The sequence below is a fragment of the Tachyglossus aculeatus genome, chromosome 18, assembly GCF_015852505.1.
Source record: "Tachyglossus aculeatus isolate mTacAcu1 chromosome 18, mTacAcu1.pri, whole genome shotgun sequence".
Lineage (NCBI taxonomy): Eukaryota > Metazoa > Chordata > Mammalia > Monotremata > Tachyglossidae > Tachyglossus > Tachyglossus aculeatus.
Genome location: NC_052083.1, coordinates 39,073,703 through 39,213,663, shown reverse-complemented (window position 1 = coordinate 39,213,663; position 139,961 = coordinate 39,073,703). Strand labels below are relative to the sequence as shown.

Here is a 139,961-nt window from a genome sequence, read left to right as displayed (position 1 = left end):
GGTGAGTTGGGGTCGGGGTGTGGACTTTATCCCCCCACCCTGCCCCCCTAGAACCTTTGCGCCACTCCCCCGGGAGACAAGGTACCCAGATCCTCATGCTGACCTCTCAGCTTCCCCCTCCCCCATTTAACTTTTGGGTCAACATCAAAATACCTCCGCTGGCCCAGCGTCCTCCAGGTGTTTCCTGTGAGGACATGACTCCTAGGGCGGGGAAGCATAACGCAGCTGCCCTCAATGCCAGTGTGCATGTATGTCGAAGGCGTGTCAATGTGCACCCCGGGTTACACGCATGCACACGTACACACTTGCATCGACGTGTGCCCACACGAGGATATGGGCTGTTTAGGAGGGGGTGGAGGCCAGACCCTGCCCCCTCCCCGCTCCCATCCCCTTTTCCCACAGATCTTATCAGCTCCCGAATCACAGGCGGGAAGAGCTTGGGTCTGAAGTGAAAGTTTCGGAAACTTGGAAGTTGTGCTGGGATGGTCGGTTCAATGTTGGAATGTGGCTCCGGCCTTCCCATCAGCGCTCTTCCCGAAGGATGGAATGAAGCCACCTGCGGGGCTTTGAGGAAGGCCAGGGAGCTGGATATAATAATTATGGTATTTGTTAAGCGCTTACTAAGTTCCAGGCACTGTACAAAGTGCTGGGGTGGACACGAACAAATTGGATTGGACACAGTCCCTGTCCCACATGGGGCTCACATCTCGATCCCCATTTTACAGATGATGTAATTGAGGTGCAGGGAAGTTAAGTGACTTGCCCAAGATCAAACAACAGATAAGTTGGCAGACCTGACTTCAGGCCCGTGCTCTTTCCACTACGGGATCCTGCTTCTCATGGAGAGGATATGGAGGGGAGCGGGGTGGTTACAGACCGGAAAGCAGGGAGATGTCAATCCAGTGGGAAGGACAACACAGCCACACCCCCCAAGCAACCGTCTCATAAGAAGAGGTACCCAAACCAGTAACACAGCTGGCCCTGACCCTGGTCGAATTCCCCGAATGACAAAGACCCGATGTTTCCTGAAGCCCACCATGGAAGATCAAGCACCCCTTCCTTCCCCCACCTGAAGGACACAGAAGAGAATCAAAGCCCAAGAGGTGATATTTTGTCTCCACTGTTATTGACTGTAGACACAGAGGTACTGGGCTGGTGGAAATGGTGGAATGGGGACCTTCTACCTGCTGGTTTTCTTGGGCAGAGTTGTAAAGACCGAGAGTCTTCATTCTGCCGACCCATCCATCCATGGGTGACATTTATCCACTACCACCCTCTCCTAGGGCCCCTGCCTCCTCCTCCATCCTCCCAGAGATCCCATTCATTCCTCCAGGAAAGGGGTAGGACCTAGGGTTGCGGCGGTCCTAACTAAATTAGGTCATTTGACCCAATTCCTCTTGGGAGGAGTCTGGATTGGGTTGGGTGACGGGTCTCTAGTGTAGATGCCTAAATGAAGCCAGTGCAAGGCCTGGAGGTTTGGACTTCCTAGTGGACTCTCAGTCCCCCAGTCTTTTGGGAAGGTGTTTCCCTCCCTAGAATAACCTGATTGGAAATGGGATTATGTTTGGGAATGGAATTGTCCATGCTAGAGCTGGCCACCTGGAAACGGCGATATAAAATGGGGGAGTAAAGTGAGGCATTCTCTCTGGCTAAGAAATCGTCTTCCCCTAAAGGAGTTCGTGGGGGCGGGGGTAAGACTGAACACAGCCCCCGTGTGAGGAAAATAATCGTGGACTGTTTGGTAGATCCAGGCTGTGAAGACCACCAAAATGGGAGGTGGATTATTTTTGTCCCAAATCACCCCCTTTGGCTGTCCTCATAGCTGGAATTCCAAGACCCCAGCCGGCTTCCTCTTGTGCCATTTGGTCCCCGCTGCTGTTGTTGGGATTCTGGGATGGATCCATCATGGCCGTATCCTTTGTTGAGGATCATGGGGGAGGCTGGTGAGTGAGGGGAGGGGGAGAAGGAGGCTTTCGAGGAAGGAAGGAGAGTAGGGAAGAAACACCCAATCAACTTATCGTGACACTCGGGAGAGGTATATGTGGTGTTTCTAGAGACCAGACCTGAAAAACCACTGGCCTGTTCTCCTGAAGAAAGGCAGCAAACATTCCAGAAACAAAAATGAATGTCAGGAGGGGAGGAAATTTCCTCTTTTTTTTAATGAGTATTTTTTTGTAGCTGAAAATGACAAGATGGTACAACCTTTACCCTGTGCGCAAACACGATTTCTAGCCTCTTAGCCAAATAAGATTTAGATCTTCGGGGTATGTCTAGTTGTGATTGCAATGGTACACCTCCTCCTGTGACATCCTTCTCCCCTGCTTGCTCTTTGTCTTTGTGTATATATATCATCACATTTCTGTTTGGTCAGCACTTTCAGTCAACATTGTACTGTATGTGATGAGTCTTTTGGTTTCTGCATTTTTCCGCAGAAGAGAAATAACCCTAGAACTGGTACCTTTACCTTTGGAAAGACATTTTGGCAGACCCACTGTGGATGTGCTCTTTAGAAAACACGATTGTTGTAACGTGTATATATATATAATGAATATATCGAGGATATTTCTAAATAAAGTTTTACAAAGCGGCCTGGCTGCCTGTGGGTTAGGGACTCCCACGCATCCCTCTTCCACCAACATTCCCACTTTAGGATGGAAGGAAAGGATTTGGGGATGGGTTCATGAGTAGGAGTAGAAATGATAAAAGTACGAGTAGTAGAGGAAATAGTGTATATTGAGCTTCCCCATGGTCCAATGTACTGTACTAAACCCTCAGAAAAGCACAAAAGAGAGGAGACTTGTTCCTTGCCCACAAAGACCTTACACTCTAATAAGGAAAACAACATAAAATATTTACAAATAAGGGAGATCACAGTAAATAATTCAATATTCAATGGACATATTCGGTGTCCAGTTGAATAGAAAATAGATGTAAACACAAGTGCTGAGGATGCGGAGTAACAGATTCAGAAATGCTACATGAGGCTCAAAGGAGAACTTTTAATCAGGGACAACCCACCCCGTCGTGACCCCTAGTCTTTAACAGAGCCTTGCAGAGAGCTACTAGCCCACTCCCTCGAGGGCAGGGTTCAGAGGAGTAGCACAGGAAGCAATTTCACTGGTCTTTCTGACGGTTTGCCCTGGGACTGATTCAGAACCTAAGGGTGGGTCCATCAGCATTGGCAGTATTTACTGAACATCTCCTGTGGGCAGAGCGTTGTAGCCTCCTCCACAGATAATGGGAACAGAAAGACTTCTAGGAGAATCTGAACTTGAGATAGCTGGAGGAGAGCAGAGGGATATGCAAGACAGATTGCTCGCTCCCTTTGCAATCAAAGGGTGAACCGTGTTATGAAGGGCCCCCTTTAAATACTTAATCCATGCTATTATTATTACCATTATTACTGTGGTACTTCAAAGCACTTACTATGTGCCAGACAGTGTGCTGAGCAATGGGGGTAGACACAAAATAATCAGATCGAACAGAGTCACAGTCTAAGAGGGAAGAAGAGCAGGGATAATGATAATAATAATCGTAGTATTAGTTAAGCGCTTACTGTGTGCCAGGCACTCTACTAAGCGCTGGGGTGAACACAAGCAAATCGGGTTGGACAAAGTCCCTGTCCCACATGGGGATCACAGTCTTAATCCCCATTTTACAGATGAGGTAACTGAGGCCCAGAGGGATCGTCTCCCCATTTTACAGATGAAGAAACTACAGCACAGAGAGTTTAAGGGATTTGCCCAAGGTCAGGTGGCAGTCAAGAGGAAGAGTTGGGGATAAAATTGTCCTAATTCCTGGGGAGAGTTCACAAGAAGCATGGCAAGACATATTTCCTTCCCCGGGGGGAAGGAGATGCAGCTAGGTGGGGTGCAGAGGTCTAGCAGAGGCAAGCAGAGACCCTCCCTGCTTATCGGGAGGGAGAGGCCGACCCCCTCAGCCTCCCTCCCCGCCAGGCAGGAGTAAGGTCAGCCCACCAAGCTTTTATCTTCTCCCTTCCATGACCTACCAGTGCTGAAGTTTGCAAAAGCTCAACTGTCAGCATGGTTCAAGCCAGAACTAGCCATGGAAGCAGCATGGCATAGTAATAATAATGATAATAATAATAATAATAATAATAATAATAATGGCATTTATTAGGCACTTACTATGTGCAAAGCACTGTTCTAAGTGCTGGGGAGGTTACAAGGTGATCAGGTTGTCCCACGGGGGGCTCACAGTCTTAATCCCCATTTTACAGATGAGGTAACTGAGGCTCAGAGAAGTTAAGTGACTTGCTGACAAGTGGGGGAGTCTGGATTTGAACCCATGATCTCTGATTTCAAAGCCCGGGCTCTTTCCACTGAGCCACGCTGTACATAGAGCACAGGCCTGGGATTCAGAAGGTCATGGATTCTAATCCCAGCTCTGCCACTTGTCTGCTGTGTGGCCTTGGGCCAGTCTCTTCCCTTCTCTGGGCCTCAGTTACCTCATCTGTAAAATGGGGATTAAGACCGTGAGCCCCATATGGGACAGGAACTGTGTTCAACTTGATTCACTTGTATCCACCCCAGCATTTAGTACAGTGCCTGGCACATAGTCAGCACTTAACAAATGCCATAATTATTACTATTCTTATTAATTCAAGTCTCGGTCAAGTCTCGGTCCAGAGTTGGGGGGTGGTGCCCTTCCCTTCTGGGGTTCCAGATGAGGTGGGGTCCGGGGGAGGGCTAATAATAATTATGGTATTCCCTGAGCGCTTCCTATGTGCCAGACACTGTTCTAATGACTCCAGCTTTGGGGCAATGGAGATCCCAGCTGTGGGATCCGAGGTTCGCTTTCTCCCGGGCTCCTGCTCTCCCAAATGCTTAGTACAATGCTCTGCACACAGTAAGTGCTCAGCAGCGTGGCCTAGAAGGTAGAGCCCGAGCCTGGGAATCAGAAGGACCTGGGTTCTAATCCTGTCTCCACCACTTGTCTGCTGTGTGACCTTGGGCAATTCACTTCTCTTCTCTTGGCCTCAGTTCCTTCATCTGTAAAATGGGGATTGAGAATGTGAGTCCCACCTGGGACAGGGACTGTGTCCAATCCAGTTCGTTTGTATCAGCGCTTAGAACAGTGCTTTGCACATAGTAAGCGCTTAATAAATGCCATCATTATTATTATTATTTGTATCCACCCCAGCACTTAGCACATAGTAAGTGCTTAACGAGTACCATAATAATAATAATAATAATAATTATAAGTATTGTGGGGCTGGGAGGGGGAAATAAATAAAGGGAGCAATTCAGGGTGACGCAGAAGGGAGTAGGAAAAGAGGCAAGAAGGACTTTTAATCAGGGAAGGCTCCTTGGAGGATTATCAGATCCATGCATCTGGGTTTGAAATTTCTAGGTGCAAATGACATTCAACCGGGTTCCCAGTGCGGAAAATTCAGCTCCTCCGCAGTCCTTTCGGGTGTCCAGAGGGTTCCCTCATTTGCAAATGAGAATCCTGGCCGGGAATCCCGAATCTAGGCGTTCCCAGCCCTGTATGCTCTGGGAAAGCGTCCTTCATTATTCGGGCTGTCCATTTCGGCTGAAAAGTAATCGACACGCCCCCCTCCCCCTATTTCCCTCCTCCCCCGGGTGCCAGCCGGCCAGGGCCGGGTTTAGAGGAGAAGGGAGATTGAAGAGGGACGTGGGAACTGCAGGGCCTATGGGAATCAGGGGGGCCTTCCAGAGTCTGGCTGTCCGTCCAGACCCCCGCTAGCCCAGTGATTTCCTGGGGGAGTTTCAGCGAGAGAAGGATGGGGGCTTGAATTCCTAAGACAATTACCTGCTCCCTCTGATTGTGGGAACCTGGCTGAAAACCAGATCCGTTCAGCGACTTCTCCCATCTTCCCTCTGTGCGGATAAGCACTGCAATATCTCCCCTCCCCTGCCTCCACGAAGCCTTCCCATGTTCATTTCCAATGCCCCAATCGCTCTGACCCAACAGCGGTCCTCAAAATCTAGAGACTCTATTCCCATCCTCAGCCTTCGGGTATATACACACCCTGATTTGATATTCAATGTCTGATTCTAGACACTGAATTCTAGACATTCTAGACTGTGAGCCCACTGTTGGGTAGGGACCGTCTAAATATGTTGCCAACTTGTACTTCCCAAGCGCTTAGTACAGTGCTCTGCACACAGTAAGCACTCAATAAATACGATTGAATGAAAAATGAATGAATTTGGTAATTGCTCCCCTGTTCTTTTAATAATAAGTAAGCGATTACTATGTGCCAGGCACTGCTCTGAGTGCTGGGGTGGATACAAGCAAATAGGGTTGGACACAGTCCCTGTCCCCCATCGGGCTCACAATCTTAATCCCCATTTAACAGAGGAGGGAACTAAAGCACAGAGAAGTGAAGTGACTTGCCCATGGTCACACAGCAGACTAGTGGTGGAGCCGAAATTAGAACCCATGACCCTCTGACTCCCAAGCCTGTGCTCTAGCCACTAGGCCATGCCGTTCTTTTTCTTTTCTTGCTTTCTCTGCTTCTACCTTTCGGGAATCATCTCCGTCTGTCTGCAAACTCCTGGAAGGCCGGGAACATACATTCCCATCTTGGGATGCTCTCTCAAGGGGCTAGTACAGTACTTTGCACTCAGGATGTGCTCAATAAATAGCCATTTTGATAACCATTCTCTCAGGTCATCTGGAGCAGGACCCTGCCTCCAGACTCTGCATTATTATTATTTTATATATACATATATATAATATTTGTTCTAAGCACTGGTCTAAGCACTTGGGAAGATACAGGATAATCGGTTCAGACATAGTCCCTGTCCCACACAGGGCTCACAGTCTAAGTAGGAGGGAGAAGAGAAGCAGTGTGGCTCAGTGGAACAAGCCCGGGCTTGAGAGTCAGAGGTCATGGGTTCAAATCCTGGCTCCGCCACTTGTCAGCTGTGTGACTTTGGGCAAGTCACTTAACTTCTCTGGGTCTCAGTTACCTCATCTGTAAAATGGGGATGAAGACTGTGAGCCCCTAGTGGGACAACCTGATCACCTTGTAACCTCCCCAGCACTTAGAACAGTGCTTTGCACATAGTAAGCACTTAATAAATGTCATTATTATTATTATTATGGAGGTATTGAATCCCCATTTTATAGAAGAGGGAACTGAAACACAGAGAAGTTAAGTAACTTGCCCAAGGTCACACAGCAAGCAGGGAGCAGAGCAGGGAATTAGAACCCAGATCTTCTGATTTCCAGGCCCCGGGGTTTTTCCACTGTCTGCACTGTCCCTTCAAGATCCCTGCAAGAGGAGGAGACACCACTCCCATTTCAAATCTGTCCCTGATACCCTTTCTCTCCTAGTTTCTGGCTGTGTCTACACTGGTAGCACTGAGGGTATTATTTATTTGGGGGAAAGAAGAGCTTCCTACACAGGCTCAGCATATCTAATTGGCAACCAGCTGGGCCCAGTGAAAAATTAATAATGATGGTACTTGTTAGGCGCTTACTATTTGCCAAGCACTGTTTTAAGTGCTAGGCTAAGTACAAGTCCAGCGCTTAGAACAGTGCTTGGCACATAGTAAGCACTTAACAAATGCTATCATTTTTTTTTTTTTACAAGTTAATTGAGTCGGACACAGTCCCTGTCCCCCACGGAACTCACAGTCTCAGTTGAAGGGAGAACAGATATTGAATCCCCATTTTGCAGACGAGAGAACTGAGGCCCAGGGAAGTAAAGTGACGTGCCCAAGCCCACCCAGCAGACAGGGGACGGAGCTGGGATCAGAGGCCAGGTCCTTCTGACTGCCAGACCTGTGGTCTATCCACTAGGCTGCACTTATTCCCTAGGGGAATAAGTGAAGACCCTTCTTTGGAAACAAGAGTAACATCCTCATCTGATTGCCAGCGAACCCCTGCTTGTGGCCCAGAGCCCATCCAATCCAGCAGCAGGGCAGAGGATGGGGGGATTGCCCTCCCCCTGGGCATTGGTTGCCCATGAGGATGCCCTCATGGGCCAATTCTGCTAAGGCCATCTTGCTTTGTCTCCTTAAAGCCCAACCCAAGGGTCTCCCAGCCCACAGGTTGGAGGAATGGTGAGGCTGGGATGGGCTGGGACCACCCAGCAGTTGGCAGACAGCAGGCCAGGGCCCCTTGGCGAGGACGGGGGATGGTCCCTTGCTCTCTCCCTACCTGCTGGAGACATGATAGGGGTGGGGAGGAGGGGGTTGGTGGGGACGCTTGCTGTCTCATTGCAGGCGAGCGCAATAACAGGATATGCGGCTTAGGTCACTCAGGAAAGGGACAGGAGGTGACCATCCTGATAGCACATCTCCCGGGGCCGCCTCGGTGAGAACTCGGCAGTTATCTGGTCCTGGAGGGCTGGACTGGGGTGGGGACGGGCCAGAGAGAGAGAATTTCATTCATTCATTCATTTGACCGCATTTATTGAGTGCTTACTATGAGCAGAGCACTGGACTAAGCACTTGGGAGAGTTCAATTTAATAATAAACAGACATATTCCCTGCCCACAATGAGCTTACAGCCTAGAGGGTTTCGAAGAGATCTCTAGCCTACTGTTTTCCATCTTCCAGTTGGGCGAATGCATTGACATTGTAGCAGAAGAGGTTTAGGTCAGATCTAAAGGAGAACTTCCCAGTAGTACAAATGAAGGACAAACAGGGCCATGCTAATAGAGGAGGATTGGACTTGTTGCAACTTTGGGAAAATGAGAGGCAGTCATTTCCTTAGGATGTTTTGGGGTGGGCCTATGTGGAGGCTCGAGGCTGGAGTAGATGATCTCCTTTTTAATTTTTATTTTTTAGTATTTGTTAAGCTCTTACTATGGGTCAGACACTGAGAATTTGGCCTGAAACCATCATTCTCGTTGGACTGATGTTTCTCCAGCTTCTGGCTTAGCATCCTCAGAGTGGGAGGCTGTTAAGCCTTCTGCCCCAGGTATACGTCAGCGGGTCAGGAGCAACTGAGGCTCAGGGCCCCTCACTAAATGAGCTGCAATAATAATGATAGTATTTATTAAAAGCTTACTGGGTGCCAAGCCCTGAGACATATATGAGGTAAGCAGTCCAAGAAGGAGAGAGAACAAAGATCAGTCAATCAGTCAATCAATAATAATAATAATGATGGCATTTATTAAGTGCTTACTATGCTTACTTAGGAGAAGCAGCGTGGCTCAGTGGAAAGAGCTCGGGCTTTGGAGTCAGAGGTCATGGGTTCGAATCCCAGCTCCGACACGTCTGCTGTGTGACCTTGGGCAAATCATTTAACTTCTCTGGGCCTCAGTTAACTCATCTGTAAAATGGGGATGAAGACTGTGAGCCCCCCGTGGGACAACCTGATCACCTTGTAATCTTCCTCAGCGCTTAGAACAGTGCTTTGCACATAGTAAGCGCTTAATAAATGCCATTATTATTATTATTATTATATTATATGTGCAAAGCACTGTTACTGAACACTTAATGTGTGCAGAGTACTGTACTAAGCGCTTGAGGGAGTACAATATAACAATTGATAGGAGACCCATTCTCTGCCCACAAAGAGCTTACGATCTAGAGGGGATCTTCTCCCCATTTAACAAAAGAGAAAACTGAGGACGAGAGAGGTGAAGTGGCTTTCCAGATGTCACACCGCAGGGCAGTGGCAGGGCAATAATAATAATAGCATTTATTACTGTACTGAGCGCAGCAGCGTGGCTCAGAGGGAAGAGCACGGGCTTTGGAGTCAGAGATCATGGGTTCAAATCCCGGCTCCGCCAACTGTCAGTTGTGTGACTTTGGGCACGTCACTTCACTTTGGAGAAGCAGCGTGGCTCAGTGGAAAGAGCATGGGCTTTGGGGTCAGAGGTCATGGGTTCAAATCCCGGCTCCACCATATGTCTGCTGTGTGACTTTGGTCAAGTCACTTAACTTCTCTGAGCCTCAGTTACCTCATCTGCAAAATGGGGATTAAGACTGTGAGCCCCACGTGGGACAATCTGATCACCTTGTAACCCTCAGCACTTAGAACAGTGCTTTGCAAATAGTAAGCGCTTAACAAATGCCATTATTATTATTATTATTATTATTATTATTATTATTATTATGCACTTACTATGTGCAAAGCACATTCTAAGCTCTGGGGAGGTTACAAGGTGATCAGGTTGTCCCACGTGGGGCTCAGAATCTTCACTCCCATTTTACAGATGAGGGAACTGAGGCCCAGAGAAGTTAAGTGACTTGCCTCAGTTCCCTCATCTGTAAAATGGGGATTGAGAGTGTGAGCCCCTCGTGGGACAACCTGATTGCCTTGTTTCTACCCCAGCGCTTAGAACAGTGCTTGGCATATAGTAATCACTTAACAAGTACCATTGTTATTGTTATTATTCTAATCCAGGCTCTGCCACTTGTCTGCTGTATGGTCTTGGGCAAGCCACTTCACTTCTCTGGGCCTCAGTGACCTCCTCTGTAAAACGGGGATTGAGGCTATGAGCCCCACGGGGGACAGGGATTGTGTCCAACTTGGTTTGCTTGTATCCACCCCAGTGCTTAGTACATAGTAAGCATTTCCCAAATATTATTATTATTATTATTATTTCCCTCCAGGCTCCCGGTCCTGTCCTCCCAGACTGCAGCCTCTCCCAGGGGCCTCCTGGCTACCTTCCCTTCAGCCCGTTCCCAGCCCCTGGTCCAGGACTGGCTCGGCCCGAGACCCCGGCCCCCTCTGCCCCTCCGCCCCTTGTTTTATTCCCTGCTGCCCCTGGGACCCTGCTCCAGCACTATCAGCCTTCCTCATCGCTCCCACAGCCCCCTCCCAACTCCTCCTCCTTCTCTTTTTCCCTCCAGGCCCTCCCCTCTTCTTTCCTCATCTCTATCCCCCTTCCTCTCCTCCTCCCCCTTCTTTTCCCCTTCCTCATCCTCTGCCCCCTCCCCTGCTCCCGCTCACTCCTCCTCCTTCCCCCCACTCCCTTCCCTCTTCTCCCCGCACCCAAAGCCCTTTCACTTGTTATTTTCTTTGCCCAGTCAGTCGCGACCCCCAGGACCGTGAGATGCCCAAGTGGGCCCTGGGCTGCAGAGGTCGATGGGGGCAACACCGGCTCCGGCCGCAAACGCTCCTTTCCAGACTGAATAACAGTAACAAGAATAATAATAATAATAATAATAATAATGGTATTTGTTAAATGCTTAATAAATGCCATTATTATTATTATTATTATTATTATTATTATTATTATTATTATTATTATTTGCTTCCTATGGGCCAAGCACTGTACTAAACTCTGGAGTGAATACAAGCAAATCAAGTAGTTCCTGTCCCACTTGGGGCTCACAGCCTCAACCCCTATTTTACAGATGAGGTAACTGAGGCCCAGAGAATAATAATAATAATGATGGGATTTATTAAGGGCTTACTATGTTCAAAGCACTGTTCTAAGCGCTGGGGAAGTTACAATGTGATCAGGTTGTCCCACAGGGTGCTCACAGCCTTAATCTCCATTTTACAGAGGAGGGAACTGAGGCACAGGGAAGTTAAGTGACTTGCCCGAAGTCACACAGCTAATTGGTGGAGTGGGATTTGAACCCACTACCTCTGACTCCCAAGCCTACACTCTTTCCACTGAGCCACGCTGAAGTGAAGTGACTTGCCCAAGATCATACAGCAGACAAGTGGCAGATTAGAATGATAATAATAATGATGGCATTTGTTAAGCACTTACTGTGTGCCAAGAACTGTTCAAGCGCTGAGGTTGAAACAAGGTAATCAGGTTGTCCCACGTGGGGCTCACAGTCTTAATCCCCATTTTGTAGATGAAGTAACTGACGCACAGAGAAGTTAAGCGGCTTGCCCAAGGTCACACAGCAGGCAGGTGGCGGGGCAGGAATTAGAACCCACGTCCTCTGACTCCCAAGCCCGGGCTCTTTCCACTAATCCACTCTGCTTCATCCATTTATTCATTCAATCGTATCTTCTGAGCACTTTCTGTGTGCAGAGCACTGCACTGAGCGCTTGGGAAAGTAAAGAAGCAGCGTGGCATAGTGGAAAGAGCCCGGGCTTTGGAGTCGGAGGTCATGGGTTCAAATCCTGGCTCTGCCAATTGTCTGCTGTGTGACTTTGGGCAAGTCACTTAACTTCTCTGCGCCTCAGTTACCTCCTCTGTAAAAAGGGGATTAAAGCTGTGAGCCTCCCCCGTGGGATGACTTGATCACCTTGTAACCTCCCCAGTGCTTAGAACAGTGCTTTGCACATAGTAAGCGCTTAATAAATGCCATTACTATTATTATTATTATTATTACAGTACAGCAATAAAGAGAGACCATCCCTGCCCACAACGAGCTCTTCAGACTGAAGCCCGAAGGGCTCGCTGGTGGGGGTCGTGGTGGCCCCCCACCAGTCCTCCTCCGCCCCCTCTCCACTCCCACATCCTCTTGTCCGCATCCCCAGCTCCCAGCTCCACCAATTGTCAGCTGTGTGACTTTGGGCAAGTCACTTCACTTCTCTTCTCTGTGCCTCAGTTACCTCATCTGGAAAATGGGGATGAAGACTGTGAGCCCCCCGTGGGACAATCTGATCACCTTGTAACCTCCCCACCGCTTAGTGCTTTGCACATAGTAAGCGCTTAATAAATGCCATCATTATTATTATCCCCCGCCGCCCCGTCTCTTTCCCAGATTTATGGAAATAGCTCCGAAGCAGGTGCAGGCTCGGTAGCTGGTGGGATTGGGGGCTGAGGGAGGGGGCCGGGGGCCAGGGCCATGGTCCAAGGACTCGGCTCCGCTGGAGGATCTTTGTCGAGTGACAAGACCACCCCATCACCACCACCAGGACCACCCCAATTAGTTTCCCACGGCCCTGGACCGGGGCTCCTCCTGCGGCCTTCTGCGTGGGCGTGGGTCTGGGGGCGCACCTGGGTGGGCTCCTTGGCAACGGGGTCTAGGATTTGGGATGATGAGGACGGGTGTGGCAGGAGGGAAGGGAGAAGGAGGAGGACCCCGAGTTGTCCCCAAGTCGAGGGGCGGATGGGACCCTCGAAGGGCCCAGCCTCCGGCCAGGAGGGAGGTCCATTTTTACAGAATAAAAAAGAGGGGAGAAAGGGGAGGAGGAAGAAGAGGAGGGAAGATCAATCATTCCATCAATGGCATTTGTTATTAATAATAATAATAATAATAATGGTATCTGTTAAGCGCTTACTATATGCCAAGCACCGTTCCAAGCGCTGGGGTAGATACAAGGTAATCAGGTTGTCCCACGAGGGGCTCACAGTCTTAATCCCCATTGTACAGATAAGGTAACTGAGGCACAGAGAAGTTAACTGGCTTACCCAAAGTCACACAGCTGACAAGTGGCGGAGCTGGGATTAGAACCCATGACCTCTGACTCCCAAACCCTTGCTCTTTCCACTTTGCCACACTGCTTTTCCTACTATTAAGCACTTGGGAGACACTTGGGAGAGTACAATACAACAAAATTAGTAGACAGTTCCCTGCCCATAACAAGGGGAAGAGGAAGAGAAGCAGAGTGGTCTAGTGGATAGAACACGGGCCTGGGAACCAGAAGGACCTGGTTTCTAATTCCGGTTCTGCCACTTGTCTGCTGCATGACGCAGGGCAAGCCACTTAGCTTCTCTGTGCCTCAGTTACCTCACCTGTAAAATGGGGATTGATTGTGAGCCCCATATGGGACATGGACTGTGTCCAACCTATTTTGTTTGTACCTACCCCAGCGCTTAGTACGGTTCCTGGCACATAGTAACCGCTTAAGAAATACCATTAAAAAAAAGAGAAGGGGGGATGTGGAAGAGGAAACATTGATGCCTGTTTACTTGTTTTGATGTGTACATATCTATAATTTTATTTATGTTGACGCCTATTTACTTGTTTTGATGTCTGTCTTCCCCCTTCTAGACTGTAAACCCGGTGTAGGCAGGGATTATCTCTCTTTATTGCTGAATTGTACTTTCAAATCGCTTAGTGCAGTGCCCTGCACACTGAAAGCACTCAATACATATGATTGAATTGATCTGAATTGAAAAGAGGAGAGGGGGAAAAGGGGAAAGAGGAGGGAGGAAAAGGGAGAAAGAGGAGGGAGGGAAAAGGGGGAAGGAGGAGGGGAAGGAGGGGGTCATCTCATCTTTCATCAATTACCACAAATTGGCTCTGGGAAGGGGTTGCTGAGAGACGGTCTCTGAGCCAGGAGAAATAGTCTCGCCGTTAATGAAAAGGATAATAATGGTGGCATCTCCATGGCAGTTTTCACCCTCCAGTCTGCCCATCGTTGGCACTGCCCGGAGCTGGGGGATGGGGAGTGGGAATGCAAGACAGGTGGGAGGACTTGGTGTGTGGAAATGCACGGGAAAGATAGGGCTCCCTCCACCAATTCCTCCCCATTTTAGGGGGCGTCCCTGCCCCCCCGGATCTGCTTCTTCCCCACCCTCCAGATTCTCTGGTCCAGTTCCAAATTTAGTGCCTGTCGGGGCAGCTCTCTTCGCCACCCTACCTGACTGATGCACTTGGAATCAACCAACCCCTCGACTTACTCTGTGTGTAGAACCGAATAGTAAGATTTCTAACGTTTAAGATTTTGGTAAATATTTGTACAAGAAGCCCAATTGAACTGCCGGAAAAGATCAGAGGCCTTCCCAGACTGAGCCCCCCCATTCTTCTCCCCCTCCCCATCCCCCCCACCCTACCTCCTTCCCCTCCCCACAGCACCTGTATATATGTTTGTACAGATTTATTACTCTATTTTACTTGCACATATTTACTATTCTATTTATTTTATTTTGTTAATATGTCTTGTTTTGTTGTCTGTCTCCCTCTTCTAGACTCACGCCCACTGTTGGGTAGGGACCGTCTGTATATGTTGCCAACTTGTACTTCCCAAGCGCTTAGTACAGTGCTCTGCACACAGGAAGCGCTCAATAAATACGATTGAATGAGTGAATAAATGAGTCAGGAGACTCGGGTCCTAATCCCAGCTCCATCACTTGCCTGCTGTGAGACCTTGGGGAAGTCACTTCACTTCTCTGAGCCTCGGGTTCTCCATCTGTCAAACCGGGAGTCAATATCTGTTCTCCCTCCCTCTTAGACTGTGAGCCCTGTGATTGGACAGGGACTGTGTCCAACCTGATTATTTTGTACCTACCCCAGTGCTTAGTACAGTGCTTGGCACCAAACAAGTACTTAATAATAATTATTATTATTATGATGTTTGTTAAGTGCTTACTATGTGCCAAGCACTATTCTAGACACTGGGGTAGATACAAGGTGATCAGGTTGTTCCACGTGGGGCTCACAGTCTTAATCCCCATTTTGTGGATGAGGGAACTGAGGCCCAGAGAGGTTAAGTGACTTGCCCAAGGTCACACAGTGGACAGGTGGCGGAGCCGGAATTAGAACCCATGTCCTCTGACTCCCAAGCCCTAGGCATTAAGCCACGCTGCTTCTCAAATGCTGCTTAACAAATGCCATCATCATCATCTTCCCTAGTGCTTAGTATAGTGCTTGGGCCATGGTACATGCTTAAGAAATGTCATTATTATTATTAGGGGAAAGTATTGTAATTTGCTATTCCTTTTAGAAGAGGCAGACGCTAATATGCATCTCTTGGGAAACCCGGAGAAAAATATTGGTTTATTGCTTCCTCTCTCTCCCATCTGGAAGGCGGATAGGACGGGAAACAATGACACCTCTCCCCTCCCTCATTCTCCACTCCCGGGCTGGCCGCCCAACCCAGCACTTTCCCAAATCAGGACCGTGTCAGATGCTGCCAGCCTTCTGGGATTCAGTTTAGTGTCTGACTTCCCCACTGGACTGTAGACTCCTTGAAAGCAGGGATAATCATAATTGCTTTTGTTAAGCCATTATTATTATTATTATTATTATTTTTAATGGTATTTGTTAAGCACATTAATAATAATAATAATAGTGGCATTTGTTAAGCACTTACTATGTGCCAAGCACTGTTCTAAGAGCTGGGTAGATACATGGTAAGCAGGTTGTCCCACGTGGGGCTCACAGTCTTATTCCCCATTTCACAGATGAGGTTGCTAAGGCACAGAGAAGTAAAGTGACTTGCCCAAAGTCACACAGCTGATATGTGGCAGAGCCTGGATTAGAACCCATGACCCCTGACTCCCAAGCCCGGGCTTTTTCCACTAAACCAAGCTGCTTCTCTGTACTGTACTTCTCTGTACTTCTACTGTACTAAGTGCTGGGGATGATAATTATATAATTATATACTGTCCATGGAGCTCTCAGTCTTAATCCCCATTTTACAGATGGGGTAACTGAGGCACACAGAAATTAAGTGATTTGCCCAAGGTAATACAAAAATTGGTGGAGTCACATTAGAACCCAGATTCTTCTGAGTCCAAGGCCCATGCTCCGTACACCAGATCGCGCTGCTTCTCATTATGTGCCAGGTACTCTGCTAAACGCTGAGGTAATAATACTACTACTACTAATAATAGCACTTATTAAGTGCTTACTATGTGCAAAGCACTGTTCTAAGCGCTGGGGAGGTTACAAGGTCATTAGGATGTCCCACGGGGGGCCCACAGTCTTAATCCCCATTTTACAGTTGAGGGAACTGAGGCTCAGAGAAGTGAAGTGACTTGCCCAAGGTCACACAGCTGACAATTGGCAGAGCCGGAATTTGAACCCATGACCTCGGACTCCAAAGCCCGCACTCTTTCCACTAAGCCACGCTGCTTCTCATACATAAATTACATAAAATATAATAAAATCTGACACAATCTCTGTCCTAAACAGGGCATCCAGTCGAAGGGGAATAGAGAACAGGTGTTTAATTTTGGTGTTTAGAAAAGTAGTGTGGTCTAGTGGAAAGAGCATGGATCTGAGAATTAAGAAACCTAGGCTCTAATCCCGGCTCCGCCACTTGACTACTGTGTGATCTTGGATGAGTCACTCCCTTCTCAGTACCTCAGTTTCCTTTTCCTCATCTCTAAAATGGGGATTTAATACCTATTCTCCTTCCTAATTAGACTGTGAGCCCCATGTGTCTATTTTATTTTTATTCCAGTGTTTAATACAATGTTTGGTATATAATAAGTGTTTATTATTATTACTACTATGAATAATAACAGTATTTGTCAAGCCCTACTATGTGTCAAGTGTTATACTTAGCGCTGGGGTAGATACAACATAATCAGGTCCCACAGTCTAAGAAGGAGGGAGCATGGGTACTGAATCCCCATTTTGCCAATGAGGGAACAGTGGCACAGAGCAGTTAAATATTAACAAATACCATTATCATTTAATCCGCACTTTACAAATGAGGAAACTGAGGCACATGGAAGTCAAATGACTTGCCCCAGGTTTTACAGCAGATAAATGGAAGAGCTGGGAACCCAGTCTTCGACTCCTGGGTCTCTATCCCCTAGGCCGACCTGCTTCTCACGTCTACTAACTTGATTGCACTCTCCTAAGCACTTGGTATAATGCTCTGAACAAAGTAGGAGTTCAGTACAGTGCTCTGCTCGTACATGCGATTCCTTCCACGAGTGAGTCTCGAGGAGGGCTTGATTGGGGCAGGTTAACAACTTTCTGCTGCCTCTACTCTCCCTGCTCTCTTCCTCCCCATTCCCCTCCTCGTTCATCAATCAATCGCATTTATTGAGCGCTTACTGTGTGCAGAGCACTGTACTAAGCGCTTGGGAAGTACAAGTTGGAAACATATAGAGACGGTCCCTACCCAAGAGTGGGCTCACAGTCTAGAAATTCATTCAATAGTATTTATTGAACATTTTCTGTGTGCAGAGCACTGCACTAAGCACTTGGGAGAATACAGTATAACAATAAGCAGGCACATTCCCTGCCCACAATGAGAGGGGGAGACAGACATTACTGTTGGGTAGGGACCATCTCTATATGTTGCAGATTTGTACTTCCCAAGCGCTTAGTACAGTGCTCTGCACACAGCAGGTGCTCAATAAATACAATTGAATGAATAGAAATTTAAAAATGACAGAAATGGACCCAAGTGCCATGGGGCTGAGGGGGAGGATGAATATAAGGAGCAAGTCAGGGTCACTCTGCCACTCCGCCGTCTCCCCTCCTTTCCTCCTCCTTCACCTGCTCCCTAAATCCCTCCTCTCCCTCTATTCTCCTCCTCTCATTCTGCCCTCTCCCATGGTTTTCCCCTTCCCTCCTGCTCTCCCGCTGTTTCCGCCAACCGGTCCCTCTCCTCCTACTCCCAAATCGACACCAGGAACCCGACCTGGCTCTTTCCACAACCCGGCTTCCAGAAGCTTGGCTGCTGTGCCAGGCCTCGGGAGCAGGCAGGCACTAATTCACTCTCCTCCATCCGGGTGGATCGAGGTGATAAATCTTAGAGTCCGGCTGGATCTCCTAGGACCCCGGGGGGGGTGGGGGGGGGCATGACTGGTGTATGACAACCACACGGCCCATTTTGTTTCTTTTCTTCACTAGTGGGGACTCTAGGACCACCCCATACCTGTCCCTGCACAGTGAACTAGGCATCCCATTTAGTTATGGGGGGGTCTTTTGGGGACAACTTCCCTGCTGGAGGGACGGGGGCTGGAATTAACCCTGCCTGCTGGACAGCAGATTATCCAAAATGTAATAACTGTAGTATGAAGCTCTCATTCTGTGCCAAGCATGGTGATGAGCAGTGTGGGAAGACACAATACAATCAGACGGGAACCAATCCCTTGTCAACATGGGGCTCACACAGTCTAAAGGTTTTGTGTGAATTTGCCTCGTGCATTCACTGGTGGACCCCTCCAGGGGAGGGAGGACTAGCGTGGCCTAGTGGACAGAGTCCGGGCCTCAGTCAGAAGGGCCTGAGTTCTAATCCAGCCACCGCCACTCGTCTGCTGTGTGACTTTGGGCAAGTCGCTTCACTTCTCTGGGCCTCGGTGACCTCATCTGGAAAATGGGGATGAAGACTTTGAGCCCCATGTGGAACATGTACCCGCTTAGCTTGTACCTGTCTACATGTTTTGTCACCTGGGAAGCAGCATGGCTTAGTGGAAAGAGCGCGGGTTTGGGAGTCAGAGATCATGGGTTCAAATCCCGGCTTCTCCACTTGAGCCCCTCGTGGGACAACCTGATCACTTTGTATCCTCCCCAGCGCTTAGAACAGTGCTTTGCACATAGTAAGCACTTAACAAATGCCATTATTATTATTATTATTATTATTACATGCTTTGTCACCTGTCTACATGCTTTGTTTTATTGTCTGTCTCCCCCTTCTAGACTGTGAGCCCATTGTTGGGTAGGGTCCGTCTCTATATGTTGCTGACTTGTACTTCCCAAGTGCTTAGTACACAGTAAGCACTCAATAAATATGATTGAATGAATGAATACCTACCCCAGACCTTAGAACAGTGCCTGGCACATAGTAAGCGCTTAAATAAAAATGAAGAGCTCACGGCTACGAGATGTTCCGACAGAAAATCTGTCAACTGGGTGTGAGGCTGGCGCCCACCCCTCAGGTCCGGGTCGCCCAGGCGCACGTGCCCCGAGGGTCTCGGCGGAGCCCAGGAGATGCACGGCCCCACAAGGGGGAGCATACCTTCCCCCCAGCCGGGCCCGGCCCTTGGTTCTCCACCACCCAGGCCACTGACCAAACGCCCCCTGACCCCACCACGAGCCGAGGGCTTCAACAGCTGAGCACATCATGGCTCTGGGGTTAGACCACCGATCGCTTGACTCTCAGGTCCAAACTCTTTCCGCTAGGCCACTATGCCTCTTCTCTCTCTCTCTCTCTCTCTCTCTCTCTCTCTCTCTCTCTCTCTCTCTCTCTCTCTCCCTCTCTCTCTCTCTCTCTCTTTCTCCTTTCCTTTCTCACCTCTCCTCTCTTCTTTCCTCTGCCTTTTCTCCTCTCATTTCCTCAATTCTTTCCTCCCTCTATCCTTTCTTCTTTCTCTTCTCTACTCTTTTCTCCTCTCTCTTCTCTCCTCTCTCTTCATTTTCTCCTCTCTCTTCTCTCCTCTCTCTTCTCTTTCTCCTCACTCCTCTCTCCTCTCATCTCTCTCCTCTCCTCTCCTATCCTCTCCTCTTCTCTCCTATCTTCTCTCTCCTCACATCTCTCTCCTCTCTCTTCTCCTCTCCTCTCTTTCCTCTCCTCTCCTCTCCTCTCTTCTTCTCTCCTCTCTCTTCTCTTCTCTCCTCTCATCCCACTTTTCTTTCTCTCTCCTCTCTTCCCTCTCCTCTCCTATCTCTTCTCTACTATCTCTTCTCTCCTCTCTTCTCTCCCTCCCTTTCTCTTCTCTACTATCTCTTCTCTCCTCTCTTCTCTCTCTCCCTCCCTTTCTCTCCTCTTCCCCTCCTCCCTCCCTTCGAGGTGGAGGGAGAGGAGGAGGAGGGGGAGGAGGAGACAGATGGAGTGGAGAAGGAGGAAGGAGAGGAGGAGGAGACGGTTCACCCCGCTTTCTGTGCGACTAGCCCTGGGCCGCTGCCGTGCTAACATCTCACTTCAGCCCTGTAAACTCGGGCAATTAGCGGAAGGGAAACTCCTGGAAACTCGAAGTCGAAACCCGGTTCTCCCCTGCCCTCCCCCGTCTCCTGCCTCAGTGTCTACAGTTGGGGCGTGTGGCTCAGCCGATCCCAGCAGGCCCCCATCAGAGCCTCGCCCTGGGAAGGAAAAGCAATGATTTTGCAAGGCCTCACATCTGCCCCCTGGCTTGACAACAGAATGAGTCTTTCCAGGGCGATGGGTTTCTGACACCTGGTCACCTTGGCAACGGTGGAAATCTATAGCTCCGGCAAACCCAGCCTAGAGCTGGGTATGGGCTCCATCGTCCACAAGCGTCAGCGGAGGGTTGTGGGGGACAGAGGATGGGGAGGAGGTTTTCAGGAGAGGGTGAGGAACTAGCTGGGTGGAGCCCCTACTGAAAGCTCACCTTCCTCCAGGAGGCCTTCCCAGCCTAAGACCTCCTTTTCCTCTGCTCCCCCTCCCTTTCCCATCGCCCTGTCTCCCTCCTTCTACTTTACCCCCCTCCCAGCCCCACGGCACTTGTGTATATATGTACATATTATAATTATAATTCTATTTATTTTTATTAACGATATATATATAATTCTACTTATTTATAATGATGCTACTGCTGCCTGTTTACTTGTTTTAATGTCTGTCTCCCCTCTTTTAGACTGTGAGCCCATTGTGGGCAGAGATTGTCTCTGTTGCCGAATTGTACTTCCCAAGCACTTAGTACAGTGTTCTGCACATGAGTAAGCACTTGAGAAATATCACTGATTGATTACAGTGGAAAATCATATCCCAACTGGGATTTTGTATCAGCTAATGGTAATTGTGGAATTTTTTTAACGCGTACTATGTGCCAAGCATAGCTAAGCAATGGGGTAGCTACAAGATAATCAGTTTGGATACGGTCTCTGAACCTCAGGGGGCTCACAGTCGGAGGAGGGAGAACAGGTATCAAATCCCCATTTAACAGATGAGGAAACTGAGGCCCGAATAAGTTAGAGAAGCAGCATGGTGTAGTGCTTGTATCCACTCCAGAGCTTAGTATAGTGCGCAGCACATAGTAAGCACTTAACAAATAACACAATTATTATCATTATTATTTGTGGATAGGGTACGGGCCTGGGATTCAGAAGGTCATGGATTCTAATCCTAGCTCCTCCACTTGTCTTCTGTGTGACCTTGATCAAGTTACTGCACTTCTCTGTGCCTCAGTTACCTCATCTATAAAATGGGGATTGAGACTGTGAGCCCCACGTGGGCCAGGGACTGTGTCCAACCCGATTTGCATGTTTCTGCTTCAGCGCTTAGGGTACAGCGCCTGGCACACACTAAGCACTTAGCAAATACAACACTTTTTAAGTGGTCAAGGTTTAAGTGTGGCCAGGTGACTGGCTCCCCGCTCTTCTTCCTCTTCAACATTCCTTTTCTTAAAGCTGCAAGCTTAATTTTGCATGTCTTGGAGAGGATGTTATGTGTCTCCCTTCCCCTCCTTCCTCCGCCCCCTCCCTCCAGCCCCCAAAACCCGTCGAACCGGTGGCTAGGAGACACTCCACCCTAGGTTTGTCAGGCGTCCAGAATCTGGGCCCGGGAAACAGGCCGCCTGTATCAGCAACCAAACTTGGCTCCAGGAAGAATGCGGAGATGGGACGCAAACAGAAAGTCTCTGGACAGCAGAGACCATGTCCCAGCAACCCCAGCCCTCTTCTGGGCCCCTTGGACAGCTTCCATGAGGAAGAGGGGTGGCAAAGAAGGGGGATACCCACTCCCGGGCCTTCCCCGACTAATCCCTCCTTCTCCCACTCCCTTCTGCGTCACCCTGACTTGCTCCCTTTATTCTTCCCCCCTCCCAGCCCCACAGAACATAATGTCCATATCAGTCATTTATTGATTTATACAAATGTTTGTCTCCCCTGTAGACTATAAGCTAGTGGTGGGCAAGGGATGTGTCTATTATTATTATTATTGACAATAATAGTAATAATAATAATGGTGGTATTTGTTAAGTGCTTACTACTACTGTTCTAAAAGCCGGGGTGGATACAAGCAAACAGGGTTGGACAGATTTTACATGACCCCATTTTATATATGAGGTAACTGAGGCAAGAAGAGTTAAATGGTTTGCCCAGGGACACACAGCAGACATGTTGAAGAGCCAGAAATAATAATAATAATGGCATTTATTAAGTGCTTACTGTGTGCAAAGCACTGTTCTAAGCGCTGGGGAGGTTACAAGGTGATCAGGTTGTCCCACGGGGGGCTCACAGTCTTCATCCCCATTTTACAGATGAGGGAACTGAGGCCCAGAGAAGTGAAGTGACTTGCCCAAAGTCACCCAGCTGACAATTGGTGGAGCCGGGATTTGAACCCATGACCTCTGACTCCAAAGCCCGGGCTCTTTCCACTGAGCCACGCTGCTTCCTCCAGATCAATCAATCAATCAATCAATCATATTTATTGAGCGCTTACTGTGTGCAGAGCACTGTACTAAGCGCTTGGGAAGTACAAGTTGGCAACATATAAAGACAGTCCCTACCCAACAGTGGGCTCAGAGTCTAAAAGCTGTGAGATCCTTATGACTCCCAGCCCCTCTATCTATCATTATCATCATCATCAATCGTATTTATTGAGCGCTTACTATGTGCAGAGCACTGTACTAAGCGCTTGGGAAGTACAAATTGGCAACATATAGAGACAGTCCCTACCCAACAGTGGGCTCACAGTCTAAAAGGGGGAGACAGAGAACAAAACCAAACGTACTAACAAAATAAAATAAATAGAATAGATATGTACAAATAAATAAATAGAGTGAAAAAAATATGTACAAACATATATACATATATACAGGTGCTGTGGGGAAGGGAGGGAGGTAAGATGGGGGGATGGAGAGGGGGTCTATCGGCTAGACCATGCTGCTTTTTGGTATAGTATACTCTCCCAAGTGCTCAGTACAGTGTTTTTGTACACACTAAATGCTCAGTAAATACCACTGACTGATTGACTCTCTGACTGCTCTGGCTTTCGGTGCCTCGCGTGGTCCATCTCTAGGCTAGTTTCCCACCCAGCCTGCAAACCTGGATGACTTGGGGATAGCTGAGGATTGGACACCTGGGCTGAGGGGGGGTCTCGGGCACGGGACCGGGGGGGAGGGAGGGGTTTGGGGGTGGGGACGGAGACAGACAGGGCAGGGGGTGGAGACGGCCAGGAGGGACCGGCCCTCTCCCACGTCACGGCAGGTGGGGGCGGGTACACCTGTCCGGCCTTTCTCCTGGGGCATCTACCGGACTGGCTGGGAGTCAGAGCCAGCCCCTGCAGGTCGGCGTCGGCAAGGGGTTGGGGGAGAAAGAGAGAGAGAAAAGGAGAGGAGAAGAGAAAAGAGAAGAAAAGAAAAGAGGAGAAGAGGGGAGAGGAGAGGAGAAGAGAAGAGGGGAGAGGAGAAGAGAAGAAGGGAGAAGAGAAGAGAAGAAGGGAGAGGAGAAAAGAGAAGAAAAGAAAATAAGAAAAGGGGAGAGAAGAGAAGAAAAGAAGAGGAGAAGAGGGGAGAGAAGAAGAGAAGAAGGGAAAGGAGAAGAGAAGAAGGGAGAGGAGAAGAGAAGAGAAGAAGGGAGAGGAGAAGAGAAAAGAAGAAGGGAGAGGAGAAGAGAAAAGAAGAAAAGAAAATAAGAGAAGAGGGGAGAGGAGAAGAGAAGAAAAGAAGAGGAGAAGAGGGGAGAGGATACGAGAAGAAGGGAGAGGAGAAGAGAAGGGAGAGAAGAAGAGAATAGAGGAGAAGGCAGGCCTCTGCAGCCATGTCCGCCCTCCGGATGACTTTGCTTTGCGTCCTCACCGTCCTGGACCCGGTGAGCGGCCAGAAAGGTAGAGTCCGGGGGAGGGGCGGAGGTGGGCTCCGGGCCCCCCGGGCCGAGTTGGAGGGAGGGCAGGGTAGGGGTCTCGGCAGAGGTGTAGTCTGACCCTCTGGGGGTGTCCTCGTCTTGCCCCAGTCCACCCAGGCGAGAAGCTGGGAGAAAGATTAGAGGTTTGGCGGAGGAGGGCGGAGAAAAACCCCCAGGCTGAATTGGGGAGGGGGCGGGGTGGAGCTACGGGGTGATAAAGTGGATGAGAGAGAGAGTGAGAAGGAGAAACAGAAAGGCCTAGGTAGAGACAAACAAAGACAACAGGCAGAGAAAGCAGCGTGACCCAGTGGAAAAAACACGAGCCTGGGTGTCAGAGGACCTGGGTTCTAATCCCTACTCCACTTGTCTGCTGAGCCACCTCAATCAAATCACTTCACTTCTCTGGGCCTCAGTTCCCTCATTTGCCAAATGGGGATTAAGAGTGTCATCCCCATGTGGGATGTGGACTGTGTTCAACTGATTAGCTTGTGACTTCCTCATTGCTTAGTACAGTGCCTGGCCCATAGTAAGCACTTAACAGATATCATTTTTTAAAAAGCAGAGATAGAGGAGAGAACGGATAGATGGAGACAGCACTTAATGAACACCATTAAATAAAATTAAGGTGCTTATTAAGCCTTTACTAGGTGCCCACCTTTTCCACAATCTGTGCCCCTAATCCCTGCAGTACCCCCTTCCCACCCCACTATCCTTAGTCCCCGAGCTGGGTAGGATGCTCGGCTCCCAAGGCCGGACTCTGGACTCCCCTGGCCTCTACTGGTTTCTGATTGATTCATTCAATCATGTTTATAGAGTGCTTACTGTGTGCAGAGCACTTTACTGAGCGCTTGGGAGAGTACCCTATAAAAATAAACAGGAATAAATGTTCCTCTCGCTCCCTCCCTGTCACTGTCCCTCTCTCACCCTTTTCCCTCTTTCCCTCCCTTCATGTCTGCCGGCTCCCTATCCTCTCTCGCTCCCCCAGGTCTGGGTTCGCTGCAGCCTTGGATGCAGGGTCTGATCGCGGTGGCTGTGTTCCTGGCACTCGTGGGCATCGCCTTTGCCGTCAACAAGTTCTGGTGCCAGGAAGAACCGTGAGTTTCCAGCCTCCTCCCTCACTCCTGCCCCTCCTCCAGCTGGCCCGGGCACCACCGGATGGGACTAAGTCCTTGGAAACATCTAATAATAACCATAATGATAATAATGCCAGGGGTTCATAAAGCACTTACTATCTGCCAAGCACTGGGGTAAATCCAAGATAATAGGGTCTAGACTGAAAGCTCTAGGCTGTAAGTTTGTCTCTATACTATAAACTAATTGTGGGCAGGGGATAGATCCATTTGTTGTTATATTGTACTCTCCTAAGTGCTTAGTACAGTGCTCTGAACACAGTAAGCACTCAGTGAATACAATTGAATTAATTGAATGAAAGGTTATACACAGTCCCCTCCCCACAGAAGGTTCCTAGTCTCCTGAGAATGAGCAGTGGTCTTTTCTCCTATTTACTGAGGAGGGAACAGGGGCCCAGAGTTGTTAAGGGACATCCCCCAAGGTCGCAAAGGGGCTCCGTGACAGAGCTGGGATTAGAACCCAGGTCCCCTGACTCCCAGCTCCAGTCTCTGCTCTTGAGGCCACACTGCCTCCCTGTGCTTGAATGATTCTGCCGTGTTTCCCGAGATTCCCCGAGTGTCCAATCAATCAGTGGTGTTTATTGAGCCTTAACCGTGTGCAGAGCACTGAACTAAGCACTTGGAAGAGGACAATACAATTCTTAGACACGACCCCTGACCTCAGAAGAGCTTTTAGTCTAAGGGCCCAAGACTCACACATCCTGGATGATGTCCCCATTCGATTAATAGCATTTATCGAGCGCTTATTGTGTGCAGAGTACCGTATTAAGCGCTTGGGAGAGTACAATATAACAATGTTAACAGACAGTCACTCATTCAGTCATATTTTTTGAGCTCTTACTGTATGCAAAGCACTGTACTAAGCATTTGGGAGAGTACCAGTATAACAATAAACAGACCCATTTCCTACCCTCAACAAGCTCACATTCCCCACCCTCAGTGACCTTACAGTCCAAGAGGAGGACCCTCGACTTTGCGTGGCAGGGGGCTGGAGCAGTTGACCCCCCGAAGGGAGCCCCTTTCCAGATCTGGGAATGTGGGATTTGAGGGTGTAGTCTCCCCACTATGCCTGCATATCCCTTTGTCCTGCCTTTTCTTTTGGCTCCTCCTGATGTTTCACCCCCGCAGGGCCCCTGAGGAGCTGACTATGGCCATGGGGGATCGGAAGGAAGGCAGTTTGGCTGGCACGGTGGGACGCTATGTGTCCACTGCGGCTGACTTCAGGTGAGGGGTCCCATCACCTGGGTGACCCTATGGGGACCGGGCCTGGGGAAGTTGGGAAATAATTGACCGTGATCTGAAGATCCTGGAGATGTGGGAGTGATCTGGGTGGAGGAGATGTGCCTTCTACAGTGTATTCATTCAATCATTCACAAGGTATTTATTGAATGCATGACGTGTGTTGAGCACTGTACTGGACGCCTAATAATAATAATGACGGTATTTGTTAAGCGCTTACTATGTGCAAAGCACTGTTCGAAGCGCTGGGAGGATACAAGGAGATCAGGTTGTCCCGCGTGGGGCTCACAGTCTTAATCCCCATTTTACAGATGAGGTCACTGAGGCACAGAGAAGTTAAGTGACTTGCCCAAAATCACAGAGCTGACAATTGGTGGAGCCCAAATTTGAACCCATGACCTCTGACTCCAAAGCCCGGGCTCTTTCCACTGAGCCACGCTGCTTCTCTGTGCTTACTGTACTGAGAGTCCAGTGTAACAGTATGACAGCCCCGGTTCATGTAGATTGTGAAATTCCCTGTAGACTGTGAACTCCTTGTGGGCAGGTGTCACACCTACTCACTCTATTGTACTGTACTTTCCCAAGTGCTTAGTAAGGTGCTCTGCACGTAGTAAGCACTCAATATATACCATTGATTAATGGATTGATTTATTATTGACTCTTGCGACCCTTCCCAATTCAGATCCTGGGAGCATGCCAACGCCTACGAAAACACCCCCGTGCCCGACGAAAAGATTCGCAGCACGCCCATGTAGTCCCCCCCTCCCTGCCCCGCACTGACTGGGATCGGAGACCCCCCCATCGGCTGGGATTGGGTCCTCCTTCCCGCCCCCCGCCCCATGATGCCTCCTCTGACTCCAGGTGTGGTCATCCGGGACAGGATGAGGGTTCGTGCCCTGCTGTTACCCCCTAACCCGTACACTCCCCATTCTTCCGGACTAGTAAGATCACTAAGAGAAATACTTTCTGCAGTACTTCCTTTCAGAAAAATCCCTCACTTCCCTCTCACAGCTTTTATTTCTGTGAAATAAATACTTTTTTACCTCACAAAGTCATGCAGTTCAGTGTTCTGTCTGCTCGGCCTTCCTGTGGATGACTCCTTAAGGTTCCCCCCATGTCCAGAATGAGAGTCAAATGGCAAATAACCCCTACAATAGCCCATGGGCTAGGAGTGGGAGGGGGTGCTTTCCCTGGAAACCCTCAACCAGCCAGATATCCCTTCCAGTGTTCGAGGGCTCCATGCCAGTCCTTGCAGGTGCCGTTGTCTTGGCCCAGATTTCTGCTGAGCTGGGATTTCTCCAAGCTTCCTATAAGGAGTCTGCAGTGGAAAATCATTACTGCATTAATTCAGCACTTATGGTTCACCCTAGGTCAAGAGTTCTAATCCTGCCTCTGCTACTTAACATTAATAATAATAATGGTATTTGTTAAGAGCTTACTATGTGCCGGGCACTGTACTAAGCACTGGGTTGGATACAAGCAAATCAGGTTGGATACAGTCCTTTGTCCTACATGGGGCTAACAGTCTCAATGCCCATTTTACGGATGAGGTAACTGAGGCACAGAAAAGTGAAGTGACTTTTCATTCATTCATTCAATCATATTTATTGAGCACTTACTGTGTGCAGAGCACTGTACTAATTGCTTGGGAAGTACAAGTTGGCAATATGTAGAGACGGTCCCTACCCAATAACGGGCTCATAGTCTAGAAGGGGGAGAAAGAGTGAAGTGACTTGCCCAAAGTCACTCAGCAAGAGGCTGGGAATTTTCCCTTTTTTAAGTGCTTACTGTGTGTCTGGCGCTGTACTAAGCTCTGGAGTAGATACAAGCCAATCGGTTGGACACGGTCTGTGTCCCACGTGGGGCTCACAGACTAGATCGTCATTTTACAGATGAGGGAACAGGCCCAGAGAACCGAAGTGACTTGCCCAAGGTCACGCAGCACACAGTGGATCTGGGAATAGACCCCAGATTCTTCAGACTCACAGGCCAATGTTCTATCCACTAGGGCATGCTGCTTCTCACTAGGTCACACTGCCTTTTTATTTCACCAGATCTTGGTACAGAAGCTTCTGACAGGACATGGCAGGGTTAGAGGTCACCCAGAGGCTCTCTGCCCTTAGGGGTTGTCCCCAGGCTTTGGGGGTTATAAAGGAGATCCTTTAAGGATCTAATCTAGGCTGTCCCAGATCTCCTATCTCTCCCTGATAAACCCCTTTCCGGCTGGGCCTTTGTGTAGGGGAGGCCCTATCTTTCCCAAATCTGGGCAGGGAAAAAGGAGTAGTTGGGAGCCTGCTCCAAGCGAACTCAGGTCTACAACTTTAAGAAAGCCACAGACCCCTAATCTTAGGGGTGTTATCTGGCCCTTGGCTCCTGGGTGTCTGCCCAGCCCCCCTACCCACGCTGCATTTCAAAAAAGACACCCCCCCAAATTTATCCAGAGAAGGAAAGGCTTCAAGGGAGGTGGGTTTATGTTGTTTTCTGGTGTAACTTGTGGGGAAAATTAAATTTTTCTTCTGTTTTGTTTCTTGGGGCTGGGTCTAGTGAGAGAGATCCTTTGGGGTAAGATAAACCCATGGGTGGGCAGGTACTCCAGCTAAGCTCTTCTCCATCTCCATGTGGGACAGGAACTGTGTCCCATTTAATTATCCTACCACAGAGCTAAGCACATTGTTGGCACATAGTCAGTGCTTAAAAGATACCACAATTATTATTTATCATTAGATAGTGCAGATTTGGGGTGGGGGTAGTGGTGGGCCAGGAAGGGATGGTCCTCAGTCCGTTAGAATGGATTGAAATCACTCATGACCTTCCCTCCTTTTGTTGTCTTCCTCACTCAAAGTCCCTCTCCCTAATAATAATAATAACTTGTGGTATTTCTTAAGCACTTACTATGTGCCAAGCACTGCCCTAAGCACTGGGGTAGGTACAGGATAATCAGGTTGGACACAGTCCTTGCCCTACATGGGGCTCACAGTCTTAATCCCCATTTTAAAGATGAGGTAACTAAGGCACAGAAAAGTGAAGTGACTTGCCCAAGGCCACACAGCAGGCAGGTGGCAAAGCCTGGATTAGAACCCAATCCCATGCTCTTTCTGCTAAACCATGCTGCTTCTATCGACTATGTTAGTGCTTACTGTGTCCCAGGCTCTGTACCAAGTACTGGGGTAGATACAAGCTAATCAGGTTGGACACAGTCCATGTCCCTCCTATAGTGATGAGGGATAAACTAGCTAATCCCACCCTGAATTGGTTGGGTGGGGCGTGTTTGAGACCCCTTCATTTCCCGAAGCATTTTCACATCAGTGATCTTGCAGCATCTCAATGAGACAGGGAGGGTGTAGAGTGGAAAGTCATCATTCTTCCCATTTTACAGATAAGGACATAGAGGCCCAGAAAAATTGGGGGCCTGGCCTAAAGCCAAACAGCAGGTCCCACTCAGTCCCATAATCTTTCCACGACACCTATCAATCAATCTATGGTACTTATTGAGCACTTACTGTGAGCAGAGCATCGTACTAAGCACTTGGGAGAGTAGAATCGAACAGAGTCTTTAAGCACGTTCCCTGCCCACAAGATTTCTGGCTGATTGGCAGGTTGGGGTCCAGTACATCTGGACCTGCTTTCCTGCTCCTGGGGAACTCCCTCACACGGGCAAGGGACCACTGTGTGCCTGCATGCATTAGTCCCATTTGAGAGATGGGCCTACTGAGGCCTCTACTTTTCAGTCGTCTAATTGTTCCCCCTGGTGCCAGCCACCCCATAGGGCTGGAGAAGCCAGATGGCAAAGACATCTCAACTGGCCCAGGCCATTTGGTCACTAGCCTCTCCCACCTGTCCCCTTTTCGAGCATAATCAAGCCAGTTCTCTCCGGCTGGTGGTTGCCGGGTAACTTATAAATTGGCCAGTGCAAAGGAGGGGCTGGTTGGACCTGCCCCTTGGACTGGCCTCTGGACACTGTTTTGCTGAGGAGTTTAGCTGGGGGAAACTAAGTGAATGATTAGCCGTGAGAGCATGGGGGTGGGCTGGTGGAGCACTGGTCCACAGGCACAAAGAGGGCCCCCCCCGAAAGCCATGCTTTTCATTCATTCATTCGATCGTATTTATTGAGCACTTACTGTGTGCAAAGCACTGTACTAAGCACTTGGGAGAGGACAATATAGGAATAAACAGACACATTCCCTGTCCACAGCAAGCTTACAGACTAGAAGGGGAGACAGACATTAATGTAAGTAAAAAATTAATAATTAAATAAATTGCAGATATGTCCATAGGCTTTGGTGTGACCTGGGGGGGGCCTTTTTGGCTCTGGGGAATTGTTCCTTGAATCTGGGATGGAAACAAGCCAGGACCATTTTCCACCTCTTCCACTGATAAAAGAGTAAAAGCATCACTAGGTAGGTACTGTGACCTTGGCCAAGCCCCCCAACTTTTCTGGGCCTCCATTTCCCCACTTGTAAATCATGGACGAGCAGTCAGGCCAGTGTGTGCTACTGCTAACCCTCTCTCCACTCAGGGATAGAGGAGTGGGCAGTCGGGGTTGGGGGCGGGGGGGTTACCCTCAGAACCCCCTCCCCATTCCAGGGCTTTCTGCCAGCCCCACTCCAGTGCTCCAGAATGGAGACCCTAAAGGCATTTGTGAGTTGATTGTTGGAAAATCTTAATTAGATTTCAAACCCTGAAGGGAAAGGAGGGAAATGTGAAACATTATCGGACTTAGCTAATGAATGTGGGAAGTTCATTGTGTGGTTTTTGTTTACCTCTCTGCACTACTGATAGGGAATGGATTCTCTTCTGTTCCGGGATAATTAGGGTATCTCCACCCCCGGCCCACTTGCTTTGCATTCAGATGCTCTGTCTCGCCACCCGGACTGATCCCAGGACTCAAGGCACCCGATCTGCTATATAATTATCACCATACTATGCACAGCCAGAAATCTAACACTGACCCTGACCCTAAACATAAACCTGACCCAACCCTAACCTCATCTGAAGTGGGGTAGAATGGAAGGGTGGAGGCTGGCTTTGAGAGGAGGGGGTCTCAGTTCACCCAGCAGCCTGGGAGGGGCCTAGAGAGGTTATTGCCTCCATCACCCAGCCTCCGGTCTACCGGATTGCCCATCTGGACGATTGAAGGCCCCCACCAGAACAGATATCCCACTTGGCCACTCCATCCAGTGTCCAACGATCTCCACTCTTGGCAAAACTAAAAAGCATCCTTCAAGGCTAGAGAGACACTGTGCTAAGCGCTTGGGAAGTACAGGTTGGCAACATATAGAGACGGTCCCTACCCAACAGTGGGCTCACAGTCTAGAAGGGGGAGACAGAGAACAAAACAAAACATATTAACAAAATAAAATAAATGGAATAAATATGTACAAGTGAAATAAATAAATGGAGTAATAAATACATACAAACATATATACATATATACAGGTAAAATGGGGATTGAGACTGCAGGACATGGACTCTGTTCAACCTAATTAGCTTGTATCTACGCCAGGGCTTAGTACAGTGCCTGGAATATAGTAATTGCTTAACAAATGCCATTAAAAAAAAAAAGATCCCGTGATCCTCTACCAGTGTTCTATCTAAAACCCAGAGTGGGAGAACTGAATGTATTTGGGTTTGAAAAGACAGGGCGGTTTCAGATTATGTCAAGTTAAACATTTTGCACGGGTGTGAATTTCTAATAGCATACAAATGTAGACAACTTGGCAAGTCTAGACTGTGAGCCCATCGTTGGGTAGGGACCGTCTCTATATGTTGCCGGTTTGTACTTCCCAAACGCTTAGTACAGTGCTCTGCACACAGTAAGTGCTCTATAAATACGATTGAATGAGTGAATGAGAGAACTGCTAAGTTTCCAGAAAACCGAAACGCATGGACGGTTTAGGGACAAAGTCTCACTAATGCAGGTCCTCCTGACCTGGGATGGTGCCACTGGATGGACGGGGATGGAAACTCATTGGTCAGAAGAGGAATTCTGTAATCAGCATTCTTGGTGGTGTGGGGACTAACCACAGCCTTGCCCAAGGACCCAGTTAGCTCTCAGGGGATCGGTTTCGATGAAACAGGTAACTGATAACCCCTTGAATCTATGACTTTGATGCTGTTCCACCTGTTACCCAGGGTACAATCAATTGGATTCACTTTCCCTTGTTATCCTTCCATTTCTAGTGTCTTGGTCATCATCGATACTTACTAGGGGCGAAACCTCATGAGTTATCCATCACCTTCAGCTTGGAAAGTACTCTTCTGGGTGCCCATTATGTGCACAGCACTCTACTGAGTGCCTATTATGTGAAGAGCATTGTACCTGTGCTCAGGAGCATAAAGTACATGACATTGACCTCACCTCCCAGACACTTTGAGGAGTTTCCAGTCTAATGGGGAGACTGGTGGACCCAGAACTTGTCTGCTGCGTGACCTTGGGCAAGTCACTAAACTTCTCTGTGCCTCAGTTACCTCATCTGTAAAATAGGGATTTAGACTGTGAGCCTTCTGTGGAACAGGAACTGTGTCCAACCTGATTAGCTTGTATCTCCCCCAGTGCTTGACACATAGTAAGTGCTTAACAAATACCATCATCATCATCGGAAAAGAAACATACAGTGAGAACTGGAGAAAGAACTTCCATAGAACTGGTGACAGCAAAAATAAACAGGCTCAAAAACTGAATGAAATAAATGGAATAAATAAACCAACTGCTGCCGAAAGTGGCAGTTGGATGGATGACGGATGACAGGTCCAAGGAGATGGAGATCGAAAGGGGGAGCCCTCCTGGAGGAGGTGGCTTTGCAGGAGGCTTTGAGGGAGGGAAGTCATCAGGTGGATAATAATTGTAGTATCTGTTGGATCATCGAGTCAGGCCGCAGTGCGGCTTAGTGGAAAGAGCCCAGACTTGGGAGTCAGAAGTCGAGGGTTCTAATCCCGACTCTGCCACTCATCAGCTTTGTGACTTTGGGCAAGTCACTTCACTTCTCTGTGCCTCAGTTACCTCATCTGGAAAATGGGGATTAACAATAATAATAATTTTGGTATTTGTTAAGCACATACTATGTGCCAAGCACTGTTCTAAGAGCTGGGGGAGATACAAGGTAATCAGGTTGTCCCAAGGTAATCAGGTTGTCCCACATAGGGCTCACAGTCTTAATCCCCGTTTTCCAGATGAGTTAACCGAGGCACAGAGAAGTGAAGTGACCTGCCCAAAGTCACACAGCTGATAAGTGGAGGAGCTGGGATTTGAACCCATGACCTCTGACTCCCAAGCCTGTGCTCTTTCCACTGAGCCACGCTGCTTCTCACGCTGATAAAGACTGTGAGCCCCACGTGGGACAACCTGATTACCTTGTATCTACCCCAGTGCTTAGAACAGTGCTTGGCTCATAGTAAGCACTTAGCAAATACCATCATCATTATTATTATTATTACCTAGTGGTAATCTGGTCTTTCGTGCTTGGCTTTGGTCTAGGAGGGCCAGGGGGCTCGGCTGGTGTGTTGACCCCCACCTCTAATCCTTCACCATCAAGGAGGGGTCCAGCAGGGTCTCTGGTCACCTCCCCCCCTTCAGGCCCCCACCTCCCCCTCACCTCCTCCTTTAGCCACAGCCCTTTCGGCCTCTGTCAATAGAATGGAACGGGGCACACTATTGTGAATTTGTATACACCAAGCAGCCACACAAACATCCCACCCCCTCCATCCTTATCATTTTATTACACCTGCTAGCATGAATAGATTGAGCGCAGGGAAAGCAAGAATCCTGCAGCAAACTGGGTTTTGGAATTGTTAATTATTCTCCTGAGGCTCTAATCTTTAACGGCCAAACAGCATCGCTAACTGTCTTAAACCTTTTCCTGGAGCAGGGTGATAATAAACCATCTGTATGAAGGAGCCTAATTATCTGTCCACAGCAGCCGCCTGTGACACGGCTGGAGCAGGCGATAATCAGCGTGGAGCATGTAATAATGACATGTCATTTCCGATTATCTCGCCGATACATAACCTTTTAGCGCCATTGTTTGCAGCCCAAAAATATCGGAGGCGGGACGAGGCTCATCTCTCTGAACGGGGAAGGCGACTGTTTTTTGGGCTGTCCAGGGTCGGAGGGAGGGAGTATTGGACCCCCTGATCCACAGAAAAGCGGGTCCGGGAAAGGAAAAGCTCCCAGTCGTGGCCAAAGCGGATCCCAGGCAAAATAACAGCCACAGCAATTACTGAAAAGCAGCACGGGTCTGCACGTCCGGGGGATCTGGGTTCTAATCCCCACTGCTCCACTTACTTGCAGTGTGACCTTGGGAAGCCACTTAACTTCTGTGTCAGCTTCCTCATCTAGACTGAAAATTCGTCCGTTATGTGTCTGTTATAGTGTGATATTGAACTCTCCCAAGCGGTTAGTACAGTGCTCTGCACACAGTAAACTCTCAATAAATACGATTGACTGATTGACTGACTCATCTGTAAAGTGGGTACTCAAAGTCTGTACTCCACCCTACATAAACTGTCAAACCCTGTCTTGGGGGCAGGGACAGAATTGGAGCTGGTTATCTTGTATCTACCCTTGCGCGTGCTACAGAGTTGGGAAGTAAGTGCTTAAAAAATACCATTATTATATTTGAAAGTGACCACTATTATTAGGAGCCCGAGTTGGGACAGGAACAGTCAGAAGGACGAATGAGGGATTGAGTCTCAACCCTACCTAGAGTTGGAAGGAAGGTAGGTAACATGTTATTTACTATATATTTATGATACTGATTTAGCACTTGCTGTGTGCCAACCACTGGGATAGAGACAAGATAAGGCAGCTGGACACAGCCCCTGTCCCTCACCGGTTCACAGTCTAAGAGGGTCAATCTGCCCATTTTGCAGGTGAGGAAACTGAGGCCTAGAGAGGTGAAATGACTTGCTCAGGGTCACAAAATGGGCCCGAAGCAGAGTTGGGAGGCTTCATTTTTGGGAGCTTTTCAGGAAGGATGGATCTTCTTCTCTCTTGGAAGCAACATGGTCTAATGGATAGAGCCTGAGAGTCAGAAGGACCTGGGTTCTAATTACATCTTTTCCACTTGTCCTCTGTGTGAACTTGGATGTCACTTAATTTCTCTGTGCCTCAGTTAACTCATCTATAAAATGGGGATTAAGAGTGTGAGCCCCATGTGGGATGTGGACCGTGTCCAACCTACTTAGCTTGTTTCTTCCCCAGCATTTAGTACAGTGCCTGGCACATAGTAAACACTTAACCAATACCACAATTATTTTTATTACAAACTACAGCTAGAGAAGCAGTGTGGCCTCGTGGAGCAGAATCCGAAGACCCGGGTTCTTAGCCCGGCTCTGCCTCTTCCCTGCTATGAATCCTTGAGCAAGTCTTTTAACTTCTCTGCGTCTCGGTTCCCTCATCCGCATAATGGGATTCAATAGGCGTTCTCCCTCCTACTTTAGACTGTGAGCCCCATGTGAGACCTGATTCATTCATTCATTCATTTGTATTTATTGAGCGCTTACTGTGTGCAGAGCACTGTACTAAGCGCTTGGGAAGTACAAGTTGGCAACACATTAGAGACGGTCCCTACCCAACAGTGGGCTCACAGTCTAGGAGGGGAAGACAGACAACAAAACAAAACAAATTAACAAAATAAAATAAATATGTACAAGTAAAATGATCTTGTATCTACCCCAGCGCTTAGTACAGTGGTGGGCACATAGTAAGAGCTTGCCCTGTACACAATAAGCGTCCAGTAAATACGAATGATTAGCAAATACCGCAATTATTATTATTATTATTATTATTATTATTATTATTATTACAGGGTCGTTAGACCTTTCCGAATTCCTTTGCTGCCGCCTAGTGTTTGCTTCGTGCTAATCGTCCCCAAACTTCCTCTATTGCCAATCAATCAATTGAGCGCTTGCTATGTGCGAAACACTGGGCTGAGCGCTTTGAGAAGCAGCGTGGCTCAGTGGAAAGAGCCCGGGATTTGGAGTCAGAGGTCATGGGTTCGAATCCCAGCTCCTCCACGTGTCTGCCGTGTGACCTTGGGCAAGTCACTTCACTTCTCTGCGCCTCAGTTACCTCATCTGTCAAATGGGGATTAAGACTGTGAGCCCCCCGTGGGACAACCTGATCACCTTGCACCCCCCCAGCGCTTAGAACAGTGCTTTGCACATAGTAAGCACTTAACAAATGCCATTATTATTATTATTATTATTATTGAGAATGTCCACAGTCACCCGACCAGAGCGAGCCAAACCGACTCCACTGTGGAAAGGCCCGCCATCTCCTCTGTTATCCAGGAACTGTTGCAAGTTCTCTTCCTCCCTTCAAAGCCCTACTGAGAGCTCACCTCCTCCAGGAGGCCTTCCCAGGCTGAGCCCCCTTTTTCCTCTCCTCCTCTCCATCCCCCCCACCCTACCTCCTTCCCTTCCCCACAGCACCTGTATATATTTGTACAGATTTATTACTCTGTTTATTTTACTTGTACATATTTACCCTTCTATTTATTTTGTTAATGATGTGTGTGTGGCTATAATTCTATTTATTCTGACGGTTTTGACACCTGTCTACATGTTTTGTTTTGTTGTCTGTCTCCCCCTTCTAGACTGAGCCCGTTGTTGGGTAGGGCCCCTATCTTTCATTCATTCATTCAATCGTATTTATTGAGTGCTTACTATGTGCAGAGCACTGTACTAAGTGCTTGGGAAGTACAAGTTGGCAACATATAGAGACGGTCCCTACCCAACAGTGGGCTCACAGTCTAGAAGGGGGAGACAGAAAACAAAACAAAACATATTAACAAAATAAAATAAATAGAATAAATATGGACAAACGAAATAGAGTAAAATAGAGTGAAATAAACAAATAAATAGAGTAAAATAAATAAATGGAGTAACCAACTTGTACTTCCCAAGCGCTTACTACAGTGCTCTGCACACAGTAAGTGCTCAATAAATACGATTGAATGAATGAATGAATATGGGTAACAAAGAACTTGTAGTTAGAGGCTTGCAGATATGACTCAAGGTTACAGGGACTAAACATCTCCCCCAAATTCCCCAAAGTCGTCCCTGCCTTCTGTTTCCACGGAATGTTTATATATAGATTAATGTCCATGAAGAAGCAGCCCGATGTGACACATTAGAGGCAGATACTCTTTTCCAAAACACAGCAGTGATGTGGTTTGCTCTCCCAATTGGTCAGGGGAATATGAATGCCCTGCCTCCAAATCCTTGCCCCCCACATAAAAGCCATGTGTACCCGGGCTAGCTGCTGCTCCTTGCAGCCCAGAGGAGAGGCTAGGACAGCCTGGATTGTCCTCAATTTACCCGGGGAAGCCCAGTCCAAGGCTCCGTAAAGTTCCCGCCGAATACTAGAGAGGAAAAGGGGTTCAAGGACCCATCCTCCCACATAGAGGTCAGTGCATGCTCATGAACCACTCCGTGGTGGGACGAGACATCAGGACCCTAGGGGATGCAATAACTTTCATTCGAAGTTTTGGTATGTTTTGTGCACCAGATTCATAGCTTCCGTAGGTTCACGCATTAAAGCCATAGGTTTTCCATAGGGTCACCCATTAAAGCCATAGTTTTCATAGCACTCAATGTATCCTTTTGTTTCATTCTTCCACTCCTGGATCTACATGCCCACCTCCATTCCTTCTGGGTCATAAAAGCTAATCAGCTTGGACACAGTCCATGTCCCACATGGGACAAACAGTAATAATCCCCATTGGGCAGATGAGGTAACTGAGGCACAGAGAAATGAAGTGATTCACCCAGGGTCACGCAGCGGACAAGTGGCAGTGAGGGATTAGAACAGAATTCCAGGCCCAGGCTCTGTCTGGGAGACAGGATGGCCTTTTCCAAAAGTCTTCAGGGGCTGGGATCTCTAGACTTTAAAATCATTGTGGGCAGGGAATGTGTCTGTTTGTTGTACTTTCCCAAACACTTAGTACAGTGCTCTGCACCCTGTAAGCACTCAAGAAGTATGATCGATTGGTTGATTGGTTGAACTGACTCTTGTCAACAGTAGTCTATCTAAGCCTGCGTGGGGCAACTTTAAATTAACAACTATCCTCCCCACCAAAGAAAAAAGAGGGACCCCTTCCCCGCTCTCCAACCCCCAGCCCGTGCCCAGATGCCCTGGGAAAGAACAGTGTAAACTGGTCAAATGAGCAGAGACAAGAGATGATTTAATTGGCCTGTTGGCTACCAGAGGATCAGGTCAAATGCCACCCAGGGGTGTGGGTCTGGACAAAGGGAACTGGATTTTGGCTGGGGCAAGCAGCAAGAGAAGGGGTTAGAGATCTCCCCTATTCTCCGGGTTAATCTGGATACAGCTATCATTGATTGTTGGGAGTTGAAGGGGCTTCTTGTGGGTTTGCCTGATGCAATCCAGGCCTGAGGATCTGGGGGGCTAAGGCAGCTTTTTGAGGCGCAGATGGATGCCGGTTTTGGACTTGAGGATCAGCTGTGAGATGGGCACCGGGGGCCGGGATTTGTCGGGTTCGAGCTGGAAGCGGAGCAGGGTCTGGACCAAAGCAACCTTGATCTCGTTCATGGCGAACTGCTGCCCGATACAGTTCCTGGAGGTGGAGGTGAAGAAATCGCTCAAGGACCAATCGGCCAATTGGTCGATCCGACAGTCGATCAATCATTGGCGTTTACTAAGCACCTCTTGAGCACTGCACCCTGTACTAATCAATGGGTAGAGAACAACCAAAACCAGAGCTGCGCATTCCCTTCCCTCTAATGGAGGAAGAAAACAGACAACCAGGATGAACAGATAGTGGAATCAGGAAGAAAGGAGAGGAGCAGACAGAGTGGTGTGAACATGCTGGAGTAAAGTATCAGAATAAATCAGAGGACATAATAATAATTAATAATAATAATTATAGTACTTGTGAAGTGCTTACTATGTGCCAAGCACTGTTCTAAGTTCTGGGGCAGATACAAGTTAATCAGGTTGGACACAGTCACTGTCCCATACGGGACTCACACTCTTAATCCCCATTTTACAGAAAAGGGAACAGAGGCCCAGAGAAGTGAAGTGACTTGCCCAGGGTCACACAGCAGACATGTGGCAAAAGCTGGGATTAAAACCCATGACCTTCTGATTCCCAGGCCCGTGCTGTATCCACTAAGCCACACTGCTGCACAACATTGTACAAATGAATATTCCCCTATGCATAAGGGCTGGGGTTGGTAAATACAGAATAGGTCAGAGAGGCTGGTGAGTTGTTGCAAATTGAGATGTGGAGTTAATCGGAGAAGCTCCATGAGGTGGGTCGCAGGCAGACCAGTAGATGTTCTCTGAAGAGTGGATCAGTAGGGACCCCCAAAAGCCCAGGGAACTGGAGAAATCTAGATGGGTGAGAAGGCAGAGGGTGGGAGGAGAGGGAGAACAGCAGTAGGATGTAGTCTAGTCTGCTAGACTGTAAGCTTGATGTGTGCAGGGAACGGGTCTACCAACTCTGTTGTACCGTATTCTTCCAAGCGCTCAGTACAGTGCTCTGCACACAGTAAGCGCTCAATAAATACCATTGATTGATTGAGGGGGGAGGGGTGGCGGGTGTCATAGCCGACAGCATTCCCAACAGCAGGGACAAGGCGAGGTTCACCTGGCTCCGGCGGAGAATGGTAAGAAAGCATATGGGTGCCTCTGGGATATATTTTCTGGGGAGAACCTCTCGGGGTCGAAGACCTGTGAGAAGACAGGGGTTATCCCCTCTGGCTATTCCAGCCCATGGCTCCCAAATTCCCCAGTCACAAAGAGAATCAGAGAGAGGAACCAGTCCCTACCCTTCACAGGATTCACATTCTTAGGGAGTGGAGGGGCAAATTTCTTAACCCCATTGTCCAGATGAGGAGACCCAGAGAGGTTAAGTGATTGCCCAAGGTCACAGAGCAGGCCAGTGGCAGATCGGGGACCAGAACCCAGGTGTCCCGACTCCTGGAGCCGTGCTCATTCCACCTGGCCATGCTGCCTTGCCGGAACATTAAAGCTAATACCGAGGGAAATTGGCTTGATTTGGAGCAAGATAAGCTCATTTTGGGCAGGGAATCTGTCTGTTTATTGTTATATTGTACTCTCCCAAGTACTTAATGCAGCTCTCTGCACACAGTAAGCGCTCAATAAATGCGATTGAATGAAGGATTGAACCATAAATGAGGGCTCAGACTGTAGCCACAGTTGGCCTCCCTGCCACGGTTAATCACTGAGCAGATTGTAGCTCTCCCCGTCCCTAAGTCTCAGCCCAGGGGGTGTAGGCTCTGTCTGGGACTGGCTTACCTCTGGGTCTTTCCACACAAGAGGGTTCCGGTGGAGGGAGTAAATGTGGATCCTGATGGAGGAGCCTGGGAAACAGACAGTGGGGTCAGAAGGTCCCCGGGAGGAGGGGCCAGCGGTAGAGGCTACTCCCAGTTCCCCTTTCCCAGCCTTTCCTGCACGGAGGAGGAGAACCCCCTCCGCCCCCAACCTGGTTTCTTCTGGGACCTCGGGTTGGTCCACGCCGTCCCAGGTTTTTCTTTTTTTCTCTTTGGTATTTGTTTGGTATTTACAATGCGTCAAACACTATCCTAAACACTGGGGTAGGTACAAGTTACCTGTTCCACGTGCAGCTCTCAGGTTAAGTAGGTTGAGGGGAGGTGTGACAATTGTCTAGTTAGCTGGGCTCATCCACACGGCCAATCGATTGGGGACAATTCTCATCTCTCCAAACATCTGTCCCCTCCACTCTCTACACCATTAATAATAATAATAATAATAATTGATAATTTTTGTATTTGTTAAGCGCTTACTATGTGCAAAGCACTGTTCTAAGCACTGGGGAGGATACAAGGTACTCAGGTTGTCCCTTGTGGGACTCACAATCTTAATCCCCATTTCACAGATGAGGTCACTGAGGCACAGAGAAGTTAAGTAACTTGCCCAAAGTCACACAGCTGACAATCGATGGAGGATATTAATAAGGACATACGCCTACACACTCACATGCACATTTATTTCTATTAATGTCTGTCTCCCCCTCTAGACTGTAAACTCACTGTGGGCAGGGAATGTGTCTGTTTATTGTTATACTGTACTCTCCCAAGGCAGTGTTCTGCACACAGTATGTGCTCAAAAAATATGATTGAATAAGCACACACACACACACACACACACACACACACACACAAACCCCACCCTCAAAGGTAACATGTACCCTTATGTCCTCTCCTACAATGAAACACGCTTACACACACGTGAACATTCCAGACCTCCCGCAACCTCCACACACACAAATACACTCCAGTAACCATCTCTCTCGGCATATGTTTCCAAACTTTGCCATTTCAGTTAGACTCCCATGACCCTTAAGGTTGTGCTTCTTACATCCATTAGGCACTCAACGCAGCACCAGGCATGCAGTTGGTGCTCAGGAAATACTACTGACTGATAGTTTGCTCGCCGGGACTCAGAGCAACAGGGCACCCCGGGGGGACCCCAAATGACCTTGTGGCAGAGAGCGTCCGTCGAAGAAGGTGATCGGCGAGCTGAGCTGTCTGGAAATGGATGGCACCGACGGGTAGAGACGCATCGACTCTTTAATGAACATGGTGGTGAAGGTCAGCTGGGCTAAATCTTCCCTGGAAGACACGGCATCCAGAGGCAGAGAGTTAGGGAAAGGGGCATCTCTCATGGGAAAGAGAAAGGGGCAAATCCAGCCTTTGGACGTCCCTCTTACGGGTCCTCAGTTCCGCTGTTTCCCTGGTCGTGGCAGTTGTCTGGCTCCCCCCCAGACTGTAAGCAGTGTGGCCTCGTGGAGCGAGCACCAGTCAGGGAGCCAAAAGGACCTGGGTTCTAATCCTGGCTCCTCCACTTGTCAGCTGTGCGACTTTGGACAAGTCACTTCCCTTCTCTGGGCCTCAGTTACCTCATCTGGAAAATGGGGAATAAGACCGAGCCCCATGTGGGAAAAGGACTGTGCCCACCTGAGCTGCGCTTAGTACAGTGCCGGGCACATAGTAAACACTTAGCAAATACCTTGAAAAAGAAAAAAAGCTCATATTGGAAAGGGAATGTGTCTGTTCTATGCACACATTAAGTGCTCTATAAGTAGGATTGATTGATTGTGGCTAGGCCACACCAGGTCATGAAAATCCCCCCAAATATTGCCCTCCTCCATCCAACTCCCACATCGTATGTTGAGTTATTTCCCCCAAGTACCATCCTTCATCTCCCAGAGCCATTATGATGTATCTTCCCTAAACATACCCACTTCTTTCCAACATTTTATTGTTTTAGTAATGGAATTTGTTAAGCACTTTGTACTAAGTGCTTTTGTACTAAGCACTGAGGTAGATGCAAGCTAATCAGGTTGGGCACGGTCCATGTCCCACACGGAGCTCACGGTCTTAACCCCCGTTTTAAGATGAGGTAATTGAGGTCCAGAGAAGTGAAGTGACTTACCCAAGGTCACACAGGTAGACAAGTGGCAGAGCCAGGATTAGAATCCAGGTTATACTGATTCCTGGGCATATTCCCTATCCACTGTGCTACGCCACTTCCAACTAATAATAAAGGCATGAATTGAGCACCTACTATGTGCTTAGCACTGGGGCATTCATTCATTTATTCATTCATTCGTATTTATTGAGCGCTAACTGTGTGTAGAGCACTGTACTAAGCGCTTGGGAAGTACAAGTTGGCAGCATATAGAGACAATCCCTACCCAACAGTGGACTCACAGTCTAGAAGGGGCAGCCATGGGATAATCAAATGAGACACGTAACCTGCCCCATTCGGGTTCACGGTCTAAGAGGGAAGGGGTGCAGGGATCATCTTCCCATTTTACAGATGAGGAAACTGAGGCCCAGAGAGAGACTTGCCCGGAGTCATCCAGCAGGCTGGGGTTGAGCCAGGACTAGAACCCAGGTCTCCTGATTCCTGACCCCGTGTTCTTTCTGCTAGGCCCATATAATAATAATTATGGTATTTGTTAAGTGCTTATTAGACTGTGAGCCCACTGTTGGGTAGGGACTGTCTCTATATGTTGCCAATTTGTACTTCCCAAGCGCTTAGTACAGTGCTCTGCACATAGTAAGCGCTCAATAAATACGATTGATTGATTATTATGTGCCAGGACTGTACTAAGCACTGAGTTGGATAGAAGCAAATCAGGTCGGACACATGCTCTGTACCCCGTGGGGCTCACAGTCTCAATCCCCATTTTTGAGATGAGGTAACTGAGGCATCGAGAACTGAGGTGACTTGCCCATAGTCATACAGCAGACAAGTAGCGGAGCCGGAATTAGAACCCATGACCTTCTTATGTACAGTGTACTGAGGCCCTCAGGAGGTTCAATGACTTTGCCTTCTTCCTCTTTGCTGTTTCGAGGTCTTGGCAATCCAGGGTTCCTTCTCCTCCCCAACTCCACTGGGCTTCCGGATCTGTGACACCAGTCCCCTCTCAAGTTCTTACCTTGGCACAGAGCTTGGTATAGTGCTCTGCACACCGTAAGCGCTCAATAAATACGATTGAATGAATGAATGAATGTCACTGGGCACGAATGTGTTTTAAAGCGTTCCACGCACACCGGCCCCGGCCCCCATCGCCTTTCTCATTCCCAATAGAAGAAGATTAGGCAACCACCTGCCGGGAGCCAGACAATCATTAGAAACCCACTTGGACTTCCCTCTGGCTACTGTTCTCATGCCAACTTCTCCAAGAAGGCGGTCAAGAGGGGCCCTCACCATTGGATGGTGTCCCTTTCTCCCAGAATCTTCTGGGCCTCCTCGCGACAGCGCTGCTGATGCTCGGGGTGCAGGGCCAAGCAGTAGAGGGTCCAGGAGATGCCACTGGCTGTGGTGTCGTGGCCCTCGAACATGAGCGTGTCCACCTCGGCCCTCAGGTCCGCGTCGGACAGCCCCTTGCCCTCCTCTGTCTACCAACAAAGGAAAACGAATTCCCTCGAGGTCAGGTTTCTCATTTCAGTTCAACACTCTGCATGTCCGGGTGAATTCATTCGTTTCAGTAATTGTTACTCTGGGCCTCAGCTCTGACCTGAGCACAGAGATGGATGCAAGATAATCAGAGCTCAGCCGGTCCTTCTCCTTCAAGGGGCTCATGGGCTATGAGCAGGGGGATCTTCTCCCCGTTTTCTAGCTAAGGACACTGAGACCCCCCAGGAGGTTCAATGACTTTGCCTTCTCCTTCTTTGCTGTTTCGAGGTCTTGGCAATCCAGTGTTCCTCCTCCTCCCCAGCTCCACTGGGCTTCTGGATCTGTGACACCAGTCCCCCCCCCCTACCCCCCCGCCACCTCCTCAAGTTCTTACCTTGGCACAGAGGAGGATATCCAGGAAATCCAAGTGCCTCTTTGTTCGGATCTTTTCCAGGTCAAACACATTCTGCAAGGTCTTCTTCCTTTCCTCAATCACTTGATCTGGACCAGAAAAGTATCACCCCTTTAGACCTGATCCCCATTTGTAGAGAAACCAAAGAAACGGAGCCACGGTACGGACAACAGGCCACGAGGATCCTTTCCCACCCCCCTCCCCCTAGATCAGCCCCTGTGTGGATTAGTGGGTAGAGCACGGGCTTGGGAGTCAGAAGGTCCTGGGTTCTAATCCCTGCTCTGCCGCATGTCTGCCGTGTGAACCTGGGCAAGTCACTTCACTTCTCTGGGCCTCAGTTACCTCATCTGTAAAAGGGGGATTAAGACTGTGAGCCCCATGTGGGACAGGGACTGAAGTCAACCTGATTAACTAGTATCTATCACAGTGCTTAGAACAGTGCTTGGTACACAGTAAGCACTTAGCAAGTACCGTAATCATTCATTCAATCGTATTTATTGAGCGCTGTACAGTGCAGAGCACTGTACTAAGCGCTTGATTATTATTATTATCCAGCCCAGGACTCCATCTCCAGCAGGGGCAGCAGGACTTTCAGAGGAACCGTTTGCTGGTTGTCCCCCTGGACATCTGCCCTCATGGTTAGGGATGGACCATTTAAAATCTCCCCTGCTTTGGTCCTGTAAAAAAAGAGATAGCTCTCCAGCCAGGGTCAGGTGAGCACATGGAATCCTCTCCCAAAGGAAGTTGGACAGCCGGAAACACCAGCAGGTTCTTGAGCTGTTTGGATAAAGTCTTGGTTTGGCCATCAAAATGGAATTACTAGGAGAAGAGTTAGGGGTGTTGGTTGGGCTTGCTGGGTCAATGGGGGAGAGGCAGAGATGGAGAGGGGAGAGCCAGGGGTGTTGGATGGTCCATGCTTGTTCAATGGGAGAGATACAGGGATGGAGAAGGGAGAAATAAAGTTGTGGGTTGGTCCGTCCCTAACTCTGAAGGCACTTTTGCAATCATCACTTACCTCCCACACATCCTGTTGCCTCTGACAGAGACCAAGTCTGGGATGCATGGGCCACTGGACATAACATTAATAATAATTATTATTAAGTGCTTACTGTGTGCCCAGGCCTGTACTAAACACTTGAGTAGATACAAAATAATCAGGTCAGGCACAGTCCCTACACTATGTGGGCAAGGGAGAACAGGAAGATTTTCCTCATTTTGCAGATGAGGTAACTGAGGCCCAGAGAAGTGAAATGACTTGCCCAAAGTCACACGGGAACCACGTGGCAGAGCCGGGATTAGAACTCAGGTCCTCTGAATCTCAAACCCAGGCTCTTTCCACTAGGCCAGGCTGCTTCCATCGGTCTGATCCAGTCACAGTAGGGCTTAAATTCCCTTGTTCTTACATTTTTGGTCCTTATCAATCAATCAATCAATCAATCAGCGGTATTTATTGAGTGCTTACTGTATGCAGAACCCTGTACTAAGCACTTGGGAGAGTACAATACTACAGAGTTGATAGGCACAATCTCTGCCCATAATGAGCCTACAGTCTAGAGGGGCAGAAAGACATTAATATGAATAAATAAGAAATTTATGAGACCTTGTTACTACATCCTCTCTACACTGTAAGCTTGTTGAGGGCAGAGATGTGTCTGTTTATTGTTATATTGCAGTTATAATAATAATAGTAACAGTTGTGGTATTTGTTAGGTGCTTACTATGGGCCGGGCACCGTACTAAGCGCTGGGGTGGATACAAGCAAATCAGGTTGGACACAGTCCCTGTCCCCACGAGTGGCTCCCAGTCTCAATCCCCATTTTCTAGATGAGGGAACTGAGGCCCTGAGAAGTGAAGTGACTTGCCCACGGTCACACAGCAGACAAGTGCACCTGTATATATGTATATATGTTTGTACATATTTATTACTCTATTTATTTATTTTACTTGTACAAATCTATTCTATTTTATTTTGTAGTATGTTTGGTTTTGTCTCCCCCTTTTAGACTGTGAGCCCACTGTTGGGTAGGGACTGTCTCTATATGTTGCCAATTTGTACTTCCCAAGTGCTTAGTACAGTGCTCTGCACACAGTAAGCGCTCAATAAATACGATTGATGATTGATGATGAAGTGGCAAAGCCGGGATTAGAACCCATGACCTTCTGGCTTCCAGGGCCTTTGCTCTATACTGTTTCTTAAGCGTGTACTCTTCCAAGTGCTTAATACAGTGCTCTGTACACAGTGAGCGCTTAGTAAATACAATGGAATGAATGAATGACCATCCTGGTCAACTGGTTAAGTGGGATGGCCTAAGAGGCAGGAGTTTGGCCAGGGGTCCTACGTACCTGAATGTTGGTGGGCTATCTTGCAGGCCCGACGGAAGCAACGACCAGGTGAGCTGAGCCAGTAAACAATGTTGTTGTGCTGATAGAACGTGTGGATCCTCTCGCTGAGCAGGGAGGTGAGGTCTTTCACGGCTTGGATGTAGGTTTTGGAGTCACTGGATCAGAGGAAGAGAAGGGGCAGGAAGACGGGTCTGTGGGTATGGAGCCCGGGGCTAGGGGCTGTGGAACCTGGGATCAGTGGGGGGGCTGAGTTAGTCAGTCGATCGTATTTACTGAGCGCTTACTAGAATAGAGAAGCAGCGGGGCTCAATGGAAAAAGCACGGGCTTTGGAGTCAGAGGTCATGGACTCAAATCCCGGCTCCACCAGTTGTCAGCTGTGTGGCTTGGGCAAGTCACTTAACTTCTCTGGGCCTCAGTTCCCTCATCAGTAAAATGGGGATTAAGACTGTGAGCCCCATGTGGGACAACTTGATCACCATGTATCCCCCCCAGCGCTTAGAACAGTGCTTTGCACATAGTTAGTGCTTAACAAATACCATTATTATTATTATTATTATTATTAATAATAATAATAATAATAATGACCATAATAACAATTATGGTACTTGTGAAGCACTTCCTATGGGCCAGGCATTGGATGCAAGCAAATCAAGTTAGACACAATCCCTGTCCCACAAGGGGCTCACAGTCTCAATCCCCATTTTAAAGCTGAGGTAACGGAAGCACAGAGACATCAAGTGACTTCCCCAGATCTGTAGTCTATCCCCTATGCCATGCTTCTTCTCTGCAGAGCACTGTACTAAGGGCTTCGGGGAGTGCACTGCAACAGTAAGCAGACATATTCTCTGTCCACGGCGAGATTACAGTACGAGGGGAGGCGGGGTTTGAGGGTCCCGGGCTGACCTGCCCTTCTGATAGTTGCTGTTGTTGAAGGAGCATTTCATGAGGGTGTCCAGAGTCATCAGGCTGACGTGCTGGAACAGCTCCAAAGTCTCTCCCTGGGCTGTCAGCTTCTCCCACTTGTCCTGTAATAGAAGATTGGAAGGGGCCGGATCAGGCAGACGAGAACAGGAGCACCAGGAGCCTAATGACCGGAGCAGCCTTGACCGCCGCTTCCTCACATCAATCAATCAATTGATGCTTTTTTTAGTGAGTTCTATGTGCAGAGCACTGTACTAAGCACTGGGGAGAGTCCAATACAACAGAATTAGCAGACACAGAATAATAATAAAAATGATGATATGTGTTCAGCGCTATCTATGTCTCAAGCACTGTTCTAAGCCCTGGGGTAGATACAAGATAATAAGTTTGGACTGTTCCACATGGGCCTCCCAGTCTTAACCCCGATTTTACAGATGAAGGAACTGAGTCCCAGAGAAGTGAGGTGACTTGCCCAAGGTCACACAGCAGACCAGTAGCAGGGCCAGGATTAGAATCTAAGTCCTTCTGACTCCTACGCCCACGCTCTACCCACCAAGCCATGTTGCTTCATTTATTTATGTGTTTACTACGTGCCAAGCACTGTTCTAAGTACTGGGGTAGATACAAGCTAATCAGGTTGGACACAGTCCCTGCCCCACATGGGGCTTCCAGTCTTTACCCCCGTTTTACAGATGAGGAAACTGAGGCCCAGAGAAGGGAAGTGACTTGCCCAAGGTCACACAGCAGACAAATGGCAGAACTGAGATTAGATCCAGGACTTTGAACTCCCCGTACTCAACAAGGTTAGAGTCTTATCGCCTCTCCCCGCCACCCCCCGTCACCAGTCTGGGTGTTCTGGGCAGACCACAGCAGGCAACGAGGGCACCTCCCACCATGACCCGGCACCCCAGCCCAAGCAGAGAGAACGCATGGTGCCACCTGAACCACAAGTGTCTCCTTTAACTCCTCCCCACAGTATCTCTACCCCAACACCGGGGCCACCAGCTAGTCGGTCATTGGGTGTGGGAGATTCCAAGACAGCAGAGCAGCAGGGAGAAGGGACCCTCCTGCTGCCATACCCGCTTACCAGCATGACATTGACCGAGTCAGCCATGATCTTCACGTAGGGTCTCAGGATGCTGTAGTGAAATCCCGGTGTCAGCATCTTCCGGTGCTGGAACCACTTTTCCCCATCCAATAGCAGCAGTCCCTGTCCTTGGAGGGTCCAAATAGAGAGGGGGTTAGAACCCTGGGTGCCCAGATGACAGAGGGACAGGGGCATCGAGAGCCCTCTCCCACACCCATTCATTCAATAGAATGTATTGAGCGCTTACTGTGTGCATAGCACTGTACTAAGTGCTTGGGAGAGTACAATATAACAATAAACAGAGAAGCAGAAGCAGCATGGCTCAGTGGAAAGAGCACGGGTTTTGGAGTCAGAGGTCAAGGGTTCAAATCCCGGCTCTGCCCATTGTCCGCTGTGTGACTTTGGGCAAGTCACTTAACTTCTCTGGGCCTCAATTCTCTCATCTGTAAAATGGGGATTAAGACTGTGAGCCCCCTGTGGGACAACCTGATCACCTTGTAACCTCCCCAGTGCTTAAAACAGTGCTTTGCACACAGTAAGTGCTTAATAAATGCCATTATTATTATTATTATTGTTATTATTATTATTATCATTAAACAGATATATTCCCTGCCCACATGAGTTTATGGTCTAGGGGGGAAACTAGAGCCCCTGTTCCTCTACCAGGAGGAAGAGCAGTGGAACAAAGGAGATTTGAAACGAATGACCTAGTCTTGGTTTGGAGGGAAGAGGCCAACAGGAGTTGGGGGGCGGCAGGGTGAGAAAACCCCCCAAACATACACACTTTGGGGGGCCCTCATGGGTGAGAAACCCCCATTCCATCCCATTAATGATCACAGCCTCATCTCAAGGACTCTGAGCCCATGTGGGTCAGGGACTGTAACCCAGCTGACTATCTGGGTTGTCCTGGGTTGACTAGCTGACTATCCCCAGCACTAGTACAGTGTTTGGCACATAGTAAGTGCTGGAAAATATCACCATTAATATTAGTAGTAGTAGTACTAGAATAGCAGTAGTAGTAATCTACTCTAGACTCTCCCTCTAGACCCTCCTCCTCTAGGCTGTAGACTCATTGTGGGCAGAAACATGTTTATCAACTCTGTTACATTGTATTCTCCCAAGTGCTTAGTACAGTGCTCTGCACACCCTAAGTGCTCAATAAATACAATTGATTGATTGATAATAGTAGTAGTAATCCTCCTGGCCTGGGAGAGGGACTGTAAGCTTTTTGAGGACAAGGGATTCTGCCTTTCACCTGGATTTTACTCGTCTATGGGCACAGTACGGAACAGCTAGACTGTAAGCTTGTTGTGGGCAGGGAATGTGGCTGTTAGTTGCTATATTGTACCCTCCCAAGCACTTAGTACATTGCTTTGCACACAGTAAGTGCTCAGGAAATACAACTGAATTAATGAATGACAGCCAGCTTTCTGCACATGGTAAGCACTCAGTCAACATGCTATTGATGGATTGGGGTACAAGACGACTGAGGGATGCGTAGTCTCCCCCAGTTGCCTTTTTGAGGAAGTTCCACTCCGAGTTCCTTCTCCCAGCTCTGGGGAGTTGTGGGGGTCTTTCAGGATGCCCTTCTCCCCCCACCCAATCTGTGCATACCAATCCATGGGACAGCAAACTGGTATGTCAAGTTGTTCTTTGGATCTGCCAAGGGAAACCAGAAGAGAAGGCAACATAAGGGGAGGCTTGGAGGGCCAAGGCTTTCGGGGAGGGGCTCTGGTTAAAGGCCAAGGGATGGCAGAGAGAGAGGGAGCTGCTGACTGGTCAGCTCCAGAAGGACAGCCAGAAGCCACTCTTTGTGAGAAACGTTGGGTGTGAATCCATTCCCTGGCTCTGAGAAGGGGAAATCCAGAACTGGAGTCTTGGAAAAGCGGGGAGTGGACATAGGACGGGAGCATAGGGGTAAGAAGACCAGGAAAGAGCCTCTGAGAGTTGGCAGAGGATCGAAAATGAGGTTGGGAGATTGGGTGGAATGGAGCAAGCTGTGTGGGCCTGTCTGGAGAGAACCCTGATCATCCCAGTCTTCTGGAACCCGGATTGGCTCCCTAAATCCCGGTAGAAACTTCAGCCCACGAGGAAACCTCTTTCTCTCAGCTGCAAGTTTCAGCCAGGATTCTCCCAACTGTGGCCCCCAACTTCACAATTCACTTGGCCTGTGCCTCAGTCCCCTCATCTGTAAAATGGGCATTCAATATCCGTCTCCCCTCCTACTTAGACTGTGAGCCCTATGTGGGACAGGGACATGGTTGCCGTGTCTGACCTGATTAACTTGTATCTATCTCAGGGCTTAGAACGGTGCCTGACGCCTAGTAATTGCTTAATGAATACCATAATTATTCTTATTTTTTATGGTATTTGTTAAGCACTTATTACGTGCCAGGCGCTGTATTAAGTGCTGATGGAGATACAAGCTAGTCAGGTATGGTGCCTGGTACATAGTAAGTGCTTAACAAATACTACTAAAAAAAATATGGTAGGACCATGGCCCCTGTCATGTCCCCCAAGGGACTCACAGCTTTAATCCCCATTTCACGGATGAGGTATCTGAAGTGGAGCGACTTGCCCAAGGTCACATAGGCAAGTTGCAGAGCTGGGATCATTGATTATTATTACCTTCTCGTTTAAACAGCACTTTCAAATAATCCGGGTGGTAGACAATGAAAGTGACTCCGAAGCTTCCGTTCCACAAAGGAATTCCAAAGGGGAAGGATTTTATCCATGAGGTGAATTGACTCAACTCATTCTGGTTGGAGTGCAAAGTCAAAGGGTCAGGCATGCAATATTGGACTCTTCCTTGCCCCGTCCCCATCTCACAAAACCTGCAGCAGACCCCTCTTCCTGTCCTTGATCAGTCGATCGATTGATCAATCAATATTTTCTGAGTGCCTTCTGAGCACTAAACACTTGGCAAGTGTAGCAAAAGCAAGACATATGGTCCCTACCCTCTAAAAGTTTCCGATTTAATCTGGGTGACAAGACAGGCAATAACGATTTACAAATAGTGAGAACAGTAGTAGTGGTGAGAGTAGTAATTGTCTTCTGGCCTGTAAACTCGTTGTGGGCAGGGAATGTGTCTGATTATATTGTTGGATTGTACTATCCCAAGTGTTTAGTACACAGTAAGTGCTCAATAAATATTATTGATTGCTTGATTGTTTACTTCAGTGCTTAGTACAGTGCCTGGCCCATAATGAACCCTTAACAAATACCATAAATAGTAGTAACAGCAACAGCAGAAGCAGAAGTTATTAAATTCCCAATTATGAATGTTTTTTATTGTATTTGTTAAGCATTTACTATGTTCCAGGCACTGATGTAGAAACAAGCTAATCAGGTTGGACATAGTCCATGTCCCACACGGGACTCACAAACCTTAATTTCCATTTTACAGATGAGGAAACTGAGACCCAAAGGAGTGAAGTGACTTGCCCGAAGTCACACGGCAGACAAGTGGTGGAGTTAGGATTAGAACCCGTGACCTTCTGACGCTCAGGCCCGAGTAACTGCAGCCCAGTGCCAAAGTGCTGTAGAAGCTGCTAGTAAATTCCCCTCCCAAGGAGGCCGGCTCGTGGTCAACTTGGTCTAGTAGAAAGAACAAGGGCCTGGAAATCAGAAGATGTGGGTTCTAATCCGGGCTCTGCCGCTTGACTGCTGCGTGACCTTGGGCAAGTCTCTTAACTTCTCTGCGCCACAGTTACCTCATCTGTAAAATGGGGACTAAGACTGTGAGCCTCATGCAAGACAAGGATTGCATCCGACCTGATTATCTTGTATCTACTCCAGCGCTTAGAACAGTGCTCAGCACGTAGTTCGAGCTTAACAAATACCACAGTTATTATTATAAATTATTATTATTTTAATCTAGGATTTCCACCGGGCCAGTCCACCCTGCGGGATCCCCACTTGGCCCTCGAACTCAGGTCGCCTGTCTGTCAGATGATCCTCGCTCATTCTCCAAAATCCGCAACAGGGCTGATCAAACAGATGATAAACTGTGGCTACAAGAATAACCCTCACTGCCCACTCTGGCCTACCCACTCCGTTGGTGAAACATTAATCCAAAGACCCTCCTTCTCCAAGTGCTGTTTGCTCTTCTCTAAAGGAGGGAGTCAGGGAATAAGGGTCCAGCAGAGAGGGGGTGGGAAATGGGGGAGACGAAAAACCCAGAAAGAGGGGAGAAGTGGGAGGGATGGGGGTGGAGAGGGCAAGGGAGAGGGCAAAGTTGAAGGACTAGGATGTCCAGGACAGAAAGTTCTGGAAGGAAGTGTCCTCTGCTCCTCTGCTCCTCCGCTCCTCCGCTCCTGCCCCTTCTGCAGGCCTGGGAAGCTCAGGGCCCTCCTCTACCTCTACCCAGCGCTTAGAACAGTGTTTCGCACATAGGAAGCACTTAATAAATGCTATTATTATTATTATTATTATTACCACAAAAATGGGCAGAAATGAGGGTGAGCTGGAGCCAGAAATGGGGTACAGGGAACAGCTTTGCGATTCCTCCTTCCCCAAGGGGAAGGGCCTGGAGGGAAAAACAGGAAAAGGAGACAGACACAAAGGTGCAGTCAGAGACAATCACCGAATTGCCAACTTGCACTTCCCAAGCACTTAGTACAGTGCTCTGCACACAGTAAGTGCTCAATAAATACGATTGAATGAATGAATGAATGACAAGAAATAGAGAAACACCAAAACAGAAAGATGAAGAGGGTTGGGGAGAGAGACTGAGAGAGATGGCGAGCCCTGGCGTTACTCCTGCCCTCTAGAACTAAAGGACCTTTGCCTTGGCTTCCTTTATTCCTAATCTCTCACCAAGACCAAATTTGGCCCTTTATAAAAATGTCCTGGGAGCTCTCTTCCGAGTTGAGACTGGTCCACAGTGAACCTCAAGGCTCTGCTCCAAACCCCTGGCACCGACAGCCTTTTCTGAGCCTGAGGGTCCCCTCCCGAGGGCAGAGCAAGTGCCCGGGACCCCCGGCTCCATTCATTCATTCAATCTCATTTCTTGAGCATTTACTGTGTGCAGAGCACTGTACTAAGCACTTGGAAAGTGCAATTCAGCAACAGATAGAGACAATCGCTGCCCAACAGCGGGCTCACAGTCTAGAAGGGGGAGTCCATCCTAAGACTCTCTGGTGAACTGCAAGCCCAAAGAACCCCAGCACATCGCTGTATGGTGCCAACGTTCACATGGTGTGGCCATGCCCAGAATCAACCAATCAATCATATTTATTGAGCAGGGAATCAATCGTATTTATTGAGCGCTTACTGTATGCAGAGCACTGCACTAAGCACTTTGGGAAAGTACAGTAGAACAATAGAACTGACACATTCCCTGCCCTCAAGGAGCTTACAGTCTAGAGGGGCAGGCTGGGGGACAGAGGGTGGGAGAGGAGCCCCCTTCCAGGGGCAGAGGCTGCTGGAGGCCGGGAGGTCCAGAGGCAGATTAGAAGACAACAGCTGAAAAACAGAGAAGAAAGTAAGCTCCTTATGCCCAGGGAACATGTCTGTTAATTCTGTTGCATTATAATAATAATAATTATGGTACTTGTTAAGCATTTATTATGTGCCAAGCACTGTTTACTCTCCCAAGTGCTTAGTACAGTGTTCTGCACATAGTAAGAGCTCAATAAATACCATTGATTGATTAATTGATTGTTTTGGAAGGAAAACCTGGCCCATGGAGGCGGAGGGTGTGTGCCAACCAGTCTGGGCCCACCCGCAGACGTGGAAAGGACCTGAGCATGAGCCTCTGGTCCACAGCCCAGCTCTCGTGTGCTCGTGGGTGGCCACCCTCCACTTCCTTTACCTGGTGGAGGTGTCCGAGCAGCCAGTGGGGTGGGGGTCCGGGGAACTGGGCGAAGGTCTTGAGCAGCTTCTGCCTCTGGAGGAAAAGCTGGATCCCCTTGATGAGGGCCAGGGCCAGGGCCAGGAGGAGTAGCGCTGGCAAGGAAGAGAACCCCTTGTCCAGCCCCCCATCCAGTCTGGAGACCATGGTGTGGGCTTCTTGGTGTCTGAACCAGGACTGCGTCCCCGGACCCAAGGAGGTCAGATGCTGCCAGTGTGGGTAATGCCTGCATTTGTTCAAGGCCAGTGGACTTTGTCTGGGGTGGCGGAGGGGAAAGAGGCAGGGAGGGGGTGATCAAATCCACCAGCAGTGGTGAGGGCCCTCATGGGGGAGGGAGGAGTGGAGATGCTCACCGTGAGCAAGGAATGTGTCTGCTTATTGTTATATTCTCCCCTCCCAAGCTCTGAGTACAGTGCTCTGCACACCTGGGGCAAGGTGGCCACGCACCCTCCGGGAAGTGCCAACTGGTACAGATGAGCCCTGGATCAGGGTCCGAGGATTCCCAGACCAGACTCTCCTCTTCCCTGCCCCCTCTAGACTGTAAGCTCGTTCTGGGCAGGAAACATTATATTGTTGTATTGTACTCTCTTAAGCAATTAATACAGTGCTCTGCACTCAGTAAGTGCTCAATAAATACCACTGACTGATTGACTGACTCTCTTCCTGCCACCAGACCACTGGACAAAGCCTACAGAGGTCAGAGTCAGGGCTGCAGGTGGCTGGCCTGGCTCTTCCCTTTTGCCCAAGATTTTTCCCGGGAAGTGTGGGCCAGCCTGAAGGCCATCAGAGAAACACCAGTGGACCTCCACAGTAGACCTCCCATCTACCTGCACCATTGTATTGCTCTGCTCACAGTAAGTGCTCCATAAAAAACATTGATTGATTAATTAACTGATGGATTAATTGAGGCTGGATGGAAAAGCCGGGCAGAGACCTGGGAGGTGAGGACCACTGCGCATAGTAAGCGCTCAATAAATACGATTGATTGATTGCACATCCAGCCCCAATCCACTGGTGACCTTCCCCCTGCCCTCCACTATCCTTCCTTGATTCAACATCATGGGTCGGTCCTGGAAGCTTCGGTATCGTAGCATCAGATTGTGAGCCCCTCCAGGGCAGGAACCGAGACCCGCCAACCAGACAGGGGTGGGGTGGCAGTACTGTCATGCACCCCTCTGTAGGCAGGATTGCGCCGACTTTTGGGGCTTCCCAATTTCTCCACCCCAGGATACGACTTGCCCCTTCACCCCTGTGGGACTCCATTATGACGCCTCAAAAGCCCAGCACTGAGTTGGGGTTCACTAGCCACACACCTGTGGAGGAGACTGGAAGCTCATTTTGGGCAGTGGGATGTGGCTGTCGTTAAATTGTACCCTTCCAAGTAGCTTAGTGCTGTGCGCTTAAACAGGACGAACTGACCCGTAGCACCACAGACACAAGTGCCTTGTAGCAGCAGAAGCTGTGTTGTCCACAGTATTCCTTGAGTACTTGGTAGATGTGGAGCACTGTACTGAGCACCTGAGAACTGCGTGTCATTCTCGCCTTGAGTTGGAACCTAGTCTGTAGAATGTTTCCAGATGACTCCTCCCCCCAATGCATCATGGTTCCTACTTAAATGGGTGTAATGTATATCTGTTATCTGCCTTGTGATACTGTGCTTGGCCCATGGAAAGTGCTGGATAAATGCAAGTAACTGAAATGGTTGTCCTTAGCAATCAAGGTCTCTCCCCCTATCCTTATCATCGTACTGTGCTCCGACAAATAGCGTTCAGTAAACACTATTGATGTCTTAATGCAATACTGCCATCCTTAACTTTATGTACTCATTTACTCTGTTCTTAATGTCGAACTGCCAATTCGAGCTTACGTTAGGTTCAGCTAGCATTACTCCGTGTACCAACCTCGTATATGCCATTCTGCCTGTGTACCTCAGCTTTAATGTCTGTCGCAGACTGGATGCTTCAACTATCATCTCTACGCTGATGACACCCAGATCTACATCTCTTCCCCTGCTCTCTCCCCCTCTCTCCAGGCTCGCATCTCCTCCTTCCTTCAGGATATCTCCATCTGGATGTCTGCCCGCCACCTAAAGCTCAGCATGTCGAAGACTGAACTCCTTGTCTTCCCTCCCAAACCTTGTCCTCTCCCTGACTTTCCCATCTCTGTTGACGGCACTACCATCCTTCCTGTCTCACAAGCCCGCAACCTTGGTGTCATCCTAGGCTCCACTCTCTCATTCACCCCTCACATCCAAGCCGTCACCAAAACCTGCCAGTCTCAGCTCCACAACATTGCCAAGATCCGCCCTTTCCTCTCCATCCAAACTGCTACCCTGCTCATTCAAGCTCTCATCCTATCCCGTTTGGACTACTGCACCAGCCTTCTCTCTGATCTCCCATCCTCGTGTCTTTCTCCACTTCAATCCATACTTCATGCTGCTGCCCGGATTATCTTTGTCCAGAAACACTCTGGGCATATTACTCCCCTCCTCAAAAACCTCCAGTGGCTACCAATCAATCTGCACATCAGGCAGAAACTCCTCACCCTGGGCTTCAAGGCTCTCCATCTCCTCGCCCCCTCCTACCTCACCTCCCTTCTCTCCTTCTACTGCCCAGCCCGCTCCCTCCGCTCCTCCGCCGCTAATCTCCTCACCGTACCTCGTTCTCGCCTGTCCCGCCATCGATCCCCGGCCCACGTCATCCCCCGGGCCTGGAATGCCCTCCCTCTGCCCATCCGCCAAGCTAGCTCTCTTCCTCCCTTCAAGGCCCTGCTGAGAGCTCACCTCCTCCAGGAGGCCTTCCCAGACTGAGCCCCTTCCTTCCTCTCCCCCTCGTCCCCCTCTCCATCCCCCATCTTACCTCCTTCCCTTCCCCACAGCACCTGTATATATGTATATATGGTTGTACATATTTATTACTCTATTTATTTATTTTACTTGTACATATCTATCCTATTTATTTTGTTGGTATGTTTGGTTTTGTTCTCTGTCTCCCCCTTTTAGACTGTGAGCCCACTGTTGGGTAGGGACTGTCTCTTTGTGTTGCCAATTTGTACTTCCCAAGCGCTTAGTACAGTGCTCTGCACATAGTAAGCGCTCAATAAATACGATTGATGATTGATGATGGAGACCCCAGAGACCTGCTGCCCACAATCTGGCAGTGAGCATCCGTCAAAGAAGGTGATGGTTTTGCTGAGCTGGCGGGAGTCCATGGGCACCGGAGGGTAAGGGTGCAGAGACTCTTTGATGCACTTGGTGGTGTAATAATAATAGTAATAATAATTATGGTATTTGTTAAGTGCTTACTATGTGCCAGGCACAGCACTAAGCGCTGGGGTGGATACAAGAAAATCGGGTTGGACAGAGTTCCTGTCCCATCTGGGACTCACAGTCTTAATCCTCATTTTACAGATGAGGGAACTGACAGAGAATTGAAGTGACTTACTCAAGGCCACACAGCTGACAAATGGCAGAGTTGGGATTAGAATCCATGGCTTTCTGATTCCCAGGCCTGTGCTTTAGCCACTACGCCATGCTGCTTGCTGAGTCAGGTTGCCCCTGGGAGGCACTGAGTCCAGAGGCTGAGGGGGGCTGGGGCACCTCGTGGGTCCATACCCTCCCACCCGCCCCCATTCTATCAGTCCATTGGATTTGTCCAACAGGGACTGGTCCGGGCTTCCCAGGGAAGGCATAAGTGGTCAGGGGAGGTTGCGGAAGTACATTCTGGAGTCCAGCTCCTTGGACCGTGTCATCACGCTTGGGTTGTCTCACCATTGGACCGTGTCCTGTTCTCCCAGAATCTTCCAGGCCTCCTCACAGCAGTGCTGCTGATGCTTGGGGTGCAGGGTCAAACAGTAGAGTGTCCAGGAGATGCCTCTGGCTCTCGACCTTGAACGTTTCCACCTCGGCCTGCAGTTCCTCGCCCTCCTCCGTCTGGGGAAAGCACAAGGGGTGGGTCACCCCCGGGGTCTTCCCTCTCTGAGCCAGGGGAGGGTCACCCCATGGGGCCTTCCCTTTATCCAAGCCCCAACCTTGTGGCTTACGTGGCCAGGGAAGACCTGGGGCTTGGGACCCCAAGAAGAGCCCTCCACAGCCCAGCACCCTGTCATCAGCCCTAAGCAAGGAGGCCTGAAGGCCAGTTCTAAAAGGGGCAGTCTGGTGTCTGTCTGGCCAGGCCCGGGCCCTTATGGTCAGCGCTGGCCTCCCTCCACTGTGGATACCACCAGCCTAGAGCCCAGCTAGGACATGGCACCCGTGTTGCCAAGGACCCTGGAGGGGGAAGTGGCGGCAACTTGGAGGGTGGGCCGGGGATGGAGGCCAGACAGGAGTCCACCAGAGACTCGCTCTGGATGGGAGCTCGTGGATATTCGAGAAGGGTCCTGGGTGAGAAGGGGTTTGAGGCCAGGGGCAGACGAGCAAAAGAAATGAGGCTGGGAGGGTCAGTGAGCAGAACTGTAGTGCGATGGAGGGCGGAGGTAAAATGGGGCAGGGGAAAGGCAGCCCCTGCCACCCTGTTTCCCTCCCTCTAGTCCTCCCCCCCGACTTCCCCCTCTTCCCTCCTCTTCCCTCCACTTCCTCTCTCCCACCCCCTCACCTAAACGACCCCTGGGAGATGGCCCCTAGGAGATCCAGAAACATCTCTCCCAAGTCCCCCCTTCCACCCACCCGCCGTGAGGTCTTAGTTACCCTCTTTGGCCCATAGGCCCTCGGGTAAATGTTCAACTCTTTCAGATTCTGACAGAGCCGAGCCGGGCTAAGGGTAAATGATGATGTCAGTCACGAGGACGAGGGGCAGCAGGAAGGGAGAAAGTAGGGAAAAGGATTGGCAACAGGTGTGTAAGAAGAGAGGAAAAAATAAAACACTTACGCAGCATAAATGACGAGGACAAATGCCTGGAATAGAATGTTCTGTTTGAAGTAGATTGGCTGGGGCAGAGCTCTGCATGCCATCAGTGACCACCACCAGAGAAGCATCATGGCCTAGTGCATAGAACAAGGGCTTGGGGGTCAGAAAGTAATGGGTTCTAATCCCAGCTTCATCTCTTGTCTGCTGTGTGACCTTGGGCAAGCCATTTAACTTCTCTGTGCCTCAGGTATCTCATCTGTAAAATGAGGATCGAGAGTATGAGCCCTACGTGGGACAGGGACTGTATCCAACCGATTTGCTTGTAGATACCCCAGCGTTTAGTACAGTGCCTGACACCTAGTAAGCACTTAACAAATACTATCATTATTATTATTATTATTATCCTGGTAGTCATAGGACCTGGGTTCTAATCCCAGCTCTGCCACTTGTATCCTGTGTGACCTTGGTCAAGTCATTTAACTTCTCGGTGCCTCGGTTCCCTCCTCTGCACAATGGAGATTCTACACCTGCCCTCCCTTCTACTTGGACTGAGAACTCCATGTGAGACCTGATAATCTTGCATCTATCTAGTGCCTAATACAGCATTTGGCACAGAGTATACGCTTAACAAATAACCCCTCAATCACGGTGCTCTGAAAGCAGTCAGCATCCAGTGTGGTTACCTGCACAGAGTAGCCCAAAATGCTGCCACAGTAAGCGCTCAGTAAACGCCAATGATCGACTGATGTCAGTAATAATGGCGACCAACATTCCACACACTTCTCCCTTTTAATGCCAACCTTTCTCTCTGCACCTCAATCTCATCTATCTTGCTGCCGACCTCTGGAACACCCTCAATCAATCAATCAATCAATCAATCGTATTTATTGAGCGCTTACTGTGTGCAGAGCACTGTACTAAGCGCTTGGGAAGTACAAGTTGTCAACATACAGAGACAGTCCCTACCCAACAGTGGCTCACAGTCTATAAGTCTGTAAGTCACAGTCTACCCTCCCTCCTCAAATCCGACAGACAATGACTCTCCCCCATCTTCAAAGCCTATTGAAGGCCCATCTCCTCCAAGAGGCCTTCCCTGACTAAGCCCTCCTTTCCTCTTCTCCCACTCCCTTCTGTGTCACCCTGCCTTGCTCCCTTTATTCATTCCCAACTCCCAGCCCCACAGCACTTACGTCCACATCTGTCATTTATTTATTTCTATTAATGTCTGTCTCCAGCTCTAATAACAATAATAATGATGATGATTGTATTTGTTAAGCACCTACTATGTACCCAGCACTGTTCTAAGCGCTGGGGTAGATACAAGGTAATCAGATTGGACACGGCCCCTGTCCCACATGGTGCTCACAGCCTCAATCCCTATTTTACAGATGAGGTAACAGAGGCCCAGAGAAGTGGAGCGACTTGTCCAAGGTCACACAGCCGAAAAGTGGTGGAGCTGAGATTAGAACCTCTTGACTCCCAGGACTGTGCTCCATTCACTACGCCATGCTGCTTCTGTAGACCGTAAGCTCGATGCAGGCAGGGAATATGTCTGTTCATTGTGATAGTGTACTCCCCCAAGCTCTCCATACTGTGTTCTGTGCCCAGTAAGCGTTCAATAGCACTTATGTATATATCTGTAATTGTATTTATTTATATCAATGTCTGTTTACTTGTATCGATGTCTATTTCCTCCCCCTCTAGACTGTGAGCTCATTGTGGGCAGGGATTGTCTCTATTTCTGTAGTGTACTTTCCCAAGCGCTTAGTACAGTGCTCTGTGCACAGTAAGCGCTCGAGAAATTGTTCTGTTTTGTCATCTGTCTCCCCTCTTCTAGACTGTGAGCCCGTTGTTGGGAGGGATTGTCTCTATTTGTTGCAGAATTGTACTTTTCAAGCACTTCGTACAGTGCTCTGCACACAGTAAGCACTCAATAAATACGAAATAAATAGAAGCAGCCTGGCTTAGTGGAAAGAGCCCGGGCTTTGGAGCCAGAGGTCATGGGTTCAAATTCCGGCTCCGCCACTTAATATAATAATAATAATGATGGCATTTATTAAGCGCTTACTATGTGCAAAGCACTGTTCTAAGCGGTGGGGAGGTTACAAGGTGATCAGGTGTCCCACGTGAGGCTCACAGTCTTAATCCCCATTTTACAGATGAGGTAACTGAGGCACAGAGAAGTGAAGTGACTTGCCCAAAGTCCCACAGCTGACAATTGGTGGAGCCGGGGTTGGAACCCTCGTCAGCTGTGTGACTTTGGGCAAGTCACTTCACTTCTCTGTTCCTCAGTGACCTCATCTGTCAAGCAGGGTTGAAGACTGTGAGCCCCCCGTGGGACAACCTGATCACCTTGTGACCTCCCCAGCGCTTTGAACAGTGCTTTGTGCATAGTAAGCGCTTAATAAATGCCACCATTATTATTATCATTATAATAACTGAGGCCCAGAGAAGTGACTTGCCCAAAGTCACCCAGCTGACAAGCGGTGGAGTCAGGATTTCATGACTTTTGACTCCTAAGCCCGTGCTCTTTCCACTGAGCCCCGCTGCTTCTCAATGAATGAGGCCTTCTCAGACTGAGCCCCCTGTTTCCTCTCCTCCTCCCCATCCCCCCCGTCCTCCCTCCTTCCCCTCCCCACAACACCTGTATATATGTTTGTACTGATTTATTACTCTATTAATTTTACTTGTACATAGTTACTATTCTATTTATTTTATTAATGATGTCCATCTAGCTTTATCTCTATTTGTTCTGATGACTTGACACCTGTCCACATGTTTTGTTTTGTTGTCTGTCTCCCCCTTCTAGACTGTGAGACCGTTGTTGGGTAGGGACCGTCGCTATCTGTTGCCGACTTGTACTTCCCAAGCGCTTAGTCCAGTGCTCCGCACACAGTAAGCACTCACTAAATACGATTGAATGAATGAATGAATTTATTTTGTTAATGATGTGCATCTAGCTTTATCTCTATTTGTTCTGACTACTTGACACCTGTCCACATGTTTTATTTTGTTGTCTGTCTCCCCCTTCTAGACTGTGAGCCCGTTGCTGGGTAGGGACCATCTCTATCTGTTGCCGACTTGTACTTCCCAAGCGCTTAGTCCAGTGCTCCACACATAGTAAGCACTCACTAAATACGATTGAATGAATGAATGGATGAATAGGGAATGTCTCTATCTGTTGCCGACTTGTGCTTCCCAAGCGCTTGGTCCAGTGCTCTGCACACAGCAAGCGCTCGTGGCTGAGAAGCAGCATGGCTCAGTGGAAAGAGCACGGGCTTGGGAGTCAGAGGTCATGGGTTCAAATCCCGGCTCTGCCAACTGTCATCTGTGTGACCTTGGACAAGTCACTTCACTTCTCTGTGCCTCAGTTCCCTCATCTGTAAAATGGGGATGAAGACTGTGAGCCCTACGTGGGACAGCCTGATCACCTTGTATCCTCCCCAGTGCTTAGAACAGTGCTTTGCACATAGTAAATGCTTAATAAATGCCATTATTTAAATACGATTGAATGAGACTGTGAGCCTGCTGTTGGGTAGGGACCTTCTCTGTATGTTGCCAACTTGTACTTCCCAAGCGCTTAGTCCAGTGATCTGCACACAGTAAGTGCTCAATAAATACGATTGAATGAATGAATGAATGAATGAGGTCTAGGAATGAATGAATGACTGACTACTGAGAGCTCACCTCCTCCAGGAGGTCTTCCCAGACTAAGCCCCCTCCTTCCTCTCCCCTTCCTCCCCATCCCCATCCCCCCTGCCTTACCTCCTTCCCCTCCCCACAGCACCTGTATATGTATATATATATATATATATATGTATTTATTACTCTATTTTATTTGTACATATTTACTATTTTATTTATTTTATTTTGTTAACATGTTTTGTTTTGTCGTCTGTCTCCCCCTTCTAGACTGTGAGCCCGCTGTTGGGTAGGGACAGTCTCTATCTGTTGCCGACTTGGACTTCCCAAGCGCTTAGTCTAGTGCTTTACACACAGTAAGCGCTCAATAAATATGATTGATTGAATGAATGAATGAGGTCTAGGAATGAATGAATGAGAGACTACTGAGAGCTCAAACCCTACTGAGAGCTCACCTCCTCCAGAAGGCCTTCCCAGACTAAGCCCCTTTCTTCCTCTCCCCCTCCTCCCCCTCCCCATCCCCCCCCACCTTACCACCTTCCCCTCCCCATGGCACCTGTATATATGTTTGTACATATTTATTACTCTATTTATTTTACTTGTACATATTTACTATTCTATTTATTTTATTTTGTGAATATGTTTTGTTTTGTCGTCTGTTTCCCCCTTCTAGACTGTGAGCCCGCTGTTGGGTAGGGACCGTCTCTAGATGTTGCCGACTTGGACTTCCCAAGCGCTTAGTCCAGTGCTCTGCACACAGTAAGCGCTCAATAAATACGATTGAGTGGATGAATGAACTTGGCCTTCCCAAGCGCTTTGTCCAGTACTCCGCACACAGTAAGCGCTCAATAAATACGACTGAATGAATGAACGTGGACTTCCCAAGCGCTGAGTCCAGTGCTCCGCACACAGTAAGCGCTCAATAAATACGACTGAATGAATGAACTTGGACTTCCCAAGCGCTGAGTCCAGTGCCCTGCACACAGTAAGCGCTCAATAAATATGACTGAATGAATGAATGAACTTGGACTTCCCAAGCTCTGAGTCCAGTGCTCCGCACACAGTAAGCGCTCAATAGAGACGACTGAATGAATGAATGAACTTGGACTTCCCAAGCGCTGAGTCCAGTGCTCTGCACACAGTAAGCGCTCAATAGAGACGGCTGAATGAATGAATGAACTTGGACTTCCCATGCGCTTAGTCCAGTGCTCCACACACAGTAAGTGCTCAATAAATACGACTGAATGGATGAATGAACTTGGACTTCCCAAGCGCTTAGTCCAGTGCTCTGCACACAGTAAGTGCTCAATAAAGACGACTGAATGAATGAATGAACTTGGACTTCACAAGCGCTTAGTCCAGTGCTCTGCACACAGTAAGCACTCAATAGAGATGACTGACTGAATGAATGAACTTGGACTTCCCAAGCGCTTAATCCAGTGCTCTGCACACAGTAAGCGCTCAATAAATATGACTGACTGAATGAATGAACTTGGACTTCCAAAGTGCTGAGTCCGGTGCTCCGCACACAGTAAGCGCTCAATACAGACGACTGAATGAATGAATGAACTTGGACTTCCCAAGCGCTGCGTCCAGTGCCCTGCACACAGTAAGCGCTCAACAAATATGACTGAATGAATGAATGAACTTGAACTTCCCAAGCGCTGAGTCCGGTGCTCCGCACACAGTAAGCGCTCAGTAGAGACGACTGAATGAATGAATGAACTTGGACTTCCCAAGCGCTGAGTCCAGTGCTCCGCACACAGTAAGCGCTCAATAAAGACGACTGAATGAATGAATGAACTTGGACTTCCCAAGCACTGAGTCCAGTGCTCCGCACACAGTGAGCGCTCAATAGAGACGACTGAATGAATGAATGAACTTGGACTTCCCAAGCGCTGAGTCCAGTGCTCTGCACACAGTAAGCGCTCAATAAAGACGACTGAATGGATGAATGAACTTGGACTTCCCACGCGCTTAGTCCAGTGCTCTGCACACAGTAAGCGCTCAATAAATACGATTGAATGGATGAATGAACTTGGACTTCCCAAGCACTGAGTCCAGTGCTCTGCACACAGTAAGCGCTCAATAGAGACGACTGAATGAATGAATGAACTTGGACTTCCCAAGCGCTGAGTCCAGTGCTCCGCACACAGTAAGCGCTCAATAAAGACGACTGAATGGATGAATGAGCTTGGCCTTCCCAAGCGCTTAGTCCAGTGCTCCGCACACAGTACGCGCTCAATAAGTATGATTAAATGGATGAATGAGCTTGGACTTCCCAAGCACTTAGTCCAGTGCTCCGCACACAGTAAGCGCTCAATAGAGACGACTGAATGAAGGAATGAACTTGGACTTCCCAAGCACTGAGTCCAGTGCTCCACACACAGTAAGCGCTCAATAGAGACGACTGAATGAATGAATGAACTTGGACTTCCCAAGCGCTTAGTCCGGTGCTCCGCACACAGTAAGCGCTCAGTAGAGACGACTGAATGAATGAATGAATGAACTTGGACTTCCCAAGAGCTGAGTCCAGTGCTCCGCACACAGTAAGTGCTCAATAAATACGACTGAATGGATGAATGAGCTTGGACTTCCCAAACGCTTAGTCCAGTGCTCCGCACACAGTGAGCGCTCAGTAGAGACGACTGAATGAATGAATGAACTTGGACTTCCCAAGCGCTGAGTCCGGTGCTCCGCACACAGTAAGCGCTCAATAAAGACGATTAAATGGATGAATGAGCTTGGACTTCCCAAACGCTTAGTCCAGTGCTCCGCACACAGTGAGCGCTCAGTAGAGACGACTGAATGAATGAATGAACTTGGACTTCCCAAGCGCTGAGTCCGGTGCTCCGCACACAGTAAGCGCTCAATGAAGACGAGTGAATGGATGAATGAGTACGAATGACTGAATGAAGAGGGCTGGCGCCGCTTGCCGCCGCCCGCGGTCCTGCAGGACCTTGGAGAGCTCCCGGGCGCCCCGGGCCTCTGGACCATTTTCGGCCGGACTCCAGCTGGCCCCTGCCAAGGCCTTGGCTAGCATGGGACCCTCCTCCGCCCCCGTACTGGACGCCTCCAGGCCCCTGCACTTGGCCGCGGCCTTCTTCCTGGCTCTGATGCTGCTCAAAGCGCTGCGGCTCTACCTGCGCCGCCTGGACCTGGGCCGGGCCCTGGAGGGATTCCCGAGGCTCCCGGACCAAGGCCTCTTCGGCCAGGGAACGGAGGTAGGGGGAAAGCCCTGGGGATGAGGGGGAGGAAAAAGACACCCAGATCCGGCTGCAGAGGGCTCCGAGGGAATGCCTGGAATCCCCTCCCTCCGCACAGCCGCCAAACACATCCACCATCATCATCATCATCATCATCATCAATCGTATTTATTGAGCGCTTGGGAAGTCCAAGTTCATTCATTCATTCAGTCGTCTCTATTGAGCGCTTCCTGTGTGCGGAGCACTGGACTAAGCGCTTGGGAAGGCCAAGCTCATTCATCCATTCAATCGTATTTATTGACCTCCCTTCAAAGCCCTACTGAGAGCTCGCCTCAGTCGATCAATCGATCAATCAATCAATCGTATTTATTGAGCGCTTACTGTGTGCAGAGCACTGGACTAAGCGCTTGGGAAGTACAAGTTGGCAACATACAGAGACGGTCCCTACCCAACAGTGGGCTCACAGTCTAAAAGGCCTCCTCCAGGAGGCCTTCCCACACTCAGCCCCTTCCTTCCTCTCCCCCTCGTCCCCCTCTCCATCCCCCCCATCTTACCTCCTTCCCTTCCCCACAGCACCTGTATATATGTATATATGTTTGTACATATTTATTACTCTATTTATTTATTTATTTTACTTGTACATATCTATTCTATTTATTTTATTTTGTTAGTGTGTTTGGTTTTGTTCTCTGTCTCCCCCTTCTAGACTGTGAGCCCGCTGTTGGGTAGGGACTGTCTCTACGTGTTGCCGACTTGTACTTCCCAATTGCTTAGTACAGTGCTCTGCACACAGTAAGCGCTCAATAAATACGATTGATTGATTGATTGATTGATTACTGAGAGCTCACCTCCTCCAGGAGGCCTTCCCACACTGAGCCCCCTTTTTCCTCTTCCCCTCCCCACAGCACCTGTATATATGTATATATGTTTGTACGTATTTATTACTCTATGTATTTATTTGTACATATTTATTCTATTTTATTTTGTAAATATGTTTGGTTTTGTTCTCTGTCTCCCCCTTCTAGACTGTGGGCCCACTGTTGGGTAGGGACTGTCTCTATATGTTGCCGACTTGGACTTCCCAAGCGCTTAGTACAGTGCTCTGCACACAGTAAGCGCTCAATAAATACGATTAAATGAATGAATGTATATATGTTTGTACAGATTTATTACTCTATTTTACTTGTACATATTTACTATTCTATTTATGTTGTTAATGATGCACATTTAGCTTTAATGCTATTTGTTCTGACACCTGTCCACAGGTTTTGTTTGGTTGTCTGTCTCCCCCTCTTAGACTGTGAGCCCATTGTTGGGTAGGGACCATCTCTATGTGTTGCCAACTTGCACTTCCCAAGTGCTTAGTACAGTGCTCTGCACACAGTAAGCGCTCAATAAATACGATTGAATGAATGATGATGGTGGTATTTGTTAAGCGCTTACTATGGGCCAAGCACTGTTCTAAGCGCTGGGAGAGACCCAGGGTCATTAGGTTGTCCCACGTGGGGCTCACAGTCTCCATCCCCATTTGACAGATGAGGTCACTGAGGCACGGAGAAGGGAATAATAATAATAATGATGATGGCATTTATTAAGCGTTTACTATGTGCAAAACACTGTTCTAAGCGCTGAGAAGGTTACAAGGTGGTCAGGTTGTCCCGCGGGGGCCTCACAGTCTTCATCCCCATTTGACAGATGAGGTCACTGAGGCACAGAGAAGTTAAGTGACTTGCCCAAAGTCACACAGCTGACAATTGGCAGAGTCTGGATTTGAACCCGTGACCTCTGACTCCAAAGCCCGGGCTCTTTCCACTATGCCACGCTGCTTCTCAAGGATGATGAGGGGGTGAGGAAGGGTGGGGGCGAGGGAGATGGAGAAGCAGCGTGGATTAGTGGGAAGAGCCCGGTCTTGGGAGTCAGAGGTCGTGGGTTCTAATTCCGGCTCCACCACTTATCTGCCACTTCACTTCTCTGTGCCTCAGTGACCTCATCTGTAAAATGGGGATGAAGACTGTGAGCCCCACGCGGTACAACCTGATTACCTCGTATCTACTCCAGCGTTTAGAACGGTGCTTGGCACATCGTAAGCGCTTAACAAATACAATAATAATTATTACGGAGGACAGGGAGGAGGTCAAAGTGAGCAATTTGGGGAACAGGGGTTGGGGGAGAGGCAGGATTATGAATCGTATTTATTGAGGGCCTACTGTGTGCAAAGCACTATACTAAGTGCTTGGAAGAGAACACTACAAATGCCAAATACCTTTCCTGCCCACAACGAGCTCACAGTCTAGAAGAGGAATGTCGGGGTGAGCAAGTTGGGATGATTTGGAGTGAGGGGATGAAGTAATAATAATAATAACAATAATGGCATTTACTAAGTGCTTACTAGGTGCAAAGCACTGTTCTAAGCGCTGAAGGGGGTTGGAGGGTGAGGGGCGGAGGAAGGCGCTGTTTAACCATTGCCATTCCAGTGCCAGTCCGGGACCAAACTAGAACTAAGTGCTTGGGAGAGAACACTACAAATGCCAAATACCTTCCCTGCCCACAACGAGCTCACAGTCTAGAAGGGGAATGTGAGGGTGAGCAAGTTGGGATGATTTGGAGTGAGGGGATGAAGTAATAATAATAATAACAGTAATGGCATTTACTAAGTGCTTACTATGTGCAAAGCACTGTTCTAAGCGCTGAAGGGGGTTGGAGGGTGAGGGGCGGAGGAAGGCGCTATTTAACCATTGCCATTCCAGTGCCAGTCCGGGACCAAACTAGAAGAGCTGTCGGCCCTGGTGGCCCGGTACCCCTACGCCTGTGCCCAGTGGACTGGCATCTGCACCGCCACCGTCAGCATCTACCACCCCGACTACGTGAAGACCCTCCTGAGCAGAGAGGGTAAGGGCCGGGGCGACCCCTTGGAGGCCAGTTTCTTCTCCACCACAACCCACCCTCTAGGAACCCCGTTTCCCCGTCCCCCCGAGGCCCGTGAGAGACAGGGAGGGAGATGTCCAGTCTGCAAAACCCCAGGTGGAATCACTGGTCCAGGTTTCTGCAGTCAGTGGGACTCTAAATTGATGATCAGTACAGTGCTAAGCGCTCAGTACAGCTCTCTGCACACAGTAAGCGTTCAATAAATACGACTGAATGAGCGGATGAATGATGGAACCCAGGGGTAGCAACTGTCACCTCGTGTGGAACTTGTAGATTGTGGAGAAGCAGGGGAAAAGAAACTGCTAAAGAGGGTTTCCGGAGGAAAAATCAATCAGAGATGTCCTCCTGGTGGAGGTGGGCTTTCAGAAGACCTTTGAAGAGAGCCGTGACTTGGAAGAGGGGAACAGGGAGGCTTCAGGCAGGGGCAGTAATAATAATAATGATGATGATGGCATTTGTTGAGCGCTTGCTGTATGCGAAGCACTGTTCTAAATGCCGGAGGGGGATACAAGGTGATCGTGTTGTCCCACATGGGGCTCACAGTCTTCAACCCCATTTTCCAGATGAGGTAACTGAGGCACAGGGAAACCAAGTGACTTGCCCAAGGTCACACAGCTGACAATTGGTGGAGCCGGGATTTGAACCCATGACCTCTGACTCCCAAGCCCGTGCTCTTTCCATTGAGCCTCGCTGCAGTAGAGTGAGCAAGGGGTCAGAGGGACTGTACTGGCCGCACGGTGACTGTTTTGCACCTGTTGTGTGCAGAGCACTGTCCTGGGCTCTGCCTGTGTGTAAAACACTGTACTGGGTGACTACTTTGTTCAGAGTGTTGTATTGGACGCCATCTGTTCCGGAGAGCATTATGCACACATGGGGTACTCAGAAAATGCCTTTGTTGTTGATAATGATTTTAAAGTCCCTGTTTATGGTCATCTTCCTGCAGCTCACAAACCCAGAAGTCTTTTGGGGCCTCTAGCTAATAGATGCCCAGTAATGCGATTATGATTCCTTTGTCACACTCCAAGGACAGATGTCCTCATCCACTTTTCTTCCATTTCTTTGGGGAAAAGATGATTTCGCTCGTTCCAACCTCCCATTTTTGCCTTTCAGATCCGAAGAACCCACTGATCTCCAAGTTTCTGTTTCCATGGATTGGTAAAATGTGGGCCTGGAGCGTGGGGGCAGGGCGGGGAGGAGGCCTTCCCAGACTGAGCCCCTTCCTTCCTCTCCCCCTCGCCCCCCTCTCCATCCCCCCCTTCTTACCTCCTTCCCTTCCCCACAGCACCTGTATATATGTATATATGTTTGTACGTATTTATTACTCTATTTATTTATTTATTTATTTTATTTGTACATATCTATTCTATTTATTTTATTGTGTTAGTACGTTTGGTTTTGTTCTCTGTCTCCCCCTTTTAGACTGTGAGCCCACTGTTGGGTAGGGACTGTCTCTATATGTTGCCAATTTGTACTTCCCAAGCGCTTAGTACAGTGCTCTGCACATAGTAAGCGCTCAATAAATACGATTGATGATGATGATGACGATTCACTTTGCACCAGACAGGTAGCAAACCTCCAGTTGTGAGATGACGAGAGCCTGAAGCAAGGTGGGGCCCACAATGGGTGGTGATAAAGAGGTGGTCCCGGGATACGTGGTGGAACACTCTGTAACTCTTTAGTACTCTCTCAAACGTTCAGTACAGTGCCATACACAGATTAGGTCCTTTAAGTCGGGGCTCCTGTCTCCTAACTCCATTGTACTCTCCCAAAGTAGATGTAAACTCCTGAAGGGCAGGGATCATGTCAGTTAACTAATAATAATGATGGTATTTGCTAGGTGCTTACTATGTGCCAGGCACTGTTCTAAGCGCTGGGGTAGATACAAGGTAATTGGGTTGGACACAGTCCCTGTCCCACATGGGGTTCACAGTCTTAAACCCCATTTTACAGATGAGGGGATTGAGGCCCAGAGAAGCGAAGTCACTCGCCCAAGGTCACACAGCAGACAGGTGGCGGAGCCGGGATTAGAACCCATAAATTAGAACTCTATTATAGTCTTCCATTTGCTCATGTCGGCGCTCAGTACAGAGTAGATTGTAAACTCTTGCAGGGCAGAGATCAACATCATCAATCGTATTTATTGAGCGCTTACTGTGTGCAGACTAAGCACTTGCACTGTACTAAGATCATGTCTCCTATTGACCTCTCCCAAGCGTTCTGAACCCAGTAACAGCTCAATCGATATTCCTGATTGATTTCACTCTTCCCAGGTAAAGGCCTCCTACTCTCAAACGGATCCAAGTGGTTTCAGCACCGGAAACTTCTGGCTCCCGGCTTTCACGTCGACGTCCTGAAGCCCTTCGTTCGGCTGATGGCTGACTCTGCCACGGTGATGCTGGTGAGAGTCCAAACAGTAGCCTCTGCTTCCTCAAGATCTTCGTGAAAGTCAGCAGGGACTCCAAAGAACGCGCTCTGTTGGGGGTGGAGGGGTGGAGAGGACACACTGGTGATGGTGGTGAAGGTGATGTCGCCATGAGGATAATAATAATGGTATTTGTTGAGCACTTACTAGGTGCAAAGCACTGTTCAAAGCGCTTGGGGTGATCAGGTTGACCCACGTGGGGCTCAGTCTTAATCCCCATTTTCCAGAATGAGGGAACTGAGGCCCAGAGAAGTGAAGAGACTTGCCCAAAGTCACCCAGCTGACAAGCGGCGGAGCCGGGATTAGAACCCATGATCTCTGACTCCCAAGCCCGGGCTCTTTCCACACTGAACCACGCTGCTTCCTTCTTTAGGGTAACTGGAAGAAGCTGATCTCTCAGGAGGAGTCTGTGGAGATTTTTCAGCCCATCAGTTTGATGGCGCTGGAGTTGGTTTGGAAATGCGCCTTCAGCCACCCGATCAGTTACCAGGGAAACGGGTGAGTCCCCAGGCCTAGAATCCTAAAAGAGGGTCCTCGAAGGCCTTCCTTGACAAAGCCCTCCTTTCCTCTTCTTCCACTCCCTTCTGCATTGCCCTGACTCGCTCCCTTTATTCATCCCCCCTCCCATCCCCACAGCATTAACGTCCACATCTGTCATTTATTTATTTCTATTAATGTCTGTCTATCCCTCTAGACTGTGAGCTCGTTGTGGTCAGGGAGTGTGTCTGTTTATTATTATTAATAATAATAATAATGGCATTTGTTAAGCACTTACTATGTGCAAAGCACTGTTCTAAGCGCTGGGGGATACAAGGTGATCAAGTTGTCCCCCGGGGGGCTCACAGTCTTAGTCCCCATTTTACAGATGAGGTAACTGAGGCGCAGAGAAGTTAAGTGACTTGCCCAAGGTCACACAGCAGACATGTGGCAGAGTCGGGATTCGAACCCATGACCTCTGACTCCAAAGCCCGTGCTTTTTCCACTGAGCCACGCTGCTTGTTCTGTTGTGCTCTCCTAAGCGCTTAGTACAGTGTTCTGCACACAGTAAGTGTTCAAGAAATATGATTGAACGAATGAATAAATGAATGGGGTTAATGGGATGACAGCAAGAGGCTCATGGGGTCTCCATCCTCCATCTTCTCCTTGTCCTCCAGGAATTCGGAGACATACACTCGGGCTGTGGAGGAGCTCACCTACTTGACGTCCCAACGCGGTCTGACTTACCTTTTCCACTTTGACTCGGTGTACTGGCTCACCCCCCCGGGACGCCGTTTCCAGGAGGTATCTCAACTAGCACACCTGCACACAGGTAACTGATCAGTCAGGAGTACTTACGGAGCACCTCCTGGGGGCACAGCACTGGACTGAACGCCTGGCAGAGCAAGCAAATAATAATAATAATAATAATTGTGGTGTTTATTAAGTGCTTACTATGTGCCAGGCACTGTACTAAGTGCTGGGGTAGATACAAGTGAATCAGGTTGGACACAGTCCCTATCCCACCTAGGGCTCACAGACGTGGTCCCTGCCCTCAGAGAGTTCCCAATCTACCGTGGGTGCAGAGCACTGTAATGAGCATTTCGGAGAGTAGCATGGAGTTGGTAGGCCCAATCCCTGCCTTCATTATCATCATCATCATCTCCAGTGGTAATTATTGGGTGCTTACTGTGTGCAGAGCACTGCATTAAGTGCTTGGGAGAGTATAATAAGCAGAGTTGGTAAACACATTCCCTGCCCATAACAAGCTTACATTAATACAAATAAATCATTTATAATATAATAATAATAATAGTAATGGCATTTATTAAGCACTTACTGTATGCAAAGCACTGTTCTAAGCGCTGGGATATAGATAGGTACATATATCTATATATACATATATATGCAGATAGATAGATGATAGGTAGATATAGATGTAGATCAGCACTTAGAACATTGCTCTGCACACAGTAAGTGCTTAACAAATACCATTATTATTATTATTATAGCCAGAGACTTCATACACATATACATATATATGCAGATAGATAGATGATAGGTAGATATAGATGTAGATCAGCACTTAGAACAGTGCTCTGCACACAGTAAGCGCTTAACAAATACCATTATTATTATTATTATAGCAAGAGACTTCCAGTTTAGTGGGGGAGATAGACACTAGAGGAAATTACAGAAAGGTGGAAAGTGGCTATTTAAGTGAGTTCACAAGAGACAAACTGAAACATCAAAGGGCGCGGTTGGCAGAGGGTGCCAGGCTGGTGGTTAAGGGGGATAAAATTCATTCATTCATTCATTCAATCGTATTTACTGAGCTATGTGCCAGGCACTGTACTTTCATATTTGATTTTACTGTGTGCAGAGCACTGTATTAAGCGCTTGGGAAGTACAAATTAGCAACATATAGAGACGGTCCCTACCCAACAGCAGGTTTACAGTCTAGAAGGAGGAGACAGCCAACAAAACAAAACATATTAACAAAATAAAATAGAATAAAAATTGGTCCTTCCTCTCTGCCCCTCCGTATTCTAATCAATCAATCAATCAATCAATCAATCGTATTTATTGAGCGCTTACTGTGTGCAGAGCACTGTACTAAGTGCTTGGGAAGTCCAAGTTGGCAACATCTAGAGATGGTCCCTACCCAACAGTGGGCTCACAGTCTAGAAGGGGGAGACAGAACAAAACAAAGCATATTAACAAAATAAAATAGAATAAAAATTGGTCCTTCCTCTCTGCCCCTCAGTATTCTAATCAATCAATCAATCAATCAATCAATCAATCATATTTATTGAGCGTTTACTGTGTGCAGAGCACTGTACTAAGCGCTTGGGAAGTCCAAGTTGGCAACATATAGAGATGGTCCCTACCCAACAGTGGGCTCACAGTCTAGAAGGGGGAGACAGAGAACAAAACAAAACATATTAACAAAATAAAATAGAATAAAAATTGGTCCTTCCTCTCTGCCCCTCCGTATTCTAATCAATCAATCAATCAATCAATCGTATTTATTGAGCGCTTACTGTGTGCAGAGCACTGTACTAAGCACTTGGGAAGTCCAAGTTGGCAACATCTAGAGACGGTCCCTACCCAACAGTGGGCTCACAGTCTAGAAGGGGGAGATAGAGAACAAAACCAAACATATTAACAAAATAAAATAAATAGAATAGATGCGTACAAGTAAAATAAATAAATAGAGTAATAAATATGTACAAATATGTACAAACATATATACATATATGTACATATATCCAAGCACTTAGTACAGTGCTCTGCACACAGTAAGCGCTCAATAAATACGATTGATTGATATACAATATTCTAGACTAGCACTTCCTCAGTCCACCCTCATAGATACCCGTGGGTGAGCGTGTGATAATTAAGGGGGAGACTCAGTGAATTCCCCCCACATTCCCGGGAGAACACCCCGACCCTCCTGCTCCAGATGCAGCGATTCGGAAGAGGCAGGCCGACCTTGGCGGGGAGCGGGAGCTGGAGAAGATCCGGACGAAGCGGCACGTGGATTTTCTGGACATCCTCCTCTGCTCCAGAGTAAGTCCCAACCAATCTGACATGGGTCGGCCGTCGAGCTGGGGAAGCCCGGACTAAGGAGATCAGATAATTTTATTATTATTTTGGATGTGCCAAATCCAGCGCTTAGTACAGTGCCTGCCCCACCGTAAGCGCTTAACAAATACCATAATTGTTATTACCCACTCCCTCCTTTTTTATGGTATTTGTTAAGCGTTTACTATGGGCCAGGCACTGTATTTTCATGATATTTGATTTTTTAATGGTATTTGTTAAGCATTTAGTATGTGCCAAGCACTGCATTTTCATACTTGATTTTTTAGATGGTATTTGTTAAGCGTTTACTATGTGCTAGGCACTGTGTTTTCATGATATTTGGTTTTTTTAACGGTATTTGTTAAGCTCTTACTATGGGCCGCACGCTGTATTTTCATGATATTTGATTTCTTAATGGTATTTGTTAAGCGTTTACTCTGTGCCAGGCACTGTATTTTCATATTTGATTTTTAAATGGTATTTTTTAAGCATTTACTATGTGCCGGCACTGTATTTTCATGATACTTGATTTTTTAAATGGTATTTGTTAAGCATTTAACTACGTGCCAGCACTGTATTTTCATGATACTTGATTTTTTAAATGGTATTTGTTAAGTGTTTACTATGTGCCAGGCACTGTATTTTCATACTTGATTTTTTAAATGGTATTTGTTAAGCGTTTACTACGTGCCAGGCACCATATTTTCATGATATTTGATTTTTAATGGTATTTGTTAAGCATTTACTATGTGCCAGGCACTGTATTTTCATACTTGATTTTTAAAATGGTATTTGTTAAGCATTTACTATGTGTCAGGTACTGTGTTTTCATATTTGATTTTTAAATATATTTTTTAAGCATTTACTATGTGTCAGGCACTGTATTTTCATGATATTTGATTTTTAATGGTATTTGTTAAGCATTTACAATGTGCCAGGCACTGTATTTTCATACTTGATTTTTTAAATGGTATTTGTTAAGCATTTACTATGTGCAGGCACTGTATTTTCATAATATTTGGGTTTTTTAATGGTATTTGTTAAGCGTTTACCATGGGCCAGGCACTTTATTTTCATATTTGGTTTTTTTAATGGTATTTGTTAAGCTCTTACTATGGGCCACACACTGTATTTTCATGATATTTGATTTCTTAATGGCATTTGTTAAGCGTTTACTATGTGCCAGGCACTGTATTTTCATATTTGATTTTTAAATGGTATTTTTTAAGCATTTACTATGTGCCGGCACTGTATTTTCATGATACTTGATTTTTTAGATGGTATTTGTTAAGCATTTACTATGTGTCAGGCACTGTATTGTCATGATATTTGATTTTTTTAATGGTATTTGTTAGGCATTTACTATGTGCCAGGCACTGTATTTTCATATTTGATTTTTAAATGGCATTTCTTAAGCGTTAACTGTGTGTCAGGCACTGTATTTTCATGATATTTGATTTTTTTAATGGTATTTCTTAAGTGTTTACTATGTGCCAGGCACTGTATTTTCATACTTGATTTTTTAAATGGCATTTGTTGAGCATTTACTATGTGTCCAGCACTGTATTTTCATGACATTTGATTTTTTTAATGATATTTGCTAAGCATTTACTATGTGCAAGGCACTGTATTTTCATATTTGATTTTTAAATGGCATTTTTGAAGCATTTACTGTGCGTCAGGCACTGTATTTTCATGATATTTGATTTTTTTAATGGTATTTCTTAAGTGTTCGCTATGTGCCAGGCACTGTATTTTCATACTTGATTTTTTAAATGGCATTTGTTGAGCATTTACTATGTGTCCGGCACTGTATTTTCATGACATTTGATTTTTTTAATGATATTTGTTAAGCATTTACTATGTGCCAGGCACTGTATTTTCATATTTGATTTTTAAATGGTATTTTTGAAGCGTTTACTGTGCGTCAGGCACTGTATTTCCATGATATTTGATTTTTTTAATGGTATTTCTTAAGTGTTTGCTATGTGCCAGGCACTGTATTTTCATACTTGATTTTTTAAATGGCATTTGTTGAGCATTTACTATGTGTCTGGCACTGTATTTTCATGACATTTGATTTTTTTAATGATATTTGTTAAGCATTTACTATGTGCCAGGCACTGTATTTTCATATTTGATTTTTAAATGGTATTTTTGAAGCGTTTACTGTGCGTCAGGCACTGTATTTCCATGATATTTGATTTTTTTAATGGTATTTCTTAAGTGTTTGCTATGTGCCAGGCACTGTATTTTCATACTTGATTTTTTAAATGGCATTTGTTGAGCATTTACTATGTGTCCAGCACTGTATTTTCATGATATTTGATTTTTTTAATGGTATTTGTTAGGCATTTACTATGTGCCAGGCACTGTATTTTCATATTTGATTTTTAAATGGTATTTTTGAAGCGTTTACTGTGTGTCAGGCACTGTATCTTCATGATATTTGATTTTTTAAATGGTATTTCTTAAGTGTTTACTATGTGCCAGACACTATATTAAGTGCTGGGGCAATCAAATCAATCAATCAATCGCATTTATTCAGCCCTTACTGTGTGCAGGGCACTGTACTAAGCGCTGGGGAAGTCCAAGCTGGCAACATATAGAGACGGTCCCTACCCAACAGCGGGCTCACAGTCTAGAAGATACAAGTTCATCAAGCTGGACACGTTCCTTGTCCCATTGGGGGCTCACAGTTACAGACGAGGTCACCGAGGCCCAGAGAAGTGAAGCGACTTGCCCGAAGTCACACAGCAGACGAGTGGCAGAGCTGGGGTTTGAACCCAGGTCCTCCAGATTCCCAGGCTTGGGCTCTGTCCACTAGGCAACCAGGAGTCAGAGGTCATGGGTTCAAATCCCGGCTCCGCCACTTGTCAGCTGCATGACTTTGGGCAAGTCACTTAATCGATCAATCGTATTTATTGAGCGCTTACTGGGTGCAGAGCACTGTACTAAGCGCTTGGGAAGTACAAGTTGGCAACATTTGGAGACAGTCCCTACCCAACAGTGGGCTCACAGTCTAAAAGGGGGAGACAGAGAACCAAACCAAACATACTAACAAAATAAAGTAAATAGAATACTCTTCTCTTCGTCTCCCGTGCTCCAGTCCCGGCTTCCCCTGCTGCTCCATGGCCTTTCGGCCATCGGGAACTCCGTCAAGTCAATCAGGATCGTCGCCCAGGTGGCCACCATGTATCCTCTTTATGCAGGAAGAAGAGGAGGGGAGGGAGAGGATGCTGGCTTTGCCTGGAATTTTCCAGACAATCATTTGCCACATCTGAGTGACCAAGGGTCACTCCCACCAAGTCTCTCTCTGTTTTCTTTTAGACTGTGAGCCCACTGTTGGGTAGGGACTGTCTCTATATGTTGCCAACTTGGACTTCCCAAGCGCGTAGTCCAGTGCTCTGCACATCGCAAGCGCTCAATAAATACGATTGATTGATTGATTGGTTTTCTCCCTGTGCCTCTCCATCTCTGTCTCGCCATCTCTCTGTGGGTCTCTGTCTCTCCGCCGTCTCCCCTTCCACCTGTCTCTGTGTTTCCCTGATCTGGAGCCTTCTGCCAACCCACCCGCCGCCAGCCTTATGTGAGCTCCCAGAAGAGGCCCTTCACTCCATCGTCCCCCCCGGCCTGGTCCCCTGAGGCAGGAGTTTGGTGATGGGTTAAAAATCCCTGACCCCCATGGGGTCACCGGGGCAAGGCAGTCCGGGCCCCTCTTTTCCTTATAATAATAATAATAGTGGCATTTATTAAGCGCTTACTATGTGCAAAGCACTGTTCTAAGCGCTGGGGAGATTACAAGGTGATCAGGTTGTCCCACGGGGGGCTCGCAGTCTTAATCCCCATTTTACAGATGAGGTAACTGAGGCCCAGAGAAGTTAAGTTCTCATTCTCGCCTGTCCCGCCATCGACCCCCGGCCCACATCATCCCCCGGGCCCGGAATGCCCTCCCTCTGCCCATCCGCCAAGCTAGCTCTCTTCCTCCCTTCAAGGCCCTACTGAGAGCTCACCTCCTCCAGGAGGCCTTCCCAGACTAAGCCCCTTCCTTCCTCTCCCCCTCATCCCCCTCTCCATCCCCCTCATCTTACCTCCTTCCTTATATATATATATATATATATATATATATATGTTTGTACATATTTATTACTCTATTTATTTTACTTGTACATATCTATTCTATTTATTTTATTTTGTTAGTATGTTTGGTTTTGTTCTCTGTCTCTCCCTTTTAGACTGTGAGCCCACTGTTGGGTAGGGACTGTCTCTATATGTTGCCAACTTGTACTTCCCAAGTGCTTAGTACAGTGCTCTGCACACAGTAAGCGCTCAATAAATACGATTGATTGATTGATTGATTAAGTGACTTGCCCAAAGTCACGTAGCTGACAAGTGGCAGAGCCGGGATTTGAACCCATGACCTCTGACTCCAAAGCCCTTGCTCTTTCCTTATGAAGGATGATGGTGGGATTCAGCACTTAGAACAATGCTTGGCATACAAATACTATTATTAGCATCATTATTCAGGCAGAGGGGCGGAGGGCAGGGCCTCGCTTTGGGGATGGATGGTGGGATTCGTGCAGAGGGATGGGGGGTCATGATGGATGCCATGATTGGAGAGGAGAAGCAGCGTGGCTCAGTGGAAAGAGCCCTGGCTTGGGAGTCAGAGGTCGTGGGTTCTAATCCCGTCTCCGCTACTTGTCAGCTGTGTGACTTTGGACAAGTCACTTCACTTCTCTGGACCTCAATTCCCTCGTCTGTAAAATGGGGTTGTCCCACGTGGGACAACCTGATCACCTTGTATCCCTCCCAGCGCTTAGAACAGTGCTTTGCACATAGTAAGCGCTTAACTGGAGGGACTGTCTCTATATGTTGCCAACTTGTACTTCCCAAGCGCTTAGTACAGTGCTCTGCACACAGTAAGCGCTCAATAAATATGATTGATGGATTGATTGATTAACAAATGTCATTATTATTGGTGGAGAGGGACGGGGAAGGTGGGAATTGGCTGGTGGCTCTCCTTCAGACCGAGAAAGGCGAAGAGCTGTCGGACGCGGACCTGAGGGCCGAGGTGGACACGTTCATATTCGCGGGCCACGACACCACGGCCAGTGGCATCTCCTGGACGCTCTACTGTTTGGCCCTGCACCCCGAGCATCAGCAGCGCTGCCGCGAGGAGGCCCGGAAAATTCTGGAAGAACGGGACACCGTCCAGTGGTGAGAGGTCACGATTCCCAAATGGGAAGTCTCGCCCCGGGCTTCTGGCTGGGACAGAAAATCCCCCAAATGAAGCCACCCCAGGGAGGGAGAGACCAGCAGTGCTCACTATGTGTCAGGCACTGTTCTAAGCGCTGGGGTAGATACAAGTCGATCAGGTTGGACACGGTCCACAGTCCCACTCGGGGCTCACGGCCTCAATCCCCATTTTACAGATGAAGTAAATAATAATAATGACGGTATTTCTTAAGCGTTGACTATGTGCAAAGCACTGTTCCAAGCGCTGGGGAGATTACAACGTGATCAGCTTGTCCCACGGGGGGCTCACGGTTTTAATCCCCGTTTTACAGATGAGGGAACTGAGGCCCGGAGAAGTGAAGTGACTTGCCCAAAGTCACACAGCTGACAGTTGGTGGAGCCGGGATTTGAACCCATGACCTCCGACTCCAAAGCCCCTGCTCTGTTAAGAGCAGCGTGGCTCAGTGGAAAGAGCCTGGGCTTGGGAGTCAGAGGTCGTGGGTTCTAATCCCAGCTCTGCTACTTATCAAGCTGTGTGACTTTGGGCAAGTCACTTCACTTCTCTGGGCCTCAGTTCCCTCACCTGTCAAATGGGGATGAAGACTGTGAGCCCCACGGGGGACCACCTGATCACCTTGTATCTCCCCAGCGCTTAGAACAGTGATTTGCACAGAGTAAGCGCTTAACAAAGATCATCATTATTAATCAATCGTATTTATTGAGCGCTTACTGTGTGCAGAGCACTGTACTAAGCGCTTGGGAAGTACAAATTGGCAACATATATTATATTATATATATAATTATATATATAATATAATATATTATATTACATATAATTATATTATATATTTATTATATAATATATAATATAATTTATATAATGCAGCATATTATATTATTGTTTTATATATTTATTATATAGTATAATATAATTATGCATTATATTATATTATGTTATATTATATATTATTATATGTTATTATTATATTATATTATATTATATTATATATAATATTATATATTCTATTCTATTATATATATTCTATTATTAAGTGGCCGGCCCGAGGTCACCCAGCAGATAAATGGGGGAGCAGGGATTGGAACCCAGGTCCTTCTGACCCCAGGCCTGGTTTCTACCTGCTAGGCCATGGAAAACTCTGTCTCCCCCTTTTAGACTGTGAGCCCACTGTTGGGTAGGGATTGTCTCTCTATGTTGCCAACTTGGACTTCCCAAGCGCTTAGTACAGTGCTCTGCACACAGTAAGTGCTCAATAAATACGATTGATTGATTGATTGATTGATTAATTGATTGATTGGGAGGAGAGCAGGCCCGGGCCTAGGTAGATGGATTCCCCCCACCCCTTGTCCCCTGCCCTGTGGATGCCGTGTCTTCCAGGGAAGATTTAGCCCAGCTGACCTTCACCACCATGTGCATTAAAGAGTCTCTGCGTCTCTACCCGCCGGTGCCGGCCGTTTCCAGGGAGCTCAGCTCGCCCATCACCTTCTTCGACGGACGCTCTCTGCCTGAAGGTCTGCACCAATCCATCGATCGTATTTATTGAGCGCTTACTGTGTGCAGAGCACTGCACTAAGCGCTTGGGAAGTCCAAGTTGGCCACATAGAGAGACAGTCCCTACCCAACAGTGGGCTCACAGTCTAAAAGGGGGAGACAGAACAAAACCAAACATACTAACAAAATGAAATAAATAGAATAGATATGTACAAGTAAAATAAATAGAGTAATAAATATGTACAAACATATATACATATATGCACCATATATGCATATATGCAAACATATATGCACCAGCGCTCAACCAGTGTGAACTGAACCCCTACTGCATGCAGGGCAGCACACTGGGTACCTACTGTGTAGAGACCACTGTACTGGGAGCCCCCTTTGTTCAGAGTGTTTAACTGGGCACCTACTGGGTGCCTGCTGGAGAAGCAGCGTGGCTCAGTGGAAAGAGAACGGGCTTTGGAGTCAGAGGTCATGGGTTCGAATCCCGGCTCTGCCACATGTCTGCTGTGTGACCTTGGGCAAATCACTTAACTTCTCTGAGTCTCAGTTACTCCATCTGTAAAATGGAGATTAAGACTGTGAGCCCCATGTGGGACAACTTGATCACCTTGTATCCCCCCCAGCGCTTAGAACAGTGCTTTGCACATAGTAAGCGCTTAACAAATGCAATTATTATTATTATTATTTATTACAGAACACTGTGATGCATGCCTGCTGTGGACACAGCGCTGTATCGGATGCCTAATGTGCGGAGAGCACTGTACTGGGTGCCTACTTTGAGAGTGCTGTGCTGGGCCACTACTGGGTGCAGAGCTCTGTAGCGTGGCTAGAGAAGCAGCGTGGCTCAGTGGAAAGAGCCCGGGCTTTGGAGTCAGAGGTCATGGGTTCAAATCCGGGCTCTGCCGATTGTCAGCTGTGTGACTTTGGGCAAGTCGCTTCACTTCTCTGGGCCTCAGTTCCCTCATCTGTAAAATGGGGATTAAGACTGTGAGCCCCACATGAGACAATCTGATTCCCTTCTATCCCCCCAGCACTTGGAACCGTGCTTTGCACATAGCAAGAGCTTAACAAATACCAAAATTATTATTATTTTTACTGGATGCCTTCTGTGTACAGAGTGCTGTACTGGGTGCCTACTGTTTTCAGAGCTTTATATGCGGTGCCTAGTCTGTCAAGGGCCGTGTACTGAGCACCTACTATGTACAGGGTGCTGTACTGGATGCCACATCGTGAAGAGTGCTCTATTTAGTTCAGCGTACTGGACACCTGCTTTGTTCAGAATGCTGTCCTGGATGACTAGTGGGGGCAGAGTTCTGAATTGGATGCCTACTATATACAGAGTGCTGTACTGAGTACCTACTGTGTATAGAGTGCTGTACTGGGTGCATACTCTGTCAAGGGCAATGTACTGAGCACCCAGTCTATGCAGGGTGTTGCACTGGGTACCGCATTGTATAGAGTGCTATTCTGGGCACCTAGTCTATCAAGGACACTGTACTAGCCACCTACTGTTTACAAGGTGCTGTCCTGGGCACTAGGGGGACGGTCAAAAGCAGCGTGGCTCAGTGGAAAGAGCCCAGGCTTGGGAGTCAGAGGTCATGGGTTCTAATCCCAGCTCTGCCACTTGTCAGCTGGGTGACTTTGGGCAAGTCACTTCACTTCTCTGGGCCTCAGTTCCCTCATCTGGAAAATGGGGATGAAGACTGGGAGCCCCACGTGGGACAACCTGATCACCTTGCCCGCAGCGCTTAGAAGAGTGCTCCGCACTTAGTAAGCGCTTAACAAATGCCGTCATTATTATTATAATTATTAAAAGAAGCAGAAGGTATGATCCTAGCCTCTGACTCACTCACAACTGAGTAGAGAGAGCGGCAGGCAGATTTGGCCTTTCCCCTCCCCACAGCACCTGTATATATGCATATATGTTTGTACGTATTTATTACTCTATTTTATTTGTACATATTTATTTATTTTATTTTGTTAATATGTTTTGTTTTGTTCTCTGTCTCCCCCTTCTAGACTGTGAGCCCACTGTTGGGTAGGGACCGTCTCTCTATGTTGCCAACTTGTCCTTCCCAAGCGCTCAGACCTCCCCCTCCCCATCCCCCCTGCCTTACCTCCTTCCCCTCCCCACAGCACCGGTATCTATGTTTGTGCGTATTTATTCATCTATTTATTTATTTATTTTATTTGTACATATTTATTTTATTTTGTTAATATGTTTTGTTTTGTTCTCCTCCTCCCCCTCCCCATCCCCCCGCCTTACCTCCTTCCCCTCCCCACAGCACCGGTATCTATGTTTGTGCGTATTTATTCATCTATTTATTTATTTATTTTATTTGTACATATTTATTTTATACTGTTAATATGATTTGTTTTGTTCTTTGCCTCCCCTTTCTAGACTGTGAGCCCACTGTTGGGTAGGGACCGTCTTTCTATATTGCCAACTTGTCCTTCCCAAGCGCTCAGTCCTCCCCCTCCCCATCCCCCCTGCCTTACCTCCTTCCCCTCCCCACAGCACCGGTATCTATGTTTGTACGTATTTATTCCTCTATTTATTCATTTATTTTATTTGTACGTATTTATTTTATTTTGTTAATATGTTTTGTTCTCTGCCTCCCCCTTCTAGACTGTGAGCCCACTGTTGGATAGGGCCCGTCTCTCTGCGTACTTCCCAAGCGCTTAGTACAGTGCTCTGCACACAGTAAGCGCTCGATAAATATGACTGAATGACTGAATCATCAATCATCAATCGTATTTATTGAGCGCTTACTGTGTGCAGAGCACTGTACTAAGCGCTTAATGCATGAATGCATGAATGACTGAGACCCCAGAGGCTGCAGGGCCCAGGCTTTCTCCACTGTCATGGTAAATGCTGGTTTCCCTCTTTCCTCCATTTCCCACAGGTGTGGTCGTCTCCTTGAACATCTACACCCTCCACAGGAACCCGGCCGTCTGGACTGACCCAGAGGTGCGCCATGGGTGCGGGGCATGGGGCGACAGGCCCGGAGTGACCTCTGCCAGTCCCCAGGGGACCCTGAGTGCCAAGGCGGCACCTACGTCCACCTGCTTCCCCGGGGGTCCGGAGAGGCCCCGCCAAAGGCTGAGCAACTGGGCCTGAAATGGCTGAACCGGCTTCTCATTCATTCAATTGTATTTATTGAGCGCTTACTGTGTGCTAAGCGCTTGGGAAGTCCAAGTCGGCAACATCTAGAGACGGTCCCTACCCACCAACGGGCTCACGGTCTAGAAGGGGGGAGACAGACGACAAAACAAAACATGGGGACAGGTGTCAAGTCGTCGGAATAAATAGGAATAAAGCTAGATGCACATCATTAACAAAATAAGTAGAATAGTACATACGTACAAGTAAAATAGAGTAATCATCGTCATCATCAATCATATTTATTGAGCGCTTACTGTGTGCAGAGCACTGTACTAAGCACTTGGGAAGTACAAGTTGGCAACATATAGAGACAGTCCCTACCCAACAACGGGCTCCAAGTCTAGAAGGGGGAAGACAGACGACAAAACAAAACATGGGGACAGGTGTCAAGTCGTCAGAATAAATAGGAATAAAGCTAGATGCACATCATTAACAAAATAAGTAGAATAGTAAATGTGTACAAACAAAATAAATAGAGTAATCATCATCATCATCATCAATCGTATTTATTGAGTGCTTACTGTGTGCAGAGCACTGTACTAAGCGCTTGGGAAGTACAAGTTGGTAACATATAGAGACAGTCCCTACCCAACAACGGGCTCACAGTCTAGAAGGGGGGAGACAGACGACAAAACAAAACATGGGGACAGGTGTCAAGTCGTCGGAATAAATAGGAATAAAGCTAGATGCACATCATTAACAAAATAAATAGAATAGTAAATACGTACAAGCAAAATAAATAGAGTAATAAATCTGTACAAATATATATACAGGGGCTGTGGGGAGGGGAAGGAGGTAGGGCGGGGGGGGTGGGGAGGAGGAGAGGATAAAAGGGGGGCTCAGTGTGGGAAGGCCTCCTGGAGGAGGTGAGCTCTTAGTAATAATAATAATAATAATGATGGTATTTGTTAAGCACTTACTACGTGCAAAGCACTGTTCTAAGAGCTGGGGAGGTTACAAGGTGATCAGGTTGTCCCACAGGGGGCTCACAGTCTTAATCCCCATTTTACAGATGAGGTAACTGAGGCACAGAGAAGTTAGTAGGGTTTTGAAGGGAGGAAGAGAGCCAACTTGGCGGATGTACGGAGGGAGGGCATTCCAGGCCGAGGGGAGGACGTGGACCCTCCTGTTTGGCTCGTGACAACAGGGTGGGCGGCCCCTGTTCAGGGGTGTGGGGGTCCCCAGGTGCCCTCCCTCCTACCCCCGTCCCCAACTTCAGCCAGGCGGGTGTGGAGGGTCCCATGGGGAAGTTCACTAAGAACTCACCTTGATCAATCAACTGTACTTATTGAGTGCTTACTGTGTGCGGAGCGCTTGGGAGAGTACAACCGAACAGACTTGACTGTGAGCCCACTGTTGGGTAGGGACTGTCTCTATATGTTGCCAACTTTTGCTTCCCAAGCGCTGAGTCCGGTGCTCTGCACACAGTAAGCGCTCAATAAATCCGATTGATTGACTTGGCAGACACGTTCCCTGCCCACAACGAGCTTACAATCCAGGAGGGAGGCCAGAATTTGGTTTCTGCCAGCATTTAGTGGCCTGGAGAAGACCAGAGTCCAGGGAAAGTCCAGTACTTGTGTTCTTGTACTCCAGTGGGCAACTGTTTTATCTCCCGACAGGTCTTCGACCCGCTGAGGTTCTCCCCTGAAAAGTCCTCCCAGAGGCACCCCCATGCTTTCCTACCATTCTCCGCAGGATCGAGGTGGGACTCCGTTCTCTCCCTCCATTCTCCCTCCCCACCCCAAGAATCCTCTCAGTTAGTCAACAGTATTTACTGAGCGCTTACCGTGCGCAGAGCACAGTACTAAGCACTTGGGAGAGCACAATATGACAACATAGACATATTCCCTGTCCTCAAAGAGCTTGCGGTCTAGAGGGTCTGTCAATCATATTTACTGAGCGCTTACTGTGTGCAAAGCACTGAACTAAGCGCTTGGAGGAGTACAGAACAATACAACTGACACATTCCTGGCCCACACGAGCAAGGATTTCTCGTCCCTTTATTGACTTGGAGAAGCGGCGTGGCTCGGTGGAAAGAGCCCGGGCTTCGGAGTCAGAGGTCGTGGGTTCAAATCCCGGCTCCGCCAATTGTCAGCTGGGTGGCTCTGGGCAAGTCACTTCACTTCTCTGGGCCTCAGTTACTTCATCTGTAAAATGGGGATTAAGACTGTGAGCCCCGCATGGGACAACCTGATCAACTTGTAACCTCCCAGCGCTTAGAACAGTGCTTTGCACATAGTAAGCGCTTAATAAATGCCATCATTATTATCCCTTTACTCTCTGGTTTGACCTCTGTCTTCCGATCTCAGTCAAGGGTCTCAGGCCTCCTTTTCCCCACCCCCCGACCAGATTTCCCTGACCAGATTGAGAAGCCGCGTGGCTCAATGGAAAGGGCCCGGGCTTGGGAGTCAGAGGTCATGGTTTCAAATCCCGGCTACGCCCATCGTCAGCGGTGTGACCTTGGGCAAGTCACTTTGCTTCTCTGGGCCTCAGTTCCCTCATCTGTAAAATGGGGGTTAAGACCGTGAGCCCCAAGTGGGACAACCTGATCACCTTGTATCCCCCTCCAGCGCTTAGAACGGTGCTTTGTACATAGTAAGCGCTTAATAAATGCCATCATTATTATTATTATTATTATTACCACCGCCACCCCCCATCCTCTGCTTTGAGCGCTCAGGAGACTCCAGGTTGCCCAGCAGTTCCGAGGCACGGCTGGGATTCGAACCCGCTCCCTGGCTTCACAACTTTGTCCTGTAGCTCTTGTGACCTTTATAGGGGCAGTAGCAGGGGAGAGAGCAGCTGAAATATGTCCCCCCACCACCCCGACAGGCCTCCATCTCCATTTTGCGTCCTCTAGGAACTGCATCGGGCAGCAATTGGCCATGAACGAGTTGAAGGTGGTGGTGGCCCAGACCCTTCTCCGCTTCAAGTTGTCTCCGGACCCCTCCCGCCCTCCCGAGCCCACCCCCCAGCTGGTCCTCAAATCCAAGACGGGAATTCATCTGCTCCTAAGGAAGCTGTCTTAGCCCCGCCAAAGACTCGGAATATTTTGACGGTTTCATCCCCGACGAATAGGCTTGTCCGCGACATTGGGATTCTGTGTTGGTGGGGTCACGGTGATCAGAGGTCAGGGGTTCAAATCCCGGCTCTGCCAATTGTCAGCTGTGTGACTTTGGGCAACTCACTTAACTTCTCTGTACCTCAGTTACCTCATCTGTAAAATGGGGATTAAGACTGTGAGCCCCCCGTGGGACAGCCTGATCACCTTATAACCTCCCCAGTGCTTAGAACAGTGCTTTGCACATAGTAAGTGCTTAATAAATGCCATTATTATTGGGATTCTGTGCTTGTGGGGTCATGGTGATCAGAGGTCAGGGGTTCAAATCCCAGCTCTGCCAGTTGTCAGCTGTGTGACTTTGGGCAACTCACTTAACTTCTCTGTACCTCAGTTGCCTCATCTGTAAAATGGGGATTAAGACTGTGAGCCCCCCGTGGGACAACCTGATCACCTTGTAACCCCCCCAGCGCTTAGAACAGTGTTTTGCACATAGTAAGCGCTTAATAAATGTTATTATTATTATTATTATAGGGATTCTGTGTTTGTGGGGTCACGGTGATCAGAGGTCAGGGGTTCAAATCCCAGCTCTGAAATTTGTCAGCTGTGTGACTTTGGGCAAATCACTTCACTTCTCTGTGCTTCAGTTACCTCATCTGTAAAATGGGGATTAAGACTGTGAGCCCCACGTGGGACAACCTGATCACCTTGTAACCCCCCCAGCGCTTAGAACAGTGTTTTGCACATAGTAAGCGCTTAACACATACCACCATTATTTGAAATATATACAAGTGCTGTGGTGAGAGGAAGGGGTATTGAGCACTTACTGTGTGCAGAGGGAAGGGAAGCAGGGCGGCTCAGTGGAAAGAGCACGGGCTTTGGAGTCAGAGGTCATGGGTTCAAATCCCAGCTCCGCCACATGTCAGCTGTGTGATTTTGGGCAAGTCACTTAACTTCTCTGAGCCTCCGTTACCTCGTCTGTAAAATGAACCCCAGCTCCACCACATGTCTGCTGTGTGACCTTGTTATTATTATCAGCTGTGTGATTTTGGGCAAGTCACTTAACCTCTCTGAGCCTCCGTTACCTCATCTGTAAAATGAATCCCGGCTCCACCAGATGTCTGCTGCACACAGTAAGCGCTCAATAAATACGATTGATTGATTGATTGATAGGAGGCCTTCCCAGACTGAGCCCCTTCCTTCGTCTCCCCCTCGTCCCCTTCTCCATCCCCCATCTTACCTCCTTCCCTTCCCCACAGCACCTGTATATATGTATATATGTTTGTACATATTTATTACTCTATTTATTTATTTATTTTACTTGTACATATCTATTCTATTTATTTTATTTTGTTAGTATGTTTGGTTTTGTTCTCTGTCTCCCCCTTTTAGACTGTGAGCCCACTGTTGGGTAGGGACTGTCTCTATATGTTGCCAATTTGTACTTCCCAAGCGCTTAGTACAGTGCTCTGCACACAGTAAGCGCTCAATAAATACGATTGATGATGATGATGATGATGATGATTGGGCCACCAGGCGGCGCTGAGGGTCACCAAGGGGGTGCTGGGCCTGCAGATTCCCCAAGTGGCCACCTGGGGGCGCTGGGGGTACGAGGTCCTCCCTCGGTGGGAAGGGGGGGGGGGGGCGGGCGCCGGACGAGGGATTCCCTCACTGCACCACCAGAGGGCGCTGGTACCACGTGACGCCTATTGGTCACGTGGTTGCTATGAGACACCCTTTGATTACCGGAGGGTTTTTTTTTAATTATAATGGCATTTATTAAGTGCTTACTATGTGCAAAGTACTGTTCTAAGCACTGGGGAGGGTGCAAGGTGATCAGGTTGTCCCACGGGAGGCTCACAGTCCTTCTTCCCCATTTTACAGATGAGGGAATTGAGGCACAGGGAAGTGAAGTGACTTGCCCAAAGTCACACAGCTGACAAGTGGAGGAGCCAGGATTTGAACCCATGATCTCTGACTCCAAAGCCCGGGCTCTTTCCGCTGAGCATTTCCACCTGCCTGCCAGGGCAGAAGCATTGTGGCTCAGTGGGAATCAATCAGTCAATCAATCAATCGTATTTATTGAGCGCTTACTGTGTGCAGAGCACTGTACTAAGCGCTTGGGAAGTACAAGTTGGCAACATATACAGTCAATCAATCGTATTTATTGAGCGCTTACTGTGTGCAGAGCACTGTACTAAACGCTTGGGAAGTACAAGTTGGCAACATATAGAGACAATCAATCAATCAATCATATTTATTGAGTGCTTACTGTGTGCAGAGCACTGTACTAAGCACTTGGGAAGTCCAAGTTGGCAACATATAGAGACAGTCCCTACCCAACAGTGGGCTCACAGTCAGAGCCCGGCTTTAGGAGTCAGAGGTCGTGGGTTCTAATCCCGGCTCCTCCACTTGTCAGCTGTGTGACTTTGGGCAAGTCACTTCACTTCTCTGTGCCTCAGTTCCCTCACCTGGAAAATGGGGATTAAGGCTGTGAGCCCCATGTGGGACAATCTGATCACCTTGTAAACTCCCCAGCGCTTAGAAAAGTGTTTTGCACATAGCAAGCACTTAATAAATCAATCGTGTTTATTGAGCACTTACAGTGTGCAGAGCACTGTACTAAGCGCTTGGGAAGTCCAAGTTGGCAACATATAGAGACGGTCCCTACCCAACAATGGGTTCACAGTCTAGAAGGGGGAGACAGAGAATGAAACAAAACATATTAACAAAATAAAATAAATAGAATAGATATGTACAAGTAAAATAGAGTAATAAATAAATTACTAATTACTAATAATAAGTAAATAAGTAAATGTCGGTATTATTATCAGCTGTGTGACTTTGGGCAAGTCACTTCACTTCTCTGGGCCTCAGTGACCTCATCTGTCAAATGGGGATGAAGACTGAGTCCCACGTGGGACAACCTGCTGACCTGGTGTCTACCCCGGCGCTCGGCCCATAGTAAGCGATTAGCAAATACCATCGTTACGTTCTAGACTGTGAGCCCGCTGTTGGGTAGGGACCGTCTCCATATGTTGCCGACTTGGACTTCCCAAGCGCTTAGTACAGTGCTCTGCACACAGTAAGCGCTCAATATTTACTATTCTATTTATTTTATTCTGTTAATATGGTTTGCTTTGTTGTCTGTCTCCCCCTTCTAGACTGTCAGCCAGCTGTTGGGTAGGGACCGTCTCTGTATGTGGCCCATTTGTACTTCCCAAGCGCTTAGTACAGTGCTCTGCACAAAGTAAGCGCTCAATATTTACTATTCTATTTATTTTATTCTGTTAATATGTTTTGCTTTGTTGTCTGTCTCCCCCTTCTAGACTGTCAGCCAGCTGTTGGGTAGGGGCCGTCTCTATATGTTGCCAACTTGGACTTCCCAAGCCCTTAGTTACAGTGCTCTGCACACAGTAAGCGCTCAATAAATACGATTGAATGAATGAATGATTATTATCCCATTTCTGAGGCTGGGTTTGGAGGCTCTCTGCTCCTCGGGGGAACCCCTGGCCCTCCCCCGCAGGGAAACCTCGGCACCACTGGTGGTCTTGAGTGACCCCCTCCCCGCCCTTTTCCCCCCGCTAGGCCAAGGGCAGCGTGGCTCAGTGGAAAGAGCCCGGGCTTGGGAGCCAGAGGTCATGGGTTCTAATCCCGGCTCTGCCACTTGTCAGGTGTGTGACTTTGGGCAAGTCACTTAATAATAATGATGATGGCATTTATTAAGCGCTTACGATGTACAAAGCACTGTTCTAAGCGCTGGGGAGGTTACAAGGTGATCAGGTTGTCCCACCTTAATCCCTATTTTACAGATGAGGTAAATGAGGCCCAGTGAAGTGATTGCCGAAAGTCACACAGCTGACAGTTGGTGGAGCCGGGATTTGAACCCATGATCTCTGACTCCAAAGCCCGTGCTCTTTGCACTGAGCCACGCTGCTTCTCTGGGACTCAGTTACCTTTCATTCATTCATTCAATCATCTTTATTGAGCGCTTACTGTGTGCAGAGCTCTGTACTAAGCGCTTGGGAAGTACAAGTCGGCAACATATGTACCTCATCTGTAAAATGGAGATGAAGACTGTGAGCCCCCCGTGGGACAACCTGATCACCTTGTATACCCCCCCAGCGCTTAGAACAGTGCTTTGCACATAGTAAACGCTTATCAAATGCCATTATTATTATTATTATTATTATTATTATTACTATTATTAAGCAGAGTGGCTTAGTGGAAAGAGCACGGGCTTTGGAGTCAGAGGTCATGGGTTCAAATCCCGACTCCTCCAAGTGTCAGCTGTGTGACTTCAAAGCCCTACTGAGAGCTCACCTCCTCCAGGAGGCCTTCCCAGACTGAGCCCCCTCCTTCCTCTCCCTCTCCTCCCCCTCCCCATCCCCCCTGCCTTACCTCCTTCCCCTCCCCACAGCACCTGTATAGATGTATATATGTTTGTACGGATTTATTACTATATTTTATTTGTACATATTTAGTCTATTTATTTTATTTTGTTACTATGTTTTGTTTTGTTCTCTGTCTCCCCCTTCTAGACTGTGAGCCCACTGTTGGGTAGGGAACATCTCTAGATGTTGCCAACTTGTACTTCCCAAGCGCTCAGTCCAGTGCTCTGCACGCAGTAAGCGCTCAATAAATACGCTTGAATGAATGAATGACTTTGGGCAAGTCACTTCACTTCTCTGTGCCTCAGTTCCCTCATCTGGAAAATGGGGATGAAGACTGTGCGCCCCCGTGGGACAACCTGCTGACCTTGGAACCTCCCCAGCGCTGAGAACGGTGCTTTGCACACAGTAAGCGCTTCATAACGGCCATCATTATTCTTTTATTTATTTATTTTACTTGTACATATCCATTCTATTTCTTTTATTTTGTTAATATGCTTTGTTTTGTTCTCTGTCTCCCCCTTCCAGACTGTGAGCCCGCCGTTGGGTAGGGACCGTCTCTAGATGTTGGCAGCTTGGACTTCCCGAGCGCTTAGTGCAGTGCAGTAAGCGCTCAGTAAATACGGTTGATTGATTCTTATTAAACGGGGCCAGTTGGGTCTCAGTTCCGTATACCTGTATATATGTTTGTCCATATTTATTACTCTATTTATTTATCTATTTATTATACTTGTCCATATCTATTCTATTTATTTTATTTTGTTAGTATGTTTGGTTTTGTTCTCTGTCTCCCCCTTTTAGACTGTGAGCCCGCTGTTGGGTAGGGGCCGTCTCTAGATGTTGCCAACTTGGACTTCCCAAGCGCTTAGTCCAGTGCTCCGCACACAGTGAGCGCTCAATAAATAGGATTGATGATGATGATGATGATGATGATGATGGTGATGAGTTCCGCTTGGTGCCGGCAGGCGGCGCTTTGGGCGGCCCCTCTGTCCAGCCCCCGGACAGGTCATTGGGGTCCCTTGGGTGCGGGGGCTCAGTCCCAGGTCAGACACCGAAGAGCCCACACCATGGTCCCCCCACCGGACCAGGGGACGGGCTGGGGGCCCCCCGCCTCGCTGGCCCTGCTCTGCCTGGCCCTGGTCCTGCTCCTCATCAAGGGCACCCAGCTTTTCCTCCTGAAGCAGAAGCTGCTCAAGACCTTCGCCCAGTTCCCCGGCCCCCCGGCCCACTGGTTGCTCGGACACAACCTGGAGGTAGAGGGGAGCTTACTGGGAGGCACGGAGAGTGGACAAAGCAGAAAGTCGGGCGGAGCAAACTGGAGGGTGGAAGGAAGCAGAGCGGAGGGAAGAACAGAGGGGAGAGCAAACTGGCCCGGAATGCCCTCCCTCTGCCCCTCCGCCAAGCTAGCTCTCTTCCTCCCTTCAAGGCCCTACTGAGAGCTCACCTCCTCCAGGAGGCCTTCCCAGACTGAGCCCCTTCCTTCCTCTCCCCCTCGTCCCCCTCTCCATCCCCCCATCTTACCTCCTTCCCTTCCCCACAGCACCTGTATATATGTATATATGGTTGTACATATTTATTACTCTATTTATTTATTTATTTATTTTACTTGTACATTTCTATCCTATTTATTTTATTTTGTTGGTATGTTTGGTTCTATTCTCTGTCTCCCCCTTTTAGACTGTGAGCCCACTGTTGGGTAGGGACTGTCTCTGTGTGTTGCCAATTTGTACTTCCCAAGCACTTGGTACAGTGCTCTGCACATAATAAGCGCTCAATAAATACAATTGATTGATTGATTGTACATATCTATTCTATTTATTTTATTCTGTTAGTATTACTCTATTTTACTTGTACATATTTATTCTATTTTATTTTGTTAGTATGTTTGGTTTTGTTCTCTGTCTACCCCTTTTAGACTGTGAGCCCACTGTTGGGTAGGGACTTTATATGTTGCCAACTTGGACTTCCCAAGCGCTTAGTACAGTGCTCTGCACACAGCGCTCAATAAATACGATTGATTGATTGATTGGAGAGTGGAAGGAAGCAGAGAGTAGGGAAGAACAGAGGGGAGAGCAAACCGGAGAGCGGACAAAGCGGAAAGTTGGGCACAGCAGACAACAGGGCTGCATAGAGGGAAGAGCAAACTGGAGAGTGGAAGGAAGCAGAGTAGGGAAGAGCAGAGGCAAAAGCAAACTGGAGAGTGGAAGGAAGCAGAGAGTAGGGAAGAACAGAGGGGAGAGCAAACTGGAGAGTGGAAGGAAGCAGAGAGTAGGGAAGAACAGAGGGAAGAGCAAACTGGAGAACGGACAAAGCGGAAAGTTGGGCAGAGCAGAGAACAGGGCAGCATAGAGGGCAGAGCAAACTGGGGAGTGGAAGAAAGCAGAGAGTAGGGAAGAGCAGAGGCAAAAGCAAACCGGAGAGTGGAAGGAAGCGGAGAGTAGGGAAGAGCAGAGGGGAGAGCAAACCGGACAGCGGACAAAGCGGAAAGTTGGGCAGAGCAGAGAACAGGGCAGCATAGTGGGCAGAGCAAACTGGAGATTGGAAGGAAGCAGAGTAGGGAAGAGCAGAGGCGAAAGCAAACTGGAGAGTGGAAGGAAGCAGAGAGTAGGGAAGAACAGAGGGAGAGCAAACTGGAGAGTGGAAGGAAGCAGAACGTAGGGAAGAGCAGAAATCAGAGCAAACCAGAGAGCGGACAAAGCAGAAAGTTGGGCAGAGCAAACTGGAGAGTGGAAGGAAGCAGAGAGTAGGGAAGGGCAGAAAGGAGGAAAGAGCAGGGGTCAGAGCAAACCGGAGAGTGACAAATCAATCAATCGTATTTATTGAGCGCTTACTGTGTGCAGAGCAGACAAAGCAGAGAGCCGGGCAGAACAGGGGACAGGGCAGGCCAGAAAGCAAGATAGATGGGAGGGTGGACAGGGCAGAAAGTGGAGGGGGGAGAGAGAAAAAAAGAGGAAGGGAGAGAGAAAGAGAAGCCCAGAGTGGGGCAGATTAGAGGACAAACCATAAGGGAGAGTGGGGTAGCCTTCGCCGCTCCGAAATCTATCTGAGCTAATCTCTCCAGAGGAGTTCAGAACACCTAGAACTTGGAGGGGGAGAGGTCTCCCATTTATTCTTTAATGTTATATTGTGCTCTCCCAAACGCTTAGTACAGTGGTTTGCACACAGTAAGCACTCAATAAAAACGATTGAATGAATGTAAGAGCCCAACTAGTCCAGCCCCCTGCTTCCAGGCAGGTGACAGAAGTACGCAGCATGGTCCACCATTAATGGGCACGTAGACTCATTCATTTAATTGTATTGAGTGTTTACTGTGTGCAAAGCACTGTACTAAGCACTTGGGAGAGTACAATATAACAGACACATTCCCCGCCCACAACGAGCTTATAGTCTAGAGAGGGAGACAGGCATTAATAGAAATCAATAAATGACAAATATGTACATAAGTGCTGTGGGGCTGGGAGGGGGATTGAGGACAACGCAAAAAGGAGTGGGAGAAGAGGAAAGGAGGGTCGAGTCACAACGTCCTGCTCCTTTCTGCTTCCTGTTCACTCTCTTCCATGACTTCTAGGAAATTCTTCTCCTGTCTAACTGCAGTCTTTCCTGCTGTACCATCTGCTTGTTTCTGCTAGTTCAGGCCTCCGTGGACCCGAAGAGCAGCTCATCGATCGGTATTCCTCCCCATAAAACCATCTGGATTATTGGAGACAGTGATTCAGAGCCCGCAGTCAGTTGGTCAATCATATTTATTGAGCGCTTATTGGGTACAGAGCACTGTACCAAGTGCTTGGTAGAGTACAGTAGAACAGACACATTACCTGCCCATAACGAGCTAGCAGTCTAAAGGGGGAGACGGACAATGTAAAATAAATTACAGATTTCTACGTAAGTGTTGCGGGGTTGGTTTGGACGGGGATGAATAAAGGGAGCAGGTCAGGGCAATCCAGAAAGGAGTAGAAGAAAAGGAAAAGTGAGCTAGGAGGGGCCAAGATGATTGAATGCTTTAAAGCCATTGGTGAGGAGTTTCTGTTTGATGCGGAGGTGGCTCGTCAAACCCCGGGGGTTTTGAGGAATGGGGAAGTATGGCTTGAACATTCTTGTAGAAAAATGATCCAGACAGCAGGGTGAAGTTTGGACCTGTGTGGGGAGAGACAGGAGTCCGGGAGGTCAGCAAAGAGTAATCGAGGCAGGGTCGAATAAGTGCTTGCGCTAATGTGGTAGCAATTTGGATGGAGAGGAAAGGGTAGATTTTAGCAATGTTGTGAAGGTCGAACAGACAGGATTTAATGATTAAATATGTGGGTTAAATGAGAGAGAGGAGTCAAGGATAACGCCAACGTTATGCTCCTGTGGGACAGGAAGGATGGTGGTTCAGAGTTTCCCAACTACAGAGTGGGGAAAGTCAGGGAGAGGATGGGGTTTGGGTGGGAAGATTAGGAGCTCCGTTTTGGGCATGTTACGTTTGAGGTGACAGCGGGATATCCAAATAGAAATGTCTTGAAGGCAGGTGAAAATATGAGACTGCAGAGAGGGAGAGAGAGATCAGGGCGGGAGGGGTTTATTTGGGAATTATCCACACAGAGTTGGTAGATGAAGCCATCTCCCCCTTCTAGACTGTGAGCCCGTTGTTGGGTAGGGACCATCTATATATAGAGAAGCAGCATGGCTCAGTGGCAAGAGCCCGGGCTTTGGAGTCAGGGGTCATGAGTTCAAATCCCGGCTCCGCCAACTGTCAGCTGTGTGACTTTGGGCAAGTCACTTAAACTTCTCTGTGCCTCAGTTACCTCATCTGTAAAATGGGGATTAAGATTGTGAGCCCCCCATGGGACAATCTGATCACCTTGTAACCTCCCCAGTATTTAGAACAGTGCTTGGCACATAGTAAGCGCTTAACAAATACCGTTATTATTATATGTTGCCGACTTGTACTTCCCAAGCACTTAAAACAGTGCTCTGCACACAGTAAGCGCTCAATAAATACAATTTACTCCCTATCTGGGGAGAAGCAGCATGGTCTAGAGGATAGAGCATGGGCTTGGAAGTCAGAAGGACCTGGGTTCTAGCCCCACTCCACCACATGTCTGCGGGTGACCTTGGGCAAGTCACTTCACTTCTCTGCGCCACAGTTATCTCACACGTAAAATGGGGATTAAGAGCAAGACAGGGACTGCGTCCAACCTGATGAACTTGTATTCATTCATTTATTCAATTGCATTTATTGAGCGCTTACTGGGTGCAGAGAACTGTGCTAAGCACTTGGGAGGGTGCAATATAACAATAAATAGACACACTCCCTGCCCACAAGGAGCTTACAGTCTAGAGGGGGAGACAGACATGTATATAAATAAATTATAGATATATACATAAGTCCTGTGGGTCTGGAAGAAGGGATGAATAAAGGAGCAGGTATCTACCACAGTGCTTAGAACAGTCCTTTGCACATAGTAAGCGCTTAATAACTACCATTTTATATGTAGACATATGTATGTATGTGTCTCTATATAAAACATATACTTTTTTATATATATATAGTGTTTGGCACATAAGCGCTTAGTAACTACCATTTTATATATAGTCATATGTATGTATATGTCTTTCTATAAAATATATACATTTTATATATATAGTGCTTTGCACATAGTAAGCGCTTAGTAAATGCCATTATTACTATATATATTCTGGGCACAGGGCAGACTATTTAGACAGTGCCCCAGAACTTAGAACAGTGCTTGACACTGTTAAGTGCTTAACAAATACCATAATTATTGTATTTATGGTATACCCCATGCCTAGTTTGAACAGCAAGGCACTCAGTCCTATAAGCCCACCGTGGGCAGGGAGTGTGTCCGTTTGTTCTATTGTACTCTCCCAAGTGCTTAGTACGTGCTGTGCACCCAGTAAGCACTCAATAAATGATTGACTGACCGCTCCACCTTTCCTTGTCTCCCCGCAGTTCCAGCCGAGCCAAGAATTAGACAAGACTTCCTCGCTGTCAGAGAAATATCCTTACGCCTTCCCACGCTGGCTGGGTGGGTTCATAGTACTCTGTCAGATCTATCACCCCGATTACATGAAGGCTGTGCTGAGCCGTGGAGGTGAGGGGGTTGGACAAGGTGGCGGGAGGAGAGGGGAGTGGATGTCCCCAGAAGCCCCCCCGGGGAGAAACCGGTCCACACCAAATCTGTCCTTGAGGGCTGCGGGGGGTGGGCTAGCTTACGTGAGCGGAGTCAGGGGTCAGTCACTCATTTATTAAGTTCATACTGTGTGCAGAGCACTGTAATAATAATAATAACGGCATTTATTAAGCGCTTACTATGTGTAAAGCACTGTTCTAAGCGCTGGGGAGGTTACAAGGTGATCAGGTTGTCCCACGGGGGGCTCACAGTCTTAATCCCCACTTTACAGATGAGGTAACTGAGGCACAGAGAAGTGAAGTGACTTGTCCAAAGTCACCCAGCTGACAATTGGAGGAGTAGGGATTTGAACCCATGACCTCTGACTCCAAAAGCCGTGCTCTTTCCACTGAGCCACGCTGCTTCTCTAAGCACTTGGGAGAGTACAATATAAGAGACTCCTTCCCCGCTCACAACGTGTGATCAGGGGAAGGCCTTCTGGAGGAGGTGTCTTTGAAGGGGGACCGGGAGGTGGTTTGGAGAAGGAAAGGGTGTGGGGGTGGCGCAGAAGGGGGTGTCCCAGGGGGGTCGAAGGTGCTCACCGAGAGCTCGGGAGAAGACATCGCCCACTAGGCTCGTGTCCTGCCCCCCGAGGAGCTGCCACTCGAGGTCGGCCCACTGAGGGAGGTTCTTTGCTTTGTTCCGCAGATCCCAAAAGCCATCTGGGGTATCAGTTTCTCTCCCTGTGGATTGGTAGGTCCCTCCCCCAGCCAATCAATCAATCCATCTATGGTATTTATTGAGCACCCACTGTGTGCAGAGCCCCGTTTGAAGCCAACAGCCTCGCTTCCCACCCTGCTTCCAAAAGGCCGCGGGGAGCAGAGTGGCGCGGGTCACCCTCTCCTTCCTCCCTCCGCCCACCTATCCCCCATGATCGCCTGGAGGGTTCCCGTCTGCGTCTCGGCCGGCCACCATGGGCAATCAATCAATCAATCAATCGCATTTATTGAGTGCTTACTGTGTGCAGAGCACTGTACTAAGCGTTGGCAACATATAGAGACAGTCCCTACCCAACAGTGGGCTCGCAGTCTAGAAGTGTGGGCCTTCCCCCACCGCACCTCCACTCCTCCCTTCCCCCTGAGACCCCTCGGCACCGCCGGTGGCCTAAAACTCCCCCTGGCCTACTGGCCACCTCCTCCTCCTTTTCCCCCACCTCCCCAGGCAATGGGCTCCTGGTGTCCAACGGGCCCCAGTGGTTCCAGCACCGGAAGCTGCTGACTCCCGGTTTTCACCTCAACATCCTGAAACCCTACGTCCAGCTGATGGCCGACTCCGCCACGGTGATGCTGGTGAGGGCACGGGGCCAACTGGGCCGTTACCCAGAATCCTCCCAAAGAATCAATCAATCAATCAATCGTATTTATTGAGCACTTACTGTGTGCAGAGCACTGTACTAAGCGCTTGGGAAGTACAAGTCAGCAACACATAGGGACAGTCCCTACCCAACGGCGGGCTCACAGTCTAGAAGGGGGAGAAGGGTCCCGACAGTCACCCCGAGAGCCGATGGCCCAGGAGATGGCCTTTCCTCCAGGCCCCCATCTTGCGCTCCCCCCTTAGTGGCAGACCCCAGGCCTTAGGGGCTGGAGAAGCTCGGAAGAGCTGGTTCCCCCACCCCATGAGCCCCAGGAGGACTGGGACCATGTTTAAGCGGCTCAGGCTGGCTCCGCCCCGAGCACAGTGCTTGCCCCAGAGTGCTGAGTCGATTCCCTACTTCTGACCCTCAATCGCTGCGGAGAAAAGAATGAGTGCCAGGACCTCGGTTCTAATCCGGGCTCCGCCACTTGCCTGCTGTGGGGCCTTGGGCAAATCACTTAGCTTCTCTGGGCCTCAGTTCCCTCATCTGTAAAATGGGGATTAAGACCGCGAGCCCAACGCGGGACGGGGGCTGTGTCCGATCCAATTTGCTTGTATCCACCCTAGCGCAGTGCTTGGCACTTAGTAAGTGCTTAACGAATACCACAATTATTATTATTATTATGAATTCCTACCGTTTCTCCTCCCTCTGTGTGCGACTGCAGTCAGTCAATCAAATTTGAGTGCTTACCGTGCGCTGAGCACTGTATTAAGCGCTTGGGAGAGTATGATATAAAATTGTTGTCTGTCTCCCCCTTCTAGACTGTGAGCCCGTTGTTGGGTAGGGACCGTCTCTTTATGTTGCCAACTTGTACTTCCCAAGCGCTTAGTACGGTGCTCTGCACTCAGTAAGCGCTCAATAAATACGATTGAATGAATGAACAAACGCATTCCCGGACCACAACGAGCTTACAGTCGAGAGGGGGAGACTGACGTGAATAGAAATCAATAAATTACACCTGTCTGCAGGACAAATGGGAGAAGCTGGCGGCCCAGGGGGAGACCGTGGAGTTGTTCCAGCACATCAGCCTCATGGCTCTGGACACCATCTTGAAGTGTGCCTTCAGTCACCACAGCAACTGCCAGCTGGACCGGTCAGCGGCAAGGGCCCAGGCTTCAGAGGGCAGCCGTCCGGGGGACGGTTCCGCTGGCTTTCTGAGTCTCGGTGTCCTTTCTCCTCCAGCGACTCCAACTCCTACACGCAGGCGGTGTCGGACCTGACTTCCCTAATCACTCATCGAGTCCTCCATTTCCAGTACCACAACAACTTCGTGTATTGGCTCACCCCCAGCGGCCGGCGCTTCCGGAAGGCCTGCGAGAAAGCGCACCGTCACACAGGTGAACGGCTGGTCCATCCCGGGTCAGCGCTGCTCTGGCCAAGGGGTCAGGCTTGCTGGCCTCTGCGGACCGGTATTTGCCCCGGGTCAGGGCTGCTGTGTCCACCCTGGGTCAGTGCCATGCTTCCCTGCAGGTTGGCATCCACCCCCTGCCTCGGCTGACCCTGGCACTGCAGGATGGCCTGACCTGAGACCCGAGGCCCTCCCTGCCCCCCGAGATCCGGTGATCTTAGGGTGAACGCCGGTCATCGTCCTTTGCCTACAGTCCACGGGAGTCACCGCGGATCAGAAAAGTTGGCAGGCTGGGGGCATGTGACGGGTGGCTCTCTTCTCTGACCCAGATCAGGTGATCCAGAACCGGAAGGAGTTGCTGAAGGATGAGCAGGAGCTGGAGAAGATCCTGAAGAAAAGACACCTGGATTTTCTGGACATCCTGATCTGTGCCAAGGTGAGTGCCCACAGTGAGCTCACAGTCTGGAAAATGATATTGTCTTTGAACCCCTTTATTCATCCCCCTCGCCACGGCACTATTTCTATTCATGTCTGTTTTCCCCTCTAGACTGCAAGCTCGCTGTGGGCAGAGAATGTGTCTGTTATATTATTATATTGTACTCTCCCAAGCGCTTAGTACAGTGCTCTGCACACAGTAAGCACTCAATACAATTGACTGACCAACCCACCCGGAGCCTAGCATAGAGCTGGTGGCTGGGGTTCCTGGAAACCCCCACTGAGGCATGGACTTCAGTTGGCACCTCTCTTTTGGGGAACTTTATGTAACCTTAAGGTACAGGGAGCTTTGACGGAATCATGTGCGTTTTCCTGTAAACATTAACTTACTGAACCAAGAGCTGTCCAGATCTGGGGTTACTGAAAAGGAGGGCAGCGGTGACCCTCGTCTCTATGGCAAAGACAAAACCCGTCCCCCTCTAGACTGTAATGACATTGTGGGCAGGGAATGTGTCTTTTTATTGTGATAGTGTATGCTCCCAAGCGCTTAGTACAGTGCTTTTCACACAGAAAGCACTCAATAAATACGATTGAATGACTAAAAGAGACTGTCCCTCTCGCCTCTCTTTTTCTGTCTCTGTTGTCTCTTCCCACCTCTTTTTTTAATGGTATTTGTTAAACACTTACTAAGTGCCAGGCACTAATAATAACAACTGTGGTATTTATTAAGTGCTTACTATGTGCCAGGCACCGTACTAAGCACTGAGGTGAATATAAGCAAATTGGGGTGGACACAGTTCCTGTCCTGCATAGGGTTTACTGTCTTAATCCCCATTTTACAGATGAGGTAACTGTACTAAGCGCAGGGATCGATACAACCTAATTCAGTTGGACACAGTCCGTATCCCCCATGGGGCTCACAGGCTTAATCCCCATTCTACAGTTGAGGTAGCTGAGGCACAGAGAAGTTAAGTGACTTGTCCAAGGTCCCACAGCAGACAAGTGGCAGAGTCAGGATGAGAGCACCAAATCCTCCAGGCCCATGCTCTATCCAGTAGGCTATGCTGCTCTCGCTGTCTCTCGCTCCTGTCTGCATCTCCTCCATTCTTTGTCCCTCTAGCTCTTTCTGCCTGTCTTTTCTCTGCCTCTCCCCTAGATCTCTGTAGCTTCCCCCTGTCCTAATAATAATCATAATAATGGCATTTATTAAGTGCTTACTATGTGCAAAGCACTGTTCTAAACAGTAAGGAGGTTACAAGGTGATCAGGTTGTCCCACGGGGGGGCTCACAGTCTTAATCCCCATTTTCCAGATGAGGTCACTGAGGCCCAGAGAAGTTAAATGAGTTAAGTTAATTGGCGGATCTGAGATTTGAACCCATGACCTCTGACTCCAAAGCCCGGGCTCTTTCCACTGAGCCACGCTGCTTCTCTCTGTGCCTGTCTCTTCTCTCTATATCATCCCCTTTCTGATTTCACCCAACTGCCAAGATTTATCTTTCTTCTGTATCTCTTTTCCTTCACTGTCTCTCAGTCTCTGTCTCTTTTACTCCCCCCCCCCCCCCACAACCCCTGAATCCCTCTCTGTCTGTTGTCAATAATAATAATAGTATTTATGAAGTGAGGTCTCTTTTCGGTCCATCTCTCTTTACCCTCTCGGCCCCTCCCCCATTTCCCCCCCTGGCCTGCTGCCCCTTGCCCTAATGGCCAGTGATCACATTAACTCATGACCCGCTTGGCTTCGTTGGGGTCTGGGAGTGTTGAATATTCACCCGAGGGTGTACCGGCCAGCAGGGTAAATAAGGCCTCGGGGTGGATGGGTGGAGAAGGGGCCTTGGGGGAGATGTTTCTAGAACACACAGGGGTGGGAAGAGCGGTGGGAGAGTGGGAAGGGGAAAGGTGGGGAGGGTGGGAAAGAGGGAGGATGAGCGGCAGGAGAGAGGGTGGTAGGGGCTGCCTCTTCCTGACATCCACCCACCCTCTCCATCTCACTACAGTTCTGCTGCTCCTTGACCCTCCCAGCCTCCCTTCATTTGCTCGTCTCCCTCAGCCTCAACCCCCTCCTCACTCGGGACCCTTCTTGAATCCCCACGGGCCCCGGAATGGGTCTCTGATGGACTCCCATCCGGCGTCCATCTCCGCTCACCCTCCAAGCCTCTGCCGCCTCCCTCTCCCTGGTCCTCGGGAAAACGGGTGCCACATCCAAGCCGGGGGCTGGGCTGGCTGTAGCCAGGGCGGAGGGATGCCAGCGCTGACCAGAGGAACACGGGACACAGAGGGCCCAGGCTGGGCTGGACGGACACCACAGAGTTGCTCAGTGGAAAGAGCCCGGGCTTTGGAGTCAGAGGTCATGGGTTCAAATCCCAGCTCCGCCACTTGTCAGCTGTGTGACTTTGGGCAAGTCACTTAACTTCTCTGGGCCTCAGTTACCTCATCTGGAAAATGGGGATTAAGTCTGTGAGCCTCACGTGGGACAACTTGATTACCTTGTATCTACTCCAGTGCTGAGAACAGTGCTTTGCACATAGTAAGTGCTTAGTAAATGCCATTATTATTATTACTGCCCCTTTTATGACCGGATTTCCGGCCTCCCTGCTCAGGGCTGATGACAGGATGCTGGGCTGTGGAGGCCCCACCTTGGGGTTCCAAGCCCCACGTCTTCCCTGCCAAGGTCCCCACGAGCCACATGTTTTGGACTCGGACAGAGAGAAGGCCATACGGGGTGACCCTCCCCTGGCTTAGACAAAGAAAAGACCCCATGGGGTGACCCTGCCCCGACTTGGGCAGAGGGAAGACCTCACGGGTGACCTTCCCCTCGCACTTTCCCCAGGTGGAGGAGGGCGAGGGGCTGTCGGACGCAGACCTGCGGGCCGAGGTGGACACGTTCATGTTTGAAGGCCACGACACCACAGCCAGCGGCATCTCCTGGGCGCTCTACTGCTTGGCCCTGCATCCCGAACATCAGCAGCGCTGTCGCGAGGAGATCCAGGAGGTCCTGGGGGGCCGGGACACCGTCCAGTGGTGAGATTGCCCCAGTGTGACGACACGGGAGAGGCCGGACCGGTGTAGGTTGGAAAAGGCGGGGGCGGGGGGAGGATACAGGTCTGCCAGGCCTTCCCCCCCGCCACCTCAGCCTCTGGGTTCGGTGCCTTCCAAGGGGGGATCTGGCCCAGCTGACCTATACCACCATGTGCATCAAAGAGTCTCTGCGCCTCTACCCGCCGGTGCCCGTGGTCTCCCGCCAGCTCAGCACACCCATCACCTTCTTCGACGGACGCTCGCTGCCAGCAGGTGGGCAGCCGGTCTCCGGGGTCCCCACCACAGAATCCTAGGAAGGAAGGGCGGGCCGAGGGAGGGCAGAGGGAGAGTCATCCGCCTCCCAGCTCTGCGCCCGGCCTCTAGCGATCAATCCAGCAGTCAATGAGCGCTTATTGGGACAGGGCACTGTATTGGGCGATTGTGATACAATAGTGTTAGGTACTGGGGGATTGTGGAGGAAGGCCTGGCTTTTGTTCAGCAGCCTGTGGGCTGGCCCGCGCTTCCTGGGAAAAACCTTGGACAGAAGGGAAGAACCAGGCCCACCGCCTGCCGTCCTGACCTGACCTCCGTTGGCTCTGCCCAGTGGTCTGGTGGCAGGAAAGGTCAGTCAGTCGGTCAGTGGTATTTATTGAGCACTTACTGTGTGCAGAGCACTGTATTAAGCGCTTGAGTACAGTATAATATAAAAGCCATATTCCCTGCCCGCAACGAGCTTACTGTCTAGTGGGGACAGGGAGGAGGAGCACCTGGTCTGGAGAGTTGCGATGTGGGGAGCCCAGTCCAGATTCCCCTGATCCAGGAGTCATCTGTGCTAGTTGGCACTGCCCGGAGGGAACGTGGCCACCTTGCCCTGGATGCCCGGATGGTTGGGGGGGGGGGGTACCAGATTTAGGGGAACCCGGGGCCCCCGACTCCTGATCCCCCATCGTGCTGAGCACCCCCTCCGTCTCGTCCCTCAGACCAGATGGTTTCCCTGCACTTGTACGCTCTCCACCGCAACCCCAGCGTGTGGCCCAGCCCGGAGGTACGAACCCAGGGCGGGGTGGGTGTGGTGGGCGAGCCTGGTGGGTGGGCATGCGAAGGTGGGGCAGAGGGCGAGGCTCTGGGTACAGAGAAGCAGCGTGGCTCAGTGGAAAGAGCCCGGGCTTTGGAATCAGAGGTCATGGGTTCAAATTCCGACTCTGCCAATTAGCTGTGTGACTTTGGGTAAGTCACTTCACTTCTCTGGGCCTCAGTTACCTCATCTGGAAAATGGGAATGAAGACTGTGAGCCCCCCCGTGGGACAACCTGATCCCCTTGTAACCTCCCCAGCGCTTAGAACAGTGCTTTGCACATAGTAAGCGCTTAATAAATACCTTATTATTAGAAAGCAGGCAGGGCCTAGTAGGGTCCCCCCCAGACTGGGCCTGGAGCTATCCCACCTCCTGGACCCCCTGGGTCTTGCCCCTGCCCCCCTCCTGCCAGGCTCTTTTGGACTGGGGCCTTGAGCTAAGGGGGGGTGGTCTTGGTGCTCAAGACCCTCCTCTCTCCTCTCCCCCTGGGGTTCTCATGGACTCCGCTGTCTCCCTGCAGCTCTTCGACCCCATGAGGTTCTCCCCGGAGATGACGACCAGCAGACACCCCTATGCCTTTCTGCCCTTCCTAGCCGGATCCAGGTGAGGCCGGGGCCCACTGTCCATAGGGAGACCTAACCCAGCCTGACTCCCACCCCCCTCAGCTCCACCCTGTCCCGGTGAACAGCAGTCTCCCTGAGCCACCCCACCCTCTCCAAGGGGGCAGCTGAGATCTCCCCAGCAACATTGCTCCCCCTTCTAAGCCGCCCTCGCCCCCAGCCTCGCAATAACCTTTCACAGGCGGTACCTCACTTTATTCCCACTCCACAATGCTCCTTAGAGGCAGGGTTCCAACCTCCATTTACAGCGGAAGAAACTGATGCCCAGAGAGATTTAGCGACTTGCCCAGCAAGTCCCGGGACACACCCGGGACTCAAATCCCCTCTCTGGCCTCACAGCTGTGTCCAGTAGCTCTCGCAGCCTTTGAGACAGCAGCAGGGGAGGGGGCACCACTCCCCAAGGCTGAGATAGGTCACCCCACCCACCCCCACCTCGTGTCCTCCAGGAATTGCATCGGACAGCACTTCGCCATGAACGAGTTGAAGGTGGTCGTGGCCCAGTCCCTGCTCCGCTTCGAGTTCTCACCGGACCCCACCCAGATCCCGGTGCCCATCCCCCAGCTCGTCCTCAAATCCAAGAATGGCATCCACCTGAACCTAAGGAAGCTGCCTGTGTCCTAAAGGCTGAAGGAATCTTCCCCAGTCCGATGTGAATACAGCAAGCAGGCCACTGCTGGCCCTGCTTTTTCGTTCCCTGTTTGTCTCTCTGCCTCCCCGCCTAACCAAGAGCCCCTCAGGCCCTGCCCTCCATGCCCAAGCACCACGAGGCATTGGCTCAGGGAGACTGTTGCCACTGCCCTAGCAAGCCTGTGCCTAGAGACCCCCACTGATCCTCCCTCTGCTTAGAGCTGGGGGCGAGGGTGCTTTGGCTCAGAGGTTCAGAAAACAGTGAGGGGCAACAAGGCTTCACCTCTGCCACCTGATGCCCCTTAGCATGATATAGTCAGCACAGTCCCTGTTGGCACCTGTGACTGCCCAGAGGAAGCAAACCAGAGTCCAGGGGCCTGAGGGGCTGGAGTTAGCAACAGCTGGGAGCAGCAGGCTCCTTTTCCGAAGGCCAGCTGCAGGACAGGTTTGGGGCCAGTGATACTAAAATGGCTACATGGGGAGGTGAGGGGCTCAGAGAAGTGCTAACCAGTAGAGAGCCAGACCAGGCCCCAGGCTTGGCCCAGGGAAAATGAGGATCAGGCCTTAGTATTGGGGGTGCTGGGGAAGTCTGCTGTTCCCTGAGAGACAGGACCTTCTGGTCGTAAATGAGGGGCTGGGCCCACCAGTGGGAGGGACACCTTTCTTCCGCACCCAGACTTGAATGGATAGCGTGTCTGCTGGGCCTCTGGCTCAGACCGGAGGCTGGAGAACAGGCAGACAGGGAAGGGGGTGACTCGCTCCAACAAACAATAGCCCAGAGCAGATGTTTCCCTTTTTTAATCAATATTCTCCAGGTTCCCCCGACAGAGGAAAACCCCAAAATCATCTCAAGGAAGGTTCCGTGCCTCCCTAATGCTGATCCCACCTCTAGGTCTGTGTCCGCTCTGCTGGCCCAGGGGCAGTGGCCACTTTATCTGACCACCTTGAACCCTGAATGGGGTGAGGGAGGGCCCCAAGTTTGGGAAAAGAGATGAGGGTTAGTGGCAGCATGGGCATTGAGCCCCTCCCTCCCCCAACACATCTCCCCACCCCGCAGTGAAAACTGAGGCAGCTTGTCCTGGGCTGGAGGTGGCCAGGGCTTAGAGCCTGGGTCCAATCTCAACCACCAACCCCACTGGGAGTGGGGGCTACTGGCCGACAACCTCCGGTCCAGCCTGCTCACTGCCTTAGCCCTTCTCCCAGCCCAACCGGGGGCCATGGCACAGGGGGAAGGGCAGAAAGGAGACCTGGCAACCAATAAATAAAACCCACCCCTAGCAGGGTCAGGCGGGGCCGGGGAATCAGTGACCAGTGTCCCTGGGCTGGAAGGAACGGGATGCGGGAGGGGGAGTGTCACTGTCCTGTGTTTATAAAAACCTAATAGGGAGGGCACCCACCTCCTGCATCCTCTCCTGCCCAGGGCAGGGGCTTCTCCCGGGGAGTACACGGTACCCAGACCCGGGGGGTGTCATGGCCCCACCCTGGAGGGAGGGAGCCCCTTCCCCCTGGCTCACGGCGGCGCCGCTCCTCACGACTGCTCCGCGGCTCCAGCCTCCTCCTTCGCGGGGGGCTCGAGGTAAATGGGCGTGATGGACGGGGGCTTCTTCACCCTACAGGGAGGAGAGGAGGAGTGGTGGCGGACATCTCCAGACCCAGGGGCCTGGCCTTGGCCTTGAACGGAGGCCTAGACCCCGGTTCTTGGGGAGTGGGAACCGGGGGGGGCATCAGGAAGATGTCCAGCCTCAGCCACGTCTCCTGCCAACCACTGATGCCAGGGCCTATTTGCCATCCGAAGCGTGGCCTGGGCCCTTTGGATAGGGAAGATGGGGAGGGGGACACTCACGAGTAGGGGGAGGCCGGAACCCCCACCACCAGGAAGTGATTCTTTTTCCGGAAGAGCCGCCACAGCCCCTTGTGGTTCCCCCGCACGTCCAGATCCCAGATGTGGAGGCACTAGAGGGGTGGAGGGGAGGGGACGAGGAAGGAAGGGGGGCATCAGGGTACCTCTGCCCCCGCCGACACTCGGCCCCCCCACAGTGTCACCCAACGCCACTCGACGAAAGACGTCGGGCCACAGTAAGCCCGGGGCCCCCCGTGGGTCCTGCTGGCCCCCCCAAGCAGCACCCAGCCCCGCCCCTGGCACCTTGGCGAGCTGCGTCCATGTGGAGAAATCGGCTTCCTGCTCCATGCGGATGTAGGCGACGTAGGTGCGGCCCTCAGTGTCGGGCAGGAAGGAGTCCTCACAGGGGTTCTTGCTGTGGTCCAGGACTTCGGCCTCGCTGAGGGGCACCGGTGCGGGGAACAGGGAGAGCCAGACTCGGTGTCGAGTTCAGCACCAGGACGCCCCAGGGGGCGTGGGCAGCCTCTGGCCCTCGTCTCCCCGTCCCCCGCTCTTTCCAGGACTGGGCGTCTGTTCAGCTCTGGCTCCAGCAAACCCCTTCCACCTGCCCTCTTAGTACTGGAGGTTTGCCCAGGGGATAATAATAATAATAATAATAATAGCATTTATTAAGCGCTTACTACGGGCAAAGCACTGTTCTAAGCGCTGGGGAGGTTACAAAGTGATCAGGTTGTCCCACGGGGGGCTCACAGTCAATCCCCATTTTACAGATGAGGGAACTGAGGCCCAGAGAAGTGAAGTGACTTGCCCAAAATGACACAGCTGACAATTGGCGGAGTCGGAATTTGAACCCATGACCTCTGACTCCAAAGCCCGGGCTCTTTTCCACTGAGCCACGCTGCTTCCCGTACCTGTAGCCACCCTGCAGCTCACCTGAGAAGGCGGTGAACCTCCACTTCGTAGGCCTCCTGCTTCAGGCTGCAGTAAGGAGACGGCAGGGTCAGGGCCCGGCCCCTGGGGCGATGACTCTCGGCCCGGAGCCCGGGACCACCCAGCCGCCTGCCCCCCAGGGCCAGCGAGGGGTGGGGAGTGCCAGGAGACTTGGCCCTCTGCCCATGGCTTGGAACCCGCCCTGTTCCCCTGCCCGAGTCCCGAACCTCTCCACATTTTTCAGCTGGACCCTGGGGACGGTGTTGAACTTGTGCTTCTTGAAGTAGGCTTCCTGCGGGGAAGGAAATGGGACACGATGGGTACACAGTCCAAGCTCTGCCCACAGCAAACATGGTCCAGTCCGGTCCTCTGCCCACAGGAGGAACAGCCCGCTGCTCACGTGGAGCTCAAACACATCGACAAAGAACCCATCGCTGGAATTTTCCTTCTATCCTCTCCAGAGGCCAGCCTTCTAAGACCAAGGAGAGACTGTAAGCTCGTTAGGAGAGGGGAATGTGTCTGCTAACTCTATTGTACTCTCCCAAGCACTCGGTATAGTGCTGTGCACGCTCAACAGACACCACTGATTGAAGGAGCGAGAGAGACACTGTCTCAGGGTACGGGGTCTCGGCCCAAGTGCCCCTACCGTGTCCCCTCTGGCTGCCCCCCAGGGAGCACTGGGGATGAGCACCGCTCTGTATGTCCACAGCTGGATCCTGGGGTGAGCCAGAAGGCCTCAGGGTAGCACAGCAGTCCCCCCTGCATCTGGGGGGAACCCTGGGCCCAGTGGGTGGTCTCCTCCCTCTGTTACTGAGCTCTGTCCCCCTGCCCTGGCTTGGGACGGGTGGGGCTCTGGAGGAGGAGCGGGGGAGTGCAGAGGGAGCAGAGATCGGGGTGTCCCGCACTCACGTGGAAGTAGCCGTTCATGTTGAGCCCCACGATGCCAAAGTGGTAGGAGCGGGAGACGTCGGGGATTATGCATTCGCGACCTCGCCGCTGCTCTGGCATCCGCATCCACATGTCCCAGTCCCACAGCTGGGGGCGAGGCAAAGGGCAAGGCTCAACGCCAGTTGGCGAGGGAGCCAGAGACCGGACTGCCCCCAGCCCCGCCCCCGCTCTCCCTGCTCCCGGGGGGAGAGGTCGGAGACTCCCATCCTTCCAGCTCCCAAACGAGGAAACCGCACGCAACCCGGCACTGGGCTGCGGTCAGCCGGTCAGTAGCTTCGGCCAAATGGACTCTGGCCTGGGTTAGCCCCCGCCTGGAGATGGGGACATCAAGGTCCGGGGTGCAGGGGGAGGCTTCCCAGTCTGGATGGATGAATGGACGGGACCCACCCCCAACCTGTCCATACCGCCTGGACCCAAGGCACCTGGGGGCTCTGCCCGATTCCCGGTCAGGGTCGGCAGCCTGGAGGGCCAGAGCTGGTGGGGACCACGGGGCTCAGGGGGCGGGCACCTTCTCAGGTGTGGGCCACTTGGGCTCCAGCTCTTCCTTGTAGAGGGATCTCCTGAGCACCCAGCCCAGGCCGGGCATGGTCTCCACACGGTACAGGAGGGCCGGGTCCTCCGCCGTGTGCTCATAGCCCTGGAGGGGTGCCAGGATGGTTGGGGAGGGAAGGGAGACCCCAACCCCGCCATGGCCGCCCCTTCTCCCCAGCCCAGGGTCCCCTCGAGCCAAAAGGAGGTACGGGCACTTAGAGTGGGCACGGTTCACAGTTCGAAGGGGCAGAGTTTGCCCCGACAGAGGGGCGGGAGGTGCCAGACCCGGGCGGGGGTGGTGCCAATCAGAATCCGAAGCCTTCGGTGTCCATCGGGAGGGAAGGCTGTGGGAGCGGGTGGACTGGGTCACCTGGCTGGCCCACCTGGTCATTCCAGGCCGAGATGCAGTAGAGGCTGTCGTCCTCCTCCAGCAGGTGGATGGACTGGCTGAGGAAGCTGGGGGGTGCGAACCAGAGGGGAGTGGGCGTTCAGGGGTGGGGAGGGGCTCTGCGGCCCGACCCTGGCTCCCGGCTTCCCCCCCGCAGCCTCACCTGAAGAAGTCCACTGCGATGTCCAAGTCTTCTTCCAAAACCACGGCGAACTTGGCATCCTGAGGAGGAGAGGAGGGGAGAGAGCGCGGTTGAGGGGTGGGCCTTGGAGGCCAAGGGTGAATGGGGGAGATGCCCCCTGGGCTCCAGCCCAGCATGCAAAGCGGGGGACCAAGATCCGCTCCCGGATTCCAGAGCGGGAGGGAAGGGATCAGAGGATATGCGGAAGGGGAGTCCAGGAAGGAGGTGCCCGGAACCGGGGGGCTACACATACTCACCGGATGCAGGTTAAAGGTAGCCGTCAGACTGGCCTTGTAGTGCTGAGGGGAGAGGGGAGACAGAGTCTGCTTGAGGCGGGGAGGGCAGAGGGGCTGAGCTGAGGAGCGATAATAATGATGACGGCATTTATTAAGCGCTTACTCTGTGCAAAGCACTGTTCTAAGCGCTGGGGAGGTTACAAGGTAATCAGGTTGTCCCACGGGGGCTCACAGTCTTAATCCCCATTTTACAGATGAGGTAACTGAGGCCCAGAGAAGTAAAGTGACTTGCCCAAAGTCACACAGCTGACACTTGGAGGAGTTGGGATTTGAACCCATGGCCTCTGACTCCAAAGCCCGGGCTCTTTCCACTGAGCCACGCTGGAGCCTTGGGGTGAGCCAAGCGGGGACGGGGTTAAGGGTTCTGCCCCATACAGTGGGGTCCAGGTTGGGAAGGGACCCCAGACATGGTGAGGGCAAGATGGAGAGGGGCAGAGCCAAAGGGCAGGGTGGCAATAGAGGCCAAGACCCCAAGACCTCCCCGCCTAGGGGCTGGTGGCTGGAGACCTGGGAGACCCGGGCGTTCTTGATGCTGATGGGCGTGTGCTGGATCCCCCTGAGGCCAAACAGAGCCACCACGTCCATCGGCTCCTGCGGGGTGGAGAGAGGGGGCTGTTGCCATGGCAACTCCCAGGCTGGGGGGCCTCAGGCCAAGCCAGAGCCTTCCGCTCCAGACCCCAAGCAAACAGTCACTACTACTGGAACCGTCTCCCCCCGGATCAGACTGTGATTTTTATGTTTGGAGCCCATTCCCAAGGGCCCAAATAATGATAATAATAACGATGGCATTTATTAAGCGCTTACTATGTGCAAAGCACTGTTCTAAGCGCCGGGGAGGTTACAAGGTGATCAGGTTGTCCCACAGGGGTCTCCCAGTCTTAATCCCCATTTTACAGGTGAGGGAACTGAGGCACAGAGAAGTGAAATAACTTGCCCAAAGTCATATAGCTGACACTTGGCGGTGCCGGGATTTGAACCCACGACCTCTGACTCCAAAGCCTGTGCTCTTTCCACTGAGCCACACTGCTTAGAGGTGGGGATGGTCAGTGCTGACCCCCAAACTCCTTCCCCGGCTCTGCAAGTCTGACCCTCACCTCGTAGTAGCCGTCAATGAAGACTGTGATCATCTGCGGGGTGACCCCCTGAACCGAGAGCAGAGACCGCAGCATCCTGTGGGAGAGACCGCATGACAGGGAGCTGGAGGGGCGGGACTCGGGGTCCCCCCTGGGGGCCCCAAAACACCCCGATGGGACCACAGGGCCGGCGGCCCCCACACTCACCGGTAAAGGTAATTCGGACGGTTCCCCGCGATGACGGCCACGGGCACGTTCGCGACTTGATTGCCTTGGAGCTGCCAGAGACCGGGAGGGGAGATTCGCACTCAGAGCTCCCCATGGGGCCGGTGGATCCAGTGCCCATCTCCCTGCCCCACTCCTGGGGAGTCAGCTGATCCCTCTGCTAGCACCTTCTTGCCGCAGGGGCCCATCAGAGATCTCAGACCCACCCCACGCCGCTTGGGAAAAACGTCCCGGCCCCCTGCAGAGTCCTTGGTCTAGGAGGCCCTGGCCAGCTGCCCGTCGCCTCCGGTGGGGAGGAAGACATGGGAAAGGGGACAGGACCCCCCCCCCCCGCAACCCCATGACTCACCGGCTCGGGGTTGAACTCGATAGGGGTGGGGTCCCTGCAGCTGCACACGCTGCCGTAGCCCTCCACCTTACTGCAGAAGCGCTTCCGTCGCCGGTTCAACTCTGTGTCAGGCCAGTGGCACTCGGCATCTGGGCGGGCGGCCGGGAGGAGCGGGGGCGAGGAGGGAGAGAGGTGGTTTTGCATTGGTCAGACCCCAAGAGAAGCTTCTCATCGACTTCTCCCCCGCCTCCAAAGCGTCCTGAAAAACCACCTCCACCCAGAGGCCCCCCTACCCAGCATCAGCCTCGGTGGTATTTTTCGGGCGCCTCACCACTCACTGGAATCTCTCCCCGCCGCCTACCTTCCACCGCGGTCAGCTGGACCTGGGTCTTCAGCAGGACTGGGTCCCCCCAGGTGGACAGTGCGGGAGACCTGGAGTGCTTTTCACCAAACACATCACCTGTGGGCAGGCGGGAGGGCGAAGGAGAAGCAGACCAGGTGGCAGAGTCAGGTCATGGTACCCGGCTGACCTATGACCTCCCCCAACGCCCAGCTCAGGTTCCCTCCGGGGCGTGGCGGGGGGCAAAGCCAGGGAGCTATTGATGCCCTTCTGGGTTTGGTAGTCCCACAGATGTGGACCGAATACTGTTAAGGAAGACGGAGGGGAGGGAAGCAAGTGGGAAACAAGGATCGCCCAGTTCCCCCTGCACAGTGGAACCTGGGGACAGCCAGTCGGGATACCCGAGGGAAGGGTAGGGGTCCCCTGCCCCTCCTGGCACCTCCTTTCTTCCCCACGAATGCCCACATGTCCCTCCAGTTGAGGGCCGAAGCCAGCTGGCTCCCCAGGCTACTCAGCAGGGCCTTGGCCGGCTCCTTGAGGTGGAAGGAGCCTTCGTCCTGCAGAAGTCGGAAGCTGGGTCAGTGGTTGCCCTTGCCCCCCACCCCTCCCCCAGTCAAGCCAGGACCCCTCCGGCCGGGCCCCCAGACCCTCCACTGAGGTAGATGTCCCGGGCCCCCTTCCACCTTGGGGGCGGGGGGCATCACGCCTCACCTTGATGGTGAAGATGAGGACGCGGCCATGGGCCACCATGTTGAGGAAGAGGACCATGGCCTCATCTTCATGAGGTGAGTAGGTGTCAAACACCCGCTTCGCCATCACGTGGCCCTGGGCGACAGACCACGTGGGACTCCTGCGGTGCCGCCAACCCTCACGCCCGCCACAGCCGTGCCCTGCGCCCCGCCAGGCCCCCGCCCTCCCGCAGGCCGGGCGGCTCACCGTGGCCTGGTTCAGCACGATGACGTGGATCCCGCGGCCCTGCTCCCGGGCATCGTCCTCCAAGACCTGCACGGTGGGGAGAGGGACGCGGGCCTCGCTGGCATCTGTCCACCAGAGCCCTGGGAGAGGGTGCCAGGCGGGTCCCTGAGCAGCCCTCCCGCCCTCAGTGTCCTCCATCGCAGCCACTCACCGTGGTCCCGTCCACAGCCACGTACACCTTGGAGCGGCTCGAGTACACCTCCACGTCCAGCACCTTACGGGCCCCGGCCGGCCGGCGAGGGGGGTCCAGACGCTGCAGGGTTTCATCTATAACGGATGAGCCCACCCCAGAGTCACCGGGCTGCTGGCTGAGTATGGCGACCACCCCCCTGTGCCAAGGCCACGATGGACCCAGAGATCAGTCACTCCAGGTGACTCCAGGAGATGGAGGTCCAGGACGCTGACCCTGGCCAATTCCAGGGTCCCCTCCATTTTGGCCACCCCCTGGCCTCCGCCCCGGTCGCCACACCTACCATAGTCCTGGCCTGGCTCTTCCTCCTCCTCCTCGCTGACTGCCCGGCGGGTGTCCAAGATTAGCTTGATATTCACAATGACCGTCACCAGCAGGAAGAGCACGGCCCCTGTCTTTGTGGGGCAGGGATAGGTCACCCTCTCCCCACAGTTGCCCGGATTCTCTGCCTGCCAATCGCTGGAAGGGCGCTGGATCACCACCTGACCACCTCCCCACCCACCCCTGCCCCCAACGGGATGGATGCTCCTTCCCCTCTTCCCTGCCCTGAACCCGCTGCCCCCAGAGAAAGGATTGGGGCTAGACCAGAGGGTAATGAGGGAGTGGCATCATTCCCCCGGACCCCTTTCCCTGCAGCCCCCAGCTTTAACTCTTCAAGGACCCAGCTAGCTCCAAGACAGATAGGAGGGCATAAGCACCAACTGGCCAGTCCCCTGCCTGTGTGGTCAGCTTTCTCTGAGCGAGGGGAACCACCCCTCCATGGTGCCCAGCTTCTAATTCCAACCCATCCAGACTCATTGTCGCCACTGGCACTGCTGGGCAGCGGCCTGCCCCTTGGCTGTCTCCCCAGCGCCGCCCCCGCCCGGCCCAGGAGAACCTGTTGGAGGAAGGGGAGGGGGGCGGGCTGGGTGCCCGGCACCTGTTCCATCACTCAAGGCTGCTGATTCCCAGCTCGGAGAAGAGGAAGGAGCCCAAAGCGGGGCGGGGGAGGTTGCCCGGACTCCAGCCCCTCCGGACCCACCCCGGGGAACAAGGGTGCCAACCGGGCTGGGCTCAGGACAACCGGGACTGTGGAAGTCTGGGCTCAGGGGGTTTGGGGGGAGAAAGAAGGACTGTGGGAGCAGAACTGGGCCTCATCCCAGCTCCCCCATCGGCCACTCACTCGGAGTCTAGGGAAAGGGATCCTCCAGGATCCTCCAGGTGGCAAGGTCTCCCCCAGGATACCACCCCCAGGTGCCGCAGCTCAGCCGGGCTGGCCTGACCCCCGATGTCCACGGCTGAGCCCTCGCCCACATTCAGTGGGAAAACCTAGATCCAGTCCCATAGGGCCGGACGGCTCGGGGGGCTCTGGGAACCAGGCTTTCCAGGACCACTCCAGGTCTCCGGGGATCAAGCCCAACCAGTTCCACCTGGTCCAGCTTGGCAACCAGGAAACCCCGGGGAAGCCGCTCTTCGCAGGTGACACTCCTGGGCAGTCGGAGATGGGGGGGGGGACCGGCCGGTGGCACCCTCTCCCCTCCCGCCCCCCGTGACCCCCGTCCCCAGCCCCCAGACCTGGCAAAGCCGCCGAAGGCTCCTCTGGTTGCCTAGCTTGTATTTCCAGGCCAGATACCAGCCGCGCCTCTTCCGCAGGTTGTACGGTTTGCCCGGAGCATTCAGTTTCCACTCGTCCATACTCACGGGGTCGGGGGGCGCGGGGGGCCGGATGCGGGGCCGGGGGGAGCCTCACGATCCCGCCCAGCGGAGCTCCATCCCGGCTGTAGTCTGGAGGCGGGAAGCAAGGTCAGTCCAGGGAAGAGAAACAGCTGGGCTGAGCATGACAGAGAAGCAGCGTGGCTCAGTGGAAAGAGCACGGGCTTGGGAATCAGAGGTCATGGGTTCTAATCCCGGCTCCCCCACGTGTCTGCTGTGTGACCTTGGGCAAGTCACTTAACTCCTCTGGGCCTCTGTTACCTCATCTGTAAAATGGGGATTAAGACTGTGAGCCCCACGTCGGACAACCTGATCACCTTGTATTTTCTTCAGCGCTTAGAACAGTGCTTGGCACATAGTAAGCGCTTAACAGATGCCATTATTATTATTATGACCTAAACCCAGGCATGTAGGCCAGTCTGGGTTCAAGAACCCAGTGGCCCTGGAGGATGCTGAGAATTGTAGTCTCGGCAGCCCCACATACATGTGTGGGATGCACTCCGGCCCAGTCCGGCACAGCCCAGCCTCCCTGGATACAGTGCTCCCCTTCGTTCATTCATTCATTCATTTAATCGTATTTATTGAGCTCTCACTGTGTGCAGAGCACTGTACTAAGCACTTGGGAAGTACAAGTTGGCAACATATAGAGACGGTCCCTACCCAACAACGGGCTCACAGTCTAGAAGGGGGAGACAGACAACAAAACAAGTAAACAAAATAAATTGAATAGAATAGTAAATATGTACTAGTAACTTTTCTGAGCCTCAGTTACCTCGTCTGTAAAATGGGGATTAAGACTGTGAGCCCCACGTGGGACGACCTGATCACCTTGTAACCTCCCCGGCGCTTAGAACAGTGCTTTGCACGTAGTAAGCGCTTAACAAATACCATCATTACTGTTATTATTATTATTAGGAAAATAGAGGTGCTCCCCAAGAGGAAGTTCTGGCTCGGAGGGGGGCAAACGTCAGGACAATGGACGGTTGAAGTGCACCCCAAAGATTCCTTCTAGGGAAGAGACCGCCCCCCCAGAGACACCCCCATCCCGCAGCCAGGAGTTTCTAAGGAGGCTAGGCCTGATGGGGGTGGACTAGCCTTCTGTGGTCTCATCCGCTTCAGGCCCGCTCCAGGCAAATACTGATTTGCACAGAGAAGCAGTGTGGCTCAGTGGAAAGAGCCCGGGCTTTGGAGTCAGAGGTCGTGGGTTCAAATCCCGGCTCTGCCAATAGCCACCTGTGTGACTTTGGGCAAGTCACTTAACTTCTCTGGGCCTCAGTTACCTCATCTGTAACATGGGGATTAAGACTGGGAGCCCCCCGTGGGACAACCTGATCACCTTGTAACCTCCCCAGCGCTTAGAACAGTGCTTTGCACATAGTAAGTGCTTAATAAATGCTATCATTATTATTGTTATTATTATTTGACTCCCCCCAGGTGACAGCCCCCTCCCCCTTGGTTTCAAACCCAGCAGTGCCTTGGGATGGAGGGAAAGAAGAAACTGGTGGGGGGTGGGGGGGGGCAGAAACCCTCCCCAGTATTTCAAGGGGACCAAAGGGGTGTCACATCATTATAATTACTAAATACCATATTTGGTACAAATAATGAGTGCTTACTACGCACAAAACCCTGGAGTTGATACAACAGAATCAGGTCGACCACAGTCCCCGTCCCATATGAGGTTCACAGTCTAAGAGAGAGAGAGAATAGGTATTTAATCCCCATTGGACAGATGAGGAGACTGAGGCCCAGAGAGGTTAAGTGAGTTGCCCAGGGTCACACAACGGGTCAGTGGGGGAGTCAGGACAAGAACCCCGGCCTCCTGACTTCCAGCCTCCAGGCCTCGCTCCCTGGCTCTACGCCCCCCCACCCCTCTGGCCGGGCAGCCCCCTCTTAGTCTGCCCCTCTGCCCGTCGACCCCCCTCTCCAAACAGTTACCGCCTGGAGACCCTCTCCCCTCCAGACCCCAACTCTCTTCCCTCTCCCCAAACAGCCCCTTCCTCCCTTCCCCTCAAGGAGCGGACCCCTTATCCCTTCTCCCCCTCCCCACCATGATCTCCCCCCCTCTCTCAGATTTCCTCTCCCCTTTCTCCATACCCCTCTGAGGACCTCCCCTCAGCAGGAGCCCTCAGGAATCTCCCCTTTCCCCTTCCCACTAAAGGTCCTCCTCTTCCCCCCCCCCCCCCCCCCCCCGTCCCTCTGGGACCCCCATTCGCTCCTCCTCCTTCAGGTACCCAATCAATGGTACTTATTGAGCACTTACTACGTGCACAACACTGTACGAAGTGCTTGGGGGGGGGGGCACACAATGTAGGAGTTGGTAGGCCCGTTTCCCCACCCAGCATGAGCTGACCCTGACTCACCCCTCCCACTCCGGGACCACCCCCCAGCCTCTCCCCTCCTTTTAAGGCTGTGAGCCCCCCCGGGACAACCTGATCAGCCTGTAACCTCCCCAGCGCTTAGAACAGTGCTTTGCACAGAGTAAGCGCTTAATAAATGTCATCATTATTATCATTACCCCTCCTTGAAGACCTCCACTCCCCCCTCCCCCCCAGGACCCCCTCTCCCACCTCCTTGAAGGCCTCCACTCGTCCCTCCTTCAAAGACCCCCTCCCCCTCAGGGACCACCCCCCTCGCCCCTCCCCAGTTAGGGGAGGGGGAGGGACCCACTCACGGCCTTCAGGACAGCGGTCAGCACGGGGAGCAGGCGGGTCCGGGCCTTCCCTCCATGTTGTCACTGCCCCCTCCTCTCCTCCTTCTTCCTCCTCTCCCTCCTCCTCCTCTTCCTCCTGCTCTGGGCCCGGCACCCCCCCCCCCAACTTCCGGCTGCCTGGGGGTGTGGGGGAGGCGGGGCGTCTCTTAAAGAGGCCTTGCAGCCCCCCTCCCCCCAAGCTGGGAGGACTCCTTTCCTCCCTGGTATTTAATAATTATGGTATAATAATGATGGCATTTATTAAGCACTTACTATGTGCACTGTTCTAAGCGCTGGGGAGGTTACAAGGTGATGAGGTTGTCCCACGGGGGGCTCGCAGTCTTCATCCCCATTTTTACAGATAATAATAATAATAGCATTTATTAAGTACTTACTATGTGCACTGTTCTAAGCGCTGGGGAAGTTACAAGGTGATCAGGTTGTCCCACGGGGGGCTCACAGTCTTCATCCCCATTTTTACAGATAATAATAATAGCATTTATTAAGCACTTACTATGTGCACTGTTCTAAGCGCTGGGGAGGTTACAAGGTGATCAGGTTGTCCCACGGGGGGCTCACAGTCTTCATCCCCATTTTTACAGATAATAATAATAATAGCATTTATTAAGCACTTTGTGCACTGTTCTAAGCGCTGGGGAGATTACAAGGTGATGAGGTTATCCCACGGGGGGCTCACAGTCTTCAACCCCATTTTTACAGATAATAATAATAATAATAATGATAGCATTTATTAAGTGCTTACTATGTGCAAAGCACTGTTCTAAGCGCTGGGGAGGTTACAAGGTGATCAGGTGTCCCCCAGTCTTAATCCCCATTTTACAGATGACGTAACTGAGGCCCAGAGAAGTGAAATGACTTGCCCAAAGTCACACAGCTGACAAGTGGTGAAGTCGGGATTTGACCCCATGACCTCTGACTCCAAAGCCCGGGCTCTTTCCACTAAGCCACGCTGCTTCTCTTCTAAGATGAGGTCACTGAGGCCCAGAGAAGTTAAGTGACTTACCCAAAGCTGCTCAGTGGTATCCGTTAAAGCGCTTACTATGGGCCCAGTACTGTACTAAGCACCGGGGTGGATTCAAGCAAAGCGGGTTGGACCCGGCCCCTGTCCCAAGTGGGGCGCACCGTCTCAATCCCCATATTACAGATAAGAGCACTGAGGCAAAGAGAAGTGAAGTGACTTGTCCAAGGTCACGCAGCAGACAAGTGGCGGAGTTGGAATTAGAACCCATAATAATAATGATGGCATTTATTAAGCGCTTACTATGTGCAAAAGCACTGTTCTAAGCACTGGGGAGGTTACGAGGTGATCAGGTTGTCCCTCGTGGAGCTCACAGTCTTAATCCCCATTTTACAGATGAGGTAACTGAGGCACAGAGAAGCTAAGTGGCTTGCCCAAAGTCACACAGCTGACAATTGGCGGAGCCGGGATTTGAATCCATGACCTCTGACTCCAAAGCCCGGGCTCTTTCCACTGAGCCACGCTGAAGGCACTGAGGCAAAGAGAAGTGAAGCGACTTGCCCAAGGTCACACAGCAGACAAGAGGCGGAGTCGGAATTAAAACCCCTAATAATAATAATAATGGCATTTATTAAGCACTTACTATGTGCAAAGCGCTGTTCTAAAAGCTGGGGAGGTTACAAAGTGATCAGGTTGTCCCACAGGGGGATCCCAGTCTTAATGCCCATTTTACAGATGAGGTAACTGAGGCCCAGAGAAGTTAAGTGACTTGCCCACAGTCACACAGCTGAAAATTGGCGAAGCCAGGATTTGAACCCATGACCTCTGACTCCAAAGCCCGGGCTCTTTCCACTGAGCCATGCTGCTTCTCTGTGACTCCTAGGCCAATGCTCTATCCATTACACCATGCTGCTTTTCCCTTAGTTAAGCACTTAGTACATGCCTGGTACTGTACTAAGCACTGGGGTAGATATAAATTAATCAGGTTGGGCAAAGTCCATTGCCCACATGGAGCTCCGTGGCTCAGCAGAAAGGGCCCGGGCTTTGGAGTCAGAGGTCATGGGTTCAAATCCCGACTCCACCGCTTGTCAGCTGTGTGACTTTGGGCAAGTCACTTCACATCTCTGGGCCTCAGTTGCCTTATCTGTAAAATGGGGGTTAATATTGTGAGACCCCCTTGGGACAACCTGATCACCTTGTAACCTCCCCAGCGCTTAGAACAGTGCTTTGCACATAGTAAGCGCTTAACAAGTACTATTATTATTATTATTATTATTTAGTGCAGCGCTCTGCACGTATGTGGTCTATTGGATAGAGCCTGTTCATTCATTCATTCGATCATATTTATTGAGCGCTAACTGTGTGCAGAGCACTGTACTAAGCGCTTGGGAAGTCCAAGTTGGCAACATATAGAGCCGGTCCCTACCCAATAGTGGGCTCACAGTCTAGAAGCTTGTTGTTGGGTAGGGACCGTCTCTATATGTTGCCAACTTGGACTTCCCAAGCGCCTAGTACAGTGCTCTGCACACAGTAAGTGCTCGATAAATACAATTGAATGAATGAATGAACAGAGCAAGGGCCTGAGAGTCAGAAGGCCATGGGTTCTAATGCTGACTCTGCCACATGTCTGCTGTGTGACCTTGGGCAAATCACTTCATTATTCTGTGCCTCAGTTACCTCATCTGTAAAATGGGGATTAAGATTGGGAGCCCCATGAGGGACAGGATCTGTGTTTAACGTGATTAGCTTGTATCTACTCCAGTGCTTAGTACAGTGTCCGGCACGTGGTAAGTGCTTAACAAATACCACTGGAAAAAAAATAGCATGGGCCTGCGTGTCAGAGGACCTGGGTTCACTCATTCATTCATTCAATTGTATTTATTGAGCGCTTACTGTGTGCAGAGCACTGTACTAAGAGCTTGGGAAGTACAAGTTGGCAACGTATAGAGACGGTCCCTACCCGACAACGGGCTCACAGTCTAGAAGGAGGAGACGGACAACAAAACAAAACCTGGGGACAGGTGTCAAGTCATCAGAATAAATAGAAATAAAGCTAGATGCACATTGTTGTCGTGGATTCAAATCCCGGCTCCACCAATTGTCAGCTGTGTGACCTTGGGCAAGTCACTTCACTTCTCTGGACCTCAGTTACCGCATCTGTAAAATGGGAATTAAGACTGAGCCCCCACATGGGACAACCTGATCACCTTGTAACCTCCCCAGCACTTAGTACAGTGCTTTGCACATAGTAAGTGCTTAATAAATGCCATTATTATTATTATTGTCATTAACAAAATAAATAATTTTTCTATTATTCTAATGCTGGCTTCACCACTTGCCCACTGCATGAGACCTTAGGAAAATCATTTCATTTCTCTCTGCCTCTCAGTTCCCTCATCTGCAAAATGGGGATTCGATACTTGTTCTCCCTCCTGCTTGGACTGTGAACCCCATGTGGGACCTAATTATCTTGTATTCACCCCGGTGCTTAGTACAGTGCTTGACACTTGGTAAGCACTTATCAAATGCTACAATTATTATTAAAGAGGGAAGCAGTCCCCCTTAGAAAAAGGTCACCCAGCGTGCAGGCCAGAGTTCGCCCCATCACCAGGCTCCCTCTCCTTTCCGGCCTTGGTTCCCTAAGCCCTGGGGAAGATGGGTTTGGGATCCGGGATCCCCCCGTTCCCTATCCCAAGTTCCATCCTGACCCTTGAGCAGTTCAGGGAAGGGGGGACCCTCTCCCGAAACCTGCAGGGATCCGGGATTTCCCACGAGGGGGAGCCACGAGGCGCTTCCCAGAGGGTTGGCGTGTCCGCAGAGGATTTTTATTCATTTATTTTTGAAATGTGGTGTTGGAGAAGGCTTGCGAATAATAATGATGGCATTTGTTAAGCGCTTACTATGTGCAAAGCACTGTTCTAAGCGCTGGGGGGGATACAAGGTGATCAGGTTGTCCCACGTGGGGCTCACAGTCAATCCCCATTTCAATAATAATAATGGCATTTGTTAAGCACTTACTATGTGCAAAGCACTGTTCTAAGCGCTGGGAGGATACAGGGTGATCAGGTTGTCCCACGGGGGGCTCACAGTCAATCCCCATTTGAATAATAATAATAATGATGGCATTTGTTAAACACTTACTATGTGCAAAGGACTGTTCTAAGCGCTGGGGAGGATACAGGGTGATCAGGTTGTCCCACGGGGGCCTCACAGTCAATCCCGATTTCAATAATAATAATAATAACAATAATGACATTTGTTAAGCACTTACTATGTGCAAAGCACTGTTCAAAGCGCTGGGGGGGGCATACAAGGTGATCAGGTTGTCCCACTTGGGGCTCACAGTCTTAATCCCCATTCTACAGATGAGGTCACTGAGGCCCAGAGAAGTGAAGTGACTTGCCCAAAGTCACCCAGCTGACAAGTGGCGGAGCCGGGCTTTGACCCCACGACCTCTGACTCCAAAGCCCGGGCTCTTTCCACTGGGCCGCGCTGCTTCTCAAGACTGTGAGCCCCCCGTGGGGCAACCTGATCACCTGGTAACCTCCCCAGCGCTCAGCACAGTGCTTTGCACGTAGTAAGCGCTTAATTAATGCCATTATTCTTGTGATTATTCTTATTATTCCGACTCGGGCCCCGGGTTTGGGGAGCGGGGGAGCTCGGCTCAGAGACATACGGGAGCGGCGCGGTTGCAGCGTGGATTACGGCTCCCCCTCTCTCTCCCTGTCTCCCTCCCTCCCTCCCTCCGTCCATCCCGCCCCCTTCCCCCCATCCCACCCCCTCCCCTCCCCTCGGCGGGGCCGGAGCTCGGCTCCTCCGCAGTGACACCGGCCAGGTGGAGGGCTTCAGCCCTGACAGTGGACTCCGGGGCCCCAGCAAGCCCCCTCCCCAAATTTGAGCAGGACCGGACGGGAGTTGTCCCTGGGAGGGAGAGCCCTCTCCCCACCGGCCCTGGAAGGGCCCTGGGGACCCTGGGTCGCCCCCCACCTCCCCCATCCCTTAGCCCCCAGCTGGGCCGGGGTCTCCCGACCCTCTTCCCACTTCCCTCCGGCCGGAGCCCCCCTCCCCAGCTCCGGCTGGCATGGAGGGGCCGGCGGAGCCCGCGGCCCCCGACCTGCGGGACGTGGAAAGCAAGGTGGGCAGGAAGATGCCCGAGGGCCTGCTGAGGGGGCTGCGGGAGGCAGAACCCACCGCTCTGCCCCTCCGGAGCTGCGGGGAGACCCGGGGCCTAGGGGGAGGGCCAGCCGCCGCCCCCTCCCCCGCGCTGGGGGACAAAATCAACGCGCTCAAGCTGGAGTTGGTAAGTGACTCCCTACATTCCCTGAATGTCAGCCCCAATCCCAGCCGGTCCTTCTCCCGGGAAGCCTCTCTCCCCTCACCAGGGAGCTGAGCTGCGGGGGTCTGGGGAGTTGTCCAGGGGCAGGGGGAGCTGAGAGGGGGAGTCCAGGGGCAGAGGAAGGTGGGTTGGGGGTTTGGGGAGCTGTCCGGGGGCAGGAGGAAGCTGAGCAGGGGGTCCAGGGACAGAGGAAGCTGGGCTGGGGGTCTGGGGAGCTGTCCAGGGGGAGCTGAGAAGGGGAGTCCAAAGGCAGAGGAGTGGGAGGGGGGCCAGGGACAGAGGAAGCTGGGTTGGGGGGTCTGGGGAACTGTCCAGAAGCAGGGGGAGCTGAGAGGGGGAGTCCAGGGGCAGAGGGAGCCTAGCAGGGGGTCCAGGGACAGAGGGAGCTGGGTTGGGGGTCTGGGAAGCTGTCCAGGGGCAGGGAGAGCTGAGGGGGGAGTCCAGGGGCAGGGGGAGCTGGGCTGGGGGGCTGGGGAGCTGTCCAGGGGGAGCTGAGAGGGGGAGTCCAGGGGTAGAGGGAGCCTAGAAGGGGGTCCAGGGACAGAGGAAACTGGGTTGGGGGTCTGAGGAGTTGTCCAGGGGCAGGGGAAGCTGAGAGGGGAAGTCCAGGGTCAGGGAGAGCTGAGCAGGGGGTCCAGGGGCAGAGGAAGCTGGGTTGGGGGTCTGGGGAGCTGTCCAGGGGCAGGGAAAGCTGAGGGGGGAGTCCAGGGGCAGGGGGATCTGGGCTGGGGGGCTGGGGAACTGTCCAGGGGGAGCTGAGAGGGGAAGTTCAGAGGCAGGGGAGTGGGAGGGGGGCCAGGGACGGAGGAAGCTGGGTTGGGGGTCTGGGGAGCTGTCCAGGGGCAGGGGAAGCTGAGAGGAGGAGTCCAGAGTCAGGGGGAGCTGAGCTGAAGGTCTGGGGAAGGGTCCTGGGGCAGGAGGAGCTGACTTGGGGCTCTGAGTTCAGAGGAATTTAAGAGAAGCAGCGTGGTTTAGTGGCAAGAGCCCGGGCTTGGGGGTCAGAGAACGCGGGTTCTAACCCCGGCTCTGTCACTTGTCTGCTGTGTGACCTTGGGCAAACCGCTTCACTTCTCTGTTCCTCAGTTCCCTCATCTGTAAATAGGGGGAGCGAAGACTGTGAGCCCCAAGTGGGATACCTGATTACCTTGTATCTACTCCAGAGCTTAGAATGGTGCTTGGCACATAGTAAGCGCTTAAAAAATACCGTAATTATTATTAAGGGGAGCTCTAGGGGAAAGGTCCTGGGGCAGGGGGAGCTGACTTGGGGGTCTGGGTTCAGAGGGAGTTCAGCTAGGGGATGAGAAAAGGGGTCCGGAGCGAGGAAGGAGTACTGAGCTGGAGGGTCCTAGGATGTAGTCCAGGGACAGAGCAGAGCTGAGCAGGGGGTCCAGAGGCAGAGAAATAATAATAATAATAACGGTATTCGTTAAGCGTCCATTATGTATCAAGCACTGTTCTAAGCTCTGGGGTAGATACGAGGTAATCAAGTTGTCCCACGTGGGGCTCACGGTCTTCATCCCCATTTTACAGATGAGGTAAATGAGGCACAGAGAAGTTAAGCGGCTTGCCCAAGGTCACACAGCAGACAAGTGGCGGAGGCTGGATTAGAACCCACGTCCTCTGAGCCTAAGCCCGCGCTCTTTCCATTAAGCCAAGCTGCTTCTCCTAAATTGAGGAAGAGCAAGAGGAAGCTGAGTTGGGGGTCTGAGGAGCTGTCCAGGGGCAGGGGAGACTGAACTAGGGGGCTGGGAGAGGGGTTCCGAGCCCCGAGGATCGGAGCTGAGGGGTCCTGGAGCAGAAGAGCTGAGTTTAAGGTCTGGGGAGGGGTCCTGGGGCCGTCGGGGGGGGGGGTCTGACTTGGGGGACTGGGGGACAGAGGGAGTTGAGCTAGGGGACTGGGAAAAGGGTCCCGCGCCAGGGGCAACTGAGCTGAGGGTACTCAGAGCAAGGGGAGCAGAGTTGGAAGTCTAGAGAAGGGATCCTAGGGAAGAGAGAGCTGAGCTGGGAATCTGAGGGAGGGGTCTATGGGCAAGGGGAGGGGAGCTGGGGGTCCGGAGAGGGGTCTTCAGTCAGGGAGATTGGCGACAGCTGTCTCGTTCATGGACTTTTCCATTATTCCTATTTACAGCCAAACGGGAAAGAGTTTGGGCCCCCCGACATTCCCCAGCCAGGGGGGGTCAGCCAACCTCCATCCAGGGGGTCCTGGCTCCCGAACACCCACCCCCACACATGGAATCACACACACACACACACACACACACACACACACACACACACACACACACACACACTGCCCCCCCCCCTCCAACAATTTATGCGAATCCAGGGTCGCCCCTGCCCCCCACGCGTTTAGCATTTTGAACATGTTGAAATAATGGCCTTATTATTATAAGGTCATTATTATAATAATAATGACTCTCTCCCCTCTCTCCCCACCCCTTCCTCTTCCTCCCCTTTCCAGATCCGAGCCAGGCTGACCGGGCCCAGGGTCGGTCTGAGAAGCTATAAAGACCCTGCCCCGTTCCGCTGGGCAGCAGTGAAGAGTACCCCTACCCTCTCTGTTCCTTAGTTTCTTGGGGTTTCCCTCCCTCCCCTGACCCCCGGGAGACAGACAGACAGACTCTCTTTCTCTCCTCCCCCCACCCCCAGAAGGTCCTGGGGCTCTGGCTTTGGACTGTGGTCAACCTCTCCAATGAGGCCTCGGCCCAGAAGGCGAGCCCGTCCTGGTGTTTGGCAGGTTTCCGACGAGGCAGCCACCTCTGAGGAGGAGCTACTTAGCAGCTGCGGGGTGTGGGGAGGCTGGAGAGCACGATTTCTGGGGTCCCTTAACCCCCCCAATCGGGGAACAGCGCTGCTGGGTCCAGGGCAGGAAAGTTCATCACTGTCCCCACTTCCCTGCCCCATGTTTAATTTTTTAAAATGGTATTTAACCGCTTACTATGTGCCAGGCACTGTTTGGCCTCTCCCAAGCACTTAGTACAGTGCTCTGCACACAGTCAGCGCTCAGTAAATATGACTGACTACTAAGAGCTGGGGTAGATATAAGATAATCAGTTTGGGCACAGTCCTTGTCCCACACGGGGCTCACGGTCTTAATCCCCATTTTACAGATGAGGTAACTGAGGTACAGGGTAGTGTAGTGACTTGCCCAGGGTCACACAGCAGACAAGTGGCGGGACCGGGACTAGAACCCAGGTCCTTCTGACCCCCAGGCCCGTGCTCTAACCATCAGGCCACGCTGCGTATTGTGTACCGAGCACTGTGCTAAGCACTTGGGGGAACCATAAAAAAAGATAGAAGATGCGATCCCTTGCCCACAGGGAGCTTTTTCTTCTTCCTTCTCCCTCCGAGGAAGCATTTGGAAAACATCTGGAAAATGTTTTCACCCCACAGAGTCCACACCCCATTCTCACGGTCCCTCGTGGCCCCACGGCCAGTCTCCCAAGCTCCGGTTCCTGGCGTGGGAAAATCCAATGATCTGGAGACTCTTTTCTGAGGAATGCCCTGGCCCTTTGAGGTCTGGGAATGGAGAAGCTGACCCTCTCCTTCGGGGAGAAGGGGGAGGAGGGGCCGGCTGGTCTGAGGGAGAGAGGGTAGAAGACAGGATGGGGGCTAGAAAAGCCGTGTCCCTGATTCTCGGTGAGGCCTTGGGAAATTCCCTCACCCTCTCTGGACTCGGCCTCCCCCAGATGGGCATCAACGAGCCACTGCTCCCTGATATTCCTTTGACTTTGGTGGGCAAGGGAGAATTTAGGACTCACACATGCTTAGCGGTATCCTCTCACATGCTCAGCAGTAATGATGGTATTTGCTAAGTGCTTACTATGTGCAAAGCACCGTTCCAAGCACTGGGGAGGTTACAAGGTGATCAGGTTGTCCCAAGGGGGGCTCACAGTTTTAATCCCCATTTTACAGATGAGGTAACTGAGACACAGAGAAGTGAAGTGACTTGCCCAAAGTCACACAGCTGACAGTTGGCAGAGCTGGGATTTGAACCCATGACCTCTGACTCCAAAGCCCGGGCTCTTTCCACTGAGCCAAGCTGCTTCTCAGTACATCTGATGGGAGTGCAGTTGGGAATTGGGGCCGTCGAGTGGGCTGGGTATGCGTGTGTCCTGAGGCGTGGTTGCCCCACTCAATCAATCGTGTTTATGGAGCACTTACTGTGTGCAGAGCACTGTACTAAGCGCTTAGGAAAGAACAATAGAACATATATATTTCCTGCCCCCAACAAGCTTACAGTCTAAGCGGGAGGCAAGGGGAGGGGATTAATATAATGTATTAATTATATATTATAATATATTATATAATATATCATTGTATAATATATATTATTGTGTATAATACATAGTATGTATAACAATATAAAATATATTATATAATACCTTACATATCATATATTATATACTAGTACAATTGATATATTATATTAATATAAAATAAATAGATGACAGATACGGACATAAGTGCTGTGGGGCTGGAAGGGAGGGGGATAAATAAGGGGAGCAAGTCAGAGCCGTGCAGAAGGGAGTGGAAGAAAAGAAGGGGGTTTAGTCAGGGAAGGCCTCTTAGAGGAGGTGTGCCTTCAATAAGGCTTTGAACGTGGGGAGAGTCACTGTCTGTCGGATGTGAGGAGGCATCATCATCATCATCAATCGTATTTATTGAGCGCTTACTATGTGCAGAGCACTGTACTAAGCGCTTGGGAAGTACAAATTGGCAACATATAGAGGCAGTCCCTACCCAACAGTGGGCTCACATTGCAGGCCATATGCAGGATGTGGGCTAGAGGCCTGCGGTGAGATAGATGAGATCAAGGTACAGTGAGAACATTAGGAGCTCGATTAAGCCTTCATTCATTCATTTCAATCGTCTTTATTGAGCGCTTACTGTGTGCAGAGCACTGTACTAAGCGCTTGGAAATGCGATAAGTGCTCAATCAATACTAAATCGATGGTACTCACTGAATGCCAACTCTGCGCAGAGCACTGTGCTAACTGCTTGGGAGAGTACAACAGAGTCAGTAGACCTAGGGGGATACGGGATGGGGAAAAGAGAACACCTGTATATATGTTTGTACAGATTTATTACTCTATTTTACTTGTACATATTTACTATTCTATTTATTTTGTTAATGATGTGCATTTAGCTTTAATTCTATTTGTTCTGACGACTTAACTGTCCATATGTTTTCTTGTCTGTCTCCCCCTTCTAGACTGTGAGCCCGTTGGGTAGGGACTGTCTCTATATGTTGCCAACATGTACTTCCCAAGCGCTTAGTACAGTTCTCTGCACACAGTAAGTGCTCAATAAATACGATTGAATGAATGAATGAAAGAGATTAAAAGGGGAGGGCCACCTATAGGAGATGTGATGTCAGGTGGGTGGATCGATAGTAACGGATGCAGGGGAAGGCACTGTGCCTTTTTCTTTATTTTTATGGTATTTGTTAAAGACTTACTATGCGCCAGTCACTATACTAAGCGCTTGTTAAGGGCTTAGTATGTGCCAGGCCCTATACTAACCGCTGGGATAGATTCAAGCTTATCAGGTTGGACAAAGTCCCTATTCCCCCAGCGGGGCTCGCAGTTTTAATCCCTCTTTTATAGATGAGGTAACTAAGTCACATAGAAATGAAGATATTTACCTGAGGTCACACGGCAGACAAGCGGCGGAGCGGGATTCGAACCCAGGTCCTTCTGTCTCCCAGGCCCGTGGGCTAGTGGATAGAGCCCATGGTGGGTCAAAGTGAGAGAAGAACGGGAGGAGCAGGGGCACGGCTCTGATATTGGTATTTGTTAAGTGCTTACTAAGTGCCAGGCACTGTACTAAGCGCTGGGGTGGATACAAGCAAAACGAGTAGAACCCAGTCCCTGTCCCACGTGGGGCTCACAGTCTCTAGCCACTCCATCATGCTGCTGAGTGCACTGGCTCTTTAAAGCCCCCTCCTATCCATGTGTGAAGCTGTTTGGCCGCTCTTCTGTGCCGGGCCCTGTTTCCTCTGCCTCTCCCCCCACATAGGGTGTCCATCTGCCGTGCGGAGTCTCCTCTCTGCGGGGCGGGCTGTCATCCCTTAGTACAGTGCTCTGCACACAGTAAGCGCTCAATAAATACAACTGAATGAATGAATGAATCCCGGCTGCATTGGGTTGTCAGCATCTTGTCAGCTGTGTGACTTTGGGAAGTCACTTCACTTCTCTGGGCCTCAGTGACCTCATCTGGAAAATGGGGATGAGGACTGTGAGCCCCCCTTGGGACAACCTGATCATCATCAATCGTCATCAATCGTATTTACTGAGCGCTTACTATGTGCAGAGCACTGTACTAAGCGCTTGGGAAGTACAAATTGGCAACATATAGAGACAGTCCCTACCCAACAGTGGGCTCACAGTCTAAAAGACCTCCCCAGCGCTTAGAACGGTCCTTTGCACATAGTAAGCGCTTAATATATAACATCATCATTGTTATTATTATTATTTAGCGGCGATGGTTTAACTTCTCTCCCTCCGGAGAGGAGGAGGGGATGTTCACGGTCCTCCTGGACCGACTGCGGGAATTCTTCCCCATCCCTGCCCCTCTCCTTCCCCTCCGTGGGAAGCTCCACCTGCCGCCGCCCGCCCCCGCAGCCGTTACCATGGCAACCCTCTTGCCTCCACCGGGAAAGGGGAAGGGGGTGGGAACAGCTATTAAGGGATTAGGAGGGCTCCCGGAGGAGGAGCGGGCCCGAGGCCTGCCTTATCCTGCCTGGCAGGTGTGGAAGGGATGGGTGACCATTCATTCATTCATGCAATCGTATTTATCGAGCGCTTACTGTGTGCAGAGCACTGTACTAAGCGCTTGGGAAGTACGAGTTGGCAACAACCAGCAGGCCGGAGCAAGGATGTCCGGATTCCTGGGTTCAAGACCCTTCACCTTCCTCTACTCTCTATGCCCCCTGCCCAGCTTCCCAAGAGGCATTCATTCAATCGTATTTATTGAGCGCTTAGTGCGTGCAGAGCACTGTATCAGGCGCTTGGGAGAGTACACTAGAGCAATAAATAGACTCGTTCCCTGCCCACAACGGACCTACAGTCTAGACGGGAGAGACAGGCATTAATATAATAATAATAATAATGACATTTATTAAGCGCTTACTATGTGCAAAGCACTGTTCTAAGTGCTGGGGAGGTTACAAGGTGATCAGGTTATGAATAAATGATGGATATGGACATAAGTGCTGTGGGGCTGAGGTGGGGGGCGATGAATGAAGGGAGCCAGTCGGGGTGAGGCAGAAGGGAGAGGGAGAAGAGGAAAGAAGAGCTTAATCAGGGAAGGCCTCTTGGAGGAGGTGTGCCTTCGAGAAGGCTTTGAAGGGGAGAGAGAAATTGTCGGCCTGTTCCAAGCAACACGGCAGCCTCTGGAAACGACTACAGTTGGATTTCACCCCCCTCCATCTCGCCCATCCCTCTTGCCCTTCCCAAGCCTCCCGGAGGGGAGGGCCCCTTCGCTCCCCTATCCTAACCAGAAAGGAACTTCTTCTGGGGTGGAGCCCACCAGCTGTTAAAACAGCTGCCCGGCCCTGTCTGGGGGTGAGAACTGGGGGTGGGGGAAGAAAGGGCTGTTCCCTGGGGAGAAGGGAGGGGTGGGAGACATTATCTTTCAGGACTGAACCAGCCAGAACACCGGGGTCCCCACAATCCCGGGGTCCCTGAGAACCCACCCACCAACCCATCAAAATGTGTCACTGTTGCCAAGAGATTTTGGAGTTCCTGGCAGCGGGTGGGCCCTTTCAGGGGAATTCTCCAGGGCTGCTGCTATTCTTGACTCTCCCCAGTAGTTAAACATCACCATTCCACCAAAGGAAGGGGCAATGACAAGTATCTTTGACCACAATTATTATTATTATTATTATTATCCCCCCGCAAGGCAGCCTCACAGTCAGACGTAATACCCTTTCCCAGTCAGTGATCCCCATCACATCCTGGCCCCCTGTGAGCCCTATCTTCAGGAAGAGGAGGAGGAAGAAGGAGAAGAGGAGGAGGAAGAGAGTCACAGTGTTTTTAATGGTATTTGTTAAACGCTTCCTATGTATCAAACAGTATTCTAAGCCCTGGGGTTAGATACAAGTTAATTAGGTTGGACAAAGTCCCTGTCCCGCCTGGAGCTCACAGTCTGTGTAGGAGGAAGAACAGGAGAACTGAGGCACAGAGAAGTTAAGTCATTTGCCCAAGATCACACAGTAGACATTTGGCAGAGGAGGGATTAGGAGCAGCGTGGCACAGTGGAAAGCGCCCGGGCTTGGGGGTCAGAGGTCATGGGTTCTAATCCCGGCTCCACCGCTTGTTAGCTGTGTGACTTTGGGCAAGTCACTTAACTTCTCTGTGCCTCAGTTACCTATCTGTAAAATGAGGATTAAGACTGTGAGTCCCATGTAGGACAACCTGATTACCTTGTCTCCCCCCCCCCCCCAAGAGCTTAGAACAGTGCTTTGCACATAGTAAGCGCTTAACAAACACCAGCATTATTATTAGGACCCAGGTCCTCTGATTCCCAGTCCCATGCTCTTTCTGCTTCTCAATAATTTACAAATAGTAGAAGGAGGGGAAATAACAAGGTTGTAACGGAATAGCACACACATGCAGGAGGTATGTTCAGAACTGAATGTACCCTTGGGTATATGCATCATGTGAGGGCTGAGGATGGAAATAAACACACCAGCGTTAAGGGTGGCAGTGGAATGATATGACTGGAGTTCCGGGAATGAATCAGGAAAGGTTTTCTGGAAAAGCAGCGTGGCTTAATGGATACAGCCTGGGCCCGGGATTCAGAAGGACCTGGGTTCTAATCCCTGCTCTGCCAATTGTCTGCTCTGTGTCACTGGGCAAGTCAGTTCACTTCTCTGTGCCTCAGTTCCCTCATCTGAAAAATGGGGATTAAGACTGTAAAACCAGTGTAGGACGGGGGACTGTGTCAAAGCTAATAAGCTTGTTACTACCTCAAGCTTAGTACAGCGCCTAACACATAGTAAGTGTTTAACAAATGCCATAAAAAAAGGTTGGTAGGCTTTGAAGGTGCAAGGGGAGTTCTAGGATTTCATTCAATCATATTTACTGAGCACTTACTGTGTGCAAAGCATTGTACTAAGTGCTTTGAAGAGTACAATACAACAACAAACAGACACAATCACTGCCCAAAACAAGCTCACAGTTTAGAGATTTGCAGGAGAACAGCATGGCTTACTGGCTAGAGCATAATAATAATAATAATGATGGTATTTGTTAAGCGCTTACTATGTGCAAAGCACAGTTCTAAGCACTGGAGGGATACAAGGTGATCAAGTTGTCCCACGTGGGGCTCACAGTCTTAATCCCCATTTTACAGATGAGGTATATATGTAGGCCTGGGAATCAGAAGGACCTGGGTTCTGCTCATTCATTCATTCATTCAATTGTATTTATTGAGCGCTTATTGTGTGCAGAGCACTGTAGTAAGCGCTTACTCCAGCTCCGCCACATGTCTGCTGTGTGATTTTGGGCTAGTCTCTTAATTTCCCTGGGCCTCAGTTCCCTCAGCTGAAAAATGGGGATTAGGCGTGGGAGCCCCGTAGGGGACGGGGAGTGTGTCCAATCTGATGATCTTGTATTTCCCCCAGTGCTTGGCACATAGTAAGTGCTTTACAAGTATTATTGTTGTTATTGTTGTTATTATCGTTGGGTTTGGTGAACGCCCCCCCTCCGCCTCGTCTCTTCCTTCTCAACCCTGCCTCAGGCCTACCTGCGGGCTACGGATGTGAAAATTCTGCAGCAGCTGCTGGCGGTCAACGAGGGCATCGAGGCGGTTCGCTGGCTGCTGGAGGAGAAGGGAACCCTGACCAGCCACTGCAGTAGCCTGGCCAGCAGTCAGTACAGCCTCTCGGGCAGCCAGGAGGCCTCCCGCCGGGGCAGTTGGGACAGCGCCCAGGACCCCACCGACAGGCTGGACAGTGTCTCCATCGGCAGCTACCTGGACACCCTGGCCAGCGAGCCGGACGACGAGCGCGCCCAAGAGCCCCTCCTGTCCTCCACGCCCTGCCGGCCGGGGCCACCCCTGTCCTCCTCCCTGTCCCCTCCCCGGGCCGAGCTGGACTGGGCCCCGTTCGGGAGGGGACCCCGGGCCGAGCCGGAGAAGGCAGAGCCCACGCGGCTCAGGACCAGCCCAGTGGGCCCGGTCAGGGTGGGCCACAGGGGGCCGGGGCTGGAGGTGGCAGGGGAGGCCCCCCGGGGGGAGAAGGCCCGCCGAGGGGAGCCCGAGCATGGGAGGGTGAGGCTGGGGTTCGACGCCCATCTGTATTGGGTCCAGTCTCAGGACGACGTGACCTTCTTGTAATAGACCCTGGGGAGGGGGGGCTGGGGTTCACGGGTCCCTATCCCCAGCTCTACCCTTCCTCCTTCCTCATTCTGCTCCCCGCTTCCCCCCAGCTTGTTATCCAGGCCGCCTGGTGCGTGCCTCACCCCTGGGGATCAGTGTAGGGGGTCAGGACTCCCCAGGATGCATGGAACCCCCCCCCCCAATTCCCTCCTGCATCTGCCCCCCAGGTCTTCCCCAACGCCCCCCGCCCTCTGGGATCTTCTCAAAACAGGGTCTGAGCCCTGAGAAGAATTTAGGGTCCTTCACGCCTTGTTTCCAAAACATCCAGCTTCCCCCCATTTCATTCCCCACCATGCTTGACCTTCTCTCTCCTCTTGTGGGGGGAAGCTAGGTGTTTTGGGGATCCCATCCCCTTGTCTTACTGCCTCACCCATATTGAGAGGTGATCTGGAGGCTGGATGGCCCCCAACAAGGGCACAGTCCCCACTGCCGTTCTCTCAGCGCTTAATCCATTTGAGCGACAGGAAGGTGGGACTTGTGTGAGGCACTCCCAGCTCCTCTGGTAGGTCTAGCCTTTTCCTTGGGAGAAAGACGCAGGTTGACAGCTTCAGCAGTGGGAATCATCCCAGCAGAGCCAACTCCGGACTGGGCTGTGGGGAGCAGGCCACGGGATGGCCCTCCCAAGACTTCCGCTCCCTCCTACCTCCACCTCTGCCCCCATTTCTTCTATTGTGCCTGTCTTGCAGAGGGGCTGGGGCAGCGGGGGAGAACCGAGGGAGGACCCGGTTGATTGAAAGGGGAGTTCAGATCGAGTATCTCCTCAGAGAAGGAGAGCAAGACTGTGGGCCACGAAGGGTCATGAAGCCCAAGGGCCTTGGTACTTGAATGGATAGCCAGAACTAGGGGGCTGGTTCCCCGAGACAAGAGAGGAGCTGGGGAAAGGGAAAAAGATAGTTTGGGTCAGGGAGGGCCTCATTTCCCATGGGCAGTGACCTCACTTCCCGTTGGCAGTGACCTTACTTTCTGTGATGGGATTTCATTTCCTGCTGGCAGGGAACCTCGTTATGTCACATAGTAAGTGCTTAACAAATACCATCATTATTATTATTCTTTTTGGTGGGTTTTCACTGCCTCTTGGTGACGACCTCACCTCCTGTTGATAATGACCTCACTTTCTGTTGGTGGGCCCTCAGTCCCCTTGATGGTGACCTCACTTAATTTTGGCCCTTGCATGGAGTGGGGTCCTCCTGATTTCCCATCCTCTCCCGTCCTAGACGGGTGCCTGGACACCTGAGTCTGAGCTAGAGGAGAACCTGGAAGTCTCTGGCATGACTGAGTCAGTCAGACCTGGCCCGCCTCCTCCCCTCCCTGGTCTCCAGCTGTTCCCCTGAGCGCACCTTGGGGTCTGAGGCCCTCACGCCTTGCCGTGGCCACCCCCTCGCTCTCCCCCATCCCAGTGCATGCGTTTGAGCCTTTGGGGAGGAGGGGCTCTGCCAGGTGGGGGGAGTTGGAGGGCACACAAGGGGCCAGGGACACGGTTCAATAAACCTCTTTGCCGCCTGAGCCATCTCTGTGTGCCAACAAGGACGCCCGGGCATCATCTCCCTTTGTCTCTGGGCCGCTGACCCGCTTCCTTTCTCTCTGTCCCCTCTTGGTCTCGGGGGTCTCTATCTCCCTGCCCCCTCTGCCTCACCTGTGTTTGCTGTGTGCCTGGTGCCCAGGCCCTCTGATGCCAGGGTGGGTACTATGGGCAGAGGTTGGGGTCCGTGAGGCCCCTCCATTCTGGATGGAGCACAGAGCTTGGGATGGGGTCATTCCTGGGTCTGAATGAAGAGTGACTGGCGAGGGATTGAGGGTTCCAGGGAGGTGGTGGAGGGGCAGGGGTCCTGACCATCCCCGCTCCACAAGCTCTTCCCTAGGCTCTCCTTCCTCCAGTTTTCACTGTGGTCCTCCTCTCCTAACCTTTCTCCTTGGCCCCCTTTCCGCCCCACTGGTCCCCCCCATCCCACCCTCTCCTCTGAGGGCTGGAGGGGACATCTCCAATTGTCCTTGGGGGAACTGAACCCCTTCCTGCTACCTAATCCCCTCATTCCCTGCCCCCGCCCCCAACCCCAATCAGGGGAGGAAGGGGACAGCTCCTGGGAGCTCGGGATGAGGAGAAGGAAGAGGGAAGAAGGGGAGCCGGGGACTGACAGGGAGCAACAGAGACGGTTTTCTCCATTTTATGGGTGGGAAGACTGGGGACCAGAGGGGGTAATGATTCACCCCGAGACACACAGCAGAGTCAGAACTGGAATGCAGGAGTCCTGGCACCCAGCCCGGGGCTTTGTCCACCTCCCTCGTTCATTCATTCATTCATTCATTCATTCATTCATTCATTCAATCGTATTTATTGAGCGCTTACTGTGTGCAGAGCACTATGCTAAGTGCTTGGGAAGTACAAGTTGGCAACATATACAGACGGTCTCTACCCAACAACATAGTGCTCTGCACACAGTAAGCGCTCAATAAATGCGATTGAATGAATGAATGAATGGGCTCACAGTGAGCCCTGAAGCCAGGGGGGTGGAGAAGGGGGTGGAGGAGCGTGACAGGTTGGTGGGGAAGGAGTGGAGGGGCCCCCGCCTCATCCCCCACACACCCCCACCCGCTGCCAGGCCTCCAGTTTGAAAGGGGGTGTTGTTGGGGCACGATAACAGGACAGGAAGGATGGTTGGGGGAAACAGACAGAAGTCCCTTGTCCTTGCTCTAGTGGGTGAAAGAGGCTTCGTTCCCCTCCCTCTTCCAGAAGAAAGGAAGGGAGGAAGGGTCCCAGGTCTGAGTCTGCCCTCCCCACTCCTCGCCCCCATTCCATTCCCGGAGGTTTCTCTTCCACCCGGCCTGGCAGGCGAACCGGGGGTGGGTGAGGGCGCGGAAGGGCGGGAGGCTGTGTGTCTGTGCACAATGGCCATCTCCGGCCCCCGACCAGGCCGTCCAGCCCCATGTACCCCGCGGGGCAGACAGGGGCCTTGTGACGCAACTGGCAGGGGCGCACACAGGGAGCACTGTTCTGCCCACTGCCCACTCCTGGAGCACAAACCAATCCAGGCCCAGGCCTTTCCGCAGCTGCTGCTGCTCAGCTCTGGGCCTGTGGTCCCAGGCCAAACAACAGGTGTGTATGTGTGTGTGTGTCTGTCCACACTGCCCACGTGTGTATTTGCATGCTGTGCATGTGCTCGCTGCGGGCGGGGAATGTGTTTATAGTTATATTGTACTCTCCCAAGTACAGTGCTTTGCACACAGTAAGCGCTCAATAACTGAACTGTATAAAGTCCAGCGCTTAGAACAGTGCTTTGCACATAGTAAGTGCTTAATAAATGCCATCCCCCTTCTAGACTGTGAGCCCACTGTTGGGTAGGGACCGTCTCTATATGTTGCCAACTTGTACTTCCCAAGTGCTTGGTACAGTGCTCTGCACACAGTAAGCACACAATAAATACAATTGAATGAATGAATGAATGAATGAATCATTATTATAGAGGCACTTTTGCATGAATAGATGGGTTCACATTTGTGTGTACCTGGATGCATTTTTTTTGCATTTCTAAGTGTGTGTGTCTATCTATGGGCCCCCGTATGTGTATATTTGCTGAGGTGCATATATTTGTGTTAGGGCAAGCAACATGGCCTAGTGGATTGAGCACAGGCCTGGGAGCCCGAAGGACCTGGGTTCTAATCCTAGTTCCTCTGCTTGTCTGCTATGTGATCTTGGGCAAGTCACTTCACTTCTCTGGGCCTCAGTTACCGCATCTGCAAAATGGGGATTAAGACTGTGAGCCTCTTGCGGGACAGGGACTGTGTCCAAACTGCTAAGCTTCTATCTATCTCAAAGC

The 139,961-nt window shown here is 50.5% G+C and overlaps 7 protein-coding genes across 10 annotated transcripts in view; 5 read left to right on the top strand and 2 right to left on the bottom strand.

Moving 5' to 3' along the window:
* TAL1 (TAL bHLH transcription factor 1, erythroid differentiation factor) overlaps positions 1 to 640 on the top strand; it is a 12,545-nt gene extending 11,905 nt beyond the window's left edge. Inside the window, exon 5 of the mRNA XM_038760146.1 lies at positions 1 to 640. This exon is cut by the window's left edge and continues 824 nt beyond it. The gene's annotated coding sequence lies outside the window, so the exon portion shown is untranslated.
* A 23,491-nt stretch (positions 641 to 24,131) lies between these two features.
* PDZK1IP1 (PDZK1 interacting protein 1) lies at positions 24,132 to 27,722 on the top strand. Its single transcript, XM_038760498.1, has 4 exons — positions 24,132 to 24,285; positions 25,288 to 25,396; positions 26,561 to 26,656; positions 27,354 to 27,722. Exons 1-4 carry the CDS (start codon positions 24,219 to 24,221, stop codon positions 27,424 to 27,426), a joined length of 345 nt encoding a protein of 114 aa, XP_038616426.1. The 5' UTR covers positions 24,132 to 24,218; the 3' UTR covers positions 27,427 to 27,722.
* Positions 27,723 to 38,830: 11,108 nt separating this feature from the next.
* On the bottom strand, positions 38,831 to 55,434 carry LOC119940199 (cytochrome P450 4A14-like). Of its 3 annotated transcripts, XM_038760323.1 has the most exons (12): positions 55,168 to 55,432; positions 51,981 to 52,110; positions 50,967 to 51,011; positions 49,353 to 49,480; positions 48,248 to 48,369; positions 47,344 to 47,498; positions 44,983 to 45,089; positions 44,400 to 44,590; positions 42,159 to 42,292; positions 40,956 to 41,020; positions 40,285 to 40,367; positions 38,831 to 39,249 (listed from the first exon to the last, which is right to left on the bottom strand). In XM_038760323.1, the coding sequence occupies exons 1-12, from the start codon at positions 55,351 to 55,353 to the stop codon at positions 39,081 to 39,083; spliced, it is 1,515 nt and encodes a 504-aa protein (XP_038616251.1). In that variant the 5' UTR covers positions 55,354 to 55,432; the 3' UTR covers positions 38,831 to 39,080. The 3 variants fall into 3 exon arrangements, with proteins under 3 accessions (XP_038616251.1, XP_038616252.1, XP_038616253.1); XM_038760324.1 differs by lacking the exon at positions 40,285 to 40,367 and having other exon boundaries at positions 55,168 to 55,434; XM_038760325.1 differs by lacking the exon at positions 50,967 to 51,011 and having other exon boundaries at positions 55,168 to 55,433.
* Positions 55,435 to 66,682: 11,248 nt separating this feature from the next.
* Positions 66,683 to 88,834, top strand: LOC119940117 (cytochrome P450 4A25-like). The gene is made up of 12 exons (XM_038760172.1): positions 66,683 to 66,916; positions 69,646 to 69,787; positions 70,934 to 70,978; positions 72,094 to 72,221; positions 72,619 to 72,743; positions 73,400 to 73,554; positions 75,688 to 75,794; positions 80,836 to 81,026; positions 82,441 to 82,574; positions 85,473 to 85,537; positions 87,352 to 87,434; positions 88,590 to 88,834. The coding sequence occupies exons 1-12, from the start codon at positions 66,734 to 66,736 to the stop codon at positions 88,756 to 88,758; spliced, it is 1,527 nt and encodes a 508-aa protein (XP_038616100.1). The 5' UTR covers positions 66,683 to 66,733; the 3' UTR covers positions 88,759 to 88,834.
* Positions 88,835 to 94,210: 5,376 nt separating this feature from the next.
* LOC119940116 (cytochrome P450 4B1-like) lies at positions 94,211 to 107,894 on the top strand. 2 transcript variants are annotated; one of them, XM_038760169.1, is made up of 12 exons: positions 94,246 to 94,431; positions 99,129 to 99,270; positions 99,997 to 100,041; positions 100,510 to 100,637; positions 101,671 to 101,795; positions 101,885 to 102,039; positions 102,380 to 102,486; positions 105,314 to 105,504; positions 105,641 to 105,774; positions 106,482 to 106,546; positions 107,096 to 107,178; positions 107,642 to 107,894. In XM_038760169.1, the coding sequence occupies exons 1-12, from the start codon at positions 94,246 to 94,248 to the stop codon at positions 107,814 to 107,816; spliced, it is 1,536 nt and encodes a 511-aa protein (XP_038616097.1). In that variant the 3' UTR covers positions 107,817 to 107,894. The 2 variants fall into 2 exon arrangements, with proteins under 2 accessions (XP_038616098.1, XP_038616097.1); XM_038760170.1 differs by lacking the exon at positions 99,997 to 100,041 and having other exon boundaries at positions 94,211 to 94,431.
* Positions 107,895 to 108,604: 710 nt separating this feature from the next.
* Positions 108,605 to 120,515, bottom strand: POMGNT1 (protein O-linked mannose N-acetylglucosaminyltransferase 1 (beta 1,2-)). Its single transcript, XM_038760168.1, has 22 exons — positions 120,431 to 120,515; positions 117,622 to 117,831; positions 116,351 to 116,462; positions 116,029 to 116,144; positions 115,839 to 115,904; positions 115,614 to 115,727; positions 115,342 to 115,459; positions 114,924 to 115,022; positions 114,584 to 114,711; positions 114,217 to 114,287; positions 114,031 to 114,106; positions 113,444 to 113,527; positions 112,898 to 112,939; positions 112,623 to 112,681; positions 112,455 to 112,527; positions 112,049 to 112,177; positions 111,502 to 111,627; positions 110,820 to 110,884; positions 110,596 to 110,640; positions 109,966 to 110,101; positions 109,666 to 109,775; positions 108,605 to 109,432 (listed from the first exon to the last, which is right to left on the bottom strand). The coding sequence occupies exons 2-22, from the start codon at positions 117,739 to 117,741 to the stop codon at positions 109,351 to 109,353; spliced, it is 1,971 nt and encodes a 656-aa protein (XP_038616096.1). The 5' UTR covers positions 117,742 to 117,831; positions 120,431 to 120,515; the 3' UTR covers positions 108,605 to 109,350.
* A 4,721-nt stretch (positions 120,516 to 125,236) lies between these two features.
* Positions 125,237 to 138,448, top strand: LURAP1 (leucine rich adaptor protein 1). The gene is made up of 2 exons (XM_038760607.1): positions 125,237 to 125,727; positions 135,511 to 138,448. Exons 1-2 carry the CDS (start codon positions 125,509 to 125,511, stop codon positions 136,105 to 136,107), a joined length of 816 nt encoding a protein of 271 aa, XP_038616535.1. The 5' UTR covers positions 125,237 to 125,508; the 3' UTR covers positions 136,108 to 138,448.
* Positions 138,449 to 139,961: the final 1,513 nt, after the last annotated feature.

Bases quoted from the DNA above. Each gene is read 5' to 3' on its own strand.
- LOC119940116 (XM_038760169.1), top strand. From the start codon at position 94,246: ATGGTCCCCCCACCGGACCAGGGGACGGGCTGGGGGCCCCCCGCCTCG. The intron at 101,796-101,884 runs GTCAGCGGCAAG...TTTCTCCTCCAG, and splicing joins AGCAACTGCCAGCTGGACCG to CGACTCCAACTCCTACACGC. The intron at 105,505-105,640 runs GTGAGATTGCCC...GTGCCTTCCAAG, and splicing joins GGCCGGGACACCGTCCAGTG to GGGGGATCTGGCCCAGCTGA.
- LURAP1 (XM_038760607.1), top strand. From the start codon at position 125,509: ATGGAGGGGCCGGCGGAGCCCGCGGCCCCCGACCTGCGGGACGTGGAA. The intron at 125,728-135,510 runs GTAAGTGACTCC...ACCCTGCCTCAG, and splicing joins ACGCGCTCAAGCTGGAGTTG to GCCTACCTGCGGGCTACGGA.
- POMGNT1 (XM_038760168.1), bottom strand. From the start codon at position 117,741: ATGGACGAGTGGAAACTGAATGCTCCGGGCAAACCGTACAACCTGCGG. The intron at 116,145-116,350 runs GTAGGTGTGGCG...CATCCGTTATAG, and splicing joins AGAGCCAGGCCAGGACTATG to ATGAAACCCTGCAGCGTCTG. The intron at 109,433-109,665 runs GTGAGTGTCCCC...TCCTCCCTGTAG, and splicing joins GTTCCGGCCTCCCCCTACTC to GGTGAAGAAGCCCCCGTCCA.
- LOC119940117 (XM_038760172.1), top strand. From the start codon at position 66,734: ATGGGACCCTCCTCCGCCCCCGTACTGGACGCCTCCAGGCCCCTGCAC. The intron at 69,788-70,933 runs GTAAGGGCCGGG...TTTGCCTTTCAG, and splicing joins GACCCTCCTGAGCAGAGAGG to ATCCGAAGAACCCACTGATC. The intron at 72,222-72,618 runs GTGAGAGTCCAA...TTCCTTCTTTAG, and splicing joins ACTCTGCCACGGTGATGCTG to GGTAACTGGAAGAAGCTGAT.
- PDZK1IP1 (XM_038760498.1), top strand. From the start codon at position 24,219: ATGTCCGCCCTCCGGATGACTTTGCTTTGCGTCCTCACCGTCCTGGAC. The intron at 24,286-25,287 runs GTAGAGTCCGGG...TCGCTCCCCCAG, and splicing joins CCCGGTGAGCGGCCAGAAAG to GTCTGGGTTCGCTGCAGCCT. The intron at 25,397-26,560 runs GTGAGTTTCCAG...TCACCCCCGCAG, and splicing joins TTCTGGTGCCAGGAAGAACC to GGCCCCTGAGGAGCTGACTA.
- LOC119940199 (XM_038760323.1), bottom strand. From the start codon at position 55,353: ATGGTCTCCAGACTGGATGGGGGGCTGGACAAGGGGTTCTCTTCCTTG. The intron at 45,090-47,343 runs GTACGTAGGACC...TTTCTGGTCCAG, and splicing joins GATAGCCCACCAACATTCAG to ATCAAGTGATTGAGGAAAGG. The intron at 42,293-44,399 runs GTGAGGGCCCCT...CGTGTCTTCCAG, and splicing joins GAAAGGGACACCATCCAATG to GGAAGATTTAGCCCAGCTGA.